Source organism: Perca fluviatilis, chromosome 13 (genome assembly GCF_010015445.1).
Source record: "Perca fluviatilis chromosome 13, GENO_Pfluv_1.0, whole genome shotgun sequence".
NCBI lineage: Eukaryota > Metazoa > Chordata > Actinopteri > Perciformes > Percidae > Perca > Perca fluviatilis.
Window position 1 is genome coordinate 34,010,827 of NC_053124.1, and position 144,179 is coordinate 34,155,005.

Consider the following 144,179-nt stretch of genomic DNA (forward strand, 5'->3'; position numbering starts at 1 on the left):
CGGAGCATAACGTGCTGGATTATGTCCATTCGTTTCGTGAACGTCTCAATCATGTATGTCAGTTAGCCCGTGACAACTTGGCACAAAGCCAAACTAAAATGAAGCGTTGTTATGATAAAAAGTCGGTGCTCCGTGTGTTCCAACCAGGGGAACAAGTTTTGGTTCTGCTTCCGTTACCTGGATCTAGTTTGCAGTCTCGGTTTTCGGGTCCATATACGGTGGAAAGTAAAATTAGTGACACAGACTGTGTCATTCTAACTCCAGATCGGAAAAGACAATCTAGAGTATGTCATATTAACATGTTGAAACGTTACTTTTCCAGGGTGAGTGATTCCCCGCCATCTCCTGTTGCGCCCGTGATGTCCGTGTCCGATACTCTTCCTCGTTACAGTCTTGCTGATGATGGCTTGACAGAGAAAAGTGGTTTAACGCCGGCCGCTCGTTTGAGAAATTCAGAGGTACTGACTAACTTGGAGGGCTTTTTGTCCCATCTGTCTGATTCGGCCCGTGCGGATATTATACAGTTGATTGACGATAACCTGTTGCTTTTCTCTGACCATCCTAGTCAAACATCCGTCCTATACCACGACATCGACGTGGAGGGCCACAAACCTATTAAACAACATGCGTATAGAGTAAATCCGACAAAAAGGGCTATAATGCAGCAGGAGGTAAGTTATCTGGTTGAGCATGGATTAGCTGTTCCAAGTATCAGTGCGTGGAGCTCTCCCTGTGTTTTGGTTCCGAAACCAGATAACACCTCTCGTTTTTGTAACGATTACCGAAAAGTAAATTCAGTTACCAAACCCGATTCATTTCCGCTCCCCAGGATGGAGGATTGCATAGACCGTGTAGGCTCCGCTAAATATGTGACAAAGCTGGACCTGTTAAAAGGTTACTGGCAAGTTCCTTTAACACCACGGGCCTCCGAGATATCAGCTTTCGTCACACCCGACACATTCCTGCAATATACGGTTATGCCATTTGGGTTGCGTAATGCACCCGCTACTTTCCAGCGGTTAATGCGTACCGTGTTATCTGGCATCGACAATTGCGAAGCTTACTTAGATGATGTAGTTGCTTACTCCTCCACCTGGTCTGACCATCTCCATACATTGTCCCTTATTTTTAGCCGTCTCCGCGAGGCCTCCCTTACTCTTAATCTCGCTAAGTGTGACTTTGGTAGGGCCACTGTTACCTATTTGGGTAAACAGGTAGGTCAGGGGCAGGTGCGTCCTTTGGCTGAAAAAGTGCAGGCGATCATTGATTTCCCTGTCCCACAGTCCAAGAAAGCGTTGCGCCGTTTTCTTGGAATGTGTGGATATTATCGTGGTTTTTGTCGAAACTTTTCTGATGTGGTGGCTCCTCTCACAAGTCTTGTAAGTCCCCTAAAACCACTTGTTTGGTCCCCCGCTTGTCAGGCTGCCTTCGAGTCTGCCAAGGCGTTACTGTGTAATGCACCTGTTCTCGCTGCGCCTTGCTTTACGCGACCTTTTAAATTAGAGGTTGACGCCAGCGCGTGCGGCGCAGGTGCTGTGCTTTTGCAGGAGGACGATCAAGCTATTGACCATTCTGTTTGTTACTTCTCGAGGAAGTTTAATAAGCATCAGCTTAATTATAGCACTATCGAGAAGGAAGCTCTCGCCTACTTTGAAGTTTATCTTGGGTCTAGCTTCCAGCCTATACAGGTGTTCACCGACCACAACCCCTTAGTTTTCCTCGCACGTAACTCTAACCAGCGGCTTATGCGCTGGTCTCTTCTTCTGCAGGATTTTAATTTGCAGATTCACCACAAGAAGGGTACAGAGAATGTGATAGCAGACCCTTTGTCCAGATGTTCCTCAGATGTCTAGGAATTAAACCTTTTTAGGGGTGGGTTTAATTCTTAGGTGTGGGGGTGTTATGACTGTGGTCATATTTGTGTATTGTCTGCTGTGTGTGTGCTGTGTGTGCCCTGTGTTTTTCTCTTTTGTTCTATTGTATATGCAAATGAAGGTGTGCCGTAGCCGTCCTTGGATTGGAGGAGGAGCTCAGGCCCGACCCTGTGATTGGCTGCAGCTGGGGAGGCAACCTGGTTATAAGGAGCCAAGATGGGCGTCTGGTGGGCAGCTGGCACTTCCTCATCCTCCTAATCTCCCAACCGGCCACTCCTTTTGTGCTTTTTGGTTTAGATTGGATATTGATTTTTCGTTTGTTTAGTAAGGGTGGACCTCCAGATGTGTTGAGCTTGTTTTCTCATGTTTTTGTTAGTTAGGGAGGTAAGTCTTTTGTCTTTTGTTTTGCCCATTTGTTTTTTAGGTTAGTTGCTTATCTCTCAGTTAGGATTGTTTTGTTTGTAGCTTTATACATTTGTTACATACATATATTTTTCTATGTAAAATAAATACCTTTGTTAATCTAATCACGGAATTGTGTGTGGCTACTTGGGAGACGGGGAAGATGGGACCTTTTTATGTTGCGTCCTAGGCACCCCTAGACTGGGGCGTAACAATCGACATTCTATGGATATGTTAAAATCTATACAGACGGTTCAAAAGATCCACAAAATGGTCATTGTGGGATTGGGTTGTTTATTCCGGAATTTAATAAAAGAGATGGCTATAGGTTAAATAATTTTCTTTCAGTATACTCTATTGAGATGACTGGGATAATAACAGCTCTAAGGTGGATTGAAGAGGTTAAGCCAGTGAGAGCTGTGATCTGTACAGATTCCATGGCAGCTATTCATAGCCTAGATACAGGTCATTCATCAAGAGAAGATTTGATTATAGAAATTAAACATTTACTATTGCATTTCAGGAACCTTGGAATCAATATTCAGTTTTGTTGGGTTCCAGCTCATATAGGTATAACAGGAAACGAAGAGGCTGATAAAATTGCGAAAAAGATGCTGAAAAACAAATGTATAGGAATTAATGTCCCACTGGGGAAGGGTGAAGCTAAATCTCTAATTAAGTCTGAAAATATGCAAAGATGGCAAACTGAATGGGAGGCTGAGGTTAATGCTAGACACTATCATAAATCACAGAAGATTGTGACCGGGAAAAGGGTTACTTCACTGAGTTTATACAGACGGGAAGAAGTGGTCTATACCAGACTTAGATTAGGTCACACAGGATTGAATGCTACCTTACAAATAATAGGTTCTAGCAATGGCTTATGCATAGAATGCCAAGACAAAGAAGATGTAGAACATGTGCTTTTTGTGTGTAAGAAGTATGATGATAGTAGAATACAATGGCAGGAAATGGAAGGAGAGAATGCAATACGTGATATTTTGAAAGAACACGGTATGGCAAGGGAAAGACTTGAAGCTTTATTTATTTTTCTTCATAATACTGGTTTAGTAAAAAGAATATAGTTTTATTTATGATTATTTTTATTTTATTTTTTATTTTGAATTAATTCAAGCCTAGACTCTATGACGTTTCTATGAAGTTCATGGTATACACTCCTGTACAGTTGGTGGCGGTATAATACAAAAGTAGTAATCTGCCAAAAAACTAAAAGAAGAAGAAGAAGAAGAAGAAGAAGAAGAAGAAGAAGCAGTGCATGTGCATGGCATCGAAATGTTTGGTAAAAGCTTACTTGGCTCTCACTCATCCCTGAGAAGAGATACCAATGACCACAGCTCCTGGTCATCCAAAGACGCAACTGGTAGGACAGAATGTGTTGAAATGTGTTGAATTCATGCTTCTATATGCCCTTTTGTTTGGTTGTAACATACAATACAATTATTAATTAAATTAAATAGTGAAGACTTTATGTGAACGTAGAACTTGACAGTAACGTTACTCTAATCATGTGTATTGTTAAATGTTTAATTATGATATTGATATTTAATTATTAACTTGCAATGATCCTAGGTTAATCTAAATGATGAAATGATTGTTTGGTTAGGTTTGAGGATTCAGTAACATTAGTTTATGCTTATTTTTGAGAAAGTGAAATTGAGTCATTCGTAACTAATCCATGGTTTTTGTTTGTGTGTTTTGAAGGTTATCAACCTATTCTGTTCCATCTTGAAACTCAACCTTGACAAGACTGAGCTCCTTTTCCTTCCAGGGAAGGGCTCTCCTACCTAAAACCTGACTATAACAATCGACAACTCTGTGGTAGTCCCCACCCAGACTGCTAGAAACCTGGGTGTGACACTTGACGACCAACTCTCCTTCACTGCCAACATTGCTGCAACCACCCGATCGTGCAGATACATGCTGCATAACATCAGAAGGATACGTCCACTTCTAACGCAGAAGGCGGCTCAGGTTCTGGTTCAGGCTCTAGTCATCTCACGTCTAGACTACTGCAACTCCCTGCTGATTGGCCTGCCTGCATGTGCCATCCGACCCCTGCAGCTCATTCAGAACGCAGCAGCTCGACTTGTATTCAACCTCCCCAAGTTCTCTCACACTACACCTCTCCTCCGCTCTCTTCACTGGTTACCAGTGGCTGCCCGCATCCGCTTCAAGACACTAGTACTTACATACAGGGCCATGAACGGATCAGCCCCAGCTTACATCCAGGACATGGTCAAACCATATACCCCAACCCGCCCACTTCGCTCTGCATAAGCCAAACTGCTTGCTGCCCCCCCACAGCGAGGGAGAACTAATCACTCAACCAAATCCAGACTGTTCACTGTCCTGGCTCCCAAATGGTGGAATGAGCTCCCCATCAACATCAGGATGGCTGAAAGCCTACACATCTTCCGCCAAAGGCTAAAAACACATCTCTTCCGACTACACCTCGGTTAAAAAAAAAAACAAACAAAAAAAAAAAAACTCTTTAAACCTGCACTTTTTTTTCTTTGTAGCTTAGCTTATTTAAAGCTAATGTACTTGCACTTACTACTTGTTGTCTAGAGTTTGGACCTTCTCAGTTGAATGCACTTAATTGTAAGTCGCTTTGGATAAAAGCGTCAGCTAAATGACATGTAATGTAATGTAATCTTTATGACAATAAACAATCATAAAGTGAACAGTTTTGAGTTGTCCTTTGCGTTCATCAAGGATAAAGCAGTTTTCAAGTTGGGCAGAGCTGCGGTCAGCCAGAAATCACACACAACTTGACACTGACTGTTGATCCAATGATAACTCTGACAGTAATAAACTCCTGCATCTGCAGTCTCAACTCCACTGATGATCAGAGTGAAGTCAACTTCGTTCCCTGTTCCACTTCCTATGTATCTGGAGATTTCAGAAACTCTTTCTGATGTTATTTTGATCAGAAGTTTAGGAGCTTCTACAGTTTTCTGGTAAAATAAGATTTATTTCATGTTGTAAAATTAGTAATCATGTCTATAACATATTTTAGTAATTTGTAGTCCTTTCCTTTTGTCTTTTCTTTACTTGTAATGTAAATATTTCCAAAGATTGAACTGCAGTTAACACTCATTTTATTTACATTACGTTGAAAACTTATTTCAACGAGTATGTTTGAGTGTCAATGAAAAGTGATAAGATGTGAAATAAATGAATAATACGTACAGTTTTAGTGTTTGTGTTATCATACACTGTGGATTAAACTCAGAGGTCAGCTTTGATGTGCAGCAGAATGTTTCAAACCCTGTTTAATTTAAATACTTTACAGTATAACTTCTAGTTAGATAAAGTATATTTAGTGTTAAAATTCTTAACGTCAATTATTATTAAATATATATCTTAGTTTAGTCAAGCTTCTGTTTTAGTTTCAGTGCAGCTGTTGAGTCAGATCAGTTCCTCTCCAGCTGAGGGAGGTTTTTGTACGACGTTGTATCGCTGTGTGAACGGTAAGCTGTAACCCTGCTGACAGTAGTAAACTCCTGAATCTTTAGCCTTGACTCCTCTGATGGTCAGAGTGAAGTCAGTCCCAGAACCACTTCCAGTAAAACGATCTGAAACTCCAGACTGACGGGTTGAAGTTGAATAAATCAGGAGTTTAGGAGCTTCTCCAGATTTCTGAAGGTACCAGTGGAGGTTGCTACCAACACTTGTACTGGTTTTACATCTGATAGAGACAGTCTGTCCTGGAACAACAGACTGAGATCCAGGAGACTGAGTCAGAATGATTTGTCCTGAAGAACCTGAAAACATGAAAAAGATCCAGAAGGGTTATTGAGACAAATCCAGCTTAGAGAAAGATGATCAACATCCAAACAGAAGAGTGTCATTTCTTTAACATGGAGAACAGATGGAAGAAGGTAAATGCTGCTTGTTCCAGTGTGTCTCCATCATAGCAGAACATCATTGTGGTGAACCTGGTTGTGTCCTGAAGCAAAGTTTTAAGAAAAGAGTCTCACCCTGAACAAGGAGACCCAGGGTGGCCAGCAGTAGAACCAGTGACATCATCATTGTGCTGCCGACGTGTCACTAGGCTCGTTCGAGATGAGCCAGATCTGTGCAGAATCAATCACCGGCGATCGCCGCCCAATGCATGCCGGTTAGATTTGTGTCCGACTTGATCCCGGCTTGCTCTGACGTCATGCACACGTGGGCAATGATAATCTCACGAGACCAAGGCGGCCGCAGTTCTGAGACGCAGGTACCGCAGTTTCTTTTCACCAACTGCAAGAGCCAGGTGGACGCAGGCGGACCCAGTGCATGCTGGGAAACGCCGGCCTCTCAGCTGATCGAACAGCTGATTGGTTCAGAATCGACTCAACATGATGACGTTTTATATAAACTTTTTATTGATTTTGAATCGGAGGGATTTTAACTGCGATTTGTCTGATTTAAAACCTTATTCTGTACAGAACACATGTTGTGAGGCTGATAGTGATGTTTAGAAGTCAGAGAGACTAAATCTGTTCAGATTACGGATCATCTACAGTCAGTTAAAATCAGCAACAGATCTCATGTAGAGACTTTTGAATGCTACTCTGTCATAATAAAATCCACTGGAGACTGTGTAGGAGCAGATATATGGGTCTGATAACATTTTATTAAATCTTATTAATCTTATTAATAATTTTATTTCTGTCACTTCCTGTTCAGTCTGAAGGATTTTTGTCCCCGCCCCCAGCTGCTGCCGCCTGCTCTCGTCTACTTTACAGGCGAGGCGCAGTTCCTCTCGAACGAGCCTAGTGTCTCTGAAAGGCCTGGACAGCCACTGATCAACACTGGCCTCTTAACGGCTGGGAGCAGAGAGGCAGGACACATATGCAAACACACAGAGTCAGTGAACTGTAGCTGTCCTCAACATGTCACGCTGTTTCCTCACTGCTGCCACTGATCACTTACAAAGAGTCTACTTGCTTCAAGAAATAAATTAACCCTACCAGCTGTTTCACATTATATTGGTTCTCGGTGTTGACGTATCCACATTAGCTGACATGAAGCTGATACCTCAGATTTCTATGTTGTATATTGTAAATAATTTGATGTCAACATGCTGGTGTAATTGATAGTGGAGCTTGTCTTGGGACTCACACCCGTTTTGAATCTAGAGGTGTTTATATCAGGACGACACAATGACATAATGTCCAAACATCATAGCTGTACTCATGTTTGTTACGTCCCCTTCGATGCTACTGGGGACAAAACACGACAATTGAAAATGAGTGACAGAGTCGTTGTAGAAACGAAAATTAAAGTATTTATTTTTAACATACACCGACCACTAAACCTGAGGCCTGTACTACGAAGCAAGATTTAGCGTTAACAAGGTAAGTTCAGGTCCAACCCAGGGTTTTGTGTATCACAACGGTGGATCACTTGTTACCGGGTTAAATCGCCATGCTAACTTATGCTGAACACCTAACCTGCTCGGGAACAGGTTATGTTGGAGATGAGAGATCAACCGGTGTAAAAGCACCGCCTACTGACCAATCAAAACTCGACTGATAACAGCGTCACTGTTCCTAGAAGATCCGGTGGAGCTCGGTGTGCAGACAGAAAGAGGTGTCCTCATAAAAGTTAAAACATTTAGAGACAGACAACCCCGTTAACAGTCACTGATGGGTATCTTTATGAAAGATATAGATTTTAAGCGGAGGGAAAAACGTATATGCTATTTGTGTTTTACGATGATAAAAGTACTGATTGTTTAAATGGAGTCTGGTGGGTTTGGTGATGGTGATTTCACCCTTAAATTGATAAACATAAAAACATTCAAATGTTGGCTGAGTGAGTTTAGCCTACGGGATTTCGTATAGGCTATATGTCGGCTTGTTGAGCCGTGTGTTGCCAATGCGCACATCAGTTTTTATTGTTTTTAAATGTTTTATTCGCTTTCACAATCGCTTACCACTGCCAGGGTTGCAACTGAAATAATAGGCTAAAGCAACGACAGTTTATGGAAAACAAAAATGTAATTATGGTCAGATCTTATGCCTGACTGATGGGGAAGTGATATTGATAAGTGTTGTGATTTACGGATTTACAGCATTGGCTATTTTTCGCAGTCTTTCCTTCTTGTTTTAGGAAACAGCGACTGTATTGCATTTTGCCTGCAAAACCATGTCTGTGTTCTTCATATTTATGCAGAATTATGGTTCTCTCTTCTTATGTAAAATATGTGATTCTGGTAGATGTTTTTGATTGGTCATGCTGTGCAAACACAGCCTCTTTAAAGTGAACACTTGTGCTGCTGGATTGGGAAACCCTGGGTTGACTGAACTAGTTGTTAACGTATGGGATTAGTTTTGTGACTTTAATTCCAAGCAAAACTTCTCAAGTATCAAACAAAAAACACTAACTCAAGCAAAAAAATTGTCACCTTAAAGGTAAAACTTAAAACATGCAAACAAAACATTTGTGTAGTTGTAAACTATTGGTCTTTTATTTGTTTGATATTATGTCCTTTTGTTTACAGTTCCCTCTGTTTCTTTCTCAATGATCAGTCTTTTGCTCTCTCCATCACATTTGCAGTCATGCTCCCAGCTTTCTCCTTTGCGCTCCCTGAGTTTTTGCTTGCGATTCTGACAATAAATCTCGCGTGGGCGGGTCTTACTGGGGTGCGTCCCCATTGGCTAATTTTCTGCTTGGACTCAGATATGTTGTTGTTTGGACAGATTTCCTGCTCTCAGCTTTGAACCTTCTCCTCGCACTCAGGCTGATTCTGCTCACTTGCAAAGTTTCTGCTCTCGGATTTCTCCTGCGTGCTTGGATTTTTTTTGTGTTATAACCCTATCAAAAGTCAACAACCAATAGAATGCCAGCTGTAGTGTTGACCAATGAAATGATCCCAACCCCGTTGAGGGTGCGTTCACTTTACTTTAGAACGTCTGTTGAGGGCGGCTGCTCTGTAACCTGACTGTAACCAAGTTTATATATCCCCGCGTCGTTTATAGCTTTATTATTATTTATTTATATTTATTTATCAAATGAACAACAATCAGGAGTTTCAGCTGTTTGATAAAAGAACATTTTATCTGTCTGAAAGGATCTGGGCATCAGGACTGACTCACTATGAAGGTTACCCTGCAACATGCTGCGATCAACATGGAAAATGGACACAAAGATATGATTCTGATAATAAGAACGGGATCTGTGAGATAAGGATTCTCTGACCTCTTTGATAGAGAGGTATGTCGTGTTGGGATCAGCTTCGTTAAATCAGACCAATTCTTTAACATTTGCTTGGCTGTTTTTGTGTTACTAAATAACCTGGATTATAGAGATATTGTTCCTCTGCCCTTCATAGTTCACAATCTGGTTAGAAGTCATGTGTACTTATTCTGTAGTCCTACAGGATTATTATAATAGAAGCTAATAAAAACTTGGATTAGCAGGTTGTTTTTACCTTGGTTTATGTAGTTAATTATAACGTTTGTAATCAGTTAGAAGTTTTTCCTTAGAACATTTTACACTCCACACAAAATAAAACCCCACCCTACCTCCATCTCCCCTCCCAAACCCATCCTCACAACCAATTAAATCATTACTTTTTAACGCTGCACTGTAACCTTACCCTAACTATTGTATTTGTATCTTTATTTTTATTTTAGCCTGTATTCCTCTCATGACAGTTTTTAATTGGTCTTTAACGTTTGATGTAAAGAGTTTTGAATTGCCTTGCTGCTGAAATAAAGATGCCTTGCCCTACACCCTCCAGCCTGTCAGTCTGTCTCCAGGGCATAGAGAACGCTGCTTACACACCAACCAGAAGGCCGACCTTCGGCAGAAAAGGCAGTTGGACTGATCAGTCTCCTCATGTTGGTCAAAAAAGTGCACACCGAAGAGACGAGACGTAATACATAACAGCAGGCGGCGCTAATCTGTATTGTTGCCCAAAAAATTTAACCGGCAGCTGATTGGACGAACGTGTTTCTGAAAACACGTTAAGCGAGAAATAGGCCGTGCAGTTGTCTTCATTTCAGCTCAACAAAAGTCAGTTTAAAAGATTTGTCAGATTTTGAGAGACTCTAGTCATGCTCATTCGGCTCCCCATTTCCGGGTAAGCATTCTACCAATCAGATGGGTCATTTGAGTCCGACTGCCAGCAGTGCCCGCCCCGCCGATTTTACATGTGAAATTAGCCAAAATGAAGGCCGACGGCCCCTCGGACGGACAACGGCACGAAACACTCCGAACAACTCGAGTCACTGACCTCACCAGACTGTCCAACGGCCAATTATCGGCTCTGTGTCCGGGCCTTTAGAGGAAGTGTAACGTTAACCGCACTATACGGCCGCTTTTCGGCTTGTCATATTATATTGCATTATACGCTGTCTGGAGTTTTGAAAAGTGTAACCACACTTGCGACCGCATTTATGTAACTTACTGTGTCTTGAAGCTGCAGAGGTGACGTTCTTTGCACCGTCTGTACCGTAGCTCTGTGTCTCGGAGCTGAGCCTCGCTCTCTGACAAACAGGCAAAACTTGATTCTTCGGTCTTACCGACGTAATTTAGTTGGTACCATAAAAAGTACTGAGTTCGGTACCCAACCCTGCTCTAAACCAACCACAACTGTTGGCTTTACCGTGATAAGGATATTTCCCAAATCTTAACCAAGGTGTCATATAGGCTCGTCATTTCTTGCATCTCATATCTGGATTAAATCCACATGCAACACTTTTGTAAACACCTTGCCACATACTGCATATGAGTCTTTTAGCCATGTCACTAATGTTATGAACCCTCCCTTTAGCTTCTTATCCACAACGTCAACCCCATAGTGCTCTGCAATCTTCAACAACTGATCTTTTGTGCATTGCTCCAAAAGAGACTCAACTGAACAAAATTATCTATGAAAAGAAGTCACTCACCAGCTACACAAACCTTGATTGGTACACAAAGGGAAAAAACTACTCAAGAGTAACACTAAAACAGGAGCCTCATCCCTGCCTAACTAACCACAACCATTTAAGCTAGCTAACTAACTCACTCGTAGTCTTCGTGCAGTTAATGGTGGGGGGTACTTATGCACTCTAAACCAGTGGTGTGAAAAAAAGCAACCAGAAAAACTGGCGATCCTCTCACAGCCACAGAGATCCTCCCGAGCTAATAGCTCTACCCACCTTCACCGCCACTTAAAGCAACACCACGAGTACCATAGGAGTACTAGCTGCCAAGCCTAACAGGGGAAAAGGTGCTCCTGCACAAAACACCAAACACTGCTGATTAATCCCACCTTGAAGCCCCAATCAAATATACAACTCCAAGATATCCATACACAGCTCCTACAAACGTCCACTAAACAAAGCTAACTGGCATTAAAAACCTGGATTTCCCCTCAACACAACTGACAAAGGTACTCTAGGCCAACTTACAATTTAGGCTAAATTAGACATAAACTAATTCACTCCTAACATTTTAAGACGATCCCCCACTTGTCACAAACCGACTCAATGCATGTGACAAAAGAGGGGAGACCAAACAGGTTCAAATGCCAATAAAGTGTTTATTGCAACATAAAGAAACTACTATTAACAAAAGAATCAAAACAGATGTGGAATCAGTGTTATCAGTAGTGTAAGCGGTGTATGTGTGAGTGAAAGATATGTAAGCAAATGACAACTGCAACAAAAGAAACAAACCAAACCCAAACCAGGAGATGTGGAAACTAGGAGCAGGAGAATGAAAAGACTGAACAATCAAACATGACTTGTATAAATAGTCTAGGTTGAGGCCTACCCAGGTGTCCACCAATCAAGTAACGAGCCCTCCCAAACAGCCAGCTCAGCCAATCAAGCCAAAGAAGCCAACGGCAGGCAGAAAAGGGAGGGTTCGTAACACTAATCTGATTGTAGTCAGTCAGTTTTCAAGAGCTACATGCAAATCAGAGTCAGTACTACTCCAGTCCAGATGGTGGTGGTAATGCACCTGAAGCTATAACTGACTAAATGAGCCTCAAGAGAAATAACTTGTGCATTTTAAGTTCAGTTACAACAACAACAACAACACTTTAGCTAACTAGCCATATAACACATGCATAACCTAATACACATGGAAGACTTGCAAAAATGGACTATGAGTATGTGTAATTGTCCAAATCTCTAATCATTCTTCAAAATATAAAATAATTGGCATTGAATCTTAAAAGATGTTGTTATGTAATGTAATCTGGTGTTTTTAAAGACATGTAGAATATCAACATTATGTCTCTGGGGCAGTCAGTTGAGAAAATAACTTCAAGTAGATTTAAACTCCCATTTGACTGATATAAATCACTTTATAGACTCAGTTTAATTCGTCATTTCTCCTCTTTAATCTTGAAATTGAACTCAAAACAGCTTTACTGAACTTCTCTTACCATACCATACTTCATAATGTTTTAAATGTAGCCTTTATTTCTTAATTTAAAATTTGAAACTGAAATGTTTAAAACAGTGAGAATAAAGCTGAAATCTCTGATCTCATAATTTCTTCGATTGTCTTTTTATTTTCAACTAGCTCTGGCTTTTACTTCACCTGTTTCAGTAGCAATATTTACCAGCTTGTTTTACATTTTTTCTCACTTCTTCTGATCTTTTTGTCACTTTTTGCAAAGTTTTTTTAAATTTTACTGAAGTTTTGGTCTCATTTTTTTGTACTTGAGTATTTCATCACTACACCTATTTCTGTCTTTTATTTGATGTGTTTTGACAGCACTATTTGCCAACTTGTTGCATTGTTTCAATATTATTTCAGTGTTTCCAGATAATAAAGACGTTTTCATCAAATCAGTTGTGTCCATGTTTGTTATTATCAAAGTGTGTTATTACAGTTTTTTCTTAAGGGTGTCTGTGACTTTATGAAATCCTGAGGACAAACTGATCCAACAAATATTTATTTTATTTCCTTCATGGTGACTGTAGAAAGACAGTATAGGATTATATAAAACAATGTCTATAATGATAAACCTTTGGAACAAAACTCATGGTCAGAACATTTCAATGATTTACATTCTGTTTCTGCAGAAGAACCAAAAAATAAAGAGACGAAAAAAGGAAATAATTCAAATGTTACCGATTTACGTACTCCATTAGTCATTTTTGGTTCAATCATGAAATACATTTGCTTGCCAAAACACAAGACAACACAAAATGACCTAAATTAAAACCCCAATTCCAATGAAGTTGGGACATTGAGTAAGATTTATAAAAAAAACAAAAACAGAATACAATGATTTTGTAATCCTTTTCAACCTATATTCAATTGAATACACTAAAAAGCCAAAACATTTCATTTTCAAACTGATAAACTTTATTGATTTTTTGCAAAAATTCATTCATTTTGAATTTGTTGCCTGCAACATGTTCCAAAAAAGCTGGGACAGGGCAACATAAGACTAGGAAAGCTGAGGAATGCTAAATAAAAAAAAACCCTGTTTGGAACATTCCACAGGTGAACAGGATAATTAGAAACAGGTGAGTGTCATGATTGGGTCTAAAAGGAGCATCCCCAAAAGCTTTAGCAAGGATGGGGCAAGGTTCACCACTTTGTGAAAAACAGTTTGAGCACATAGTCCAACAGTTTAAGAAAAACGTTTCTCAATGTACAGTTGTAAGGAATTTAGGGATTTCATCATGTCCTCCGGTCCAAAGAGGAAAAGGACCATCCAGATTGTTATCCGTGCAACATTCAAAAGCCAGCATCTGTGATGGTATGGGGTTGTGTTAGTGCCCATGGCATGGGTAACTTGCACATCTGTGTAGGCACCATTAAAGGTGCGCTATGAGTTCCTGCATGGTTTCAGCGCAATTTAATTTTTGTCTCAAATAGTAGGCATCTCTTCTTGATCCGCTAGCTGCCCCCTGAATACACTATGGAAAAAGCCCGGTCTCGGGAGACAATACAGGGGTCGTAAACGTCAAACAAACACTAGAGGCACAGGCTACAGTTCAGACCTGTCTCCCATTGAAAATGTGTGGTACATTATGAAGCGCAAAATACGACAATGGAGACCCCGGACTGCTGAGCAATTGAAGTTGTACATCAAGCAAGAATTAGAAATAATTCCAATTCTACAAAGCTTCAACAATTAGTGTCCTCTGTTCCCAAATGCTTATTAAGTGTTCTTAAAAGGGAAAGGTGATGTAACACAGTGGTCAACTTGTCCCGTCCCAAATTTTGTAACTTGTTGCAGGCATTACATTTATCAGTTTGATCATTAAATATCTTGTCTTTGTAGTGTATTCAATTGATTATAGGTTGAAATGGATTTGTATTATTATGTATTCTGTTTTTATTTACGTTTTACTCAACGTCCCAACTTCATTGGAATTGGGGTTTGTAATATTTATTTATTATTGTTGTTCTGTCTTTACCTTGTAAAGTGCCTTTGAGTATCTTTTAAAGCGCTATTTAAAATAAATGTATTATTATTATTATGTTCTTCTTCTCTTGTAGAATACTTTTTGTTCCCCTCCCTTAAAAATAGAAAATAATAAAGGCAAATATTAGACAATGAACTGTACTGTGTTACTCTAAAATGAAAAATGTAAAAGTACAACAGGGCCAAAGTGTTCCATAATATAAGAAGAAACATACAAACGTAGAGACCAAGCGACAATTTGGGGTGGTGGTAGGCGTGGATATGACTCATGCCTTTGGTGTGGGATACCTGGGTTAGACCTCTGACATATATAGCAATTGTAAGTCATTTTGGATAAAAGTGTCAGCTAAATGACATGTAATGTAATGTAACTTCAGGGTCTGAAAAGTGAAGCCAATGCTGAAGCTCCTTAAAGCTGCATTCTCTGTAATTTCCAGCAGATGGCGACTCCACTGTCTGTTTCTATAGACGTCTTTGAGAAAATGAGCCCACTTCTCACATGATTTATTACCTCAGTAATCATTTTCATAATGAGTTCATGGTCTCAATCACTAGTTTAAAGTGTTATTTAATACAGCATGATGTTCAATTAGGAAATCATGGTCCCATTTATTTTAAAACAGACGATAACAAGGGATGCTGTGCGACCACATCGGCAGTCAGGACAGAGGCTTAGCTAATTTTTAGGGATTAGGCCCAACAGTAGTGGAAGTCTGTTATTTTTTAATCATGGATTGACAGACTGATAGTCAATAACTTGTTCCAAAGCAGGATACGTCATCAAACATTACAAAGTTTTATTTTGGGAACAGAAAGAACTGTGAAAGCATCATTTCCTGTTTTGGCCAAACTGTTGAACTGCTGTGTGGTGTGTGAAAGTGTTTAACCAAGCTGTGAATAAATGGTATTTATACATTTTTCAGTTTTACACAAATGCATTTATTTTTTGTAAATGGTTTTATAAAACAAATCCAAAGGTTGGACCATGCAGTGTCCTCGCTGAGTTACTATGATTTTACTCCAATATATCAAATTAATGAGTAATAAGGTTGTGTGTGTGTGTGTGTGTGTGTGTGGGGGGTGGTATTTGCTTTTACTTCCTTTTCTGCACTTTCCAAGAAACACTGGCAGCAGCAGCATCAGTAGAGGATGTTACATCACGTAATGTATATCTACCAAAGTTTTACAGCAGCATAGTGACAGATCTACACAGAACAGTAAGCAGTGAAGTTAAGTGCAGCTAAGGTTTGTTAGATGTCCGCAGATATTTATGTCAATGCAGATATGTCAAAGAAGGTGAGATACAACAGAAATGTGCAGAAGTACAAAGAAAAGTGTGAGGAAAGGGAGGTGGTAATATACGAGACCCCAGACGCTATCAGAGATGATCACATTGATAATCAGTCACATGGAGGAGGTAAGTGAGAAATTATGACAAATCAATATCATAAATACTCATGCTGATCTGTTTGAATGTGGCTGTACCTTCAAGTCATGTTGGACTGATGTGTAAACTCTACGTTTGCTCTCAGTTTAGTTTGTTACTCTGAGCTGTCAAATCCCAAGGAAACTGCCGCCCATCTATGTTTGTCTCTATAGATGTGCATGTACAGTGTGGAAACTTTGTGTTTTGCAGCTCTTTCTTGTAGTTAGTTTTATTATGTTCTGCTAAAAGTATCAGAGCTCTCTGGTTTTCAAGTGTTGGGATGCAGTTTTTATTAAGAAATGATGCCCAATGTGCTTGGTTATGCTAACATTTAACTGACAAGTGTCATTGAATCAGAATCACAAAGGGCTTTATTGCCAAGTACGTTTTTTGCACATACAAGGAATTTGTCATGTTGTTGTTGTTGTTGTCACACATTCTCAATATAAGAAGGATAAAAAGACAACATAAATATAAACATATACACACAGTATGTATTAATAACGATAAAATAAATGTAAATAAATAATAAAATAAGTTCAACAGTAGTAAAAAGGAACAGTACAGCAGAGTAGGTACAGTGGCATAAGGAGCCAGAGGTGGAGTGTGGGGAGAGTCAGGGTGGGTTCCGGGCCTTGTTGATAAGGCTAGTGGCGGAGGGGAAAAAACTCTTTATGTGACATGTGGTTGAGGTCCTAATGGACCTCAGCCTTCTGCCAGAGGGGAGTGGCTCAAAGAGTCTGTGCCCGGGGTGGGAGGGATAAGCCACAATCTTCCCAGCACGCTTCAGAGTCCTGGTGACGTAAAGGTCCTGGAGCGGCGACAGATTGCAGCCAATCGCCTTCTCTGCAGACTGAATGACAGTGTACTAGATGGTGATGGAGGATGGACTCAATGATGGCTGTGTAGAAGTGCAATTGCTGAGATCTGAGGAAGTATAAACTCAGGTAAAGCCATGAAACCACATGACAGGAAGGAGGGAAGTACAGTGTGACTAAGTCTGTTGAATATCATTAGCAATGTAGAGCCAAAAAAAAAAAAAAAAAAAAAAGAGATAGGGGAGAGAAAAAAAAAAAAGTCACTATAAGGTAGCTTTTTTATTGCATCACTTCTGCAATTCAATGACCCATTACAAGATGAGTTTATATTTGTTACTTTACTGTAATAATTGGTTTACCTAAGAGGTTTAATCATTTGTTTAAGGATACTTTCACACCTTTAGTTCACTAGTCTGAACAGACACCAGATTTGGGGGTGACGTTGCAGCATTGTTGCATTTATTCATTTGGTTGGGTTTTTATTCACGCTGCACTTTGTCAAAGGCAGCAAACAATGTCAACAAATGTCACATGGTGGAAATGTTCGCTTGTTTATTGGACAGAATATCTGAGTGAAACCTGCCGACACTTCTGGTCTCAGAAATAAAGGAGCAACACCACATTTATAATGTCTTGGGTATCCTGGTTTTGCTTCAGTGTTGATGATGTCACACAGACAACCAGCAACGTGTGCTCAGAACAAATTATGGATCTGAAAGTTATCATCCCTTAAATAATATACAAGTCTTTAAAGCAAGGTTGAAGCTGCAGGCTAGTAAATGCTCTGCTTGTGGTTTACTTCCTGTATTTGGGTCAGATCGCATTCTCACCTTAAGTGAACCTGAAGGGTCTGACACACCTAACCACAGATCAAAGCAATGAAGCTGCTGAGTGAAATATTTTTTACAGGGACATAATAGGAACTTTGATAACAAAGACTCATGTTGTTTCCCTGTAATGAACCTTGCTCTCTGTGTGCTTTGCCACTTTAGGACCAGACACTGAGAGGCATCCTCCAGTCATCCAAAGGAAGACTCTCAGGGCTGCAGCACTCTGTCTGGCAGTGTTCTGCTTTCTGATGATGACTGGAATCATCCTCTTATCTGTATACTGTAAGAGAAAATACACTTCACAACTACTGAGCCACAAATACTGAACCAATACACCATGGTGTTCCTTTATACCACCACTCAGCAAGGAAACACTGTCAGGGTTTCAGAGGATGTAGGACCCAAATGCAGAGACGGACAGGCAGTGTGAGCTTGGAGGATTTAATAAACAAAAATAAAGTCATACCAAACAAAAGATGTCATGAGACTAGAAGGCAATCCAAAACAGGTACAAGCAGAATCCCACAGGCAGGAACAGGCAAAACCAGGACAAACGAGAAACACCGAACAGCAAACAATAATCCGACAAGAGACAAAGACAGAACAGAGACTAAATACACAGGGTAATGAGAAAACAAGCAACAGGTGACACAAGGCTGGGAAACAGGTGAAACACAGACCCAAAACCATGACACACTGTCAGTGGAAACATGAAGAGAGCAAATTGTACTAAAGAAATATTCAGTTTTGGAAAGTCAGACTAATGAGAACTCATGCAAGCTTTGGCTCATTTTTGCACACAACAAAAGACTGAGATTTTATGTCCCAAATATTTGTCTTTTGTTTAAAGCAGAATGATTTGGTGTTGGTCTTTTTAAAACTTTGTTATGGGTTTCATATTCATCTTTCAGTCATTTTGCTGCTGACTAGATACAACCAACTGATCAACAACTACAGTCAGTTACAAGATGAAGTAAAGCAGCTGAAGAACAGAACTGAAGGGGAGTATAGTTTAAAACCAGTAAACTCCTGCATTGTACACATTTATATCATAGACGAACAAAAAGGTCAAACGGGGCTAGGGAACGGAGAGGCCACACGGGACAGGGAACAGAGAGGAGCCACAGGGAACAGAGAGGGGCCACTTGGGACAAGGGACAGAGAGGCCTCCGAGAACAGGGGGCCGCAGTGAAGGCAGAAGCCTTCAGGTGGCCGGCGACGGAGGCAGAAGCCTTGTGGCGGCTGGCAACGAAGGTAGAACCCTTCAGGCAGCCGGTGGCAAAAGCAGAAGCCTCTCAGGTGGCCGAGCAGGACGTCGAAGATTCAGAAGCTCTCTTCCACTCTCCACAAATACATATCAGAGTGTAGCTCAAATCATAAAGTTCGTCCTCAAAACACTCCGCTGGGTCCGTCATGGTCGGATTATTCTGTCAGGGTTTCAGAGGATGTAGGACCCAAAAGCAGAGACGGACAGGGAGTGTGAGCTTGGAGGATTTAATAAACAAAAATAATAAAGTCATACCAAACAAAAGATGTCATGAGAATAGAAGGCAATTCAAAACAGGTACAAGTAGAATCCCACAGGCAGGAACAGGCAAAACCAGGACAAACAAGAAACACCGAACAGCAAACAATAATCTGACAAGAGACAAAGACAGAACAGAGACTAAATACACAGGGTAATGAGAAAACAAGCAACAGGTGACACAAGGCTGGGAAACAGGTGAAACACATTAGGGCAATCAAGGGAGGGAAAACACGGGAAGTAAATCAGACAAGACAAGACAGAAAACCAGACCGTCAAAATAAAACCCGCAAACATACAAACACATGGGAAAACAAGACAGGAACTACTGCTAGACAAGACAAGGGAGGAAACCTGAGGCCTGTTACTTTCACGAAGACACGATCAACTTGTCCTGGATTTTTTCAGTTACCCGGCTTCACCTAACCTAACAACCAGCGGTCCCACGTAACCTGTACCCGACGCTGGTTATCAACTAGTTCAGTCAACTCAGGGTTTCCCAATCCCGCAGTAGCGTTCATAAAAAGGCGGTGTTTGCTACCACGACCAATCGTACAAACATCTACCAGAGCCGCATGATATATATAAGAAGAGCACATATAATTCTCCATAAATGATGAAGAACACGAACCACGGTTTTACAGGAAAACGCCAATACAGTCTCTGCTTCCTAAAACAGGAAGGAAAGCTGGCAAAAAAATAAATAAATAGCCGACGGTGTAGATGTTTTAATCCTAGCACGCTTATTAATATCACTTCCTCATCAGTCAGGACCAAGATCTGACCATAATTACACTTGTGCTTTCCATAAACTGTCGTTGCTTTAGCCTATTATTTCAGTTGCAACCCTGGCAGTGGAAGCGATCGTTAGAGCAAATAAAAATATAAAAAACATAATTCAAACCCGTTGGGCGCATTGGCGACACATGGCTCAGAAGCCGATAAGTAATTCCCCCCATTAAAATATATAGGCTATATTTCATACAAATACATATGTTAACGCGGGTTGTTGGTCTCTGAAAAAATAAATGTAAATGATTTAACTTTTATGGAGCCCCCCTCTCTCCACCCTCTCTCTCCCTCTCTCTCTCTCTACGCCGAGAGCTCTGCCTGATCTTCTTTAAGAACGGTGACGCCGTTATCAATCAACCTATTGATTGGTCAGTAGCGGTACTTTTACACCGGTTGATCTCTGATCTCCAACTTAACCTGCTCCCGACCAGGTTAGGTGTTCAGCATGAGTTACCACCGCGATTGAACCTGATACAAGTGATCCACCTCTAAGTAGTACAGAAAATCCTCCGGGTTGAGCCTTAAGTTAGCTTCATTAACGCTAGCTAAATCCTGCTTCGTAGTTTTACAGGCCTTCGGCTCTGACAACAGAAAACAGAACAAATACACAACAATAACAGGACACAAACCCAAAACCATGGCACACTGTCAGTGGAAACATGAAGAGAGCAAATTTTACTAAAGAAATATTCAGTTTTGGAAAGTCAGACTAATGAGAACTAATGCAAGCTTTGGCTCATTTTGGCACACAACAACGTCTGTGGTTTTATGTCCCAAATATTTGTCTTATTTGTTTGAAAGCAAGAATGATTTGGTGTTGTTGGTCTTTTTAAAACTTTGTTATGGGTTTCATATTCATCTTTCAGTCATTTTGCTGCAGACCAGATACAACCAACTGATCAACAACTACAGTCAGTTACAAGATGAAGTAAAGCAGGTGAAGAACAGAACTAGAAGGTGAGAATAGTTTAAAACCAGTAAACTCCTGCATTATACACATTTATATCATAGATGTTGATTGTGTAGTTACCGTTGATTATAACTGTTTCATGCTGTTGAACTGTTTAGCTGATGATGTGAATATTTCTGTTTGAGACGGTCACTTACAAATGATATATAAAATATGACTTGAAATTCAAAATTTATTTAGAGAGTAAACATCATGAAGGAAATGTAACAGAGGAAAGAAAGATCTTTAACTAAATAGTTAAAACCAAAATCACTTTGACACTGAATGATGTGAAATCTGTATTTCAAATTTGCTTGACATTAAGAGAAGAGCTGTGCTGATGGATGGATGAGATTTGGATACAGTTGTTACTTTAAATCTAAAGAGAACAACACTTGGGCTGGAAGCAGAGCTGACTGTCAGCAGAGAGGAGCAGATCTGGTCATCATAAACAATGAAGAGGAACAGGTGATTGTGTTTGTTTCTGAGTGAGTGATTTTAGAGATTTTAATCGAAATATTTAAATATACATAATATCAATTTGAAATCTTTGGAAAATGGAAGATTTTTCTTTTTAAAATGCATTTGGATTAAACGAAATGTTAACTGTCTTATGAGCTTTAAAAGTGCAGTTCCTCATTAAATCTCTGTTTCTCTGCTGAGTATAAATGTCTTACTTCACATTACTAATGTGTGTTTACTGTCATGATGTTGGGTCCAGTCCTCAGTGTGTGGTGTACCGAGGGATCCCTCTTATGTTTGTTGTGGCTGATGAAGTCACAAGATGACTTTACTACAACAAAAATGCTGAACTATGAACGTTGTTGTCTCTTGTCAACTACTAGAAGTTTGTTACTGAGCAGAGTAAGGATGGAGAGTCCTGGATTGGTCTGGTATGATTGGATACAAGGAGAATGGAATGGGTGGACCGGATCACACGCTGACAGAAACGTGAGACATTTTAAATGTTTTTGTTTTCCATCACAATTCCATCAAAGTCACTGTTTGTCACTGAAATAATGATGTTTGACATTGAAAAATGCTGAGTTGGTTGGTTTCCCCTGAGAGAGAGACAGAGAGAGAGAGGGAGACAGACAGAGAAAGAGACAGAGAGAGAGAGGGAGACAGACAGAGAAAGAGACAGAGAGAGAGTTTAAAGTGCCCATATTATGCTCATTTTCAGGTTCATACTTGTATTTTAAGGTTGTACCAGAATAGGTTTACATCAGTGGTTCTCAACCTTTTTGTGCCACGCGCCCTTATCCATTATCCAGGTCCCTAACGCCCCATCAAATATTATGTAGGCTAAATGCCCCGAATAATATGTGTATTACGCCCTAATATAGGGCCTATTATTGTTGTTACTATTGTTATCAAAAATAATAAAAATCAAATCATTGAATGACAATCAACACATGAATAGAAATTATATATATATTTACAGGTTTTTTTAAATGTCAAATGCAACCATTTGACATTCAAATTAAATAACAGCAGCCAATCAGAACGACTAGATATGTAACATCAAACTATAAATAGGTATTATCAAAAGACCTGCTGCATGGTGTGAACCTCAGCACCTTTAGAGAGGACTATAATTTGAAGTGACCGTGGGTGTCATGAAATTAGCTTTAAATAAAATGTATTATACTTATTATTATTATTGTTATTATTATTACAAACACTAACAGTAGCCAATCAGAAACAGCTAGCAATTTAACAATCAAATCTATTTTTCATTCAAATCTAAAATCGAATTGTGCCAACGGAAAACAAGCTGGCACTTATCAAGGGGTAAAAGAAGAAGAAAGAAGAGCAGCACACACACACACACACACACACACACACACACACCGTATTTTGGTGATGACAAACGACTTGAAGAACGACACCTACTGCCGAATGGACATAAGTTTACAACCTTTGAAAGTTAGTGAGGAGGCGTTTTTAATGCTTAGAAAGAGTCTAGCTATGTTTGCTATCGCCTGTCTTTGGGTAAAGTAAAACAGAAAAAAAACGTTTGGAGAAAACGCACCCCCACATCGCGCTGTGTTTTGTGGAGGTGTGAGAGTCCCCATACAGTAAACAGTGACATCACTTCCTCTATGCTTCCATAAGAAAGTTTTAAAACACCAAATATAAGCCCTGAACTGCCCGCGGGTTTATGGAACAGCTGACTGTTTGCCAAACAACAAAGCACAGTCGATATCTCGCCGCGTCTCTTTTCTTTCTCTCTTTCTCTCCGTGAAATGAAGCTGCATTCAGGTACAGTAGGAAACGTTTTGTAAACCATCTGACGAAAAACTGTTACTGTGGTGTGCTACATTGGGGGTTAAAAGAATACAACAGGACGTCGCGCGATTGCTTTTTTCTTTTATCTGAACGCAGCTTCACGTAGTAGCTACAGAGCTCATTTAAGACGATACTCTGACGGCCCGTTTCCATGAAGGCACGCAGGAGCTGCACCAAACAAAACTGACAGAAGCACAGAGAAGATACCCGTCTGGTCCAGTCGCAGTGCTGTAAACTGGCAGCATTTAATGTTGCAGACTACTTATTCTTTAGTATTTTTAAGTGTAAACATGTATTGTTATTGTGAATCTTTGGTTTAAACTAGCTTTCAAACAACGCCCCCAACGGCACCTCACGCCCCCTTTCCAAAATATTGCTTCCGCGCCCCCTCATCTTCTGACGCCCCGCAGGTGCGGTCCGCCGTTGAGAAACACTGGTTTACATGGTTTAATTTTCAAAAAACACCATATTTTTTTGTTGCACTGCACAGCTCTCTCTCACTGCTGCAGATCCTCTTTTCACCTTGTTTCTGTTTTAGCTACGAGTGCGACCTCTTTTCTTCTGTACTATCTTTGATTGCACTCGCACATATGCTCTGGTTCATTGGCATTTCTATAAAACCAATCGCAATCATCTTGGGTGGTGCTAAACACTGGAGAAAAGCTGCGGTGCCGCTGCATAATAGCCTCAGAAGGAACTTGTTTAGGTGTGTATGTTTAAAAGTTGTTTTAGTCGTGCAACAGAAAACTCTGATTGGACAGATAGTCTAGCTAGCTGTCTGGATTTACCCTGCAGAAATCTGAGAAGTAGTTAACTATAGTCCTCATAAATCCACCAGAGTTTGAAATGCCAACACAAAAGAAAGCCCGAGGCAACGGATATCCGCCAAAATGAGTGAAATCCGACGGATTTTCCGGCGGCAACGGAGCAATCCCGGAAGTGAATAGTCAAGGATATAGACTACACACACAGGGGAGCGCAGCAACACACAAACTGAAAAAATGCAAAAGATTACAAATAAAAATATTAAAATAAATATTACGTTGCAAATCTGCCATCATAATAGCAATGCGCCAAGGTCCAAACGTGCCTGGCTTTTAAAGGGAATGGGAGATGACACTCTGATTGGTTTATAGCATGCTACACCCAAAACACACTTATAATTAATTAATACACTAAGTACAACCCTTTTGAACCATGCGACTGCCAGGCACTTCACGCTATCCGCTTAGATCATTAAAATAGGGCCCACAGAAAGAGAGAGACATAGACAGAGAGAGAGAGAGAGAGAGAGAGAGAGACAGACAGAGACAGAGACAGAGAAAGAGAGAGAGACAGAGATAGAGAGAGAGAGACACAGAGAGAGAGAGAGAGAACATCCACTGGCAGCTAAATATGTATCTGCCTGCCACAACCTAAGAGACTAAGATCCCAACATTTCAGATTAGTTTAGGATTGTACAGTAAATGTATTGTACAAAACTGTTAAGTATTATAGTGTGTTATGTAATTGTTTTGTAATATAGTGTGTTGTATGTAACTATCAGTGCAGTATAGAATCTATGTGAAACCTACTGTATGTATTTATTATGTGATATGTAATATTTAATGCATTTTCTGTAAACTACTTTGGGAACAACATGTTTTCTTTGTTCATGCCAACAAATTGAATTGAATTGAAAGACAGAGAGAGACATAGACAGAGAGAGAGAGAAACAGAGAGACAGACAGAGAGATGGAGAGAGACAGAGAGAGAAAGAGAGAGCATAGACAGAGTGAGTGACACAGAGACAGAGACAGAAACAGAGAGACAGAAGGAGAGACAGACAGAAGACAGAGAGAGAAACAGATAGAGAGAAACAGAAAAACAGAGAGAGAGAGAGAGAGAGAGAGAGAGAGAGAGAGAGAGAGATGGGAGCACTGAACAAGGTTTCATTCTTTCATTAGCAGCTGTTATAGATTACATCACTTTACAAAGCTTAATCTTAAAGTGATGGTTCGGAGTAATTCACCTTAGGGTCCTTTGCACCATGACCTCGAGCCAAACACCCCCCCAGAAGCTTTTTTCACCTGGGTCGAACATTGGGAGAGTTAGCTAGAGTAGCGTTATCAGCTGAATAGCTTAGCGCAAGGGCTAATGGACCCACGTTTGTATCTCGTAAATTAGCCCACTAATAATGCCCGAAATGATACCACACATCTACAAGTAGTACAAATAGGTTATGCTCTCAAAACGATGGATTGGAAAGTTTGTAAGTACACCAGAAGTTTATGAACACTTGCCTGCTCTCTTCAGCTCTCTGTTGCTGCTGCTGCTGCTACCTGCAGTTAGACGAGTGCTTAGGGACGTCTACAAAACACTACACCGAAAAGAGATACAACAAAAATACTTATTAATTTAAAGATTAAATAAGGTAATGTCTCCAAACTTACCTCAATTATTACTTGTCTCCTGCTAGTTATACTACAGCACTTACTTTAAAAAAAAAGTTAAATTAATAAATATTTTTGTTGCATCTCTTTTCGGTGTTGTAATTTGTAGACGGCCCTAAGCACTCATCTTACAGCAGCAACAGAGCAGAAGCCAGCAGGACAGTGTTAGTTACATAAACTTCTGGTGTACTTACAAACTTTCCAATCCATCGTTTTATGAGAGCATAACCTATTTGTACTACTTGTAGACGTTTGGTATCATTTCGGGCATTATTAGTGGGGTAACTTACAAAATACAAACGTGGGTCCATTAGCCCCTGCGCTAAGCTTTTCAGCTGATGACGCTACTCTACGCTAACTCTCCCAATGTTCAACCCAGGTGAAAAACCTTCTGGGGGGTGTTTGGCTCGAGGTCATGGTGCAAAGGACCCTAGGGTGAATTACTCTGAACCATCACTTTAAACAAGATATTGAAATAATTTGATTATTCACAGAAAATATTTAAAATGAAATTTAACAGCTTATTTCTGATGAACAACAATCAGGAGTTTCAGCTGTTTGATAAAAGAACATTTTATTTGTCTGACAGGTTCTGGCCATCAGGACTGACTCAGGAAGGTTACCTGAACGCTGCAACATGCTGCGATCAACAAGGAAAATGGACACAAAGATCTAATTCTGATAATAAAAACGGGATCTGTGAGAAAAATATTTTCTGAACTCTTTGATGATAGAGAGTTGTATAGTGTTGGGATCAGCTTTGTCAAATCAGACCAATTCTTTAACATTTGCTCAGCTCTTTATTCTGTGTTGCTAAATAACCTGGATTACAGAGATATTGTTCCTCTGCCCTTCATAGTGCACAATATGTGTACTTATTCTGTAGTCCTACAGCATTATTATAATACAAGCTAATAAAAACATGGATTAGCACTGGATGCATAACGGCTGCGGACCGGCTCTGCTGCGTGTCTGCTGCGTGCTCCGCCGTCCGTCAATACCCACCAGGTCCGGATTTGTTGCGGCACGGCTGCGGCCATGACTGACAGCTTTAGTCACGAGGACCCACAAGTTCTCGCGAATTCAGGTAGAATAGAACCACAAAACCAACAACAGTTAGTTTCCATCCGAGATTGTTTTTATTTAAAAAAATTTTTTTTTTTTTATAATTTTTTTTTTTTTTTTTTTTTTTTTTTTTTTATTAAATTTATTTTTAGAGAGTAGAGGGAGAACAACACCGTGCTGTGTTTTCAAGGTGTAGTGCAGGGAAATATGATCCGCCGTGAGCACGGTGTATTTTATTTTGAAAATTAACCGGATGTTTATCTTGTTTCTGTACTCAACTTCCTGTCCCGCACTATCTGCCGTGTGCTGAATTGCTGCGGAGCTCTCCGGCGTCCGGCAAAACTAGAAGCTCTGCATATCTGCTCCGGAGGGCTGCGGACCGCTGGAACTGTGTTATGCAGCCAGTGGAAATACACACATTGACTTTAATGGTAATCTAATGACTCCGCCACCGTTTCGGAGCCGTTACGCAGCCATTACGCATCTAGTGGAAATCCGGGGTTATTCTATTTTAGCCTGTTTTTATTTTCTATCTCTTTCATGAAAGTTTTCATTGCTCTTTAATGTTTGACGTAAAGCGTTTTGAATTGTCTTGTTGCTGAAACGTGCTATAGAAATAAAGTTTCCTTGCCCTACAACCTCCAGCCTGTCAGTCTGTCACCAGGGCAAAGAGAAAGCTTTGTTTCCTGTCTGTCTAAGAGGGAGTGTAACGTTAACCATACTATGGTCTCTAAAAGTAGAATGGGAGCCAGAATATTAAGCTATCAGGCTCCTCTCCTGTGGAACCAGCTCAGGCAGACACCGTCTCCACATTTAAGAGTAAACTTAAAACTCTCCTCTTTAATAAAGCTTATAGTTAGGGAGTGAGGAGTGGTTCTCTTCATAGTCGTCTGATTCATCTTTCTACCCTTGTAGGCCTGGCTCAGGCTTACTTTGGACCAGCTCTTAGTTATGCTGCTAAAGGTCTAGATTGCCGGGGGACTTCTTTTGACACCCTGATCTTCTTTCTCATTCCATATGCGTGCATTCATGTCCATGAAATGCTTGTCACTAACTTATCTACGGGGACCTTATTTCCCGGAGTCCTTATGTTTTCTCGCCTCGCAGTTTTACTTGGATTAGGGTGCCACCTAAATCATGGTTGCCGCCATGGTCCTGCTCGACACCCTGCTGTGCCCTACTACTCCCGCAATGCCCCGCTATGCCCTACTACACCCTGCTATGTCCTACTATGCCCTGCAACGCACCGCTACGTGCCCCGCTATGCCCTAAACTGCTATTATTTAAACTATTATTTCTAGTCATAGTTCCACTATCTTTATTGTTACTATAACTGCCACTATAACTGCCACTGTTCATCATAATACAGTAACTGCTGTAATTATGAATCATATTTCTCTCTATCTGTATATCTGTATCAGTGTCTCTGTGTCCAAACCGACAGCTAAAAATGCCGCCCACAACAAGCTTGGGTCAGTCAGAGGTTTATGTCTAAAAGGAAGTTTTTCCTCGCCACTGTTGTTCCAAATGCTTGCTCTTGGGGGGGAAATTGTTGGCTATCTTTAAACTATAGAGTGTGGTCTAGACCTACTCTATCTGAAAAGTGTCCTGAGATAGCTCATCATTATATTATGTTGCAGTGAGCATTGTCTGTGTGTAGTTTTTAAAAAGAGTAACCACACTTGCGGCCGCGTCATTGGCATTTACCTGACTCACTGCGACTTGAACAACCTGCAGAGGCAACATATTTTGTTCCATCTTTGCTGCTGCTCTGTGTGTTTACGTCAGAGTTGAGCCTCACACTCTCTGTCAAACATGCAGAGAGGACTAAGAAGATCACGCTTAGGTAAACGATTTCAGGTTGAAATTTGGCACAGATTGATTTTACCTGAATTGGTCCTAGGTAGTACCGGCCTACTCTGGTTGGTACCTTACAAAGCACAGAGTTCAGTACCCAACCCAACCCTAAACCCACAGATAATGTTGGCTTTTCTGTAATCAACATCAAAAAGACTGTATCGATGTGCTTCTCTATAAGAGGGAAAGCTAAGTGTACTATCAAAATAGACCAAGAGGTCATAGATGAAGTTGAGGAATTTACATTTTTAGGTATTATTCTGGACTCCCAACTTAAATTCAATAAACAGATTAATAAACTCTGTAAGACTGTCCAGACAAACCTGAACTGTTTTAGAATGATGAGGCATTACATACCTGTTAAGGCAGCTTTATTGTTTTTTCATGCCATGATACTCTCTCACTTATCCTATTGTGCTACTGTATGGGGCCAAGCCTCCCAGACAACAGTCAAACCCATCATATCACTATATAAACAGGCACTGAAAATAATGGATCGGAAACCAACAATGTGGCATCACTGCTTGATAGTACAGAAATACAAGCTTTTAAATTTTGATAGCTTTATTAAGTTTTCTTTTCTTAAACTGACTTTCAAATGTGCAAATAATCTAGCTCCAGCCGTACTCTGTCCTTTTGTGACAAAGACAAATACAAGGAGAGTGGCCACTAGGGGAGCAGTCATGTTTTTCAGTGATAGAGACCCATTTCTGTAATAATTTACCAATCGAAATAAAAACACAAACTGAACTGAAAACATTCAATAAAATAGTGAAATACTGGCTGAAAGAAAATCAAATATGTAACCATTGAGTCAGCTGTGTTGTAGTAATGTATTATCTGTGGATGCATGGCTGGTCGTATACGGCTACCAAGGTTATGGTTAGGGTGTAGGTGAGTGAGTGTGAGTGTCCGGGTGCCTGGGGTTTGTATTGTTACGTGATATGCTGTTCTGTGTAATCTGGTCACGACTCTGCGAAATGTTGATGTAATGTATTAGTATACAACTTATTAGCTACATGATTGTGTAACCCACATGTAGTTCTTTTAAAAATTACAATTGGATACATTTTTAGAAAGGCCTGACCAAGGACTGGGGTTGCAAATTAGCCAATTGGCTAGAAACCTTTTTATGCAACACATCTACTCACATTGTTATGGATTGACTATGATAATTGTATGTAATAATGTGCGCTGCATTGTCCTTGACAAATAAACTAATAAAAAAAAAAGAGAATATTTCCCAAATCTTAACGAAGGTCTCATTTACACTCGTAATTTCAAGTGTATTATGTCATAATTAAATCCACATGCAACTCTTTTGTAAACACCTCGCCAAATACTGTATATGATTCTCTGTTAGCCATGTCTCTAATTTGATTGCAGTCAGTTTTCCAGAGCTACATGCAAATCAGAGTCAGTGGTACTCCAGTCCAGATTGTGGTGGTAATGCACCTGAAGCTGTAACTGACAAAAAGAGCCACAAGAGAAATAATATAATAATATATAAAGAAATAATATAATAAATAATAATAATAATAATAATAATGAACACTTAAGCTAACTAGCCATTAACACACATATGCATAAACTATTACACATGGAAGACTTGCAACTTTGGTCACTCATCTCAAACACACCACTCTGTTATGCATCTATGATCTGCTCTCTGTGTGTTACTAGCTGTGCATGTAGCAGAGCTTATTCTTTATTCCATCCAGCTGAACTTCAGGTAATTATCACAGAACCTGGTTGTGTGTCACTAAAGAAGATGGTTTATCATGTGTTTTGTTTGTTTCACTCAAACATTAAAATTCACACCTATACTTCATTTCCTCTAACAGACAGAACAAAAATAAGTTTCCGGTCCAACAACAGTTCCTGTGTCAGAGAGGTGTGAAGGCAGCTATGCACAGATATGTATATTTTCTCAATTTTAAAGTCAAGAAGAAACAGCTTTACTTTACTTTAACATACTTTTATAAAGTTTATCTGAAGGTTTTCATAATTCCAATTCCCAAACGACTGAATGCTATAATTTGAGTCATATTTTAAGTTAGTGGGACCTTTTGTCTAACAGTAACAAATGTATTATGATGTGCATCTGTCTTAGTGGTTTGTGCTGCTGCCATTTACTGTGTTAAAGGAGTGACCAACTCAAAGACAGTGAGACAGAGAATATGCTCCGTTCAGTTTTTCAGTTGTCAAGATGTCTGCAGATACTGTCGCTGCGCCACGTTTGAGCCTGAATGTGAGATATAACAGAAACGTCCAAGAGAACAGCAGAGAGGAAGAGGAGAGTCAGGTGGATATCTTAGAGGAGGAAGAGCATCACGCTGATATCGGGACACAAAGAGCCAGTAAGTCTGAAATAATGATTGTTGTAAAGGGGAAGTTCATGTCAGTTTACGTGTGGCTTTATAAAAATTAGATACTGAATAATATTTCACAAATAATCAATCAATCCACCATTAGTCACCATTAACTGTGGGTCATTATCAGGTGTCCTGACGCTGTAATTTGGTGCCTCGTGAGTCATTCTTATTGTTCAAACTTCAAACATAATAAAACATGTTCTGGATGGATTTTGTCTCTGTAGGACCACACACTCAAAACAACCCTGCAGCCAACAACAGAAGGTGTTTCAACGCTACTGCAGTGACTCTGGGAGGGTTTTATCTTCTGATATTGGCTGGACTCTTCATTCGCTGTGAGTATGTTGTTTTAATACAAACTGTCATATCTTATCATATACTTTTCCAGTTCTTATATACATTTGGGTATCTGGAGTGCCCACCAACCAACCAAATGTGAAATAAGACAACTCAGTCAGTTTTTTCACAGCTGCCTAGATGAGGATACGATTCAACAAGCTATTCACATTTGACTTCCCTTCCTCTGTCACAGTCAAGCTCATTAGAATAAAACACCCCCGTGAGTATCTCCTCCCACGACTTAACAACTACCTCTTGCATAGCTGCGCCATATTTTTTATATAAGCCAATCAGAGCAGCGACTCCCAACAAAGATGGAACAGAAGTGCGATGCACCACTGTAGCTAAAACAGAGAGCTCAACACCAGTGGTGGAGGAAGTACTGAATCTCACTACTTAAGTAAAAGTACAAATAACCAGAGATGTATTTACTTTAGTAAAAGTAGAAGTACAACAATGACAACCCTACATAAGTAAAAGTAAAAGTACCTGATTTTAAATGTACTTAAGTATTAAAAGTAAAAGTACTTGCATAACGATTTATTCTCTTAATGTCTATATTCTAATAATTGAAAAAACAGTATGGGCTGTGACATTGTAAGATAGTTTGAGGTTAATTGTTAATTGTGTATCTGTGGCCCAGTTTAATTCTTGTTATCTATCAGGGTGATCTGCATGATGCTCGACTTTGCATTATTACCCACGGGACAGTGAATGCTGCACACATTTATTTAGCGAGAACACACGGGCTTGGAAAACTCACGGGCTTGGAAAACAAGTATGTGGCTTCACAGCTGAGGAGGACCGGGAGTGTTTTTTTAATTATGAACCTGAAAATGAGCATAATATTAGCACTTTAACAAGTCAATTATAGTTACTACTTACGACACCACAACATATATGGCAGGATAAAGGACAGAGACACCAAATGACTACATTCCAGTTTAAAATAATGAGTGTTATTTCATTAAAAACAGGATGTATAACTTGATTCTGTCTTTAGATTAAAGCAGAATGATATGGGGCCCTATTTTAATGATCTGAAACGCAAGTATCAAACGTGAAACGCAAGTAGTTTTGTGGGCGGATCTCGGGCGCTGTTGCGATTATACCGGCAGGATAAATGACTCTTGCTCCCGACGCAAATCTAAAATGGGTTGGCCTGAAGTAGCTAGGTGTGGTTTGGGCGTAACGTGAAAATAACCAATCAGAGCGTCATCTCACATTCCCTTTAAGAGCAGGTGCGCTTGTTCCATGGCGGATTGCTATTATAACGGCGGATTTGCCTGGCGCACACCAGCGGGAGCTGTCTGAGATGTGGCAAAGTAATAAATGCCCGTCTTGTCCAGGTGGCGATGTTGCTGCGGCCTCTCGGGTGCATCTTGCCAGGTCTGGAGATGATTGCTGCAGCCATGAAGCGTGGGCCTCCAAACGCACCACCTGCACCTGTTGTGCCCCTTCCTCCTCCCCCCACTCCATCTCCGTCCACCCGCTCCACCAGGAGCGCATCGAGTGTCCAATCCCACCGTAGTTCAACATCACATCTCCTTAAGTCCTCTAATATTTCCTCATTTATGTCATCAACACATCCACGATTCATGGAAATGTTGTGTAAAACACAACAAGCCACAAAGAATGCTGCGACTTTTTGAGGACTGTACTGTAAAGTGCCTCCTGATCTATCCAAACACCTAAAGCGCATTTTCAGTAATATTTTTCTTTTTCACGCTACATTATGGCCAAGCATCCGGCCCTAAAATAGCATCTGAATAAATCGCTGAACTGCCCCCGGGAGCGCAAATACATTCCCTAATTTACCGACGTGCGTCTGTGGAGGGAAAAGTCCGCTGTGCATCGGGTGCAAAATAGGAATGATAAATGCGTCGGTGTACAAAGGCAATTGCACTGAGTGCAAGATAGAGCCCATGGTGTTGTTGATCTCTTTCTGATTTTGTTGTGGTTTTCACCGGATATATATTTAACCGATTTGCTCTTTCATAGTTTACATTTTTACACAATTCTTGTTTTATTTAATTTTTACCTTTCTTTATTTAACTGTTCCTATTCATGTACTTGTGCCGCTGCAGCACCAGATTCCCCCCTCTGTGGATCAATAAAGGCTCACCTTATCTTATATTTTCATTCATTTTACTGACTTTTCTTTTTTTATGATGATTTTTTTTCCTTTATTAGAAGTGACAGTGGATAGACATGAAAGGGGGAGAGAGATGGGGCATGACACGCCGCTACAGGACTCAGCCAACGTGGGGCGAATGCTCTTACTGGGTGAGCTAGAGTCCGCCCCTGCTCACTTCATATTATGTTTTAGTCATTTTGCTGCAGACCAGATACGAGATGCTGCAGACCCAATACAACCAACTGAGCAACAACAACAGTCAGCTCCAGGTGAAAGTTTCAGGTAAGAAAGGTTTCGAATCACCATAACACACAGGATCCAATGTCACACTGCATAAGCATAAATAATCTCATAATGTCTTAATTGTATCTATTGCTGTTTATCACAAGACATCTCCATCAACTACAGTCAGTTACAGAGCAGTTATGAAACACTGAGTGTAAATCACAGTCACTTACAAGATGAAATAAAGCAGTTGAAGAACAGAACTAAAGGTAAGAAAAGTTTAAAATCAGTAAACTCCTGTATTATACACATTTACATTATAGACGTTGATTATGTAGTTACCGTTGATTATAATTGTTTCATGCTGTTAAACGGTGATGATGTGAATATTTCTGTTAGAGACGGTCACTTACAAATGAGTTATAAAACCTGAGTGAAAATTCAAATTATTTACAGAATAAACTACCTGAAAGGGAAATGTAACAGAGAAAGGAAGTTCTTTAACTAAATAGTTAAAACTCCAAGTGTTATCACTTTGACACTGAATGCTATAAAATCTGACTTTAAAAGTTGGTGTTTAACATTAAGATAAAAGCTGCCCTGATGGATGGACGACATTTGGATCCCATTGTTACTTTAAATCTAAAGAGAAGAAAACTTGGGATGGAAGCAGAGCTATCTGTCAGCAGAGAGAAGCAGATCTAGTCGTCATAAACAACAAAGAGGAACAGGTGAGTGTGTTTGTTTCTGAGTGAATGATTTTAGAGAAAATACTTTAAATCGAAATATTTAAGTATACATGAAAACTTTGAAAAATGCCCTTGAAACGTTGATTTTCCTTTTTAAAATGCATTCTGATGAAATGAAATGTTAACTGTGTTATGAGTACAAAACGTGCAGTTCCTCATGCATTCTCTGTTTCTCTGCTGATTACAAATGTCTTTCTTCATTTTCCTCCATTACTGTGTGTTTACTGTCATGCCGTTTGGTCCAGTCCTCAGTGTGTGGTGTACTGAGGTATCCCTCTTGTGTTTGTTGTGGCGTATGAAGTAACAAGATGAATTTACTTTAACAGAAATGCTGAACTGTGAACAGAGAAATGATTGTTGTCTTTCGTCAACTACTAGAAGTTTGTTACTGAGCTGAGTAAGGATGGAGAGTCCTGGATTGGTCTACTGTATGAATCGAGCCAATCTGGATACAAATGGGATTGGGTCGATGGATCACCACTGACAGAAACGTAAGACATTTTAAAGTTTTTTATTTTCATCACAATTCCATCATGGACACCATTTACATTGAAAGACGCTGGGTTGGTTGGTTGGGAAAAAAAAAAAAAAAAAAAAAAAAAAAAAGTTTAAGATCTATGCAGTTGTCAGTTTTAACCGTCCGGCACCCATGTCATTAAAATAGCAAATGCAGCTGTGCCCAGGTGTGTTCAGGTGTGTTCAGGTGCATTCTTGGCGTATTGCTATCTTGAGGCAGCAGAAAGTGATCGTGCCATTGACAAACACAAACTTGGTGTAAAGTCAATAACGCAGCATTTCATTGTTATTTTAGCAGAGCATTAGTAAAATGCTCATAGGCTTGTCCACAGCATGCACACTCTATGCTTGTTACACACACACAGTAGTCTCGCTTTGGCAGACCCTCCTCCAAAGTGTGCTGGAGGAGGGTCTGGAAGAAAACGTGCTCTGGTTTATTGTCATTTTTTAAGCCAATCACAATCGTCTTCGGCTGTGCTAAGCCGCGAAGAAAACAGCGTGCGCTCTGCAAAATAGGCTCGGGAAGGAACTTCTTTTGATGGAACATGTGTATGTTTAAAAGTTGTTTTAGTCATGCAACAAAAACTCAGATTGGACAGATCGTCTAGCTAGCTGTCTGGATTTACCCTGCAGATATCTGAGGAGCAGTTAACTATAGTCCTCATAAATCCACCCGAGTTTAAAATGCCAACACAAAGGAAGTCCAAGGCAACGGATATCCGGCGGCAACAGAGAAATCCCGGAAGTGGAAACTCAAGGATATAGAATACGCACACAGGGATGCGCAGCAGCACACAAACTGAAAAAAAGCTAAAGATTACAAACAAAACTAGGACTGCAAGAAATTATGACGGGGTCCAAGCCTCTGATGCCAGTCACCCCCAACGCCCCAGGGAGCTGCAAAGTGGCACCTAAAGCATTACGTGGGGGGGCAAAATTGGTGAATATCAAGAGGTTTGATCCACAAGGTCTGCGGTACTCTGCCATTGTAGTGGTTAACAGTTCATCTCCATACATATACAGACTACCTTTAACAATTCTCTACAATAAACAAACTTCTTACCCACCCTGACCACAGGGGACAGCAGAGAGAAATGAGAGAGTGACTGAGAGGGTGGAGGGGGGTAGGCAGGTGTGGTGGTTGAAAGAGCAGGGGAGGTGGTCAGATTGTTGTATATGGTGTAACGGCAGATTTATTTTAAAACAAATAAACGTTGCTTATAGCGCCCCCTAAAGGTTGATATATGCCTAATTTGGTACAGAGCATCGTAGTGGGAGGTTGAACAAGGATCTCAAGTCCTTTGCTGATAACATTAAATTTGGAAGAGATATGATAAGTTAGTGTTTAGTAGCTAGCTAGGAAAATTAGTTTGGTCGTCAAATGCGCAAGCTTTAACGTAGCAAAATTCCTTCAATAACTTTTTGGTCGGGTCCATCTGGACATGCTATATACCAGGTTTCGTGCAGATTGGTTGCACAGCCGAGGACAAGTTCGAAAAAGTTGGTTTTGCGCATTGCGCAATATTGCGAAAAAACGTTTGCGCGGAAAAGGGTGTGGCCTATATCATGTGATTCAGCTTTATTCATGGAGGACGTGGATGTAAGGTTTTCTAATGTGCGATGTGTTATGTGAGAGTTAAAGGCAAAAAATCACTATTGCGCCACTTAGTGGTACACATGTGTAATTTTTGGTAGGTGTGTTCCTTGACCCATTGTCCATCTACCCTGTAAATTTAAAGTTGTTCACATTATTGTAAGTGATACATTTTGACATTGGTCCCATAGGCCACGCCCACTTTGACCCCTTGGTACCCCACTCTAGGGTTGGCCTCAGGATTGGCCCTAGATGATACCCATCAAAATTTGTATAAATCGGATGAGCTGTTCATGAGATATAAACTTTTCGTACTTGTAGCGCCCTTCCTAGTGACCAATTTTGGTAAAACGCATGGAGGACCTTCAGAGGGGAATGTCAAAGAAGATTCTAAAGTTTGGCGTTAATAGCTTTTATTTGGGCCGAGATAAGGCAAAGTTAGTGTTTTCATAGTTAGCTACACAAATTATTTTGTGCGTTATATGTGCAATTTTTATGGTATAAAAATTCTTTTTATACATTTTTGTCAGGTCAGTCTGGAGATGCTACGTTCCAAGTTTCGTGCAGATCGGTTACACGGTCTAGGAGTGGTTCGAAAAAGTAGGTTTTTGATAAAGCGCGATTTTTCAAGCCTAAAAGTCTAGGCGGAAATGGGCGTGGCCTATATCATGGTTTTTGAATGTCGGGTGTACGGTGTGAGTTATAGTGTCAAACGCATGTTTTTTCTGCTATAGCGCCACCTAGTGGTGGAAGTGGGTCAATTTTTGCATCTGAGGTCCTTGCGGAGTTTTGGACCAGTCCTGAAAATGGCAACCCCCCACCATGTACGGTTTAGGCTGTAGTCGGAGTTTTAGGCGGAGAAGAATAATGGAAACTCAGTAGAAAAACAATAGGGTTCCACATGCCCCCTCGGGCTTGGACCCCTAAATATTAAAGTGCAAATCTGCCATCATAATAGCAATGTGCCAAGGTCCAAACGCGCCTGGATTTTAAAGGGAATGGGAGATGACACTCTGATTGGTTTATTGTATGTTACGCCCAAAACACACCTATGATTAATTAAGACACTAAGTACGACCCTTTTTGAACCCTGCGTCGTGCGGCGCGGCCCACCTTTTTCCACAGTTAAACTAGGAAAGTTGGATTTGGATACGCCCTGAATGCACCTGCATCAGGCGCTTCACGTCGTGAGCTTAGATCATTAAAATAGCGCCCATAGACAGAGAGAGAGACAGAAAGAGAGAGAGAGACAGAGGCAGAGAGACAGACAAAGAGAGAGAGAGAGAGAGAGAGACAGACAGACAGACATACATACATACAGACAGAGACAGAGAGAGACAGAGAGAGACAAAAAGCGAGCAAAAAAAAAAAAAAAAAAGAAACAAAGAATAAAAGAGAAAGAGAGAAAGATTTCATCCGTTTTCATTCTTTATGCAGCTTTAATCTTAAATGAGTTATTGAAATAATTTGATCATTTACAGATAATATAAATATTTTATTTAAAGTGAAAATCAACAGTTTATTTCAAAATTAACAACAATAGGAGTTTTCAGCTGTTTGATAAAAGGACAACATTTTATTTGTCTGACAGGTTCTGGGCAGCAGGACTGCCTCACTATGACGGTTACAGGTATGCTGCAAAATGCTGCGATCAACAAGAAAAATGGACACAAAGGCGATATTATGATAATAAGAACTGGATCTGTGAGAAAGTTTTTCTCTGATCTCTGTGATGACACAGGGGTGTAGTGTTAGGATCAGCTTTGTCATGCCATTCCGGGTTAGCACTCTACCAATCAGATGAGTCATTTGAGTCCCACTGCCGGCAGTGCCCGCCCCGCCGATTATACATGTCAAATCGGCCAAAATGAAGGCCGACGGACCCTCGGATGGACGACGGAATGGAACACAACGAACAGACTCGAGTCACTGACCTCGCCAACGGCTGAAAAATAATGTACATTTCAGTATTTTACAAAAAGGCCTTTTTCAGGGAACAAGAAATGGGTAGACAACGTAAAGCTGTTCTGCAGCAATGTTGATTGATCAAGCTTTGAAAGTTGGTGCTACTGATTCCCACAGTTGTTCCAACTTGTCTGGATTACTTACAACCCCCTCTGTTTGTATAAAAGTATTGTTGGAACACAGTGTGGTACCGTACCCTCGTGAGCATTATATGAACAGTATTGTACTGCAGAAAGTAGTGTGTTGCTATAAAAATGGCGGGAAAAAGGCAATTAAGAATGGAAGAGAGACAGACCATCATAACACTTAAGAATGTTGGTCTTTCCTACAGAGAAATTGCGAAGAAAGTCAAGGTGTCAGTGACTACGTTTACAAGCTGTCAATTTTCGGGTTATGGTCGGGTTAAGGTCACTATTCGGGTTTCTGAAACATTCGGAATAACCCGTTTACATGCGAGAGCAGAGAGAGTTACTCCTACATGTCATTTGTAATCAATTGGCAATATCCCGACGTAAACGGCGACGCACGGTTAGCGTCTGGACGTAGCCTACGGACAACCTTAAGAAGCAATAACTTTTCGGTCACCTTCTTCTCACTATTTCGGTACTTTCTGCCGTCAACAAAAAACATTATATTCATGGTTTTCACCACACTAATAAAGAAATTGGTTTCCTCCTCGCTCCAAAAGTGTGGTGCTGTGCTGCGTCTCGCCATGTTTACCTCTACTTCTTGTTTACTTCCGGTATATTGCGCGCAGGTTTTCTGCATTGACATATATATATATATAACTATATTATTATAGTATATAATTATTATTATAATTATGTTTTCTGGCGAACAAAGAAGTTCCTCTACTCAAAAAACCAAGATTCCCTCGAATAGAACATGCGCCAGAACACAAATCAATGTTCCTTTTGATGGAGATATGCCGATACCGCGTTTACTGTCCAAAATTTCGGGTTAGAAAAGGGTAACCCAGGTAGAATATTCCGGTTTTAAAAACGGAATATGAGCATATTCGGGTTTTGCCGGTGTTTATGGCCGTCTTGCCGACCGGGTTATTGCTAATATTCCGGTTTTGAACGGGTTATTGGCTGCATGTAAACGTAGTCAGTGAGTACAGTATTCTTCACCATCAAAAGGCACTTAGAAACTGGGGGAAACTCTGGCAGGAAGAGGTCTGGCAGACCCAAAGGCACAACAGAATCAGAAGACAAGTTTCTGAGAGACAACAGCTTGCATGATAGGCGGCTCACAGGACAACAGCTTCAAGCACAGCTTAATAGTGGTCATAATAAGCAAATCTCAGTTCCAGGTCAAGTTACAGCAAGAAAGCTATTGCTAAGATGTCAGAATAAGAAAAAGAGGCAACACTGCCAATGGACTACTGAAGACTGGAAGAAGGTGTTATGGACTGATTAATCAAAATTTGAAATCTTCGGAGGAAATCTTGATCACGCAGGATTTTTGGACACCGTCGTGTAGGCGAAAGGATGGTTCCTCATTGTGTGACATCAACTGTCAAACATGGAGGAGGAAGCATGATGGTCTGGGACTGTATTGCTGGATCCAGGGCTACTTTGATGAGTAAAAAATGTAGACTACATTTTGTTTTATAAATTGATTCTATGATTTCTTTTCTAACTTAAATTGTTCATTCTGTTCTATTCTTTCATTTCAAGAGTACAATAAGACACTGAACTGCATGAATTTCAGTAAAACCTGGAAAAATTGGGGTTTTCTAAAACTTTTGACCGGTAGTGTATACATGTTCAAGGCTCTTTATCCATTATAAAAGTTTCTCTAAAAGTACTGAAAGTATACAAATAATGTGATAAATTAAATTGTAGTACATATTCAGTTTATGTGACCTCACTGTTGGAAGAGTGCATTGTAACTCTAGCTAGCTAACATTGATTGAACATTGGCGCCATCTACTGGATCATTTGCACTAATTACCTTACTGTTTATAAGCTTCATATCTGTTTACATATAACTTTAATGCGTATATATATATATATATATATATATATATATATATATATATATATAAAACAGTATTAAACTGTATATATATATATATATATATATATATATATATATGCATTATGCATGTATACACTTTATTATATACAACTTATATCTGTACATTGTAGTCGAACGTTCATGTTTAACCTTACCTTGTTTATCTTTGTTTTTAGCCATAAAGTTAGTCTGTTTCTGTGTTGAAAGCAACACAAAGCCAGACTCAAATTCCCTTGTCTTTACACTTATTTGGCTAAAGAAAGCAGTTTCTGATAAAAAAATCCGAAATATACTGTAAGTTCTTTATTTATCACAAAAAATAATGAATAAAAATAAAAACTCTGATTTGAGTCAAAGGCACCACGATCTCACTGTGTGGGCTCGTGCTCTGTTCTTTAGCTAGTTGGCAATAACCCCAGCAAAGCTATGAAGACCAGCCAAATCACTGACTCATTTATTCTGTAATGGGTAAATGTCACTCAAGCACCTTCATATGTGTTTAAACGTTAGGAGAATGCCCATAATAGTTGATTTGTTTGTATTTTTGAGTGAATTGACATTCAATTTGGGTAACAAGGTGGGATAACTATCACTAAGGCTAGCAAGCTCCCCGGGCTATATAAGCTGTTGTTTTTATGATTTTTATCATATATCTTGTGAATATACCTTCTTTAAGGTCCTAAGGCATAAGACAGTTGATGATTGTTGTTGATTTTGGTTAAATATGCCAAATATCTATTTTATTTATGATTGTTGTTCAGACGGCTTAGCTAAGTTAGCTAATGCTAGTGGTACCTGTCTCTTGTTGCCATGGAGACATTCCGAGTGTTCACTCAGCAGTTTAATACTGTTTTATAAGCATGATATATTATTAGCCACACATTATGAGTAACACACAAGCACCAGAAAGTAAGCAAAAGAACACTAACAAAATGTGAATCTAAACAATGAGAATATACCTATACTCTAGTTATCAATATTAGGGGAAAAGTCCCACTGGCGGACGTAGCTACATAGTTCAGACTTCTTTAGATAGTGAAAGCATGCGTTTTAACATTTGTAAAGGCGCGTAGCCTACTTAGTTTACCGTATTTTCGGCGCTATAAGTCACACTTTTTTCCTACTTTGGCGGAATTGGTGACGCTTATATCAGGTGTGGCTTATACATAAAAAAATATATAATTTAACATGTTTTTAAATGTTAATTCATACTGAAAACATTACCATCTACAGCCCGGAGGGCTCTAGGCTTGTGACGACTAGAATGCTTCTCCTAAAGAAAACTCAGAAAGAAAGAGATAAACTGCAGGTAGTAAAATATGCAGCCGCAACGGTAATCGAGCAGCAGAAAGAATGTTTGAAATGAGAGAAAAACTTGTGAGGGACTGGGCAAAAGGTGACTCTTACTGCAGTGAAGAAATCAAAGAAAGCTAATTGGCCAATCGCGGGCTGAAAGCAAAGGGCCCCCAGAGCTGGAGGAACGAGTCCACAGGTGGGTGCTTGGCACACCGCACTGCCCGGGGGGGGCTTGTCAACGGTAGAGTTACGTCTCCACGCCCTGCTAGTTGTTCTGTGTGCTATTGTGTAGTGTGAATTACATTACTGTTAATGTGTTAAGTTAACATACTGGATACCTACCGTATTCAGCCTGTTGTTCTGTGTGCTATTCTGTAGTTGACAGATGAAAAAGGCTGTTTTTGGTCTTTGAGTTTGTGAAATACTTGTGAAAACTTTGAAAAATGCCCTTGAAACGTTGATTTTCCTTTTTAAAATGCATTCTGATGAAATGAAATGTTAACTGTGTTATGAGTACAAAACGTGCAGTTCCTCATGCATTCTCTGTTTCTCTGCTGATTACAAATGTCTTTCTTTCATTTTCCTCCATTACTGTGTGTTTACTGTCATGCCGTTTGGTCCAGTCCTCAGTGTGTGGTGTACTGAGGTATCCCTCTTGGTGTTGTGGCGTATGAAGTAACAAGATGAATTTACTTTAACAGAAATGCTGAACTGTGAACAGAGAAATGATTGTTGTCTTTCGTCAACTACTAGAAGTTTGTTACTGAGCTGAGTAAGGATGGAGAGTCCTGGATTGGTCTACTGTATGAATCGAGCCAATCTGGATACAAATGGGATTGGGTCGATGGATCACCACTGACAGAAACGTAAGACATTTTAAAGATTTTTAGTTTCCATCACAATTCCATCATGGACACCATTTACATTGAAAGACGCTGGGTTGGTTGGTTTCCATGGAGAGAGAGAGAGAGAGAGAGAGAGAGAGAGAGAGAGAGAGAGAGAGAGAGTTTAAGATCTATGCAGTTGTCAGTTTTAACCGTCCGGCACCCATGTCATTAAAATAGCAAATGCAGCTGTGCCCAGGTGTGTTCAGGTGTGTTCAGGTGCATTCTTGGCGTATTGCTATCTTGAGGCAGCAGAAAGTGATCGTGCCATTGACAAACACAAACTTGGTGTAAAGTCAATAACGCAGCATTTCATTGTTATTTTAGCAGAGCATTAGTAAAATGCTCATAGGCTTGTCCACAGCATGCACACTCTATGCTTGTTACACACACACAGTAGTCTCGCTTTGGCAGACCCTCCTCCAAAGTGTGCTGGAGGAGGGTCTGGAAGAAAACGTGCTCTGGTTTATTGTCATTTTTTTAAGCCAATCACAATCGTCTTCGGCTGTGCTAAGCACCGGAGAAAAGCAGCGGTGCCTCTGCAAAATAGGCTCGGGAAGGAACTTCTTTTGATGGAACATGTGTATGTTTAAAAGTTGTTTTAGTCATGCAACAAAAAACTCAGATTGGACAGATCGTCTAGCTAGCTGTCTGGATTTACCCTGCAGATATCTGAGGAGCAGTTAACTATAGTCCTCATAAATCCACCCGAGTTTAAAATGCCAACACAAAGGAAGTCCAAGGCAACGGATATCCGGCGGCAACAGAGAAATCCCGGAAGTGGAAACTCAAGGATATAGAATACGCACACAGGGATGCGCAGCAGCACACAAACTGAAAAAAAGCTAAAGATTACAAACAAAACTAGGACTGCAAGAAATTATGACGGGGTCCAAGCCTCTGATGCCAGTCACCCCCAACACCCCAGGGAGCTGCAAAGTGGCACCTAAAGCATTACGTGGGGGGGCAAAATTGGTGAATATCAAGAGGTTTGATCCACAAGGTCTGCGGTACTCTGCCATTGTAGTGGTTAACAGTTCATCTCCATACATATACAGACTACCTTTAACAATTCTCTACAATAAACAAACTTCTTACCCACCCTGACCACAGGGGACAGCAGAGAGAAATGAGAGAGTGACTGAGAGGGTGGAGGGGGGTAGGCAGGTGTGGTGGTTGAAAGAGCAGGGGAGGTGGTCAGATTGTTGTATATGGTGTCATAGGCGCAGATTTATTTTAAAACAAATAAACGTTGCTTATAGCGCCCCCTAAAGGTTGATATATGCCTAATTTGGTACAGAGCATCGTAGTGGGAGGTTGAACAAGGATCTCAAGTCCTTTGCTGATAACATTAAATTTGGAAGAGATATGATAAGTTAGTGTTTAGTAGCTAGCTAGGAAAATTTGTTTGGTCGTCAAATGCGCAAGCTTTAACGTAGCAAAATTCCTTCAATAACTTTTTGGTCGGGTCCATCTGGACATGCTATATACCAGGTTTCGTGCAGATTGGTTTGCAAGACCAAAATCACTATTAGCGCAACATAGTGGTACATATTTTTTTTTTTGGGTGGGGGGTTCCATGACCCATTGTCCATCTACCCTGTAAATTTAAAGTTACATTATTCATTATCACATTATTGTAAGTGATACATTTTGACATTGGTCCCATAGGCCACGCCCACTTTGACCCCTTGGTACCCCACTCTAGGGTTGGCCTCAGGATTGGCCCTAGATGATACCCATCAAAATTTGTATAAATCGGATGAGCTGTTCATGAGATATAAACTTTTCGTACTTGTAGCCCCCTTCCTAGTGACCAATTTTGGTAAAACGCATGGAGGACCTTCAGAGGGGAATGTCAAAGAAGATTCTAAAGTTTGGCGTTAATAGCTTTTATTTGGGCCAAGATAAGGCAAAGTTAGTGTTTTCATAGTTAGCTACACAAATTATTTTGTGCGTTATATGTGCAATTTTTATGGTATAAAAATTCTTTTTATACATTTTTGTCAGGTCAGTCTGGAGATGCTACGTTCCAAGTTTCGTGCAGATCGGTTACACGGTCTAGGAGTGGTTCGAAAAAGTAGGTTTTTGATAAAGCGCGATTTTTCAAGCCTAAAAGTCTAGGCGGAAATGGGCGTGGCCTATATCATGGTTTTTGAATGTCGGGTGTACGGTGTGAGTTATAGTGTCAAACGCATGTTTTTTCTGCTATATAGCGCCACCTAGTGGTGGAAGTGGGTCAATTTTTGCATCTGAGGTCCTTGGCGGAGTTTTGGACCAGTCCTGAAAATGGCAACCCCCACCATGTACGTGTAGCTGGCTGTAGTCGGAGTTTTAGGCGGAGAAGAATAATGGAAACTCAGTAGAAAAACAATAGGGTTCCACATGCCCCCTCGGGCTTGGACCCCTAAATATTAAAGTGCAAATCTGCCATCATAATAGCAATGTGCCAAGGTCCAAACGCGCCTGGATTTTAAAGGGAATGGGAGATGACACTCTGATTGGTTTATTGTATGTTACGCCCAAAACACACCTATGATTAATTAAGACACTAAGTACGACCCTTTTGAACCCTGTGCGTGGCGCAGAGACCCTTTTTTCCACAGTTAAACTAGGAAAGTTGGATTTGGATACGCCCTGAATGCACCTGCATCAGGCGCTTCACGTCGTGAGCTTAGATCATTAAAATAGCGCCCATAGACAGAGAGAGAGACAGAGAGAGAGACAGAGAGAGAGACAGAAAGAGAGAGAGAGAGAGAGAGAGAGAGAGAGAGACACAGAGAGAGAGACAGAGGCAGAGAGACATACAAAGAGAGAGAGAGAGACAGACAGACAGATATACAGACAGAGACAGAGAGAGACACAGAGAGACAGAGAGAGAAAAGGAGAGCGAGAGAGAGTCAGACAGACAGACAGACAGACAGACAGACAGACAGACAGACAGACAGACAGAGACAGAGAGTGAGAGACAGAGAGAGAACAAAAAAAGAAAAGAGAGAAAGAGAGAGAGCTCTGAACAAGGTTTCATTCTTTCATTAGCAGCTGTTAACAGATTACATCGCTTTACAAAGCTTAATCTTAAATGAGTTATTGAAATAATTTGATCATTTACAGATAATATAAATATTTAAAGTGAAAATCAACAGTTTATTTCAAATTAACAACAATCAGGAGTTTCAGCTGTTTGATAAAAGGACAACATTTTATTTGTCTGACAGGTTCTGGGCAGCAGGACTGCCTCACTATGACGGTTACAGGTATGCTGCAAAATGCTGCGATCAACAAGAAAAATGGACACAAAGGCGATATTATGATAATAAGAACTGGATCTGTGAGAAAGTTTTTCTCTGATCTCTGTGATGACACAGGAGTGTAGTGTTAGGATCAGCTTTGTCATGCCATTCCGGGTTAGCACTCTACCAATCAGATGAGTCATTTGAGTCCCACTGCCGGCAGTGCCCGCCCCGCCGATTATACATGTCAAATCGGCCAAAATGAAGGCCGACGGACCCTCAGATGGACGACGGCACGGAACACAACGAACAGATTCGAGTCACTGACCTCGCTAACGGCTGAAAAATAATGTACATTTCAGTATTTTACAAAAAGGCCTTTTTCAGGGAACAAGAAATGGGTAGACAATGTAAAGCTGTTCTGCAGCAATGGTGATTGATCAAGCTTTGAAAGTTGGTGCTACCGATCCCCACAGGTGTTCCAACTTGTCTGGATTACTTACAACCCCCTCTGTTTGTATAAAAGTATTGTTGGAACACAGTGTGGTACCGTACCCTCGTGAGCATTATATGAACAGTATTGTACTGCAGAAAGTAGTGTGTTGCTATAAAAATGGCGGGAAAAAGGCAATTAAGAATGGAAGAGAGACAGACCATCATAACACTTAAGAATGTTGGTCTTTCCTACAGAGAAATTGCGAGAAAGTCAAGGTGTCAGTGACTACGCGTTACAAGCTGTCAATTTTCGGGTTATGGTCGGGTTAAGGTCACTATTCGGGTTTCTGAAACATCTGAATAACCCGTTTACATGCGTGAGCAGAGAGTTACCTTGTATACCGGTGCATTTGTAATCAATTGGCAATATCCCCGGACGAACGGGACGTACGGTTAGCGTCTGGAGCGTAGCCTACGGACAACCTTAAGAAGCAATAACTTTTCGGTCACCTTCTTCTCACTATTTTTGTACTTTCTGCCGTCAACAAAAGACATTATATTCATGGTTTTCACCACACTAATAAAGAAATTGGTTTCCTCCTCGCTCCAAAAGTGTGGTGCTGTGCTGCGTCTCGCCATGTTTACCTCTACTTCTTGTTTACTTCCGGTATATTGCTGCGCAGGTTTTCTGCATTGACAATATATATATATATATATATATATATATATATATATATATATATATAATATATATATATATAACTATATTATTATAGTATATAATTATTATTATAATTATGTTTTCTGCGCATACAAGAAGTTCCTCTACTCAAAAGACCAAGATTCCTTGCGAATAGAACATGCGCAGAACACAAATCAATGTTCCTTTTGATGGAGATATGCCGATACGCGTTTACATGACCAAAATTTCGGGTTAGAAAAGGGGTAACCCGGGTAGAATATTCGGGTTTTTAAAAACCCGAATATGAGCATATTCGGGTTTTTGCCGGTGTTTACATGGCCGTGCGCGACCGGGTTATTGCTAATATTCCGGTTTTGAACGGGTTATTGGCTGCATGTAAACGTAGTCAGTGAGTACAGTATTCTTCACCATCAAAAGGCACTTAGAAACTGGGGGAAACTCTGGCAGGAAGAGGTCTGGCAGACCCAAAGGCACAACAGAATCAGAAGACAAGTTTCTGAGAGACAACAGCTTGCATGATAGGCGGCTCACAGGACAACAGCTTCAAGCACAGCTTAATAGTGGTCATAATAAGCAAATCTCAGTTCCAGGTCAAGTTACAGCAAGAAAGCTATTGCTAAGATGTCAGAATAAGAAAAAGAGGCAACACTGCCAATGGACTACTGAAGACTGGAAGAAGGTGTTATGGACTGATTAATCAAAATTTGAAATCTTCGGAGGAAATCTTGATCACGCAGGATTTTTGGACACCGTCGTGTAGGCGAAAGGATGGTTCCTCATTGTGTGACATCAACTGTCAAACATGGAGGAGGAAGCATGATGGTCTGGGACTGTATTGCTGGATCCAGGGCTACTTTGATGAGTAAAAAATGTAGACTACATTTTGTTTTATAAATTGATTCTATGATTTCTTTTCTAACTTAAATTGTTCATTTGTTCTATTCTTTCATTTCAGAGTACAATAAGACACTGAACTGCATGAATTTCAGTAAAAACCTGGAAAAATTGGGGTTTTCTAAAACTTTTGACCGGTAGTGTATACATGTTCAAGGCTCTTTATCCATTATAAAAGTTTCTCTAAAAGTACTGAAAGTATACAAATAATGTGATAAATTAAATTGTAGTACATATTCAGTTTATGTGACCTCACTGTTGGAAGAATGCATTGTAACTCTAGCTAGCTAACATTGATTGAACATTGGCGCCATCTACTGGATCATTTGCACTAATTACCTTACTGTTTATAAGCTTCATATCTGTTTACATATAACTTTAAGTACGTATATATATATATATATATATATATATATATATATATATGCATTATGCATGTATACACTTTATTATATACAACTTATATCTGTACATTGTAGTCGAACGTTCATGTTTAACCTTACCTTGTTTATCTTTGTTTTTAGCCATAAAGTTAGTCTGTTTCTGTGTTGAAAGCAACACAAAGCCAGACTCAAATTCCCTTGTCTTTACACTTACTTGGCTAATAAAGCAGTTTCTGATAAAAAAAATCGGAAATATACTGTAAGTTCTTTATTTATCACAAAAAAATAATGAATAAAAAATAAAAACTCTGATTTGAGTCAAAGGCACCACGATCTCACTGTGTGGGCTCGTGCTCTGTTCTTTAGCTAGTTGGCAATAACCCCAGCAAAGCTATGAAGACCAGCCAAATCACTGACTCATTTATTCTGTAATGGGTAAATGTCACTCAAGCACCTTCATATGTGTTTAAACGTTAGGAGAATGCCCTTAATAGTTGATTTGTTTGTATTTTTTGAGTGAATTGACATTCAATTTGGGTAACAAGTGGACGCAACTATCACTAAGGCTAGCAAGCTCCCCGGGCTATATAAGCTGTTGTTTTTATGATTTTTATCATATATCTTGTGAATATACCTTCTTTAAGGTCCTAAGGCATAAGACAGTTGATGATTGTTGTTGATTTTGGTTAAATATGCCAAATATCTATTTTATTTATGATTGTTGTTCAGACGGCTTAGCTAAGTTAGCTAATGCTAGTGGTACCTGTCTCTTGTTGCCATGGAGACATTCCGAGTGTTCACTCAGCAGTTTAATACTGTTTTATAAGCATGATATATTATTAGCCACACATTATGAGTAACACATAAGCACCAGAAAGTAAGCAAAAGAACACTAACAAAATGTGAATCTAAACAATGAGAATATACCGTACTCTAGTTATCAATATTAGGGGAAAAGTCCCACTGACGACGTAGCTACATAGTTCAGACTTCTTTAGATAGTGAAAGCATGCGTTTTACACATTTGTAAGGCGACGTAGCCTACTTAGTTTACCGTATTTTCCGGACTATAAGTCACACTTTTTTTCCTACTTTGGCTGGTCGACTTATAGTCAGGTGCGACTTATACATAAAAATATATATAATTTAACATGTTTTTAAATGTTAATTCATACTGAAAACATTACCATCTACAGCCGCGAGAGGGCGCTCTAGGCTTGTGACGACTAGAATGCTTCTCCTAAAGACAACTGAGAAAGAAAAGAGATAAACTGCAGGTAGTAAAATATGCAGCCGAAAACGGTAATCGAGCAGCAGAAAGAATGTTTGAAATGAGAGAAAAACTTGTGAGGGACTGGCGAAAAGGTGACTCTTACTGCAGTGAAGAAATCAAAGAAAGCTAATTGGCTAATCGCGGGCTGAAAGCAAGACGGCCAGAGCTGGAGGAACGAGTCCACAGGTGGGTGCTTGAACAACGTGCTGCCGGGAGGGGCTTGTCAACGGTAGAGTTACGTCTCCACGCCCTGCTAGTTGTTCTGTGTGCTATTGTGTAGTTGAATTACTGTTAATGTGTTAAGTTAACATACTGGATACCTACCGTATTCAGCCTGTTGTTCTGTGTGCTATTCTGTAGTTGACAGATGAAAAAGGCTGTTTTTGGTCTTTGAGTTTGTGAAATAAATTTCTAAATAAATGCAACTTATAGTCCGGTGCAACTTATATATGTTTTTTTCCTCTTCATGACGCATTTTTGACTGATGCGACTTATACTCCGTCTACCTACTAAATACGGTAGACGGTTTTAGTAGGTGTAAATTTGATGGGAATTCTAACATACGCCGTCGCCACGTCGCTGCCGGAAAATGTTTCTAACACACTAGCCCGCCGCCAGAGATGGAGACCCTGCGGATGTACGTTAACGAGTGGCTGGCGGTGGCGGTGGACGACATCCTGGGGCTGTTCGGGGAAACCGGGGCCCGGTACCGGGAGCAGATAGGGGGCAGCTTGACAAGCTGAGGTCCAAGGAGGACAAGTGGAGCCAGACAGGTCAGTGTCGGTCTCGGTTACTTTACTATACTGAAAAGATTTATCAATAAGTTATCAACAACTATTATATCAGTGGTGTAGTCTACATGATACACAGTATACCCACTAATAAAGCTCCAGGATTTCCATATACCCACTTAAAAATGCCCAATGACAAGTAACAACATACTTTCTATCATATTTTCTTTTAATTTAATGTTTATTTGACAGGGACAAATGCATAGAACATTGCTTTATAAAGAATACAAAGTAGATGGCATGCATACAGGTTTATAGCCATGACTAATTTGTAACCCCTGTCCCCTATTTTTGATATATTTTGAATTGTCATGTGTTTTTCTTCTTCACATAGGCTAAATAAAGGGATTTCCACAGTAAATTGGGGCATAAAAGTGTATCAGAATACAGGAAATGAAGTTGTTGATGCTGAAAACTTCCCTGGGGGAGGACACCCAGACCCCCCACTATGATATGCACCCCTAATCCTTACCTCCTTTACATACTTCCTTTTTTATGTCTTCTTTCCTTCCTTCCCTCTTCTTTCCATCCTTCCTTCTCTGCATGTCTTTCCTTCCCTATCTCCTTTACATACTTACATCTTCTTTCCTTCTCTCCCTTTTTTCATTCTTCCTATTTCTTCCTTCCATCCTTCCCTCTACTTTCTATTATTCTCTCCTTACCTTCAAACCTCTTTCCCCAATACATCCTTTATTTCTTCTTTTCTTCCCTCCTTTCATACTAACTTAACCCTCCTGTTGTCCTCGGGTCAAATTTAACCCGTTTTCAAAAAGTCACAAATTTGGGGTTTTCTTTCAACCAAATTGTCAAAAAAATAAATAACGTAAATGGTTCAACATCTGAACTTTTGAAAAAAAGCGAAAAAAAACAAAAAAACAATAAAAAGCACAGTAAATTGGAAAAAAAGTGTCAGATACGTTGAAAAAAAGTGTCAAAACAATTTGCAAAAAGTGACAAAAACATCGAAAAAAGGTGACAAAAAAAGTTACAAAAATGTTGAAAAATACGACCAAATAGTTTTAGTTTTAAACCTAGAAAAACAAAATGTTGTATGGTCGACAGGAAGACAACACCATGATTGATCGATTAGTCATTGAAGTCAGATCCCAGCCCTGAAAAAAACTCAGGCGCAGGGCATCCACCTGGATCAAACTCAGCCCTGATGATCCGATCCAAAGCTTCCCGCTGGACCGTACGGGTGTAACAGGCGCCGGTTTCGCCGCCGCTCGGATCAAAACAGAAGTCGGCGGCGAGGACTGCGATCCAGCCAGCCGCTCAGAAGCAGTGAGTAACGGCCGACAACCCGCCAAGTCATCCAACACGGAAGACAGTGGCGACTGGGGAGAGGCGAGACTGTAAGAGGTGACTGTTACACTCAATTTAGGAAGACTAAATTTGGTCAATCAGCTTTTTCATTTACTGTAGTAAAAAAGTGGAACTTAATTCCACTTCACATTAGAGATTGTGCAAGTCTCAGCAGTTTTAAAATGTCCTTAAAGACTTGACTGAGGCAAATCAGCTATGTGATCATTGATCTTTTTATAATGGAATGTATATTTTGTATTCTGGTTTATATGTGATATAATGCTTGTCACATGTTGTTTGTTGTTAAGTTTTTATCTGTTTTGATATAGTATTGTCTATATTGTCTATATTTGTCTATATTGTCCTTTTATCTCCCTTGCCAAGGGGCCACAGATGTACATTAGCTGCATTGCTAACTCTGTTACAGGGCCTGAACTGTGCATGGTCCCTGACAAATGAACTAATAAAATACAAAAATAAAATACAAAAATACTTTGGAGACCGGAGGAGACGGAAGAAGCACGGGGACAAAGTTCACCTCTGGGAGGGAAGGCGCGGAGCTCCGCCGATCTGCCGCACATGTCAGGCTCATCTGGCGTTTAGCTGCAGAGTCCTTCAAGAGGATCAGTCACCTAACCACGCACGCTTCGGCGCACCCGAGAGACTGTGGCCTGTGCGGGAAGCGCCTGGAGCAGCCAGAGAGCCTGAAGCTCCACCTGCGCGTCCACCGGGACATGGCGTTCCGCTGCAGCGTCTGCAGCCAGGGCTTCACGCTGCACAGTTGTTACATTAAAGCTAAAGAGGAGAAGACTGTGATCTATTGGCACAGACTGATTTTCCTGAATTGGTCCTAGGTAGTACCTTACAAAGTACAGAGTTCGGTACCCAACCCTACCCTAAACCCACTGATAACGTTGGCTTTTCTGTGATAATAATATTTCCCAAATCTTAACTAAGGTCTCATTTACACTCGTCATTTCAAGTGTCTTATATCTGGATTAAATCCACATGCAACTTTTTTGTAGACACCTTGCCACATACTGTATATGAGTCTCTGTTAGCCACGTCACTAATCTGATTTCAGTCAGTCTGTTTTCCAGAGCTACATGCAAATCAGAGTCAGTACTACTCCAGTCCAGATGGTGGTGGTAATGCACCTGAAGCTGTAACTGACAAAAAGAGCCACAAGAGAAAATAATATTAGGTTCAGTTACAACCACAACACTTCAGCTAACTATCCATTTACACATACACATGCATAAACTATTACACATGGAAGACTTGCAACATTGATCACTCATCTCTTGATCTTTTTTCTGTGCTCCTCCTAATTATCAGACCCTGGTTGTGTGTCAGTAAAGAAGATGGTCTATCATGTGTTTTGTTTGTTTCACTCAAACAATAAAATTCACACCTATACTTCACTTCCTCTAAAATGAGTGTCTGGTCCAACAACAGTTCCTGTGTCAGAGATGTGTGAATGCACAGATATGTTTATTTGCTCAATAATGTGCTAAGCTTTACTTTACTTTAACATACTTTTATCTGAAGGTTTCATAATTCCAACTCCCAAACGACTGAATTCTGCAATTTGAGTCATATATTTGGAATTTTTTGTCAAAGAGTAACACATGTATTAGGATGTGCATCTGCCTTAGTGGTTTGTGCTGCAGCCACTTCCTGTGTTAAAGGTGTGATGAACTCAAAGGCAGACAGTGACAAAGAAAATACGTTCAGTTCAGTTTTTCAGTTGGTCAAGATGGCTGCAAATACTGTCGCTGCGCCATGTTTGAGCCTGAATGTGAGATATAACAGAAACTTCCAAGAGAAGAGCGGAGAGGAAGAGGAGAGTCAGGTGGAGATCTTAGAGGATGAAGAGCATTACGCTGAACTCGGGCCACAAAGAGCCGGTAAGTCTGGAATGATAATTGGTGTAAAGGGGAAGTTCATGTCAGTTTACGTGTGGCTTTATTACAATTAGATACTGAATAATAATTCACAATTAATCAATCAATCCACCATTAACTCTGGGTCATTATCAGGTGTGTTGGTGTTGTAATTTGGTGCCACGTGAGTCATTCTTATTGTTCAAACTTCAAACATAATAAAAAATGTTCTGGATGGATTTTGTCTCTGTAGGACCACAAACTCAAAACAGCCCTGCAGCCAACAACAGAAGGTGTTTCAAAGCTACTGCAGTGACTCTGGGAGGGTTTTATCTTCTGATGTTGGCAGGACTCTTCATTCGCTGTGAGTATTTTGTTTTAATACAAACTGTCCTATCTTAAAATAGACATGTCAAAAAAAAATACTTTTCCAGTTCTTATATACATTTGGGTATCTGGAGTGCCTACGAACCCACCAACTGTGAAATAAGACAACTCAGTCAGTTTTTTGATGAGTCTGAGTCTGAGTATCTCCGCCCACGGCTTAACAACTACTTTTTGCATAGCTGCGCCATATTTTTTAAATAAGCCAATCAGAGCAGACTGGGCTTTTACAGGAGGGGTCTTAAAGAGACAGGCGCTAAAACAGAGGTTGTGGTTCTTGTTCACACTTGATGCTTCAGTTAAAGGTCCAATATGTAATATATTTACTGTAATAAATCCAAAAATGACACCAATGCCTCATCAGGTATTAAGGAAACATTATCAACTGCCCAGTTTGACAGCCAGGCCATAAAGTGATCCCGACTGGTCCTGGCTAGTCCTGGATAACGCCGCCCTGCTAACTGCTATCGTTAACGGAAGACCAGGCAAGCAGCCCATGGCTGTTTACAAAGTGTAGTTCGCGGCCAGAAGGAAAAATATTTTAAGCCACAAGAGGGGGGCTGTAAATCGGGGAGAGAGGACTGTGAATTTGCAGTGTTTTAGCGATTGTTGCCGTAATCCTCAGCCAATGAAATGTGTTCAGTCGGCAAGTTAGTGGTATTTTTAGCGGTTCCTATTGTAATTCTAAGCCAAGGAAGTGTGCCTGTCTGGCGTGTGGAGAGGACGGCGAGGTTGTAGGGTTTTTGGCGGTTCCTATTGTAATTCTAAGATGAAAAGCTGTGTCTGTCATTTGGGTACAGAGCTCTGCGTGAGCACAGGCTTTTATGACTGTCAATATAGCCAGCATCTAACGTTAGCTACTCCGCTGTGCTGTGAAGTAATGTCTGGCTATGTGAGACAATCATCTAGCGATATTGCTGTGAATGCTGTGGTCTCAGTCTGGCAACCTCTGTGAACTTCGAGTCAGGGGAGGAGGGGGCGAGGGAGACGACTCTCTCCAGTATTTTGAATTTGTACTGCAGTAACTTTTTTAAACACTAGCTGTCAGTATTACATATTGTATCTTTAAGAAGTCAGTGATCCTCTATTGACTAACATCTCAACATATAGCAGGTTAAAGGACAGGCACACCAAATAACTGCATTCCAGTTTGAAATAATGACTGATATTTCTTTGAGCACCTGCAGTCTTTAGTTTAAAGCAGAATTATTTGGTTGATTGGTTTCTTATTTTGTTGTGGTTTTCACCAAATTTTTATTTTGAACAATGTTTTATTAATTTTACTTTTCCTTATGTAACTGTTCCTATTCATGTCCTTGTGCCGCTGCAGCACCAGATTTCACCCTCTGTGGATTAATAAAGGCTCACCTTATCTTATATTTCAGTCATTTTGCTGCAGACCAGATACGACCAACTGAGCAACAACCACAGTCAGCTACAGGATGAAGTAAAGCAGCTGAAGAACAGAACTGAAGGTGAGAAAAGTTTAAAACCAGTAAACTCCTGTATTATACACATTTACATCATAGACCGTGATTGTGTAGTTACCGTTGATTATAACTGTTTCATGCTGTTGAACTGTTTCGCTGATGATGTCAATATTTCTGTTAGAAACAGTCACTTACAAATGAGATATAAAACCTGAGTTTAAATTCAAATTATTTACAGAGTAAACATCCTGAAAGGGAAACGTAACAGAAGAAAGAAAGATCTTTAACTAAATAGTTAAAACTCCAAGTCTTATTACTTTGACACTGAATAATGTAAAATCTGTCTTTTAAACTTTATTAAGAAAAGTTGTGTCCTGATGGATGGATGAGATTTGGATGCAGTTGCTACTTTAAATCTAAAGAGAAGAAGACTTGGGATGGAAGCAGAGCTGACTGTCAGCAGGGAGGAGCAGATCTAGACGTCATAAGCAACGAAGAGGAACAGGTGAGTGTGTTTGTTTCTGAGTGAGTGATTTTAGAGAAAAATAAATGTAATCGAAATATTTAAATCTACATAATGTCAATTTGAAATCTTTGGAAAAAACCCTTGACATGTTTATTTTCCTTTTTAAAATGCATTCTGATGAAATGTTAACTGTCTTATGAGTACAAAACATGCACTTCCTCATGCGCTCTCTGTTTCTCTGCTGAGTATAAATGTCTTTCTTCACTTTCCTCCATTACTAATGTGTGTTTACTGTCATGCTGTTGGGTCCAGTCCTCACCTCAGTTTGTGGTGTACCGAGGGATCCCTCTTGTGTTTGTTGTGGCTGATGAAGTCACAAGATGACTTTACTACAACAGAAATGCTGAACTGTGAACAGAGAAATGATTGTTGTCTCTCGTCAACTTCTAGAAGTTTGTCTCTGAGCTTAGTAAGGATGAAGAGTCCTGGATTGGTCTACGGAATATAGGGACATACGCATACTCAAAATGGGAATGGGTGGATGGATCACCGCTGACAGAAATGTAAGACATGTTAAAGGTTTTTGGTTTCCATCACAATTCCATCATGGTCACTGTTTGTGTCACTAACATAATTATGTTTTACACTGAGTTGGTTGGTAAAGCAACATGAAATTGAAAGAGACACAGGAAAGAGAGAGAGAGAGAAAGAGAAAGAGAGAGAAACAGATAGAGAGTGAGAGAGAGAGACAGAGTGAGAGAGAGAAAGACAGAGACAGAGAGTGAGAGAGGGACAGAGAGAGAGAGACAGAGAGGGAGAGATAGAAATGGGATGATTGAGAGAGAGAGACAGACAGAGAGAGGGACAGAGAGAGAGAGAGAAAGAGGAGACAGACAGAGTCATAACAGCAGCATTGAAGGGGGCGTGGCTCATGTCGTGCAGGAGTGCAGGTGTGCTTGTGTCTGAGTGTTTTCTGTGTTAAGAGTTGCTTTTTCGTCATTGTTTTTGCCGCATATTTTCCAGAATTTCTATGTCTGTTTATGTAAGCAGTCATGGATATATTTGGTACTATGGATGCGATGGATCTATTATGCACAGAGTCTCCAACCTCAACCACGCCACCCACTAAGGCAATATTCTCAAGATATTGATGAACTCACTGACACTGTATGCAGTTATATTACCTTTTGTGAGGATACTGTCAATCCTAAAAAGTATGTTTAGTTGTACCCTAATAACAAGCCATGGGTCACTAAATCATTGAAAAATGCGTTAAACAGAAAAGATAAGGCCTTTCGTAAAGGTGATGAGACAGAAAAAAGGAAGCAAGGATCGAGGTCAGACTGCAAATTAAGAGGGCCAAGTTACAATATAAAAATAACCTAGAGGAAAATTTAAGCAGCAACAATTTGAAGGCAGCATGGCACGGAATGAGGAAAATAACCAGCATAATAATACTGAAAACAAGCCAGTTAGTATTGCAGTCTATGATAGCAACAAAGATTTAGCTGAAGCTCTTAACTCATTCTATTTAAGATGTGATAATCATGACTTCACAGAGCAACTTCCACAAAACCGAGCCAGATGTTTGATGCCCATGATGTTAAGGCAGAGTTTCAGAGTGTTAAAACAAATAAGAGCATGGGGCCTGATTCTATTACAGGAAGATTGCTTAAGCACTGTCCAGAATAGCTTTGTGAAGGTTTCTGTAATATATTTACAATGTCTCTGGAGGAGGGAAGGGTCCCAAATTTATGGAAGGAGTCCATTGTTATTCCAGTGGCTAAAAGCAGAACCCCTAAAGCCCGGGACACACGGGGACGATTATCGGACGTTGGACAGTCTGGCGAGGTCAGTGACTCAAATCTGTTCGGTGTGTCCCATGCCGTCGTCAGTCTGGGGGGCTGTCGGCCTTCATTTGGGCCGACCTGACATGTTCAGTCGGTGGCAGGGCAGTCGGTACTCACCCGGAAATGGCGAGTGGAATGAGCATGACTAGAGTCTGTCAAAATCGGACGAAAATCTTTTAAACTGACCTTTGTTGAGCTGAAATGAAGACAGATTCAGCAACTGCATGGCCTATTTCTCGCTTAAAATGTTTTCAGAAACATGTTTCAGTGATATTGTAAAGGTGGCTGGCAAGGTGATAGGTTTCCCACAGTCCCCCTTGATGGTTATCTTTGACCAGCAAGTACTTCGCAAGGCCTGGTCTATATTAGACTGTACAAACCACCCCCTTCACTCTGAGTTCGTAATACTCCCCTCAGGTCGCAGATTTAGAGTACCCCGGTTGAAGAGCAATAGGAGTAAAAACTCCTTTGTCCCATGTGCAATAACTCAGCTTAATTTGTACATGTAATGTAGTACTTTTTTGTTTTTGTTTTTAGAGATTGTTCCAGTGGTGATGAATTGTGTTGTGTGTATTACATACAGGAAACCTTTTTGTACTCATGTCTTTGTATTGTTGCCTTTATTTGTATGTTGTTTGAATGTGTTTCTTTTTTATCTTTCACTCCTGACTGCACATCAAGTTTCCCATTTGGGATAATAAATTCACTAAACTGAACTGAGAGAGAGAGAGAGAGAGGGGGCAGAGTGAGAGAGAGACAGAGACAGAGAAACGTCATACTCACAGCAAGATAAAAAGAAAAGAGAAAATCCAGACAGGGGTCAGGGTCTCTGCAGATACAGACACCACCACATACCTCTATTGGGTCATAAGTGATGATTGAGAGGGATTACTTTTATACTAGTCTATAAATATTTGTTAGGGAAATACTGTAGAGTAGACCTTTAATAAAACAAGAACAAAGCTAAATATGAGCATCAGTCCCATGGATTAGGTAGTAGTATTAGTAGTAGTATTATTAGTAGTAGTATTAGTAGTATTAGTAGTAGTATAAGTAGTAGTGTAGTAGTAGTAGTAGTGAAAGTAGTAGTATTAGTAGTAGTAGTAGTATTAGTAGTATATTATTACTCAAGTAAAAGTAAAAAGTCATCCAAATAATTACTTGCGTAAGAGTAAAAAAGTGCTTGGTGAAAAACCTACTCAAGTACTGAGTAACTGTTGAGTAACGTCTGATTTACTTTTTAACAAAAGCATTCAATCAGACAGACAAAAATACAAAATAATCATCTTTAGGCAAATTATAGTTCATCCAATCAATAAAATAAATTAAAATAATCCAGGTAAATCCAAATACTTAAAAAATAAAATCAATAAAATAATAATAAATAAAGAAATAAATAAGCACAAGTAACACAAATTTCCAAACCTTTATACTTTTTAACCAGGCTCTACAGGCAGAACTAGAACAAGGTAATGTAGCTGCTGTTTCGCACTTTTACTAAGGTAAACATGCTTTCAATATGAGGCCAGGGGTGGTCCTCCTCGTCTGTGTCTGCGTTGCCGACGGTTGATTCTGACATTTTTGTTTTGCTACGACTGTAAAGCTAACCCGTCCCGCCACTGAGATGGAGTATGGTCACGTGATGAGACTGCACAGCTACGTTTGATTGGTGAAACACAGTCACGTGGTAGAGCCTTTAGCGGAAGTCTCTCCCTCTCTGTCAAAATAAAACGGCGTATGCGCGGGGGGGGGGGATAAAAACAATGACGCGTAGAATACCAAAGAGGTAAAAAGAAAAGCAACAAGCTCATTGTAGCCTAATGTAGCGGAGTAAGAGTACAGTTTCTTCTTCACAAATCTTCTCAAGTAAAAGTAAAAAGTATAGAGATTTAAATTAATTTTTTCAAAAACGTACTCAAGTAAATGTAACGGAGTAAATGTAACTCGTTATTACCCACCTCTGAGTATTAGTAGTATTAGTATTATATCAGTAGTATTAGTAGTAGTATTAGTAGTATTAGTAGTAGTATCAGTAGTATTAGTAGTAGTATAAGTAGTATTAGTAGTAGTATTAGTACCCAAACCATGAAGATTTAAAACTTGTCAGAGATGAAAAGCTTCTGTAGTGACTCAATCACAATGTAAAGTCTATGGGACAGGCTGCTGATCTTATGAAAAGAGATAGTAGGGGCAGAAAACAATGAAAGGACGCCATCTTGGTGTTAAATATTAAAAAACACATACCTTATTTTTTGATGATTTCTGTAAATAAAAACCCTTAAATGAAAACAGAAGATATGGGAGCACTGAACAAGGTTTCATTCTTTTATTATCAGTCACAGATTACATTGATTTACAAAACTGAATCTTAAACGAGCTATTAAAATGATTATATTAATCACAGATAATATACATATTTAAAGTGAAATGCAACAGTTTACTTCAAATTAATAACAATCAGGAGTTTCAGCTGTTTGATAAAAGAACATTTTATTTGTCTGACAGGTTCTGGGCAGCCGGACTGCCTCACTCTGAAAGTTACTGGTCCGTTGCAACATGCTGTGATCAACAAGGAAAATGGACACAAAATAGTTCTTCTTTTTATAAGAAGTGGATCTGTGAGAAAAAGATTCTCTGAACTCTTTGATGATGGAGGGGTGTATAGTGTTGGGATCAGCTTTGTCAAATCAGACCAATTCTTTAACATTTACTCAGCTGTTTATTCTGTGTTGCTAAATAATCTGGATTACAGAGATATTGTTCCTCTGCCCTTCATAGTGCACAATCTGGTTAGAAGTCATGTGCACTTACTCTGTAGTCCTACAGGTTTATTATAATCAGAGGAAATAAAAACATGTATTAGCACGTTGCCTTTAATTTGGTTTACTTCTGGTTGATTACAATGTTTGTAATCAGTTAGTTAGAAGTTGTTCCTGTGTTTCCTTTGATAAACCTGCAGTCAGCTGCTAATTTCCAGCTGCCAGAGAGAAGCTTCACCAGGAGAGTGGAACATGCATTAAGGTTCATGTTATATCACGTGACCAGAGTTCATGTCCTGTAACTAGGGTTGGCTACCGTTCACATTTTAAACGGTACCTGAATTTCAGTGTCTGAGGCAAAGTTTCCTTTTCCTGTACTTTGCGTTTGTAATAACAAAAACTTTATTTCACTTGTAAAATAATTCCAATCCTATTTATCCTTTATACTTAGAAAATGTTACACTCCACACAAAATAAAACCCCATCCCTCCCTCCCTCCCAAACCCATCCCTACAACCCATTTAATCAAATTATTGTTTACATCTTAAAGTGCACTGTAACTTTTATTCTTGTTGTACCTTATTCTCTTTTAGCCTGTTTTTATTTTCTATCTCTTTCATGACAGTTTTTAATTGCTCTTGAATGTTTGATGTAAAGTATTTTGAATTGTCTTGTTGCTGAAATGTGCTATAGAAATAAAGTCGCCTTGCCCTACAACCTCCAGCCTGTCAGTCTGTCACCAGGGCAAAGAGAAAGCTGTGTTTCCTGTCTGTCTAAGAGGGAGTGTAACGTTAACTGCACTATGGTCTCTAAAAGTAGAATGGGAGCCAGAGCCTTAAGCTATCAGGCTCCTCTCCTGTGGAACCAGCTCCTGGGTTCGGGAGGCAGACACCATCTCCACATTTAAGAGTAAACTTAAAACTCTCCTCTTTAATAAAGTTTATAGTTAGGGAGTGAGGAGTGCTTCTCTTCATAGTCGTCTGATTCATCTTTCTACCCTTGTAGGCCTGGCTCAGGTTTACTTTGGACCAGCTCTTAGTTATGCTGCTATAGGTCTAGGTTGCTGGGGGACTTCTTTTGACACACTGATCTCCTCTCTCTTTCCATCTGCGTGCATTCATGTCAAAGAAATGCTTGTCACTAACTTATCTCCGGGGAGCTTATTTCCCGGATTCCTTATGTTTTCTCGCCTCACAGTTTTTCTTGGATTGGGGTGGCACCTAAATCATGGTTGCAGCTGCTGACGTGGTCCTGCTTGACACCCTGCTGTGCCCTACTATGCCCAGCAACGCCATGCTACACCCCGCATTGGCCCATTATGCCCTACTAAGCCCTGCTATACCCTGATATGCCTTACAATGCACAGTTACGCCCCGCATTGGCCCGCTGTGCCCTACTAGTGCCCTGCTATGTCCCGCAACACCCTGCTACAGTCCACTACACCCTGCAACGCCCTGCTACACCATACTATGCCCAGAAACACCCTGCTACATCCCACATCGCCCACTATGCCCTACTACACCCTGCTATGTCCTACTATGCCCTACTATGTCCTGCAACGCACCACCACACCCCGCATCCCCACGCTACGCCCTGAACTGCTGCAACTATTATTTCTAGTCATAGTTCCACTATCTTTATTGTTACTATAACTTCCACTGTTCATCTTTGCAACTGCTGTAATTATGAATCATATTTCTCTATATCTGTATACCTGTATCAGTGTCTCTGTGTCCTAACCGGCAGCTAAAGATGCCGCCCACAAAAAGCCAGGGTCTGTCCGAGGTTTCTGCCTAAAAGGAAGTTTTTCCTCGCCACTGTTGTACCAAATACTCGCTCTTGGAGGGAGGGAATTGTTGGATCTTTGTAAACTAGAGTGTGGTCTAGACCTGCTCTATCTGTAAAGTGGCCGGGCGATCTACCTACCTGCACAGCTGCTGGAGATTCCGCCAATCTCAACCTGCTCAGCTGATGTTGATTCCGCTAACCACTGCTGCTGTATTTAGACCCGGACGGAGTTCACCTTTGGCACCAGATCGTTGCACCTACCTATGTGGTAACTTGGCTCCCAATGTATAACCTTGTCTGTTCTAATTAGTCCTCATCTTGTATTTCCTCGAGCTTCGTTTAACTGTCTACCTCTCTGTTCAGACCTATGCCATCAAACCTGCTGCCGTTGCCTGCTGTACCGCCAACTTTACACCACTCAGACCTCTACCTCCCTGCTCGGATTCCTGAGAGAGAGCTTTGACGCACCTGCCGACCTCAGTCTGAGTCCTCCAGTCTGAGTCCTCCAGCTCAGCTAGTCAGTTTTCCAGAGCTACATGTAAATCAGAGTCAGTACTACTCCAGTCCAGATGGTGGTGGTAATGCACCTGAAGCTGTAACTGACAAAAAAGCCAAAAGAGAAATAATTTTAGGTTCAGTTACAACAACAACACTTCAGCTAACTAGCCATTAACACACACATATGCATAAACTATTACACATGGAAGACTTGCAACATTGGTCACTCATCTCTCATCTTTTTTCTGTGCTCCTCTACTCTGTTTTGCATCTATGATCTGCTCTATGTGTGTTACTAGCTGTGCATGTAGCATGGGCAGCAGAGCTTATTCTTTATTCTATCCAGCTGAACTTCAGGTAATTATCACAGACCCTGGTTGTGTGTTAGTAAAGAAGCTGGTCTATCATGTGTTTTGTTTGTTTCACTCAAACATTAAAATTCACACCTATACTTCATTTCCTTTAACATGCAGAAAAAAATAAGTGTCCGGTCCATCAACAGTTCCTGTGTCAGAGAGGTGGGAAGGAAGCTATTCACAGATATGTTTATTTTCTCAATTTTGCAGTCAAGAAGAAACAGCTTTACTTTACTTTAACATACTTTTATAAAGTTTATCTGAAGGGTTTCATAATTCCAATTCCCAAACGACTGAATGCTACAATTTGAGTAATATTTTAAGTTAAGTGGGACTTTTTGTCTAACAGTAAGAAATGTATTATGATGTGCATCTGTCTTAGTGGTTTGTGCTGCAGCCACTTCCTGTGTTAAAGGAGTGACCAACTCAAAGTCAGACAGTGAGACGGAGAATACGTTCAGTTCAGTTTTTAGTTTGTCAAGATGTCTGCAGATACTGTCGCTGCTCCACGTTTGAGCCTGAATGTGAGATATAACAGAAACGTCCAAGAGACCAGCGGAGAGGAAGAGGAGAGTCAGGTGGAGATCTTAGAGGATGAAGAGCATTACGCTGATCTCACGCCACAAAGAGCCAGTAAGTCTCAAATGATGATTACTGTAAAGGGCAAGTTCATATCAAATTACCAATTAGATACTGAATGATAATTTACAATTAATTAATCAATCCACCATTGGTCACCATTAACTGTGGGTCATTATCTGGTGTCTTGGTGCTGTAATCTGGTGCCTTGTGAGTCATTCTTATTATTTCAAACTTCAAACATAATAAAACATGTTCTGGATGTATTGTGTCTCTGTAGGACCACACACTCAAAACAACCCTGCAGCCAACAACAGAAGGTGTTTCAAAGCTACTGCAGTGACTCTGGGAGGGTTTTATCTTCTGATGTTGGCTGGACTCTTCATTCGCTGTGAGTATTTTGTTTCAATAGAAACTGTCATATCTTAAAGGAGACATGTCATGAAAACATAATTTTCCAGTTCTTATATACATTTGGGTATCTGGAGTGCCTACCAATCCACCAACTGTGAAATAAGACAACTCAGTCAGTTTTTTGACGGCCGCCTAGATGAGGAAACATGCGATTCAACAAGCTACTCACATTTGACTCCCCTTCCTCTGTCACAGTCAGGTTCATTAGAATATACTTCCCCCATCTGAGTATCTCCACCCACAGCTTAACAACTACCTTTTGCATAGCTGTGCCTCTTTTAAAAAGCAGACTGGGCTTTTACAGGAGGGGTCTTAAAGAGACAGGCGCTAAAACAGAGGTGGTGGTTCTTGTTCACCCTTGATACTTCAGTTAAAGAGTTCATATTATGCTTCTTGGCTTTTTCCCTTTCCTTTATTGTATATCTTTTTTGAGCATGTTATAAGTTTACAAAGTGAAAAAGCCCAAAGTCATCTCCAACAGAAAACACTATTCACAAACTGCTCCAAACAGCTCTATTGTAGCCTTTACTTCTGCGACAAACGTGCGTCACCTTGTAGCACACGCTATTTCAATCAGGAGAGACTTCTTTTGCAGATATGCAAAAAGACTTAAAGTCATGTTTCATCATCCAAAGTCCGAGTCCCGCCAGACTCCCTTTAGGAAACCTCTGATTTAAACTTCAGTAGGCTGTGACAGTCCGCTCCGCTTAGTCCTGGTTCTAGTTCTCCCAGGCTTCCCTTCCCTCCAGCGGGCCCAGCAGTACGGCCTGGGCCTCCAGCAGCAGGGTGTCAGTTTTGGCTCATTCATCCTTCAACTACCCGAAGGTCTGTCACAGTAACCTGAACATGAATTGTGAGAACTGAATGTGAAGATATCTAGAGAGTTGAATTTTCAGTGAGGATCAAAGTTGATTGGACTTCGGTTTCGAAAGAATAAATTCAATTTCAAATTATATTATTCAGATTCAGTTTTCCAATGCAATTATTCAAGTTTAGCAATTCAAATTCAAATGTAAATGATTCAAAATCAGTTTCTTGTGGCACATATTTCAGCCAATAGAGACAGAGAGAGAGAAACAGAGAGAGAGAAGCAAGAGAGAGAAAGAGAGAGATAGAGACAGACAGAGAGAGGGACGGAGAGAGGGAGAGAGAGAGAGCGCTAGAGAGAGACAGAGTGAGAGAAAGAGGTACAGAGAGAGACAGATGGGATGATGAAGAGAGACAGAGAGACAGAGAGAGAGTGAGAGAAACAGGAGAGAGAGAGAGACAGAGAGAGAGAGAGAGAGTGACAATATTAGTTCATCAGGAAGTTTTCAAATTGGTGTGAATGAGCTGAGAGACAAATCAAGAAGAGCATTTTATGCAATTAAAAGAAAAATCAAAACAGACATTCCAATTAAAATTTGGTTGAAAATATTTAAATCAGTAATAGAACCCATTGCTCTATATTGCAGCGAAATATGGGGCCCGCTCAGTAGACATTTAAAATTTACTGACAATCACCCAATTGAGAAATTCCATGTAGAATTTTGTAGAAACCTTCTACACCTACCAAGACACATCCCAAATAACGCCTGCCGAGCAGAACTAGGCCAGTATCCCCTCCAAATTACAATTGAAAAAAGATCCATTAAATTCTACAACCACCTGAAAACAAGCGACCCCCATTGTTTCCACTACAAAGCACTACAATACCAAGAGAGAAACATAGACAAAAGTCCCCTCAGTCAGCTAGCCCTGTCCCTTAGCTCCCTCACCTCACAGCAAACAGAGCCTAGGACACCCCACTCAGCTCCCTCACCTCACAGCCCCCAGAGCCTCAGGACACCCCCCTCAGCTCCCTCACTTCACAGCCCCCAGAACCTCAGGACACCCCCGAAACCATCCGGACAAACCAAATCATCTGCAGACAAAAACAGAAATACATGACCTATTGGAAAGACACTACTAAACGTCAAAGCTAAATGGATTGTTACCTAGCCCTAAACAGAGATTACACAGTAGCTGAATACTTGAGCACCATACGTGACCACAGACTCAGAAAGACTCTGATCAGGTACAGGCTGAGTGGACACAGTCTGGCTGTGAAAACCGGCCGCCACAGACAGACCTGGCTGCCTCCAGAAGACAGGCTGGGTCAGCTCTGTCCACAGAGACAGGTGGAGACAGAGCAACATTTCCTGCTTCAATGTAGCACATATACTGACATCAGAACGAAGTTCCGTACCAAAATTAAATGTAAACTCCCAGATTTTGATACACTTACCACCCAGACAAAAATGCAACATCTACTTGGAGAAAATAGTGTGAGCGCCAATTCATGCCAATAAAGCAATTTGAATTGAATTGAATTGAATTGAGAGAGAGAGTGAAGAGAGAGAGCGAGAGAGCGAGAGAGAGAAGAAGAGAGAGAGAGAGAGAGAGAGAGGGATAGAGAGAGACAGACAGAAAGAGAGAGAGACAGAAAGACAGAGAGAGAGAGAGAGAGAGAGAGAGAGTGGGGGAGACAGAGAGAGATGCATTTTAAAGCACTATTATTACAGATAATATAAATATTTAAATGAAATGCAACTGTTTACTTCAAATTGACAAAAATTAGCTGTTTGATAAAAGAACATTTTATCTGTCTGACAGGTTCTAGGGAGCAGGACAGCCTCACTATGACGATTACTATGAAACATGCTGCGATCAACAAGGAAAATGGACACAAATTAGATATGATGTAACTAAGAAGTGTATCTGTGAGAAAAAGATGATCTGAACTCTTTGATGACAGAGAGGTGTGTAGTGTTGTGTAGATCAGCTTTGTTAATCAGACCAATTCTTTAACATTTACTCAGCTGTTTATTCTGTGTTGCTAAATAACCTGGATTACAGAAATATTGTTCCTCTGCCCTTCATAGTGCACAATCTGGTTAGAAGTCATGTGTACTTACTCTGTAGTCCTACAGGATTATTATAATAAAATAAAATAAAAACATGGATTAGCAGGTTGCCTTTAACTTGGTTTATGTAGTTGATTATAACGTTTGTAATCAGTTAGTTAGAAGTTTTTCCCTTTTACACTCCACACAAAATAAAACCCCGCAATACCTCCATCCCCCCTTCCAAACCATTCTGTACTGTAACCTTAACCTTACTATTGTATTTGTATTTTTTATTTTTATTTGAGCCTGTATTTCTTTCATGAAAGTTATTAATTGCTGTTTAATGTTTGATGTAAAGTGTTTTAAATTGTCTTTTTGCTGAAATGTGATATAGAAATAAAGTTGCCTTGCCCTACAACCTCCAGCCTGTCAGTCTGTCTCCAGGGCATAGAGAACACTGTGGTGCCTGTCTGGGTCAGATGTACGCACTGTACATTTGTGAATGTAGCGTTATCAGCTCCATGGCCAACCTGCAGAAAGCGCACGCTGTGATACTTCAGTTTACGTCGTATTCACCAAAACCTGCAGTTCATCGGGTAATCAGCGCCATTCTCCGCCCACTATACCGTAAATTGTGCCCATCTTCCTATGATGGATCAGCCACCAAGTCAGTCAAAACAGCGAAAACAAAGATTTAGCCATAACGAAGTTGATTGGCTCGTTTTTGAGGTAACAGCTTGATGTGTGTTATTTCGGCATTAGTGATGGGGAAATGTATATATTGACTAGTGCGCTGCAGCAAAGCGTTAAGTACAGTTGCTATGATACGGCTGAGTGCAGACTGCGATATTCCCACTGTTGATGCTATGAATGTTTGAAATGATCCTGATGCCAATATTTGTAATGTAGCGAGGAATTTAACAATTGCTGGAATAGGATGTGAACACTGAGTGGGAGATTCAATTTCATCTTTGATTTCTTCCAGTAACTATAATATGGCATGGCTTCTTAATCTGTAACGCTAAATGATTTTGTGTTCACTCCACAGAAAAAGTGTGATCCTTGTGACAAAAATCCTTTCAGCTCGTCTACTTGACCTAAGTCTTCGTCTTGCTCGGATTACTGCTGCCATTTCACTAGGAGGAATATGCGAGGAAACCCGCTTGTGTCCTTAAAGGAACACGCCAACTTATTGGGACTTTGTCTTATTCACCGTAACCCCCAGAGTTAGACAAGTCCATACATACCCTTCTCATCTCCGTGCGTGCTGTAACGCTGTCTGACGGCTCCAGCATTAGCTTAGTCCAGCACAGATCCTGCAGGTAACTGGTTCCAACTAGCCTACTGCTCCAAATTGTGACAAAAGTGACAAAATAACGCCAACATGTTCCTATTTACATGTTGTGATTTGTAAAAAACAACGTAACATGAGACACAGCCATCTTCTATCAGTAAACAAACTGGGAACTATATTCTCAGACAGGCTTGCTGCAAGCATATCACTCCGCCCAAGTACTATAGTCTTCCGCCTGAGAATATAGTTCCCGGTTTGTCCCAGCTGTGTCTCATGTCACATTGTTTTTTGTACACGCTGTGACTCTACAAATCACAACATGTAAATAGGAACATGTTGGCCTTATTTTGTCACTTATTCGGAGCAGTAGGATTACTGGAACCAGTTACCTGCATGTTCTGTGCTGGCCTGATGCTGCTGGAGCCGTCAGACAGCTTTACAGGAAATAAAGGGTATGTACGATCTAGTCTAACTCTGGGGGTTACGATGAATAAGCAAATGGCGATATTCCTTCTAAAGAGGCAAATTTTCACCGCAAAGTAGAGGCGTGCTTCCACCGGCAGATTTTGTACATACCGTGGAATACATAATTAGGCGCACTTTACGCTTCCCCTCCCATCTGTTTATGGGAAACTCCCACTTTCCCCTTCACCCTCCCATGAATGCATTTGCATGACACGGAAAAGCACAACTTGCCATTTTCAGTCCCAGCGACAGGCAGTCTGCTCTTTTACCTCAGTGCGGCCTGTTTGTACATACCTCGCCAATGCCTTATGCGCACATTGCAAACCAAATATGGCTGAAGTGGGCGCAAAACTGTTAGTAGATCTGGCCCTCTGTCTCAGAGGTAGTGTAACGTTTACAGCACTACGGCCGCTTTTCTGCTGCTAATTATATTATATTGCAGTCAACGCTGTCTGTGTGGAGTTTTGAAATGTGTAACCACACTTCCGTGACTCGCTTTGACTTGAAGCTGCAGAGACGACGTAGTTTGCTCTGTCTGCACCGCAGCTCTGTGTCAAGTCAATTTATTTATAAAGCACATTTAAAACCAACCTAGGCTGAAAAAAGTGCTGTACAAAGTTATATTATGTTATAAAAACAAAGGAAGACAATAAAAATAGTATAGGAGGACCTAATATGAATGGGAAGTTTGTTCCAGAGTCTCTGGGCCACAACGGAGAAGGTACGATCACCCTTTGTTTTCATCCGAGACTGTGGAATAGCTGTGTGTGTCGGAGCTGAGCCTCGCTCTCTGTCAAACATGCAAAGAAAGCAGAGAAGCTCGCGCTTGCGGACGCGCATTAAGGTACCGCAATTTGGCACCATTGATTTATTTCAGTGGTTCATCAACTCGTAACCGAGTGAACGGCACTTCTGCATTCCCTTTGCGGCTCTCTCTTTATAGGAGCAGTGTAACTTACTCCCTGCAGCTTGTGTGTTAGCGCCATCCGGTGGTGTTCAGAGGACGAGGCACTGAAGCAAAAATAACAGATCCACATTTCCTTTTTGTTTAATTTAGCGCATTAATTTAGAACAGTAAACAGTCAATTTCACCAGAACTCCTTTAGTAGGTCTCCTACATCACTTTTTTATGGACGCCCTGCAGCCAATCAGAATCGAGTATTCACCTGTTAAATAGGTTTGTGGTGTCTTGTAATCCCATATTATGGGATGGGCCAAGTGTTTGTTATGAAACATAAATAAATTAAAGCTAACTCTAGTCGCCAACTATTTGGAATTTGTCTTGAGTCACTTTTTTAATGAAAAATAAGTTCAATTGTTGTTAAATGTTGAAACTTTTCAGTTTCATTAAACTGAATCCTTTTTCCTTTCCTTTCATCCTTCCTTTCTTCCTTCTCTCCATTTCTTTCCATCCTTACCTACTTTACATACTTCATTTCTTATGTCTTCTTTCCTTCCTTCCCTCTTCTTTCCATCCTTCATTCTCTGCATGTCTTTCATTCCCTACCTTCTTTACATACTTTCTTTCTTGTCTTCTTTCCTTCCTTCCTTCTTCTTTCTACTTTCTTTCTTACGTCTTCTTTCTGTCCTTCCCTCCTTACCTTCAAACCTCTTTCCCTATACGTCATTCATTTCTTCTTTCCTTCCCTCCTTACATACTTACTTAACCCTGGTGTTGTCCTCTTGGGTCAAAACTGAAATTTAACACTTTTGGCGCTTTTTTTCAACCTTTTCATTGTTTTGTTTTTTTACATTACCATCTGTATACTGTAAAGACCAGTCACACCAATGTATTAACACTAGTTTTACACTAATTTTAGTTTTTCAAATTCATGGTCAAGAAACCTCATTTATATGAAATGACGTCAATGTTTTGTCAAAGTTTAGTTTCAGGATACTGTTTTGAAACCATTTAAACTGTTTTTTGTGGGAAAAAACACTCAAAATTCAATAAAGTAATGAACTGATCATTTATCTTGCAAGGAGCGTCGTATGGAACCATCCATGTAATTTTTGGAGAAGAATCCCAAATTTCTGATGCAGAAACTTTTAATGACGTGTCAAATTTGACCCGAGGACAACAGGAGGGTTAAAAAGTTAAAGTAGAGCTGCAACGATTAATCGATTAGTCAACGAATTCAGTACCCGGCCCTTAGAAAAACTCAAATCTGTTTTGATCACTCGGATCAAAACAGAAGTTGGCGGTGAGGACTGCAGAGTTTCTGAACCAATGAGTGACTTCGATCCAGCCGGCGGCTCAGAAGCAGCAAGCGACGGCCGACAACTCGCCAAGTCATCCAACACGGAAGACAGCGGAGACTGGGGAGAGGCGGCGGGACGTTGGAGACCGGAGGAGACGGAAGAAGCACGGGGACAAAGTTCATCTCCGGGCAGGAAGGCGCAGGGGCTCCGCCGATCCGTCGCATCCGTCACGCCAGGCTCAGCCGGCGTTTAGCTGCAGAGTTTGCGGCTATTCTTTCAAGAGGATCAGTCACCTAACCATGCACGCTTCGGCGCATCCGAGAGACAGTGGCCTGTGCGGGAAATGGTGGAGCAGACGGAGAGCCTGAAGCTCCACCTGCACGTCCACCAGGACACGACGTTCAGCTGAAGCGCCCAGAATTTCACACTGTGCAGTTGTTACATTAAATCTAAAGAGAAGAAGACTTGGTATCGGCACAGACTGATTTTACCTGAATTGGTCCTACGTAGTACTGGCCTACTCCGGTTGGTACCTTACAAACTATCTAGATTAAATCCAGATGCAACACTTTTGCAAACACCTTGCCACATACTGTTTATGAGTCTCTGTTAGCCACGTCACTAATCTGATTACAGTCAGTCAGTTTTCCAGAGCTACATGTAAATCAGAGTCAGTACTACTCCAGTCCAGATGGTGGTGGTAATGCACCTGAAGCTGGAACTGACAAAAAGAAATAACTGTAGGTTCAGTTACAACAACACTTCAGCTAACTACCCATTAACACACACATGCATAAACTATTACACATGGAAGACTTGCAACATTGGTCACTCATCTCTTCATCTTTTTTCTGTGCTCCTCTGTTCTGCATCTATGATCTGCTCTCTGTGTGTTACTAGCTGTGCATGTAGCAGAGCTTATTCTTTATTCCATCCAGCTGAACTTCAGGTAATTATCACAGACCCTGGTTGTGTGTCAGTAAAGAATATGATCTATCATGTGTTTTGTTTGTTTCACTCAAACATTAAAATGAACACCTAAACTTCACTTCCTCTAAAATAAGTGTCCAGGCCATCAGCAGTTGCTGTGTCAGAGAGGTGTGAATACAGCTATAAACAGATATGTTTACTTCCTCAATTTTACAGTCAGGAAGAAACAGCTTTACTTTACTTTAAGGTACTTGTATAAAGTTTATCTGAAGGGTTTCATAATTCCTGTTCCCAAACGACTGAATGCCTAAATGTAAGCATATTTTAAGTTAAGTGGGACTTTTTGTCTAACAGTAACAAATGTACTAGGATGTGCATCTGTCTCATTGATCTGTGCTGCAGCCACTTCCTGTGTTAAAGGAGTGACCAACTTAAAGATGTGTGAGACCGAGAATATTTTCAGTTCAGTTTTAAGTTTGTCAAGATGTCTGCAGATACTGTCGCTGCTCCACGTTTGAGCCTGAATGTGAGATATAACAGAAACGTCCAAGAGAACAGCAGAGAGGAAGAGGAGAGTCAGGTGGAGATCTTAGAGGATGAAGAGCATTACGCTGATCTCGGGCTACTAAGAGCCAGCAAGTCTGAAATGATGATTGTTGTAAAGGGGAAGTTCATCTCAGTTCACGTGTGGCTTTATAACAATTAGATACTGAATAATAATTCACAATTAATCAATCCACCATTGGTCACCATTAACTCTGGGTCATTATCAGGTGTCTTGGTGCTGTAATCTGGTGCCACGTGAGTCATTCTTATTGTTCAAACTTCAAACATAATAAAACATGTTCTGATGTATTTTGTCTCTGTAGGACCACACACTCAAAACAACCCTGCAGCCAACAACAGAAGGTGTTTCAAAGCTACTGCAGTGACTCTGGGAGGGTTTTATCTTCTGATGTTGGCTGGACTCTTCATTCGCAGTGAGTACTTTGTTTTAAATACAAATCTTAAAGGAGTAACGTTAACAAATATCTTAAAGGAGACATGTCATAAAAACGTAATTTTCCAGTTCTTATATACAGTCCAGTTCTTTCACAGCTGCTAAGGAAACAAGCGACTCACATTTGACTCCCCTTCCTCTGTCACAGTCAGACTCATTAGAATATACTTCCCACGTCTGGGTATCTCCGCCCATGGCTTAACAACTATCTTTTACATAGCTGCGCCATAATTTGTTAAATAAGCCAATCAGAGCAGACAACTGGGCTTTTACAGGAGGGGTCTTAAAGAGACAGGCGCTAAAACAGAGGTGGTGGTTCTTGTTCACACTTGATGCTTCATTTAAAGTGCTCATATTATGCTTTTTGGCTTTTTCCCTTTCCTTTATTGTGTTATATATCTTTTTTGTGCATGTTTTAGGTTTACAAAGTAAAAAAGCCGAAAGTCCACCCCAAAGGCACTTACCATCTCCAACAGAAAACACTGTTCACAAACTGCTCCTAACAGCTCTATTGTAGTCCAGCCTTTACTTCAGAGACAAACATGCGTCACTTTGTTACACGTTGTAATGCTCACCTAACTGCTAGTGTGGCACGCCCTCATACTGAGCTTCTGCCTGGCTAGTAGTCCTTACCTAGCTACTGTCAGGGCACGCCCTCATACTGTGCTTCTGACTGGCTAGTAGTCCTTACCTCGCTACTGCACATGTGCGACTCCCAAAAACAATTGAACAGAAGTGCGATGCCTCACTTGGTAGCTAAAACAGAGAGCTCAACACACAGGGTGAAAAGAGGAGCTGCAGCAATGTGCAGTACAAAAAAAAATATAATGTTTTTTGAAAATTAAACCATGTAAACCTATTCTGGTACAACCTCAAAATACAATTATGAACCTGAAAATGAGCATGATATGGGCACTTTAATGTGATTTGAAAGTGGAATACTACCCTGAATGTATGAAAGTTTGAATAGTTTCTCGAAAATTCTGAATAACCAAACACAAACTCCTTCTATCATGAAGACTCTTCACTATAGGCCGTGTCAAACAGCAGATTTACTGCTGGCCAGTGTTATTCAGATGTGCACCAAGTAGTAAGCACACTGTCAAAATTTCTTGTGGAATTTTCTAGTTATTATATTATTATTATTCTCTTATCCAATAGTTCTTGTTGCCCTCCCTTAAAAAAACTATTGTAAAGGCAAATATTAGACAATGAACTGTTACTCTAAAATGAAAAATGAGAAAGTACACCAAGGCCAAAGTTTTCCATAATATAAAAATCATGCATACATACAGCCCAAGCGGCAACTTCGGGGTCTGAAAAGTGAAGCCATTAATGCTGAAGCTCCTTAAAGCTGCATTCTCTGTAATTTCCAGCAGGAGGCGACTCCACTGGCTCCAGAAAGAAGTCTGTTTCTATAGAAGTCTATAAGAAATTGAGCCTACCTCTCACTTGATGTATTACCCCAGTAAACATGTCATAATGAGTTCATGGTCTAAATCACTAGATAAAGTGTTATTTAATACAGCATGATATTCATTTAGTAAATCATGTTCCCATTTTAGTGTTTGAGCCCAACAGTAGTGGAACTGAAGTCTGTTATTTTTTAATCATGGATTGCCAGACTGATGGTCAATAACTTGTTCCAAAGCAGGATATCCATTTTAGTTCATAAAATGTCATGGTAACGTCATCAACCATTACAAAGTTTTAATTTAGGCAACAGAAAGAACTGTAAAAGCAGCATTTCCTGTTTTGGCCAAACTGCTGTGTGGGGTGTGAAAGCGTTCAACCAAGCTGTGAATAAATGCTATTAATAAATGTTATTTATACATTTTTCAGTTTTACACAAATGCATTTCTTTTTTGTAAATGGTTTAATAAAATAAATCCAAAGAGTGGATTTATTTTAGTGTCCTCAGTGTCCTCGCTGAAGTTAAGAAAACCACCGGACTGGAGTTACTATGTTTAATTCAAATATATCAAATTAATGAGTAATACGATTGTGTGTGTGTGTGTGTGTGTGTGTGTGTGTGTGTGTGTGTGTGTGTGTGTGTGTGTGTGTGTGTGTGTGTGTGTGCGTGTGTACGTGTGTGTGCTACTTCCTTAATCTTTTTTTACTTTCCAAGAAACACTGCCAGCAGCAGCATCAGTAGAGGATGTTACATCACTGAATATATATCTACCAAAGTTTTACAGCAGCATATTGACAGATCTACACAGCGCGGTAAGCAGTAGGTGAAGTTAAGTGCAGCTACAGTTTCTCAAGATGTCTGAAGATATTTATGCCAATCAAGATAAGGTGAGATACAACAGAAATGTGCAGAAGGACAAAAAAGACTGCGAGGAAAGGGAGGTGACAATATACGAGATCTTCAGGAATGATCACATTGATAGTCAGTCACACGGAGGAGGTAAGTGAGAAATTATGACAAATTAATATCATAAATACTCATGCTGATCTGTTTGAATGTGGCTGTACCTTCAAGTCATGTTGGACTGAAGTGTAAACTCTACGTTTGCTCTCAGTTTAAAGTTTGAAACTCTCAGCTGTCAAAACCCAAGGAAACTGCTGCCCATCTATGTTTGTCTCTATAGATGTACATGTACAGTATGGAAACCTTGTGTTATGCAGCTCTTTCCTATAGTTAGTTTTATTATGTTCCACTAAAAATATCAGAGCTCTCTGGTTAGAAGACAAATTTTCAACTGTTGGGATGCGTTTTCTATTAAGAAATGATGCCCAATGTGTTTGGTTATGGTACCATTTAACTGACAAGTGTCGTTTATGAGATCTGAGGAAGCATCAACTCCGGTAAAGACATGAAACCACATGACAGGAAGTAAAGAAGTACCTAAGCCAAGTACAGTGTGACGAAGTCTGTTGAATATCATGAGTAATGTAGAGCCAAATAAAGAGAGAGAGAGAGAGAGAGAGAGAGACAGAGAGAGAGACAGAGAGAGACAGAGAGAGAGAGGAAAATCACTATAAGCCATCAGTTCTGCATCCAATGGCCCATTACAACTCAACATTTCAGATGAGTTTATATTTGTTTTACTTTAGTATAATAATCTGTTCACATAAGTGAAAGTTCACACATTTAATAATTTGTTTAAGGATGCTTTCACACCTATAGTTCACCAGACAGGACAGACACCAGATTCGGGGGTGACGTTGCAGCATTGTTGCATTTATTTATTTTTGGTTGGGTTTGTGTTCACAGTGCACTTTGTCAAAGGCACCAAACACTGTTAACAAATGTCAAATGTGGTGGAAACGGTCGCTTGTTTATTGGACCGAATATCTGAGTGAAACCTGCCAACACTTCTGGTCTCAGAAATAATGGAGCAACACCACATTTATAACGTCTTGGGTTTCCTGGTTTTGCTTCAGTGTTGATGATGTCACACAGACTGATGATGTCACACAGACAACCAGCGATGTGTGCTCTGAACAAATTATGGAACTGAAAGTTATCGTCCCTTAAGTCATATATTAGTCTATAAATTGTGTGCAAGGTTGAAGCTGCAGGCTAGTAAATGCTTGTGGTTTACTTCCTGTATTTGGGTCGGATCGCGTTCTTACCTTAAGTGAACCTGAAGGGTCTGACACACCAACCACAGATCAAAGCAATGAAGCTGCTGCGTAAAAGGTTATTCTTACAGGGACATAATAGGAACTTTAATATCAAAGACTCATGTTGTTTCCCTGTAATGAACCTTGCTCTCTGTGTGCTTTGCCACTTTAGGACCAGACACTGAAGGCATCCTCCAGCCGTCCAAAGGAAGACTTTCAGGGCAGCAGCACTCTGTCTGGCAGTGCTGATGATGACTGGAATCATCCTCAGAATCATAATACTGTAACCAATAAAAAACCCCCCCAAACAACTCCCCCCCAAAAACCCAACCACATACACCATTGTGTACTTAAATCAGCTTCAGGCTCTAAATGAAAGGTTCATTTTTTTACTGACATGCCATATATATGCTGAAATAGTTATTAGTCGCTGTAATTATTCCTACTGTCTATATCACCTGTTAAACGATCCTTTCCTAACACAAAAACTAGTCTTCATTCTGTTAACATATTCAGCTGAAGCTTTATAAACACAACACTTGACTACCAAGGTGTAGGATTCTCGTAGGGTACAGATTTGATCATTGGCAAATTATCAAAGATGTTTTATCAATATTAATAAAGTTATGAATATGGTTATTAATAACTTTATCAAATCAAAACAATCAAAACGGGGCACCACCCTGCTAGTCAGGGACTAATAATCAAACTGTGGAACAGTATCATTTCTATGGTAATCCTTTAAAAAGGAAATAAAGGAAGGGGTGAATCCAAACACGGACCTGATCGACCAGCGATTATTACAAGTACACAAATAATCACAAGCAACTGCTAATTAAGTATAATAAGATTTATTAACGTCACAATTATCAGTAGCTAATCAATAATCCTTCAATAATAAACTTATATATCTTTTACCATATCACAACCAAAACAAAGCAAAAACAAAGCAGCATGTGTCATGGACACGTGTGTGTGTGTGTGTGTGTGTGTGTGTGTGTGTGTGTGTGTGTGTGTGTGTGTGTGTGTGTGTGTGTGTGTGTGTGTGTGTGAGAGAGCGAAGGAGGAGGGGCGGTGTCAAATTGTATTCCTAACACAAAAACCAAACTGGCTACTCCTGTGAGCTGCACAAAACTATTTAGCCTCAAGAGGGCGGTAGTGGTGCTGCGTGCACGGGGAGGAGCTGAAGAAGCCGAGGGGGTTGCTAGGCAACGCGCACGCTTAGCCTAGTATGCTAGGTCATGTGTTAGATCTGTACAAGGTGATGCCGACTCCACGTGTGAAGCTAGTCTACCGCGTTAGCTCGGGAGATACGCGGCTAGCCTGTGTCGTGTGTGTATGTTAGTAAGAGGAGAAAGAGAAGAAGAGTAAAGAAAAGAGGCACTTTGATCTCAATTATCGATAATGACCTGGTTCCCCTCAGCCACTCTGTCCTACAGACTGAGACTTTTGGTTTTGCTGAGGGAAACGTCACTATAACCACTCCAGTAGCTAACAGCTGATTTTCGCGACTCTATCGCAGACAGTAACTAAATTCCATGAAAGGAATGACTTAGCAGGTAGCGATTACAGTTATACCCAGCTACTTAACACAACCTAAATCAACGGTATAATTGATCGTTTATACATTCACAGCACAGATTAATAATCACATATGGACCAGTACATGATTAAATCAGATCACATTAATGGCAGCAATGGTAGCGAACACTTTGCTCATTAGTAAACACACTACTTATCTCTGCCCAGACGTCAGCCCAGGCTCGTCAGGGCCACGGAGAAACTCCCCTCCAAAAAGGCAGTAAGGGGAAGAGTTTGGTCGACTTTGAGAAGAAAAATGTTGTTTCCTTCTCACTGCAGTTATGAAAAACACTGGTGCGTTTTTCATAGGATCCTCCGAAATTAAATCCACTTTCTCCAGAAAATAGAAGTTGAGCACAAGCGCTTGCGCGTCTCCTGTCAGCAACGGGAGTTGCAGGTGAAGACGAGGAGGTTTCCTAGGGTCAGGTTATTTATAGGTTCAGACCCCCTGCTGTGTTTATGGTCCCGCTGAACCAATAAGAAGACTCGAAACTCTTAAAAGGGTGAAAACTACAGCCTTGTAGTCCTTTGACTTCCTGCCAGTTGTAAGGAGTTTCCCTTCTGGCTGGCACTTTCACATAGAGGTGGGAATTAAGCAGGCTTTGAGCTTTACATACAGGCCAAGATTCCTTTGTCTTGGCCACATGTCCCCTTGTCTCTGAGCACATGTGTGTCTTGTATCCAGAGGTCAGTTTAATCTGAGGCCTTTTGGTTAAAATCAGGTTTAACCAGACTCTTGGTCCCCAACAAAGGCGTTTCCTTTATACCACCACTCAGCAAGGAAACATGTCACTGTCAAACATGAAGAGAGCAAATTGTACGTTGTATGTACAATTTGTAATTGTACAAATTGTATGTAAAAGACATATTCAATTTGGGAAAGTCAGACTAATGAGACCTCATACAAGCTTTGGCTCATTTTTGAACACAACAAAGACTGTGGTTTTATGTCCCAAATATTTGTCTTTAGTTTGAAGCAGAATGATTTGGTGTTGTTGGTCTTTTTTAACTTTGTTATGGTTTTCATATTCCTCTTTCAGTCACTCTATGGCAGACCAAATACGACCATCTGAGCAACAACAGCAGTCAGTTACAGGATGAAGTAAAGCAGCTGCGGAACAGAACTGAAGGTAACAAAAGTTTAAATCCAGTAAACTCCTGTAATATACACATTTACATCATAGACCTTGATTGTGTAGTTACCGTTGATTATAACAGTTTCATGCTGTTGAACTGTTTTGCTGATGATGAGAATATTTCTGTTAGAGACGGTCACTTACAAATGAGATATAAAACCTGAGGGAAAATTTAAATTATTTACGGACTAAACAACCTTGGAAATGCAACACAAGAAAGAAAGATCTTTAATTAAATAGTTAAAACTCCAAGTCTTACTCTGTAGTCCTACAGGATTATTACAAGTCTGTTTCCAAAACTTCTTTGACATTAAGAGAAGTGGTGTCCTGATCGATGGACGAGATTTGGACGCAGTTGTTACATTAAATATAAAGAGAACAACACTTGGGATGGAAGCAGAGCTGACTGTCAGCAGAGAGGAGCATATCTGGTCATCATAAACAACGAAGAGCAACAGGTGAATGTTTCTGAGTGAGTGATTTTAGAGAAAAAGACATTTAATGGAAATATTTAAGTATGCATAATGTCAATTTGAAATATTTGTAAAATGACCTTGAAATGTTTATTTTCCTTTTTAAAATGCATTCAGATTAAATGAAATGTAAATGTCTTATGAGCTTCAAACGTGCACTTCCTCATGAATTCTCTGTTTCTCTGCTGATTATAAATGTCTTTCTTCAATTTCCTCCATTACTAACGTTTATTCTACTTTGTTTAACAATGCTTGATTCTGATTTGCTGGGAGGAGGGCATTAACCCGGCAGGTTGCCCACTGCTTGAGCACAGCGTCATCAAATATTAGATCAATACGCCACTTGGATTTTTTTTCTATCACAGAAATTTCAAACATGAGGTCCATTGTAAAAATAAATCTTGTTTAAAAATTTAAAAAAAAGTTTCTAAAATGTGTCGGAAATCTATACATAGTTTTGCAAGCGAGTACCAACTACGTTATTAAACTAACGTTAAATGCAGCCTTGTGTGGTTGCTATAGAAACTAATTAACGTTAGCTACCGTTGAGCTAACGTTATTAGTTCTAAACCTTACAGTGTTTTAACTTTATTGTCAATTTTAATATATTTGGAGTAGGGAAGACATTTGAGGACTGGTTAAGATGAGTCAGATGAGGAGCTGCGTACAATTGAAGACGGGGCCCTTGAATCAAACACGAAAAAGGCAACTGCCTTTACGATCAAGGTTTTCACCTAGTGGAAGAGCCCTCAGAAGGATAGACTGACAGTGACAACTGACCCGGACACCTGCAGCGCCGAAGAACTAAACGATTTGTTAAGACGTTTTTATGCTACAGTTCAGCCTTGTGTGGTTGCTATAGAAACTAATAAGCTACAGCTGAGCAAACGTTATTCACCCTAGTTCTAAAGGGAACTACTTTTTGAGGGAGATGAACTCAAACGAATGCAATACGAATAAGAAAAAGCATAATTATTAAAGTATTTGAATTGTTTTATTATGTTGGAAAGCTAGAAGTAGAATAAACAGGATAATCACCTCAAGGCAGGGCAATAAACAGTTTGATATGCCCGGCTTGTGGAAGGTTACCTACGTAAGCCGTCCACAAGCCGGGCATATCAAACTGTTTATTGCCCTGCCTTGAGGTGATTATCCCTTACGTGTTTACTGTCATGCTGTTGGGTCCAGTCCTCAGTGTGTGGTGTACCGAGGGATCCCTCTTGTGTTTCTTGTGGCTGATGAAGTCACAAGATGACTTTAAACAGAGAAATGATTGTTGTCTCTCGTCAACTTCTAGAAGTTTGTCTCTGAGCTGAGTAAGGATGGAGAGTACTGGATTGGTCTACGGTATGATTTCATACAAGGAGATTGGAAATGGGAATGGGTGGATGGATCACCGCTGACAGAAACGTGAGACATTTTAAAGATTTTTTGTTTCCATCACAATTCCATCATGATCACTGTTTGTCACTAAAATAATGAAGTTTGACATTGAAAGATGCTGAGCTGTTTGGTTTCTCCTGAGAGAGAGAGACAGAGAGAGAGACAGTTTAAGATCGACGCAGTTTTTTTTTCAATTTTACCATCCAGCGCCCTCGTCGATTAAATAGCAAATGCACCTGCGCCCATCTGTAGCCCATGGGCATGCTGGTCTTACAGGGAGGTGTGTTCAGTTGCTTTCTGGGCTTATTGCTATCTTGAAGCAAAGCAAACTGATTGTGCAATTGACCAACACACACCTTGTCTAAAGTCAATAATGCAGCATTTCATTGTTATTTCAACAGCGCATTAGTAAAATGCACCGAGGCTCATGCACAGCGCATGCACACTGTGCTTGTTACACACACAGTAGTCCTACTTTACCCTCCTCCAAAGTGCGCCGGAGGAGAGTCTGGCTAGTCAACATAGCATTCAGGGATGGGAGGAACACATGCTCTGGTTCAGGCCCCTCTCTCCCCCCCCCCCCCCGCCGGGGGGGGGCGCGCCCGCGCCAGAACTTGGCATTTTTTAAAAAAAATAAAAATGGGGGGGGGGGGGGCCAAAACCAAAAAAAAAACTGTAAAATAGGCTCGGAAGGAACTTGTTTTGGTGGAACGTGTATGTTTAAAAGTAGTTTGAGAGAAAGACAGAGAGAGAAAGACAGAGACACAGAGAGAGAGAGAGAGAGAGAGAGAGAGAGAGAGAGAAAGACAGAGAGAAAGAGACATCCATTGGCAGCTAAATATGTATCTGCCTGCCACAACCTGAAGGACTCACCACTATAAGATCCCAACATTACACATTGGTTTAGGATTGTACAGTCATTATATTGTACAAAACTGTTAAGTATTATATTGTGTTATGTAATTGTTTAGTAATGTAGTGTGTTGTATAACTATCAGTGCAGTATAGAATCTATGTGACACCTACTGTATGTATTTAATATGTAATGTGTAATATATGCATTTTCTGGCAACTGCTTTGGCAACATGTTTTCTTTGTTCATGCCAAAAAAGCAAAATGAATTTAATTGAGAGAGACAGAGAGAGAGAGAGAGAGATTGACAGAGATACAGAGACAGAGAGAAACAGAGACAGATAAACAGAGAGAGGTAGACAGAGATACAGAGACAGAGAGAGAGAAAAAGAGACAGAGAGAGACACACACAGAGAGAGAGAGACAGAGACAGAGGTGGACAGAGAGAGAAACAGAGAGAGAGAGAGAGAGAGAGAGAGGGACAAAGAGAGAGGGAGAGAGAGAGACAGAGAGGGAGAGAAACAGAGAGAGAGAGATAGACTGAACAAGGTTTCATTCTTTCATTAGCAGCTGTTACAGATTACATCGCTTTACAAAGCTTAATCTTAAATGAATTATTGAAATAATTTGATTATTCACAGAAAATATAAATATTTAAAGTGAAATTAAACAGTTTATTTCAAATAAACAACAATCAGGAGTTTCAGCTCTGTGATAAAATAACATTTTATTTGTCTGACAGGTTCTGGGGAGCAGGACAGCCTCAGCATGGTTACTCGAACACTGTAACATGCTGCGATCAACAAGGAAAATGGACAAAAATATATAATGAAACTAAGAACTGGATCTGTGAGAAAAAGATGATCTGAACTCTGTGATGACAGAGAGGTGTGTAGTGTTGGGATCAGCTTTGTCAAATCAGACCAATTCTTTAACATTTCCTCAGCTGTTTATTCTGTGTTGCTAAATAACCTGGATTACAGAGATATTGTTCCTCTGCCCTTCATAGTGCACAATCTGGTTAGAAGTCATGTGTACTTACTCTGTAGTCCTACAGGATTATTATAATAAAAGATAATAAAAACATGGATTAGCAGGTTGCCTTTATTTTGGTTTATGTAGTTGATTATAACATTTGTAATCAGTTAGTTAGAAGTTTTTCCTAAGAACATTTTACACTCCACACAAAATAACCCCCCCCCTACCTCCATCACCCCTCCCAAACCCATCCCCACAACCAATTTATTCATTATTATTATTTAACGCTGCACTATAACCTTAACCTAACTATTGTATTTGTAACAATAGTTTTTTTTTATTTGAGCCTGTTTTCCTTTCATGACAGTTTTTAATTGCTCTTTAATGTTTGATGTAAAGCGTTTTGAATTTCTTTGCTGCTGAAATGTGCTATAGAAATAAACTGAATGACTAAAACCAGATTTCAGACACTCACTATATAATGTACAACCTTTTTTTGCTTAGTAATAAGCATTTATTATGACACTGCATTTATGTCATATATAATAAAACTATAATTTAAACTCTTGATTGTGTTTGTTTTATTATATACCTGCTAGGCATGCAATAACTATTTGACATTTATGTAGAGTATACATTTTACTGATTTATGCCTGTGTCTCTGTGTTAACCTACTTGAGTTTGGCTACGAATTAACCAAGCATTGTGTCTTTAATCGAATCATTCCATCCAAACTGATGTAAAGTTCTGAAATCAAAATCCGACACTTCAAAGTAGCAATTGATATTCTTTAATGAGCTTATTCATCTTTAGTGATATGAGTTTCTCCTTGGGTTTAACCAAGTGCGCCCCTTGTGGACAAAACAAATCACCAGCATATTACACCATGAGAAACAACACATTCTAGCCATAAACATTACAAGTCACTTCCAAAAACGCATTCATAACGAATGAGTACAATTGCAAGAAAGGCGAAAAAGAAAGTTGATCTGTATATGCAGTGATGCTAACATCAAAGCAACATTTTGTTTTAACACTGTATTACAAGCCTTTGTTTTGCAAATTCAGAGGGATATATTACTATATCCCATACCATGTAGGCTACACAAAAGTAGAATCAATGACTGTAAATCATTAAGACCATGCATTCAAACTGCGTCGTGTATTACCACTTTTCTGTGACTTGATGGTAGCAATTGTGCATTTCGACAATATTTGACTACGAGTTATCGTTACTAAATAAATAATTTTAGTAATATTAAATATGTATCAGTCCCAATGTGTAGCCTAGTAGGTGGCTGTGATGAAGTAGTAGTAGTCAATATGACCGTAGAAGCGAGGAAAGAAACGTGAAAACTATCATCGGGTATTTCCTCAACTAAGCCAAGGTAACCAGTTGTTTTGTATCGGCTCAAAACTAAATGTATCCTGGTTGCTGACATAGATGATAAATATTTGACTGGAAGCAACTTCATGTAGACTTTCGATAGCTTACTGTGTAGAGCTGCGGACTTAGGTGTTAACTATTATATTTTTGCCACAAGATCGACACCAGTTCGACCCAAACTTGAATGATATTGTTTTTAGATCTTTTATTTTTTGTAGGTGGCTGTGATGTGGTGCTTACTTAGACAAACATTTTCGCGGCAGTATATCTGGGAAACGATTTGAAAATCGCAAGGAATATGTTTGTGATTGAATCTGGTGACAGAGGCAGGCCACAATGGCAGCTGTTAGGTAAACACAACATACGGAAACCAGTTAGTGTGGAAACCAGTAGGGACATGACACCGGGAGCAGATAGACCGCCAACGGGGACAGCTGGACAAGCTGAGGTCCGAGGAGGACAAGTGGAGCCAGAGTATAACTATTTGATGACGGTTCCACAGTGAATACATTCTGATTTCTCCTCCTCTGCATATTTATTGCATCAGCTGGAAAAGGAAGTAATTTACTCTATAGATTTTTGACTATTTTAAGACGAGGGGAGAACATTTTTCTTTGTTTGATTTCATTTAAAGCAAAGATGGGCTTTGCTGTTGTCTTCACCACTCATTTTAAAATAGACCGAGAGAAAAAAGAGAGATTTGTGCTACGCAGCAGCCGCACTGAACTGCAGTCTGCAGACGTTTACCACTGTGGTGCCGCGGTGTGTCGAACGGATGTCGCTCGCTTGGCACCATTGATCCACTGTTGGAACACCTACAGCTTTCATACAACGTAGCTAATACTCTACTTTTTAATGACATTTATATTAATTAGAACAATTATCACTTTTCCACATTTCTTACAACGTCACCTTCTTCTTACACATTTTAACAAGCAATCCAGTTTAGTTTAGCATTTAAAGTTCCCATATCATGCTCATTTTCAGGTTCATAATTGTATTTAGAGGTTATGTCAGAATAGGTTTACATGGCTTAATTTTCAAAAAACACCATATTTCTGTTGTACTGCACATTGCTGCAGCTGTGTTCAGTTCTCTCTTTTAGCTACAGAGTGAGACTCTCACTTCTCTACCAGCTTTGTTGAGAGTTGCACATGCTCAGTAGCTAGGTAAGGATCTCATTAGCTAGCTAGATGTTTCTCTAACTCCAGTCAGTATGAGGCAGGATTAGCTGGGAGACTTCTTTTAAACGAGGGCACACTTCCAACTTTGCGTGGAATACCTGCAGAACAAGGACATGGAAGTAGTTCTATACAATTTATTTTGTAGATTAGGGTGAGTTTGTGTGTTGTAGCAGTGTTTTGCTAGCACTAGCATGCTGCGGTTAGCACTTTGTTTCGACTATAGCCCTGCAGATTTGAAACAGCTCACCCAGAGATTGAAGGCAGGACACATTCAGAAACCGTATCTCACTCCAAACAGCATGGATGTTTTTTTTTTCAAAGTTTGTATGCGTGTGGAAGCACCAGAGACACAAAATAAAACCCCAAATCCCAGAAAAAGTGATTTATTCATAATATGAACACTTTAAGAAAAAACTTTAATTATTCCTTTTATACATTAGTGGTGTTATTGAACTAATTCATACTAATTAACACCATTCATACTTGTTCTAATATTCTCACTACTTGAAGTTCTTATGGATTTAAGCTATTAATCCAGTTTAGCTTTAGCAATTTAGCTATTCAGAATTCCCACGCATTTTCTGCAGGAAATGCATTTTCTAGTTTGAATTGTCATCTGTGTTTTTCTTCTTCACATAGGCTAAATAAAGGTATTTCCACTGTAAAATGGTGCATAAAAGTGTATCAGAATACAGGAAATTAATTCATGATGCTCTAAACTTCCCTGGGGGAGAACACCCAGAACCCACACTATGATATGCCCCCCCCACCCCGAATGTCAGATTCTGGCCAATATACAGCTAGTATACTCAATAAATTAGACCACACCATTGGTTGACATATAATGTGAAAAATCAGTGGTGTAGTCTAATGTATTGTAGTGGGTGGTATACTGTGCTGTATATAGTATGGGCCAGAATCTGCCTTTGGGGGGCATATCATAGTGGGGGTTCTGGGTGTCCTCCCCCAAGGAAGTTTTGAGTGTCAGCAACTTCATTTTTGTTGCATTTGGATACGCAACCTTTAGTTAGCCTATGTGAAGAAAAAGAACAGAGATGACAATTCAAAATATATCAAAAATATAATGGAAAGTATCTACCTCCATACTTGCTTCCTTACATCTTCCTTCCTTCCTTCCTTCCTTCCTTCCTTCCTTCCCTCTTCTTTCCATTCTTCCTTCTCTGCATGTCTTTCCTTCCCTACTTTCTTTACGTACTTTGTTTCTTACGTCTTCTTTCCTTCTTTCCCTTTTTCATTCTTCCTATTTCATTCTTCTATGCTTCCCTCTACTTTTTATCCTTCCCTCTTTACTTTCAAACCTCTTTCCCAAATACGTACTTAATTTCATCTTTCCTTCCTTCCTTACATACTTACTTAAAAAGTTTAAAGCAGAGCTAAAAAAAAGATTAATGGATAAGATGTCGACTATTAAAATAATCTAGTCATTGGTTTGTTTGTTTTTTAATTAAAAACAGTCAAATGTCTCTGAGGTCAGCTTGTTAAATGTTCCTTCCTGTTTCCTTCCTTCCTTTCACTCCCTTTCTTTCCTTCCCTACCTCCTTTACATACTTTCTTTCTTACATCTTCTTTCTGTCATCCCTTATACGTCCTTTATTTCTTCTTTCCTTCCCTCCTTACATCCTTATATACTTACTTAACCCTTGTGTTGTCCTCCCGGGTCAAAACTGAAATTGAACACTTTTTGGGCGCTTTTTTTCAACATTTTCTTCGTTTTTTTTTTTACATTACCATCAGTGTACTGTAAAGACCAGTCACACCAATGTATTACCACTAGTTTTACTAATTTTAGTTTTAAGAAACCTCATTTATATGAAATGATATATGTTAATGCTTTGTCAAAATTTAGTTTCAGGATACTGTTTTGAAACCATTTAAACCGTTTTTTTGTGGGGAAAAAACACTCAAAATTCAATAAAGTAATGAACTGATCCTTCATTTAACTTGCAAGGAGCGTTGTATGGACCATCCATGTAATTTTTGGACAATTTGGATGAAAGAATCCCAAATTTCTGATGCAGAAACTTTAAATAACGGGTCACATTTGACTCGAGGACAACAGGAGGGTTATACAGTTAAAGTAGAGCTGCTGATTAATCGATTAGTCAATAAATTCAGTACCCGGCCCTGAGAAAAACTCTATTCTTTATGTCTTCTGTCCCTTCAGACCCCGTGCAGGCATCCTCCTGGATAAAACTCTGCCCTGATGATCCAATCCGGAGCGTCCCGCTGGACCGGACCAGACGGGTGAAACAGAAGTCGACTTCTCTGGTATCACTGATTGATTTTACTTGAATCGGTCCTCGGTAGTAGTGGCCTACTCCGGTTGGTACCTTACAAAGTACTGAGTTTAACCCTACCCTAAACCCATAAAACTTCTCTCTGTTTCTTTCCATCCCTATCGCCTTTACATACTTCCTTTCTTATGTATTCTTTCCTTCCTTCCCTCTTCTTTCCATCCTTCCTTCTCTGCATGTCTTTCTTTCCCCTACCTCCTTTACATACTTTTTTAGAACGTCGTCTTTCCTCCTTTTTCTTTTTCCATTCTTCCTAATTCATCCTTCCCTCCTTACATACTTACTTAAAAAGTTTAAAGTAGAGCTGCAAAGATTATGGATAAACTATTAAAATAATCAATTAATTTGTTTGTGTTTTTTAATGAAAAACAGTAACATTTCTCTGTCTGCTTGTTAAATATGAATATTTTCTAGTTTCTACACTCCCCTTTGACAGTAAACTGAATCCTTCCTTCCTTCACTCCCTTTCTTTCCTTCCCTACCTCCTTTACATACTTTCTTTCTTACGTCTTCTTTCTGTCCCTCCCTCCTTAACTTCAAACCTCTTTCCCTATACTTCCTTTTTTTCTTCCCTCCTTACATACTTAAAAAGTTAAAGTAGAGCTGCAACGATTAACCCTCCTATTGTCCTCGGGTCAAATTTAACCCGTTTTTGTGTTTCTTTCAACCAAATTGTCAAAATAAATAACATAGATGGTTCCATACAACACGCTTCACAAGTAAAATAAATGATCAGTTCACTGCTTTCATTGAATTTTTGTGTTTTATTGAATTTTATAGCATTTGAAAAAAATAAATGAAACAACGTTGAAAAAAGTGACAAAATTGTTGGGGGAAAAAAAACGTTGCATGGTCGACAGGAAGACAACACAAGGGTTAATCGTTTAGTCAACGAATTCAGTACCCAGCCTTGAGAAAAACTCTATTCTTTATGTCTTCTGCATCCCTTCAGACCCTGTGCAGGCGTCCTCCTGGATCAAACTCTGCCCTGATGATCCAATCCGGAGTGTCCCGCTGGACCAGACAGGCCAGACGGGTGAAACAGATGCCGGCTTCTCCGCCATTCGGATCAAAACAGAAGTCGGCAGCGAGGACTGCAGAGTTTCTGAACCAACAAGCGACTTTGATCCAGCCGGCGGCTCAGAAGCAGCGAGCGATGGCCGACAACGCGCCCAGTCATCTAACACGGAAGACAGCGGAGATTGGGGAGAGGCGACGGGACTTTGGAGACCGGAGGAGACGAAAGAACCACGGGGACAAAGTTCATCTCCGGACGGGACGGCGCGGATCTCTGCCGATCCGTCAGATCCGTCACGCCACGCTCAGCCGGCGTTTAGCTGCAAAGTTTGCGGAGAGTAATTCAAGAGGAGAGCACCCGAGAGACTGCGGCCTGTGCGGGAAGCTTCTGGAGCTCCACCTGCACATTGATTATACCTCAATTGGTCCTCGGTAGTACTGGCCTACTCCGGTACCCAACCCTACCCTAAACCCAACGATGATGTTGGCTTTTCTGTGATAAGAATATTTCCCAAATCTTACCCAAGGTCTCGTTTACATTCATCATTTCAAGAGTCTTATGTCTGGATTAATTCCACATGGAACACTTTTGTAAACACCTTGCCACATACTGTACATGTTAGACACGTCACTAATCTGATTGCAGTCAGTCAGTTTTCCAGAGCTGCATCCAAATCAGAGTCAGTACTACTCCAGTCCAGATGGTGGTGGTAATGCATCTGAAGCTGTAACTGACAAAAAGAGCCACAAGAGAAACATTTTTAGGTTCAGTTAGAAGAACAACACTTCAGCTAAAGGCCATTAACACACAAATGCATAAACTATTACACATGGATGACTTGCAACATTGGTCAGTCATATCTTTATCTTTTTTCTGTGCTCATCTACTCTGTTTTGCATCTATGATCTGCTCTCTGTGTGTTAGTAGCTGTGCATGTAGCAGAGCTTATTCTTTATTCTATCCAGCTGAACTTCAGGTAATTATCACAGACCCTGGTTGTATGTCCATAAAGAAGAAGATCTATCATGTGTTTTGTTCGTTTCACTCAAACAATATAATTCACACCTATATTTCATTTCCTCTAAAATAATTGTCAAGGCCAACAACAGTTGCTGTGTTAGATGTGTGAATGCAGCTATGCACAGATAAGTTTATTTCCTCAATTTTACAGTCAGGAAGAAACAACTTTACTTTAAGACACTTTTATAAAGTTTACCTGAAGAGTTTCTTAATTCCAATTCCCAAATGACTGAATGCCTAAATGTAAGCGTATTTTAAGTGAAGTGGGACTTTTCGTCTTACAGTAACAAATGTATTAGGGTGGGCATCCGATTGAATTGAACTCTTAAATGCACAGTCTATTACAAACAAATCCTGCCTCATTCATGACCATATCCTGGATAAATGTCTGGATTATATGTGCATTACAGAGACCTGGCACCAACCAAATACCTTTTCTTCTTTAAATGAGAGCTGTCCCCAAGGATATAGCTACCTACAGAAAGCTCGTAGCACAGGGCGTGGTGGCGGCCTGTCAGTCATCCATCGCAGCGATCTGGAGCTATCTCTGCAACCATTACCTGAACTGTCTTCATTTGAATGCCTTGCATTTAAATGTAAGTCCCCTTCCCCTGTGCTGTTCCTCCTCATCTACCGACCACCAAAACCAAACCCATCATTTATCACTGAGATGTCAAATCTTCTTACAACTTTCTACACATCCTCCGCCGATGTTATAATTTTAGGTGATATGAATATCCATGTTGACACCCCTCCTGTGCGCTTTTTGCAGCTGAATTTCTTCAACTACTGGACTGTTTTAACTTAAAACAACTTGTTGATGTCCCCACACACACCAAGGGGCATACATTGGACCTGGTCATTACAAACTCTGCACCTCTCACCAACTTGCAGGTGTATGACCTAGGTGTGTCTGATCACAAGGCCATTTCTATGGATTTGCCATCCCCATCCAGCCTCTCCAAGCCTAAGCAAAATATCTGTTTCAGAAACCTAAAAACCATAAACCCAGAACTCTTGGCAGCAGATTTTCAGCATCTTTCCACACACTTTTCATCAGCCGACGAAGCAGTGGACTACTACAACAGTCATCTGAGCAGCCTCCTGGACCTCCATGCCCCTGTTAAAACAAGACCAGTCACCTTCACCCGCTCAGCACCCTGGTTCACAGATGGGCTTCGTAAGATGAAGGCAGCAGGACGGGTCCTTGAGCGGCGCTTCAGAGCCTCTGGCCTCACTGTCCACAAACAAATTTACCGGGAGCAACAACAAACATATGCACAGTCCCTCAAAGAGGCAAGGTCACAGTTTTACTCTGATGCAATCAGAAACAGCCCAGGAAATTCCAAGCAGCTTTTTCCACTATAAACCACATCGGACGGGAGGTGCAAAACATCATCAGGAAGATGAAATCCTCCACCTGTCCCCTGGACCCTCTCCCAACCTCCCTGGTAAAAACCCATATCACTGTCCTAAGTCCCCTGATCACCGCTGCTATTAACCATTCCCTCCAAACTGGCCACGTTCCCCCTGTCTTAAAAAAAGCCATTATCAGACCACTGCTCAAAAAATCCACTCTTGATCCAGAAGTCCTATCCAACTATAGGCCCATCTCCAATCTCCCTTTCATATCAAAAGTACTTGAGAAAGCAGTTGCCATCCACCTTCAGGATCACCTCAAACATAATAACCTCTTTGAAAAATTCCAGTCAGGCTTCCGCACTGCCCACAGCACAGAGCTGCCCTCGTCAGAGTCACAAATGACCTCATATCATCTGATGCTGGCGCTCCCTCTCTCCTCATACTCCTGGACCTTTCTGCTGCATTTGATACTGTTGACCATGACATTCTTTTAAACCGGCTACACCTCACCACTGGACTAAATGACACTGCTCTCAGCTGGTTCAAATCATACCTCACAAACCGGACAGAATACGTCTCCCTGGGCCACTCCAAATCAAATCCACACACAGTTACTTGCGGTGTCCCCCAGGGGTCAGTCCTTAGCCCCATCCTCTTCATTCTCTACCTCACCCCCCTTGGCCAAATCATCAACCGTCACAAAATTTCTTTCCACTGCTATGCCGATGACACACAGCTCTATGTAAATGCCACAACTGAAACCCCACAGTCACAGTCATCCCCATCAAATCTCACCACCTGTCTGGAGGAGATAAAGGTATGGATGGAGCACAACTTCCTTCAACTCAACAGCTCCAAAACCGAAGCCATCCTGGTTGGCACTCCTCACCAGACCAAATCATCATCCATAACCAGCATCACCTTTTCTGGCTCCAACATCCCCCTCTCATCAATAGTCACAAATCTTGGTGTAAAAATTGACTCCCAACTCACTTTTGAAGCCCATATAAATCACCTATGCAAGACTTCCTTCTACCACCTCCGTAACATCTCCAAACTTCGCCCCATTCTCTCCATCTCAGATGCCGAAAAGCTGGTTCATGCCTTTGTCTCCTCCAGACTGGACTACTGTAACGCACTGCTCATTGGGATTCCTGGAAAGAGCCTGCAGAGGCTTCAGTACATACAAAACTCTGCAGCTAGGATCCTGATGAGAGTGCGGAAACATGAGCACATTACCCCCGTTCTCCACTCACTCCACTGGCTTCCCGTCTCCACCAGGATTGAATACAAGGTTTCCCTCCTCACACATCAATGCATCCATGGACATGCCCCTCCCTACCTCAAAGAACTCATCAACCCTCAAAACACTACACGCTCCCTCCGCTCCACTCACTCAAACCTGCTCCACATACCCAGAACCAGACTCAGGACTATGGGAGATAGGGCCTTCGGTGCTGCTGCCCCACGTCTGTGGAATGCCCTCCCTGACACCTTGAGGGCACCTCAACACATTGACTGTTTTAAAAAAGGCCTTAAGACATTTCTCTTTTGCAAAGCTTTTGGTCCCTTTTAGATGTTTTATTTTTATTTTTATTCTTGTATTTTAAACTACTTATTTTTATTTTTTTTTTTTTTTCTATCGTTTTTATCTCTAACCTGTAGCACTTTGAGATCTCTGATGAAAAGTGCATTATAAATTAAATGTATTATTATTATTATTATTAAAAAAACGAAAGCAGCATTTCCTGTTTTGAACTGCTGTGTGGGGTGTGACAGCCTTTAGCTAAGCTATGAATTAATGCTATTTATAAATGTTTCAGTTTTACACAAATGCATTTATAAATGGTTTCATAAAATAAATCCAAAGATTGGACAATGCAGTGTCCTTGCTGGAGTTAAGAAAACCACCGGACTGGAGTTATATATATATATATATAACATAAAACTATGTTTTTATTCAAATATATCAAAAAATGAGTAATACGGTTGTGTGTGTGTGTGTGTGTGTGTGTGTGTGTGTGTGTGTGTGTGTGTGTGTGTGTGTGTGTGTGTTTGTGTGTGTGTGGGTGGGTGGTATGTGCTGTTACTTCCTTAATATTCTTTACTTTCCAAGACACATTGACAGCAGCAGCATCAGTAGAGGATGTCACATTACTGAATATATATCTACCAAAGTTTTACAGCAGCATAGTGTCCGATCTACACAGCGCGGTAAGCAGTAAGTGAAGTTAAGTGCAGCTACAGTATTTCAAGATGTCGGGAGATATTTATGCCAATGCAGATATGTCAAAGAAGGTGAGATACAAAAGAAATGTGCTGGAAGACAAAGAAGAGTGGGATGAAAGGGAGGTGGAAATATACGCTATCAGAAATGATCACACTGATAATCAGTCAGCAGGAGCAGGTAAGTGAGAAATTATGAAAAATACATATCATAAATACTCATGCTGATCTGTTTGAATGTGGCTGTACCTTCAAGTCTTGTTGGACTGATGTGTAAACACTACGTTTGCTCTCAGTTTAGTTTGTTACTCTCAGCTGTCAAATCCCAAGTAAACTGCCGCACATCTATCTTTGTCTCTATAGATGTACATGTACAGTATGGAAACCTTGTGTTATGCAGCTCTTTCCTGTAGTTAGTTTAATTATGTTCTGCTAACAGTATCAGAGCTCTCTTGTTAAAGACTCATTTTCAAGTGTTGGGATGCATTTTTTATTAAGAAATTATACCCGATGTGTTTGGTTATTTTAACACTTAACTGACAAGTGTCATTGCTGAGATCTGAGGAAGCATTGACTCCGGTAAAGACATGAAACCACATGACAGGAAAGAGGGAAGTACAATGTGACGAAGTCTGTTGAATATCATTAGCAATGTAGAGCCAAATAAAGAGAGAAAGAGAGACTAGAGAGAGAGAGAGACTATAGAGAGAGAGGAAAGTCACTATAAGGCAGCTTTTTTATTGCGTCAGTTCTGCAATTCAATGGCCCATAACAACTCAACATTTCAGATGTGTTGATATTTGTTTTATTTTAGTGTAATAATTGGTATACCTAAGAGGTTTAATAATTTGTTCAAGTACGCTTTCACACCTATAGTTCATCAGACTCAACAGACACCAGGGGTGAGGTTGCAGCATTCTTGCATTTATTTATTTGGTTGGGTTTGCGTTCACACTGCACTTTGTCAAAAACACCAAACACTGTTAACAAATGTCACATGGTGGAAATAGTCGCTTCTCTTATTGGACCGAATATCTGAGTGAAACCTGCCGACACTTCTGGTCTCAGAAATAATGGAGCATCACCAAATTTAAAACATCTTGGGTTTCCTGGTTTTGCTTCAGTGTTGATGATGTCACACAGACTGATGATGTCACACAGACGACCAGTGATGTGTGCTCAGAACAGTTTATGGATCTGAATGTTATCATCCCTTAAATCATATATACGTCTATACATTGTGTGCAAGGTTGAAGCTGCAGGCTAGTAAATGCCCTGTTTGTGGTTTACTTCCTGTATTTGGGTCGGACCGCATTCTCACCTGAAGTGAACCTGAAGGGTCTGACCCATCCAACCACAGATCAAAGCAATGAAGCTGCTGAGTAAAAGTTTATTCTTACAGGGACATAATACAGTCCCTCCAGGATTTCGCGATGTTGCGATTGCAACAATTCACGCAAATTCAACCGATCACAGTGAATTTGGTGCGAGTCACAATTTTGACCAATCACCGCAACTTCACCGCAAATTTGACCCATAACCAGAGTTTCCTACGACTTCAAACAATCACAGCAATCCCACATACCAGACTTTGCGTCACTTTGCGACTCTGAGAGCCACTGACCAAGCAGGAGTGAGAACGGGTTAACGTAACACACACACGTCGCCAAATATATTTCCTTTTTCTGACATGAAGACGAGACGTGTGTGACTCGAACATCTCACATTTACCAACAAAATGTAAAGCGAAAGACATTTCAGACTGTCCTGCCAACCTGTATACATTTTAACATCAATGCACACTGTAATGTTTTTTACTCTAAAGTCGCTGAAAGCTGCTGCTGTTTCAATCCTGCTCTCTGCAGCGGGCGGGGCTGCTCAATTCCCCAGCGGCACGCGCACACACACAAACACACACGGTGGATGCAGGAAAAAACGGAGATGAGACATACAGAATGACCTTAATTGAGGACAGCTATGCTCGTTATTGTAAGTGCAATCATCAGTTAACTTCCAATAAGAACTTTATCAAAATATATGAATGTGTATCCCAGGCCAGGAGAGGAAATAAACTAACAATCTAAAGATCAACAAGCCACTGACACATATGTTCAAATTTGATTCATTATATAACTTTTTTGTTTTTTTTCACTCTCTCGCAACTTCATTGCAACAATAGTACAAAAAGGCATCGCAACTTTTATTGCAATTTTTTACAAAAGCTCCCGCAAAATCAGGCATTTCGGCCGCAACAATCTCAATAAAAGGCCACAAAATCCTGGAGGACTGATAATAGGAACTTTGATAACAAAGACTCATGTTGTTTCCCTGTAATGAACCTTGCTCTCTGTTTGCTTTGCCACTTTAGGACCAGACACTGAGAGGCATCCTCCAGCTGTCCAAAGGAAGACTTTCAGGGCTGCAGCACTCTTTCTGGCAGTGCTCTGCTTTCTGATGATGACTGGAATCATCCTCTTATTCGTATACTGTAAGTTAAAATACCCCTTACAACTACTGAGCCACAAATACTGAACCAATACTCCATGCTGTACTTAAATCACCTTCAGGCTCTGAATGAAAGGTTCCGGTTTTTACTGACATGCCATAAGTTGAAATAGTTATTATTTGCTGTATTCATTCCTAATGTTCATACCACCTGTTAAAGCGATCCCTTCCTAACACGATTCCAATGTAAGAAATAGGAGGGCAAAAACCAGTCTTCATTCTGTGTTAACATTAAGCTGAAATGTTATCAACACAACACTTGACTACCAGGACGTTTTCTTCATACCACCACTCAGCAAGGAAACACCGCCAGTGGAAACAGGAAGAGAGCAAATTGTACTAAAGACATATTCAGTTTGGGAAAGTCAGACTAATGAGACCTCATGCAAGCTTTGACTAATTTTTCCACACAGAAAAAGACTGTGGTTTTATGTCACAAATATTTGTATTTAGTTTGAAGCAGAATATTTGGTGTTGTTGGTCTTTTTTTAACTTTGTTGTTTTCATATTTATCTTTCAGTCATTTTGCTGCAGACCAGACACGAGGTGCTGCAGACCAGATACGACCAACTGAGCAACAACTACAGTCAGCTCCAGGGGGAAGTTTCAGGTAAGAAAGGTTTCAAATCACCATAACACACATGATCCAACTTCACACTGCATATTAAGCATAAATAATCTCATGATGTCTTACTTGTATATATTGCTGTTTATCACAAGACATCTCTGACAACTACAGTCAGTTACAGAGAAGTAACAAAACCATGAGTGTAAATCAGAGTCAGTTACATGATGAAGTAAAGCAGCTGAAGAACAGAATTAAAGATGAGAAAAGTTTAATCCAGTAAACTCCTGTATTATACACATTTACATCATAGAACTTGATTGTGTTGTTACCGTTGATTATTACTGTTTCATGCTGTTGAACTGTTTTGCTTATGATGTGAATATTTCTGTAAGAGACTTACAAACGAGATATAAAACCTGAATAAAAATTCAATTATTTACAGAGTAAACATCCTGAAAGGTAAACGTAACAGAGGAAAGAAAGATCTTTAACTAAATAGTTAAAACTCCAAGTCTTTTCACTTTGACACTGAATGATGAGAAATCTGTCTGTAAAATTTGTTGACATTAAGAGAAGTGCTGTCCTGATGGATGGACGACATTTGGACGCAGTTGTTACTTCAAATCTAAAGAGAAGAATACTTGGGATGGAAGCAGAGCTGACTGTCAGCAGATAGGAGCAGATCTGGTCGTCATAAACAACGAAGAGGAACAGGTGAGTGTGTTTGTTTCTGAGTGAGTGATTTTAGAGAAAAAGACATTTAATCGAAATATTTAAATATACATAATGTCAATTCGAAATCTTTCGAAAATGCCCTTAACGTGTTTATTTTCCTTTTTAAAATGCATTCTGATGAAATTAAATGTTAACTGTCTTATGAGCTTTAAACGTGTAGTTTCTCATGCTTTATCTGTTTCTCTGCTGAGTATACATGTCTTTCTTCACTTTCCTCCATTACTAATGTGGGTTTACTGTCATGCTGTTGGGTCCAGTCCTCAGTGTGTAGTGTACTGAGGGATCCCTCTTGTGTTTGTAGTGGCTGATGAAGTCACCAGATGACTTTACTACAACAGAAATGCTGAACTGTGAAGAGAGAAATTATTGTTTTCTCTCGTCAACTACTAGAAGTTTGTCTCTGAGCTGAATAAGGATGGAGAGTCCTGGATTGGTCTACGGAATATAGGGACATACTCATACTCAGAATGGAAATGGGTGGACGGATCACCACTGACCAAAACGTGAGACATTTTAAAGGTTTTTGGTTTCTGGTCACTGTTTGTCACTAAAATAATTATGTTTTACAATGAGTTGATTGGTTTCCCCAGAGAGAGGGGGAGAGAGAGAGACAGAGAGACTCAGAGAGAGAGGGACAGAGAGAGAGAGAGAGAGGGATAGTGAGAGACAGAGAGAGAGAGAGGGAGAGTAAGAGAGAGGGAGAGAGAGACACACAGAGAGAGAGGGACAGAGAGATTGAGATAGAGAAGGACAGAGAGAGAGACAGACAGAGAGACAGAGAATGAGAGAGAGAGAGGGACAGAGAGACAGAGAGAGAGAGAGAGAGACAGAAGTGGGATGATGGAGAGAGAGCGAGACAGACAGAGAAAGAGAGACAGAGAGAGAGACAGAGATAGAGGGACAGAGAGGGACAGAGAGAGAGAGAGCCATAGAGAGGGAGAGAGAGAGACAGAAATGGGATGATGGAGAGAGAAAGAGACAGAGAGAGACAAGAAAGAGGGGAATAGTGAGAGAGAGACAGAGAGAGAGGGACAGAGAGAGAGAGAAAGAGGGAGAGAAATAGAGACAGAGAGAGAGAGACGCAGAGAGGGTGACAGAGAGAGAGAGAGAGAAAGAGGAGAGAGAGAGAGGGAGGAAGAGATATAGAGACAATAGTAGTAGTAGTATTAGGAGTAGTATATGGAGTATTAGTAGTAGTATTAGCAGTAGTATTAGGAGTAGTAGTGGTATTAGTAGGAGTAGTAGTAGTAGTAGTAGTATTAGGAGTATTGGTAGTAGTATTAGTAGTAGCATTAGTAGTACGTATTAAGAAGAAACTGGAGAGATGGGGTGCAGAGTCAGCTTTGAAACCGTTTTGTGTCAACTGAGGTGCTGCAACAAAACGTCCCCCAGCACCTAAACCATGAAGATTTAATACTTGTAAAACATGTCAGAGATTAAAAGCTTCTGTAGTTTAATGTGTGTGACTCAATCACAATGTAAAGTCTATGGGACAGGCTGCTGATCTCATGAAAAGAGACAGTAGGGGCAGAAAACAACGAAAGGATGCCATCTTGGTGTTAGATATTAATAAACACATTTTTTGGGGATGATTTCTGTAAATAAAACCCTTAAATGACTGAAAACAGAGATATGGGAGAACTGACAGGTTTCAAGTTTCTTTTATTATCAGTCAAAGAAAACATTGATTTACAAAACTGAATCTTAAACAAGTTATTAAAATAATGATATTAATTGCAGATGATATAAATATTTAAAGTGAAATGCAAACGTTTACTTCAAATTAATAACAATCAGGTGTTTCAGCTGTTTGATAAAAGAACATTTTATTTGTCTGACAGGTTCTGGGCAGCAGGACTGACTCGCAATGATGATCACCTGTTCGCTGCTTCATGCTGCGATCAACAAAAAAGGAACAATGTACATAAGGTAGAATAGCAGAAAAGATTTTCTTCGAACTCTTTGATGACAGCGGAGTGTGTAGTGTTGAGATCAGCTTTGTCAAATCAGACCAATTCTTTAACATTTGCTCAGCTGTTTATTCTGTGTTGCTAAATAACCTGGATTACAGAGATATTGTTCCTCTGCCCTTCATAGTGCACAATCTGGTTAGAAGTCATGTGTACTTACTCTGTAGTCCTACAGGATTATTATATTAAAAGCTAATAAAAACATGGATTAGCAGGTTGCCTTTACCTTGATTTATGTAATTGATTACATCATTTGTAATCAGTTAGAAGTTGTTCCTGTGTTTCCTTTGATAAACCTGCAGTCAGCTGCTAATTTCCAGCTGCCAGAGAGAAGCTTCACCATGAGATGGGAACATGCATTAAGGTTCATGTTATATCACGTGACCAGAGTTCATGTCCTGTAACTAGGGCTGGCTACCGTTCATATTTTAAACAGTACCTGGAATTCAGTGTCTGGGGCAAAGGTTGCTTTTTCCTGTACTTCGCCTTTGTAATAACAAAAAATAATTTCAGTTGTAAAATAATTCCACACATTTTCATCCTTTTTACTCAGAACATTTTACACTTCACACAAAATAAAACCCTCTCAACCCAATCCCGTCCCTACAACCTATTTAATCAAATTATTATTTATATCTTATACTGCACTGTAACTTTTTATTTTCTATCTCCTTCATGAAAGTTTTTAATTACTCTTTACTGTTTTATGTTAATCGTTTTGAATTGTCTTGTTGCTGAAATGTGCTATAGAAATAAAGTTGCCTTGTCCTACAACCTCCAGCCTGTCAGTCTGTCACCAGGGCATAGAAAACACTGTGGTGCCCGCCTGTCTATGAGGGAGTGTAATGTTAACCGCACTATGGTCTCTAAAAATAGAATGGGAACCAGAGCCTTAAAGGTCCTATGACATGTTGCTTTTTGGATGCTTTTATATAGGCTTTAGTGGTCCCCAAATACTGTATCTGAAGACTCTTTTATATAGACCTTAGTGGTCCCCTAATACTGTATCTGAAGTCTCTTTTATATAGACCTTAGTGGTGCCCTAATACTGTATCTGAAGTCTCTTTTATATAGTCTGTAGTGGTCCCCTAATACTGTATCTGAAGTCTCTTTTCCCGAAATTCACCCTTGGTGCAGAATTACAGCCACTAGAGCCAGTCCCGAATGACCTTTCCTTAGGATGTGCCTTACTGTGTCTGTGGCTATTGAGGAGGAGAGAGGGGGCAAGGTGGAGGGGGTGTGTGGGGTGTGTGGAAACTCTCTCCAAATTTCAGAGTAAACTTAAAACTCTCCTCTTTGATAAAGCTTATAGTTTAGGAGTGAGGAGTGGCATCGTTGCCCTATACCGGCAGGGGAGGGTGTATAGACACGCACGGTACTCCAGTCGAGATGGTGGTGGTAATGCACCTGAAGCTGTAACTGACAAAAACATCCACAAGAGAAATAGCTTTAGTTTCAGTTACAACAACAACACTTCAGCTAATAGCCATTAACACATACATGCATAAACTATTACACATGGAAGACTTGCAACATTGGTCACTCATCTCTTCATCTTTTTTTCTGTGCTCCTCTACTCTGTTTTGCATCTATGATCTGCTCTCTGTGTGTTACTAGCTGTGCATGTAGCAGAGCTTATTCTTTATTCCATCCAGCTGAACTTCAGGTAATTATCACAGACCCTGGTTGTGTGTCAGTAAAGAATATGATCTATCATGTGTTTTGTTTGTTTCACTCAAACATTAAAATTCACACCTATACTTCACTTCCTCTAACAGACAGAACAAAAAAAGTGTCCGGTCCAACAACAGTTCCTGTTTCTGAGAGTTGTTAATGCAGATTTGCACAGATATGTTTATTTTCTGCAATGTGAGTCATATTTGAAGTTAAGCGGGACTTTTTGTCTAACATTAATAGCTGTATCAGGATGTGCATCTGTCTTAGTGGTTTGTGCTGCAGCCACTTCCTGTGTTAAAGGAGTGACCAACTTAAAGACAGACAGTGAGATGGAGAATACGTTCAGTTCAGTTTTTAGTTTGTCAAGATGTCTGCATATACTGTTACTGCTCAATGTTTGAGCCTGAATGTGAGATATAACAGAAACGTCCAAGAGAACAATGGAGAGGAAGAGGAGAGGCAGGTGGTGATATTAGAGGATGAAGAGCATCACGCTGATCTCGGGCCACAAAGAGCCAGTAAGTCTGAAATGATAATTGTTGTAAAGGGGAAGTTCATGTCAGTTTACGTGTGGCTTTATAACAATTAGATAATGAATAAGATTTCACAATTAATCAATCAATCCACCATTGGTCACCATTAACTGTGGGTTATTATCAGGTTTCCTAGTGCTGTAATCAGGTGCCTCGTGAGTCATTCTTATTGTTCAAACTTCAAACATAATAAAACATGTTCTGATGTATTGTGTCTCTGTAGGACCACACACTCAAAACAACCCTGCAGCCAACAACAGAAGGTGTTTCAAAGCTACTGCAGTGACTCTGGGAGGGTTTTATCTTCTGATGTTGGCTGGACTCTTCATTCGCCGTAAGGAATTATGTTTTTATTATTAACTGTCATATCTTAAAGGAGACTGTCAGTTGCTGCCCATCAAGTGGAGTATGTTTGCTAAAAGATATCTCAGCGTCTATATTTTTTTAAGACGACTTAGTTCATGGAGTGGACAAAGATATGCTACTATTTTACAAGGCAGCCACTGAATCTATTGTTCGTTATGGCATTATGTTTGGTTCGGTAACCTGTCCGTTAAATTAAAATCACAGCTCCAAAACTTGATAAAAAGGACTGGAAAAATAATTAGCTAAATGCCACCAACTCCTCTTCAGGAGGTCTTCGAGTAGGCGGTGAGGAAACAGGGTCTCAAAATTACCAATGACACAAATCACGTCCTATAGTGACATTGAGCTGATGCCTTCAGGCAGAAGGTACAGGTTGCCGAACTGCGATATAAATTCTCATTCACAATCAAATTAATGAATAATAACAGATAATATGTGTGTATGTGTGTGTATTGGCTGCAGTGATGTATGTGAGACAAATACTAAATAAGACTTGTGGTACTTAACATTATTTTTATCTGATGTGCAATGATAGGGTAATAGTGCAATATTTTTCATATATATATTAATATATGCTATGTTGAATTTGATATTGTATTATTCAATTGGGCATTGTGCAATACAAAAGTTATTGCCACAGCATGATTTAACAGGAAATGTGAAATGAATACAACTTTTGTATTCATGAAACAGCAAAATTTCAAAATGGCTCATTTGGTGCATTTTTATGCATATACAGTACAGCCAAAAGTTTGGACACACCTTCTCATTCAATGTGTTTCTTTATTTTCATGACTATTTACATTGTAGATTCTCACTGAAGGCATCAAACCTATGAATAAACACATGTGGAATTATGTACTTAAAGGGGTGATAGAATGCAAAACCGATTTTACCCTGTCATAGTTGAATAACGACAGTTCGGTGGGTAAATGGGACATACATAGAAGCTCAAAATCCCATTGACACCCCTTTACTATGAAAATCTCATATTTTGAAACTGCCGCTGAAAACGGGGCGAATCTCAACAAAGCTAGTGTTGCTGCGTAAGCATCTCAAAATCCGGAACCTTTGTCACAGCCATGGGTGTATTAAGAGAACGGTCACCCCCAACATTTACATAGGCTACACAACTGACCTGAGATCAGGTAGTTTTCTGAATCTAGCTAGGTCACGCAGATCTCTGCTATTCCATTACAAAATTCACTTCTGAAACTTTGTTGCGAGAAATCAAACATATAAAGCTCAAATATGGGGGCCGTTTACGAAAATGGATGGCTAATTGCAAAATTTCTCCCGACTGTGTGTCGGAGTTTAAGCGCCGGTGCTGCCTTGGGTTGCTACATCGCCGTCCCGACCGGCAGTGTCAGCGAAGCTTGTTACCGGCAATCTTTTACCGCAGCCCGCAGATTCCAGTTAATCTTATAATGGGTATGTGTGTTGAGTTATTTAAACAAACAATCGGGAAATAAACGCCTCTTGTCCGGGAGTCTCATTGATAGAGCCACGGTGAGATGGAGTCCATCAATGAGAGCTAGCTAGCCTCCTCCTAACTCTGACATTCACAAAAATACATTCAATTGAAATCTGAAATCGGACAAGTGTTAGCTAAGCTTTGTAAGACCTTGAGGAATCTGTAATAGTCATGCCGTGATGAAATTCAAAATATACTTTAGTTATGCGAAAGTGAGCAAGCTGCGATATTTCCCCATTGTAATGAATGGGACATATAGCAAGCAGCTGCTCGTCCTACAAAGACGCATTGCGTTCATAAAAATGCCTTAAAATCAAATCGGACACAACGGTTAGCTTTATAAGACATTGGGGAATCATGTTATATAAGTGGCGTGAAGAAATTAAAACTGTAAATATAATTTAGTTATGGCGACAGTGTAGCTAGCTAGCTGCAGTATTTCCCCATTGTAATGAACGGGACATATAGCAAGCAGCTGCTCGTCCTACAAAGACGCCTCGCGTTCATACAATTGCCTTAAAATCAAATCGGACACAACGGTTAGCTTTATAAGACATTGGGGAATGATGTTATATAAGTGGTGTGACGAAATTCAAACCGTAAATATATTATAGTTATGCCGGCAGCTGGCCGCGGAGCCCCGATAGTGCAGTATCCACAAAGGGTGACTTTGCGCTGGGTATGGAGCCCAGCAGGCTGCCGCTTTCGTCAGACTGTGTGGAGCTCCTAAAGTCCGACCGTCTTACCAAATTTGCAATTAGCCATCAATTTTTGTAAACGGCCCATATTTCAGCTTTATATAGTTGATTTCCGCTAAAAAGTCTCAGAAGTAAATTTAGTAATGAAACATTGCAGTGTCTGGAATATGAGATTCTGTCGCTTCTCTAATGTATGTGTTGTATGGGATTCGCTCAACCAATCAGCGCGTCTCTAATGTGTCGTATGGCAAGTCGCTCAACCAATCAGCGCGCAGCTCATCTAAATATTCATGACCATACCATATTTGGAAGAAAAGCTCTTGTTACAAATAGGGCCAAAACACAGGGATGCATAAGGGCCAATAAAATATCAACCAGGCCATTTTCAGCCCAACCAATGTTACATACCCCATTAGGAGACCATAAGGAACAGTGTGACATACCCTATATAATCATTCTATCACCCCTTTAACAAAAAAGTGTGAAATAACTGAAAACATGTCTTATATTTTTAGATTCCTCAAAGTAACCACCCTTTGCTTTTTTGATAACTCTGCAAAACCCCTTGGTGTTCTCTCAATGAGCTTCATGAGGTAGTCACCTGAAATGGTTTTCACTTCACAGGTGTGCCTTGTCAGGGTTAATTAGTGGAATTTTTTCCCTTATTAATAAAAAAGCAAAGGGTGGCTACTTTGAAGAATCTAAAATATAAGACATGATTTCAGTTATTTCACACTTTTTTGTTAAGTACATAATTCCATATGTGTTCATTCATAGTTTTGATGCCTTCAGTGAGAATCTACAATGTAAATAGTCATGAAAATAAAAGGAACACATTTGAATGAGAAGGTGTGTCCAAAATTTTTTGGCCTGTACTGTAGCTCTCAGTTCCGGCCCCGCTACCAGATGGGTGTGACCCATGAATTTGCTGGGAGGCAGTGGGAGCACTGCTCCCCTGGTGGCTGAAACAGGTAATTGCATTGTTTAAAAACATTAGTGGAATAATTATGTCTGGCATGACCAGATATTTTATAAATATTTTAAATAACACAAAACAACTAAATGGTGGTAGGTAATACATCTGATTTTATATGCTGCCTTAGTAAAAAAAAAGATTAGCCTACCTGGCTGGCACGATCTGTTATCACCAAGTAATTAACGGTCCATGATCAATGACAAAGTTGGTTGCCCTGGATTAACATTATAACCAACCAATCAGTGGCACATTTTGATTGTGATGTGGGCAAATGAATACACACAAGAAGACTGTCTAATCAAGTTCAAGTACTTTATTGTCATGCACTCAAAAGGGTGGTTTTCCTGGAAGACAGCAATTGAGATCAAGGTAAAACGCAGCAGCAGGTTAAAATAAGAGTCCAGGTTTCGATAAGAATACTGTGAACATCTTTCTGCTGGCGTGGCATCACAAAAACTTCAAGTTTGGCTTTCTTGGATCCACATTTTCTTTTTTCTTCATTGATGACCGCTTTTTAAATAATGTCCTCCATTTCTGAAAGAAAAGAGCACATGGTTTTACCTCCACAGACTTTACTCACAATACTTTCCATTATAGAGTTAATAAATAACTCAGCAGCTAAAGTTAACCTAACTGGGTATTTGAAACAAAACCAAAACGTAAGCCAATTGCCCTGATAGATTAGCATACCTGTCAAGTATCCCGTTTTGGCCGGGAAAGTCCCGTATTTTACCCTTCTTTCCCGCCGTCCTCCCGTATTAGTATTTTCCCGTAAATCTCCCGTATTTTAACCTGCGTTATTAAAAAATAATACAATACATAAAACATTCCCAATCTGAGCTCTGTCACTAGCCTCGCGATAACTGCCACATGCAGTAGCCTACTACAGGTACTGTAGGTGGCAGTTGTCGCGAGTTTAGTGTGTGAGGTCAGATGATGAGAGACGGATGATGGACGCTACGACAGAGACGGTGCGCTGCCAAAACTTATGAAGGCTTTACTATGCATTCCCCATAGCAATGCAAGTTGAGAAAGGGTGTTTAGCATGGTACGAAAGATTGTTACAGAGGAGGACGTTAGACAACAGAACTGTTTGCGCTCTACTCTCATGTAAACCACTCTGTAAACCACTCTGGCCCAGCCCACAAATACACTCCTTCCAAAACAATCTTAAAGAATGCAAAGTCTGCAACAAATTTATACAATAACTCACTAAAAGAGTAAAGAAAAGTTATGTGAAATGAAAAGAAAAACTGTAAAAGAAAAGCAATATGAAATGAAAAGAATGTGTGGAATGAAAATAAAATGTAAAGACAAGCAATGTTATAAATTGTAAATGTTTTCAGAATTCTGCATCAAGTGGTGATTTTAGCTTTCTTGTACACCTGTCTTAAAATGTAAGGGATACTGGAGCTTGGTTGGGGTGGTGGGACTGCCTCCGGTGGGCGCCGGAAAAATTTCCCTTATTTTCAAATCCAAAACTTGACAGGTATGGATTAGCCTTAGGTGACTTGAACAACAGTCTATAGATTGCATAATGCCAGAGTTATGATTTAATAACAGATAATTACTGTAATGGCTGTAATGCTGTGATTGTCCAGGACAAACAATAAACAACAGTCCAGGATGTATGTGATGCTGTAGTGGTCCAGGATCAACACTTAATCACTTGCAGCTAATTGTAGCATTGCACATATAAGTTTCAAATGCTATCAACTTTGATTAAAACACAATGCTAAGGTGTTTTGTCTGTAATGTTAGTTATGCAAAAAATGTCTATGGACTCACACAGGCTTAGCATGAACATTTTAGTAGTAAGCTACCTTTAGGCTAGTTCATACCACCACAAGTCTGCTAGCACACTAGCTGGTCATGCTAGCTAGCCTGTTTTCCATATGATTACAGTGGTTAGCCTAATGACCGACATTCCATCTTGTTAAGAGATATAACTGGACAGTGATATTTTATTTCTTATCAATATCACACGTGGTAGCTCAACCCTTTCCATTTGAATTACTGCTAGCACACTAGCTGGTCATGCTAGTTATCTTACTAACTTGTTTAGCCTAGCTACACATCAACTCTATAATGTTTTTGAAGACGTTCAATTTCTTGGAAGTAGGCTAAATCTTACCTGTTAAGCACGATAGTGAAGCATCGGCGGCAGCTCTGGAACGGGCGGCCGTTACGATAGCGAAACTGGCAGACGTTTTTTTTTATTTACCATCACGTCGCACTATTAATGACATCACAATCAAAAACGTACCGCGATTGGTTGGGTTATAATGTTAATCCAGGGCAACCAACTTTGTCATTGATCCTGGACTGTTAATAACTTGGTGATATCAGATCGTGCTACCTGGCTGATGGGAGCAGCAGGCCGGTAAAAACGAAAATTACTGTTGCACTATGTCTGCAAATCTTGCCTTACCAACGTTAACAGCTAACAAAAATGTTTTCTAAATGCCATGTATATACATTTGATGTCAGCTTACTAATTGATTGTGCGCTTTGTGTAGATTTGGACTTGTATACGTTTTATTCCACATTGTTTTCAACAGTGAAGTGGAGAGGCCTTGTTCACCTGTTTGGATCTGTCTGGTGAATGTGACGCTCGTAGTATAGGACTTGCTGGATACACCGTGACTCTATTTGTGGATCTACTGATCGCTGTGGATTACTTTTTTTTTGTGTCATTAGATTACGGAAAAATACAGATCTTTTTTCTTAACGTTTTATGTGATTTGCTTCGTTTCTGCGTTTGGAGAGGCATCTCAACAGACGTCGTGGCTGTAAAAAATAAGTGGCAACTGCACGTCTTTACCATGTGCTAACCAGTACAGAAGGCATCCATAAATTGATGGGGAGGGTCATGCCTCTTTTCGCAATCATTTTGGAGGGTCATAGAAATTTTTTCACTGGCGAAGGGAGGGTCAAGTCTATTTTTACTAAAGGTCCCAAAACTCCTCAGGTGGCCCTTTTATATAAATAACAAACAGTCCCTTATCTTATCTCTTATCTTACATGTCATAAAAACATATTTTTCCAGTTCTTATATACATTTGGGTATCTGGAGTGTCTACCATCCAAACAACTGTGAAATAAGACAACTCTGTTAGTTTTTTTCACGGCTGCCAAATGAGGAAACGTGATTCAACAAGCTATTCACATTTGACTTCCCTTCCTCTGTCACAGTCAGGCTCATTAGAATATACCGCCCCCGACTGAGTATCTCTACCCACGGCTTAAAAACTACCTTCTGCATAGCTGCGCCATAATTTTTTTAAAAAGCCAATCGGAGCAGACTGGGCTTTTACAGAAGGAGGGGTCTTAAAGGTCCCATGACATGGTGCTCTTTGGATGCTTTTATATAGGCCTTAGTGGTCCCCTAATACTGTATCTGAAGTGTCCTTCCCGAAATTCAGCCTTGGTGCAGAATAACAGACACTAGAGCCAGTCCCACAATGAGCTTTCCTTAGGATGTGCCATTTTTGTGTCTGTAGCTATTGAGGAGGAGAGAGGGGGGAAAGCCATGATGTCTCTCTCTCTCTCATGGGTGGGCCAAATTCTCTGGGTGGGCAAAGCAGAGAAAGGGGAGGTAACCTTACTCCTTATGACCTCATAAGGAGAAGATTCTAGATCGGTCCATCTGAGCTTTCATTTTCTCAAAGGCACAGCAGGATACCAAGAGCTCGGTTTACACCTATCACCATTTCTAGCCACTGGGGGACCATAGGCAGGCTGGGGGAACGCATATTATTGTTAAAAACCTCATAACGTCAAATCTTCATGCCATGAGACAAGAGCTAAAGCAGAGGTTGTGGTTCTTGTTCACACCTGATGCTTCAGTTAAGAAGTCAGTGATCCTCTATTTACTACATCTCAACATATACGGCAGGTTAAAGGACAGACACACCAAATAACTACATTCTAGTTTGAAATAATGTAATAGTGTAACATTTCATTATACACAGGATTTATAACTTAATTCTCTTGTTGTTCTGTTTCTTATTTTGTTGTGGTTTTCACCAGGTATTTATTTAGTTGATTTGCTCTTTCAAAGTTTCAAATTCTTATTTTACATTATTTTTAATAAAGGCTCACCTTATCTTATATTTCAGTCACTTTGCTGCAGACCAGATACGACCAACTGAGCAAAAACTACAGTCAGTTCCAGAATGAAGTAAAGCAGCTGAAGGACAGAACTGAAGGTGAAAAAACTTGAAAACCAGTAAATTCCTGTCTGGCACGGATTTAGAATGCAGAGGCCCCTGGGTACAAAATCTTGGAGCCCCCCCCCCCTCCCAGAACTCATGGCCCAAACTCACACAGCATCTACATTTTTAGAAACAGTAAAAGTAAGCTGTGGGTTTTTCTTTAGTTTCAAACAAACCCACTTTCTCCAACTCCATTTCTTGTGATTTTAATTGTGACTCTATAAATATCTATAAAACAAAGGACAAAATGGAAACTATCACAGAACAAAATCAACAGAATATATTGCAATAAAGCAGATTAAAATCTATGAAAATACATCCTAATAACATAACTAAGAATAACTATAGTCATGTCTGTACAGTCTGTCAGAATCGAACTAGCTTCCCACAATAGCACAACATCAATGCTAATCTCAACAGAAAACATCCAGTCGACTCATCCCTTCCACAGAGGCAACCCAACACTAGTAAATCACACCAAAAACAAAGGCAAGAAAAAAACATAGTGGTGACCACAATTTTATCTAAAGAGCTGACTTTGGAAAAACAGCTGATTGTTGAGAACCTGTTTTAGTCTCTCTCACTCTCTCTCCCCTTTACAGAGAAACAGATGATCAACGATCTACTAGCCTAAAGTGTAACAGAGCTGTTTGTAACATTGTAATCAAATTTATTAATGAAAATAGGTTGTGTATAACTTATATATATGTATAGGCCTATACAGCTCACTCTCAGCATGAAATCTAGTTCTCAAAGTTGAGTTGCACAACTTAATGTATGGCAACTATTTTATTCTATGTCGTAATTTCCTGATATGTAATGAAACCTAACAATGTAACGCCATTGCCAATGTTGTTCAGCTCTACATCTCCACCAAATCCATCACCACTGCAACTCACTCCACTTTGACCATTTGCCCCAGTGAAATTAAATCATGGATGCAAACCAACTTTCTCAAACCCAAATTCCTCTTCAAAACATTGGACAACTTTTTCTTCACCATCTATAGCTCCACCCTGTCTCCCTCCTCACACATCCACAACATCAGGAGTTATTTTTGACAGCAACCTCTTCTTCGAAAAGCATGTCATCAAAATCACCACAACTGCCTTCTTCCACCTTAAAATCTGTATCAGTATCAGTATTATCTTATGGTTTATATGTTTGTATATTTGCACACTTTACATTTTTAGAGAAATAAGTATAGCCTACTTTATTTATTTATCATTTCTGTATTACATTATCTGCAGAAATTATTATACTTAGTGGTAACAAAACCCATATTAAATATGTAGATCTACAGTTAGGTGATTTTGGCGTTGCAGAGATGCCTGCTTGCTGTCCGATTGTCTGATATGAATGACCACACAATGATACATGTGCTTAGTGTCTGACACAGCAAACTAATTCTTCACTGGTAAGACCAATATACTGTAATAACGTTCAAATAAAAAAAACATAATAACATATTGTGAATAGGGCTAAGTGATTTAATCAGCGGAAGGTTCTAAAAATATTAAAAACAACAAAGCTATACTTTACCGATTTTCTGCAGTGAACTGACGTAAAAAGAGAAAAGAAATAGGCTACTTTTAAAATATTAGGTGAAATTTGATGTGAAAGTACCCTCAACTAGAATGACTCCCACATATGATACATTAATAAGCCTAGACCACATATCTGGTCATAAAAATGTCTATTAATACAACAACGTTACATGATTTAAAAAGCAACATAGCCCTGTCATATGGGGACAGAGCAGAGGTGCTGGACTCTAGCTGAAAAAATATTTATTTAGGTGGTGGGTCAGATTTGGAAGGCTTTGGTGCAGATCGGGGTATCTATGATAATCAGGTTTTTAATAAGTGGAAAAAGTAGTAGATAGACCTACATTTTGAGGCTGTCAAACTGCGGAGTTGGAGACCGTGGTGGGGGGGAACCATTTGAACAGGTGTCAGTCACTCCAGCTGTGGTTCTCTGTCATGTCCTGCTGCTGGTGCTCAGGGTGTTAATGTTGTTCTAATTGTTCATCTGAAATAGCAAGGCTGGATGTTGTGCTGAACTCCTCATCGCTAGCATCACCGCAGGCGCTGCCAGGCTCTTTATTAGCGTCAAGCCGACTTCTGAAAAAAGTGGAGATGGTTGGAATATTACTCCTAATTAAATCCTCTCTGCTATATTTCTCCCTTTTAGCTTTCCATTTTGTGGCTCCACTGCTCCACCGTTTGTTTTCCATGTTTTTTTGTCGATGTCCTCATATTCTTTCACTCTATCCTCCACCGCCTGTCTTGCCGCTATCAACAGTTTCCGCGGTAACCTGACTCGTAGTCATCAGACACAGCCGACAAAGCCAAAAAACTGATCATGATACTTTTTTGTGTGCAACTAAATTATTGTTAACACACATAGCCTACACACAAACACACACTAATTAATTAATTTTATTTTAATTTAAAATAAAAATAAATAAAAAGTTAGCTAGTGGGGTCTTGGAGGCCCCCTAGAAGTCGCAGGCTCCCGGGCACCGGCCCAATCGGCCCGGTGGTAAATCCAGCCTTGACTCTTGCATTATACACATTTACATCATAGATCTTGATTGTGTAATTAAAGTTGATTATAACTGTTTCATGCTGTTAAACTGTTTTGCTGATGATGTGAATAGTTCTGTTAGAGACGGTTAATTACAAATGAGATATAAAACCTGAGTGAAAATTCTAATTATTTACAGAGTAAACATCCTGAAAAGGGAAACGTAACAGAGGAAAGAAAGATCTTTAAGTAAAGAGTAAAAATGCAAGTCTGATCACTTTGACACTGAATGATGTGAAATATGTCTTTAAAACTTGTTTGACTTTAAGAGATGCGGTGTCCTGATGGATGGACAAGATTTGGACGCAGTTGTTACTTTAAATCTAAAGAGGAGAATACTTGGGATGGAAGCAGAGCTGACTGTAAGAAGAGAGGAGCAGATCTGGTCGTCATAAACAACGAAGAAAAACAGGTGAGTGTGTTTGTTTCTGATTTTAGAGAAAAATAAATTTAATGGAAATATTTAAATATACATAATGTCAACTTGAAATCTTTGGAAAATGACCTTGAAACGTGTAATTTCCTTTTTAAAATGACTTCTGATGAAATAAAATGTAAGTTAACTGTCTTATGAGCTTTAAAAGTGCACTTCCTCATGTATTCTCTGTTTCTCTGCTGATTATAAATGTCTTTCTTCACTTTCCTCCATTACTAATGTGTGTTACTGTCATGCTGTTGGGTCCAGTCCTCAGTGTGTGGTGGACCGAGGGATCCCTCTTGTGTTTGTTGTGGCTGATGAAGTCACAAGATGACTTTACTACAACAGAAATGCTGAACTGTGAACAGAGAAATGATTGTTGTCTCTCGTCAACTTCTAGAAGGTTGTCTCTGAGCTGAGTGATGATGGAAAGTTCTGGATTGGTCTACGCCATGAATGGAGACAAGGAGAATGGAGATGGGAATGGGTGGACAGATCACCGCTGACAAAAATGTGAGACATTTTAAAGATTTTTGGTTTCCATCACAATTCCATCATGGTCACTGTTTACATTGAAAGATTCTGTGTAGGTTGGTCTCCCCGGATAGATAGAGAGAGAGAGAAAGAGAGAAAGAGAGAGAGAGAGAGAGAGAGAGAGAGAGAGAGACAGAGACAGAGAGGGGGGGGGGGGACAGAGGGAGAGAGGGACAGAGAGAGGGACAGGTAGAGAGAGTGGAGGGGGAGAGGGACAGAGAAAGGGAGAGAGAGAGAGGAGAGAAAGAGAGAGAGAGGGAGAGAGAGAGGGGGACAGAGAGAGAGGGACAGAGAGAGAGAGAGAAGGGAACAGAGGGAGAGAGAGAGATGGGGACAGAGAAAGGGACGAGAGAGGGACAGGTAGAGAGAGAGTGGAGGGGGAGAGGGACAGAGAAAGAGAGGAGAGAAAGAGAGGAGAAAGAGAGAGAGAGGGAGAGAGAGAGGGGGACAGAGAGAGAGAGGGACAGAGAGAGGGACAGAGAGAGAGAGAGAAGGGAACAGAGGGAGAAAGGGAGAGAGAGAGACAGAGGGACAGAGGGAGAGATGAAAAGCTTCTGTAGTTTGTGACTCAATCACAATGTAAAGTCTATGGGACAGGCTGCTGATCTTATGAAAAGAGACAGTAGGGGCAGAACACAATGAAAGGACGCCATCTTGGTGTTAGATATTCAAAAACACATCATTACTTCTTTTTTGGGGATGATTTCTGTAAATAAAACCCTTAAACGAAAACAGAGATTCGGGAGCACTGAACAAGGTTCCATTCTTTTATTAGTAGTCACAGATTACATTGATTTACAAAACTGAATCTTAAACGAGTTATTAAAATAATATTAATCACAGATAATATGAATATTTAAAGTGAAATGCAACCGTTTACTTTGAACTAACAATCAGGAGTTTCAGCTGTTTGATAAAAGGACGATTTTATTTATTATTTACATTTTATTTGTCTGACAGGTTCTGGGCATCAAGACAGCCTTGCTATGACTGTTACCTGTATGCTGCAACATCCTGCTGTCGACAAGGAAAATGGACACAAGGATATTATAATGATTATAAGAACTGGATCTGTGAGAAAAAGATCTGAACTCTTTGATGACAGAGAGGTGTGTAGTGTTGGGATCAGCTTTGTTAAATCAGACCAATTCTTTAACATTTACTCAGCTGTTTATTCTGTGTTGCTAAGTAACCTGGATTATAGAGATATTGTTCCTCTGCCCTTCATAGTTCACAATCTGGTTAGAAGTCATGTGTACTTACTCTGTAGTCCTACAGGATTATTATAATAAAAGCTAATAAAAACATGAATTAGCAGGTTGTCTTTACCTTGGTTTATGTAGTTGATAATAACGTTTGTAATCAGTTAGTTAGAAGTTTGTCCTTAGAACATTTTACACTCCACACAAAATAAAACACAGCCCTACCTCCATCTCCCCTCCCAACCCGTCCTCACAACCAATTAAATCATTGTTATTATTATTATTATTATTATTATTATATTTTCACGCTGCACTATGTCCTTAACCTAACTATTGTATTTGTATCTTTTTTATTTTTTAGTCTGTATTCCTGTGTGTAAAGCATTTTGAATTGTCTTGTTGCTGAAATGTGCTATAGAAATAAAGATGCCTTGTCCTACAACCTCCAGCCTGTCAGTCTGTGTTTTTTTGTGTAAAAATACTTCTAATACGTTCCTGAAACAAACCGAGCACCCAGGAGGAGAATAAAAGGATATACTGTATTTATATATATATGGGCGAAGACCGGAGGAGCAGGGGAGGAGGAGGGTGGTGCTCGTATCCTGAAATGACAACTGAGCAGCAGAGAGAGAGACAGGTTTAAAACAGGGAAGTCGTGCAGTGATTGGCTCGTGAATTTCATGGCTGCTTCTGATTGGTTAAGACTAAAGTGAACCCCTCTACAGCTGATCCATTCAGTGGAGTGAGGAGTGATTATGTTTAGGAAGTCATCCTGAAAGAATTTGCGCTCAGCTCCATTTCAATCAGGAGACTTCATTTCGAATATGTGATGATTTATTGTACATGTGCGTGAAATGTACAGTAGTCTTTGGAGATTAGACTCCATCATTTAAAAATTCGGAGAAACTTTTAAAAAGGGGTAGGGCCGAAGTATGAACCCCCAAAAGAATGTGGCGAGAACTTGGTGAACGAAACGTTCCTATCTGATATCATGATGAAATTGAGAATGATACAGACTGGTATGAAATTAGCCGCATTTGGGCCCGTTAGAATAGCCGGCCAAGAAATATACAACAGTAAGTGAATATATTGAGGATGATGAAAATAACAATAACAATGATAGTGGCAATGATGTTATAAAAAGCAGAATATAGACGAACAATAATAATAAAATGAAGATGAAGTTGATGAGGAGGATGATTTGCATAGAGATGTTTCATGACTTAAACCTCGGGCCGAAGTATGAACCCCCAAAAAGAATGTGGCGAGAACTGGGTGAACCAACGTTCCTATATGATGTCATGGTGAAACAGAATGATACCGCGTGTAATGGAATTAGGCCGCAATTGAGGCCGTCAAGAGTAGCAGACCAGGAAAAGGATACGACAGGAAATGAATATTGACAACGACGATGATGATGATGATGATGATGATGATAAATCATAAGGAAGACAGAACGAGGCAAGTGAAGACAAAGATAGGGAGGATGCAGATGACGATGATTACGTGGAGGCGTTTCGCAATTTAAACCTCGGCCGCTGCGACCGGGTTAGGCTACCCTTGAAGTCGGCGTGGAACTTGAACCTTGGTTGTTGCGACCAGGTTTGACTGCGCTTAATGTCGGCATGGCGACTTAAACCTCGGCTGCTGCGTCCGGGTTTGGCTACCCTTGAAGTCGGCGTGCGACTTGAACCTCGGTTGCTGCGTCCGGGTTTATATTTATTCATTTTGATTTATATACGTATGATCGTCGCCCGGTGGTCGGGTGTGTAAATAAGAATAAAGCATGAGAAGATGAGATGCTGACATACGATTATGCAAAATCCCTCAATGAATGTGAGAATGAATCAGAGATCATAAACACACCACCACCAGTTATATGCATGCTTACTAGGATTATGCCTGTGAGATCTCTGGGTTGCGAGGATGTTGCCGACGTCAGGACGAATGTAAGAGACTAAGTAGAGGAAGACCATCTGCCAAGTTGTTGCAGGTACGTACATGAATGCCTTGATAAGCCCCATGGAGGCCACCCCTATTCTGAATACTTAGAAGATTCTACCCGAAGTTAGCCGGGAAAACCTCTAGAATGAGCCTGGCAATGAGTAGTTGTTCATAGATTAAAGCGCAGAGTAGAGTCTGCGTGTAAATGAAAAGAAGCAGCGTCTCCGCGTTTTGAAATTTAGTGTTATAAGGAGTACACTTGATGAGGTCAAATGTCATGAGTTAGCTGCGTACAAGGTCAGCGAAAATGTCACTTAATGCACTGCATAGATAAGTTACATGTGGTATTTACCCATGCTGCAAGAAAACCAGGTGAACATGCAGAATATGAAGTCTAGCTGCCGTGCTGCAAAGACAATGTGTAAAACATGCGCATAATGAGACATTGATACGATGAGATCCATAGGGTGTAGCAAATAGGAGAATTCCATTGCAAGATGAATGCTGTTTAACATAATGCAGAGATGAACTGTACGACTTGCTGCCAAATTCGATCAATGGCATAAGACAATAACGACCACCGTTTGACCTGTAAGCTGGACTACCACCACCTAACGTAGGATAGGGATTCCCCAAAATGTAACTAGCCAAAGAAAAACCAGTGCCACGCAGGTATAGTTAACATAGTGCCTTAGTAGTACCCAGATACCAACTGACACTAGAGTGGCTAAGACATAGAAGCCATCTGCACTTTGACGATTATGAGAAGCAAGTGAATGCAGACCACGACAATTTAAATGTGTCGACATGCCTAAACTAATCTTTAATAAGATAGAAAGTGTCTGGGTAGATACAGAAAATACTCACCTTCAGCGGGCATCGCAGAATCTAGGTAAAAGTAAACGAAACAGACATAGGATACTGCAAGAAGGATCAATGACATAGGAGGCTGCAATGACCACAAAGCAGACATGAGGTCACGCGACCCATATGCACCATGCTGAGGTTGGCGCGCCCATGAGTAAGAAACACACTTTAATGATGCAAGACCAACCGCCGAGATCAGCCATGACCGAAATATTGCGTAGTGATTAGACACCTGGGCTGCCACTGGTTCCGACACATGTACCGGGAATCAGTCAGACTCTGATTTGCAGGACTTGCACAAATACGTTGCCAACATAGTAAAGTCAGTGGAAATAAACAATTCTTATCTTAGTAAATAAAAGTAATAAAACGTAAAACTCGATGAGGTCCCCGCAGATATAAGATAAAATAAAAGTAAATAGCTGATGCGAGCAATGCAGCTTGTTAGATAGATGGTCAACAGTAATTAAACTTGTCAAACAACGATGTGACGCCACCGTACAATATGAATATTGCGCTGAGAATACTTGCCTGGAAGACCATACAAGAATATTATGAACGTGCGCTACCCAACCGTGAGTGAGCATAAGCACGAACGATAGCAACCAGGCAGACGACAATGAGTGTAATTTGTACAAATGCAGAATATAAGTGCCATGTACTTTTGCTGACGTCAGCATGACTACTGACAATACGCGACAGCTCCGAAGACAACCCTGAACACGTGTCATTCCCTAGCGGGAAAAGAATCTTGCCCCTGCCCGAGTAGCAGAACGTACTATAAGCCCAGAAAAATATGGGACAAAAACACAAACCTATGCCCATTCAAAGCTAACAAGCACTCACCCGAGGTAGCATTCCAGTGACTGCTATAGCTGACGTCACGTGCCCAGTAACTTACAGCTGAAGCGTTGAATACTTAATTAGTAGGCTACATCTTATATGCAGAACTCGACAATGTAGAGATGCTCCATGCCACATGGTGTGCTCCATACAGACGTTTTTATGGAAAAAGGCTGCCGGTAGCTGGTAAGATAAATAACTAATGGTTAAATAGCATTCTAGGTAGCAACAATACCCCTTACCGACATTAAGTCCTAGCAAGTAACTTTAATCTCCGTCTCAGCGAAAATGAAATTATTGAGATTACCCATGCACACCACCAAATGACTAGCAACGTCGGACGCCAGCTCGTACCACGACCACGTAGGCAAGCTCAGGTTGCCGCACGCAGTAGCGCACAGCCCTAACCACATAATAAACAGTCCATGGCCCTAACATACTTCACTGTCACCTACCAGGCCTAATACATCCATGGGCCAGAGCAACCTCAGGTGTAACGCCGAAACCACCGTAAGGGCGCAAGTAAATGCGCACAAGAATGTAAAACGTCACTGAATGATAGAGCACGCTAACAAAGGATGTCGGAGAAGATAAAAAGCATCTTACCTAGTGAGCCCATAGAGAAAAGACGTGCCTGCCTAAGTGCGCAATTAACCATGAAGCATGTAGAAAAGTAAAATCAACGGCCCGGCCGATGCTATCATAGAATGTACGGTAAATAGTCCCCAGAGGCGCAGAGGAATCTATGGTAGAAGCCAGAGTTTAGACGGCGCCCGGACTCCAGGCCACAACACCCAGATCCGCATTACAGGTGGGCGGAAAATATGAATGAACAAAACATGCACGATGAGATACTTAACGTTGAAAGGTTGGATGATCAGCTGAGTCGACACACGGGTCCGAAGTACGTTCAACATTGCGGCCGAGAGTGGGCGGCCGGAGGCCAGCTGAGCAGGTCAGAGCGGGCCGTGTGGCGAGACAGGTGCAGCGAACGAGCAAAATCCACAGGACCGCAGCTGAGCAATAGGTTCCAACTGCAGCTTGAAGCAGTCGCTCACGCCACGCCCCCTGCTCACGCCAAGCCCGCTCACGCCACGCCCCCTTTGCTCACGCCACGCCCCCTTTGCTCACGCCACCGCCAGGCCCGCAAGGCCCGCCCATTGTCCCTTGTTTTCTTTGCCTTCAAAATAAAAGCCCCCTTGTTTTCTTTGCCTTCAAAATAAAAGTCCCTTTCTTTTTTTTCACTTTACAAAAAAAGCCCCCTTCTTTTGGCGCTGTCCCGGTCCGGTTTCTGCCACTGTTCTGGAAAAACATGGCTTTTGGTCTCGACCGAGTCAATGTGTCTTTGTTAAGTGTATAATAATATTGGAGGGAAATTGGAACACAGCTCTGGACGGGGATGCTGTTCGGCTTTTCACAAGTTTAGCTAGTTAGCTAACGCTTACCGACGTTTGCTAACGGCGCAGCAGCGTTAGTTAAATAACCGGTATTACAACTGCCTTCGAGCTGCGTCCACGTTGTCAACATAAGACGGGCGTTAGGGCTCCCTTTTGTATCATACTTTTATTGAAAGAAATATTAAGCTTTGCTCCTATGAAATAGGTGTTTTGTAACATTGTAACATAAAAAAGCTAACTGGCTATAGTTAGCCTGTATCGCGTGCGTAAGCGGGATTAGCTAACGTGCGTAGCCAGCCAGCAACTTTGGCAATCGGCAGTAGTTTCGGCGAGCTAACCAACGCGACAGTATGTCCCGCACAATCAACCTCTGCTGCTAAAAGCAGTCAATCTGCAGTGATGTTTGAAATGGAGACATATGGATGTGTTAGCTGTCGTCTTAGCTTGACGAAACTACTGCCGGTGCGCTGGCTGGCTATGCAACATTAGCGCAATGTCCGCTAGCATCACAGGCTAACTATAGCCAGTTAGCTTTGTGTGTAACTAACAAAACTCACCCATCTCGTTTAACGTTTCATTCAATAACATTATGGTTCAAAAGGAGCACTAAAGCCACAGGTCTTATGTTGACAACGTGACGTAGATATAGAAACCCGGCGCGCGTTACGTATTGTCCTAGCCGTTCAGGTTAACGCCTTACGCTAACGTTAGCGAAACGTCGGCGTAGCATTAGCTAGCTGTCTAAACTTGTGAAAAGCTGAACAACATCCCCGTCCAAGTAATAAATAAACACTAGGCAAATATGTTGTTACTGGAGCTAGTAGGCTACCATCAAAACGTGAGATATCTAATCAATATGTTTACAACTGTCGGGGGGTGTTCACAGGTGGGACTGGTAAGTGTAGCCCATTGCTCAGCATATAGCTAGCATGATGCTTTGTATTTTCTAGATCTAGATAAGTTTACCGGTACTTATCTGAACTAAAGACATGATCACTGTCACTAGATATAAAGAAAACATTGACTTTCACTTGGTGCTATTCACTGACAGTAAAAACACATCTTCCTCATCCCAGTCAGTCACCATAGTTACAGTACTAGGCTGATACACAGTCACCATAGTTCTAGTACCAGGCTGATACACGTCTCCCCAACATGACGTCATCACCATATTGTTAAAAAATATATACTATATATATATATATATATATATATATATATATATACACATACATATTGAGTGCTATATGTACCTATTAATCAACAGTGGTGGTTAACCTGCAACATGGGCTTTATACAGCCATGGTGCAACTGCATCTTGTAAACTAACCCTGAAATTGGAAGTTGCGTGCCAGCGGGGGCGTGGCGTGAGCGGGCGTGGCGTGAGCAGGGGGCGTGGCGTGAGCGACTGCTGCAAGCTGCAGTTGGACCCTTCTCCAGCTGAGTGAAAATAACTTGTGGAGTGAAATTGCGCTGCCAGGTTGCCACCATTGCACCCGTGGTGCATGCCCCAGAGAGGCGGAAAAACAGCGTGCAGGATGAGAGCGAGAGAAAAAATATCTTCTAGGATAGGCATCGCCGCTATCAACGCGAGATACGGCCGTGAAATAGTGAAAAGTTTTTTATTTTTTTATTTTTATTGAGCACATAACAAGTATACAGTCACAAATGTATACCATACGAACAGGTCAAGTACCCCAGGGGAGATACAACCAATAATAGAACAAAAAAAGAAAGAAAACAACTCAATTTACATAAAGCATTTGAAAAGTATAAATAGTGTGTGAGTTCTAACAGCTTTCTTATTACTGCAACAGGATATAGTAGATATATAATGTTTAATGTGAATGGACAGCTCAACGAAGTTAGGTGTTTTATTTTGGAATTTTGACTTATGTAAAATTTGGCCAAAATTAAAATCAGGTTGATTACATAAAATTGAGAGGTGAGATTTGTGTCAAAGTTAATGAAACCAAAAAGTACATTTTCCCAGCACAAGGAGAATTCAGGGTAAATAAGATCAAGTACCGAGATAGTTTACTCCAAAGTAGTTTAGTATGAGGGCATAGCCAAAATAAATGCACAAGAGTCTCTCTTTGATTTCCACAGAATGCGAAATAGTGAAAAGGTGAGTTGGTGCTCGTATCTTGAAATGACAACTGAGCAGCAGAGAGACAGGTTTAAAACAGGGAAGTCGTGCAGTGATTGGCTCGTGAATTTCATGGCCGCTTCTGATTGGTTAAGACTAAAGTGAACGCCTCTACAGCTGATCCATTCAGTGGAGTGAGGAGTGATTATGTTTAGGAAGTCATCCTGAAAGAATTTGCGCTCAGCTCCATTTGATGTCTTTTTTTATCATGTGTAATGAGTAAGATTCTGGCCACAACCTTTTAAAGACCACCCAAAAACATACAGTCCTTCCCAGTCACCAAAACAACTTGAGTAAGTTTAAATGCAATTTTGTACTTTTAACACTTTGTTTTCTTTTTTGTGAGAAGTATGTTTTTACTTAAGGTAAAAGATATGAGTATCATTATTTATTTTTTATAATGAACTCTATTCTCCCGGGAACCAGTGATGACCAGACCTTGTTTCTGTATGACGTCTTTTTTCCCCTGGACATGAGCGGCAGTGGCGATTTTTGGCACGGGCGAACCGGGCAGCTGCCCGGGGCGGCATTTTTTCATGTCACATGGGGGGCGGCACAAGAACTTCCACAAAAAAATAAAATCCGCGCCCCCGTTGCAGCTGCAGGCGCCCTGCTTGCACCCCCTACTTTCACAATGAAATGGACTAGTCCGTAACGGTGCGGGCGCGAAAGATAAACACACGGTGACAGGAGAACTGGGAAGTACACTAGGCCTGGCAAACTCGATTCCTTTTTAGGATTCAGGTTATTCTTGTTAAGGTTGAGGGCTTCAGATGTAAAGTTATTCGCAGTCAAGTGACGTAAAAAAAAAATGGCGGTCAGTGGAATGCTAACAGGAGGTGATACCTTTGTAGCAACAAAATGGCGCCATCAGAGGTTCGACTTCTGAAGCGAAGCTTACCCCCTTGCAGAAAACCAGAGACGTCAAAATAAAACAGGAAACTGAGCAAAATACAACACAGAAAACAGACTACCAAACTAAGACAACCCCAAAACCATAACAATTCTGAGTCACTCACTAAACTGATCTGGGTTGTGCGAGTCACTTGAATCACTTGAGTCAGTATTGTATGCTACATCCAAGGCGAGCTTTTGATTTGGATAAAATGCGATGTTTTCATTTAGAATCTTTTAATTTTATTTGAAAAAAATATCCATAAATATAAATGGTCTGAAAGAAAACCGAATATTCATTTAAAAATGAATTATATTTTTTAACTTTAATAGGACTGACAAATAAGAAAGCCATCTGGACTCTGAACATTTACAATGACTTAAAATCTCTTTAATGTAAATTCCATGCGCCCCTTTTTCATGTATGCACTGTATGCATTTAATGTTTTCAATGTGTATGTGCATCTGTATTTGAATAATAAAGTTTTGTGAAGTGAAAAAAAAAAAACATGAGTTGTCGGCAAGGTGAGCTTACAATGTTTCAGACTGTCTGCTCGACCTAATTGCATTTTAACATACTACATTTATACACCAAACCTACAGTAGGCCTAGCTAGGCTACGTGCAGAACATTGTATGTTGTATTATTCAGGGGCGGACTTTACCATTAGGCAAAGGTCGGCAATTGCCTTGGGCCCCGAGCTACCTAGGGCCCCCCAAAATGCCCTATTAACTTATGGTTAAGGGTTGTTTTTTTTTTTTTACTTTTCGCAAATTATATATTTCTAAAACTCCATTTGCAAAAAATGGCATCAAATCATTAGTTTCGCAGACCGGAGGGCCCCCCCCCACCTCACTACATTGGACTATTCCATTAAATCACCTAGGCTAACTGCTCATCTGCGAAAGTGACAAGGCTGTAATGTACTGCGCCAAAAAACGGAGAAAAAAAAGTGACAGACAGACCATGGATGTATTGAGACAGACAGAGTGCGTGTGCAGAGTGACAGACAGTGTACAGACTAGAGTAATGAAGCGAAACTACCCAAGCGGTGCTGAAAAAAGGAGGAAGAAAAAAGAAAAACGTTTTTAAAAAAAAAATTGCCGAAGTTAACAAAGTTCTTCGTGATGCCCGCCGCTGACAATAACAACAACGCTACAAGCACCATCACGAGCGTTAGCACTGCTGCTAGCGAGGAGGAGCTACCAGTTGCTGCCGACAGAGCCAGCCCAGGCTGCTCCAGCGATATTGCTGCTAACGTTACATCCAATTCACCTTTACAGGATGATGAGGATCCTTCAACTTCAGGTAACAAAACTTCCGCATAGGTACCGTGGGTGCTCCGTAGCTCGAGCACCCACGGAAAATACTGAGCACCCACGTGTGCCAGACTGCCAGTAGGCAAAATTAATTTAAAATGAATAACTAATAACTAACTCATGTCATAGTGCGATCGGTTATGTCGGTGGCATTGATTCTTAATTTCCCACGAAGCTGATCGCGGTTACATGTCAGTTCAACTTTTCATCTCCAATCCTATCTGTAGTTGTGAGAAGTGGCGCTGTCCTGAGTTGAAAGATAGACTAGACTACTTTACGGCGTTATTATCGAGTTAATAGGTGTGTGTGTGTGTGTGTGTGTGTGTGTGTGTGTGTGTGTGTGTGTGTGTGTGTGTGTGTGTGTGTGTGTGTGTGTGTGTGTGTTCGTGTCGGCCGCTGTCCATTTCCTAAGGTTCTGAACGCAAACATTTTTTGACTTGTTTTTTTTTTTAAAGAGCGTGAGCACCCACGGAGGAAAACGTAAATCGGCGCCTTTGTCCACGTTCACTTTCAGTGACAGTGATAATAATGTTGACGACGTCTATGACGAAAAAGACGACAATTCCAATGAACAACTAATGAGTAGGCCTACTAGCAGTCATGACCAGTGTGTAACTCTTGAACTTGAAGATGACCCAGCAGCACTCTGGTCAAAACATCTCACTGACAAAGAGCGGGTTGCTCAATAGTGCAGAGAGGCCCAGTTCAGAGCAAGGACGACAGAATTTATCCTAAAAATCAAGAGGGGCAGATTTACAAGCAGGAATTATTACCTGCAAATGAAGAATGGAGAAAAATGATTGGGCTGATCTCCGTGTGTGTGTGTGTTTGTGTGTGTGTGTGTGTGTGTGTGTGTGTGTGTGTGTGTGTGAGTGTGTCTGTGTGTGAGTGTGTGTGAGTGAGAGTGTCTGTGTGTGAGTGTGTGTGTGTGAGTGAGAGTGTCTGTGTGCGAGTGTCTGTGTGTGAGTGAGGCTATGTTTACACGGAAACGATCTGGTATGGTGACGCGCAAAGTGTGTGAAATTCGATGTAGTATGCACTCCAGGTGACTAGGTGGCACTGCCACACAACACCACCAAGACACCCACCTGGGGCAGAACATTCATTCTACTTCTCTCCTGCTTGAGAGCGAGCGGCAGTGGGCAGAGGAGGCTGAAGCAGACCCTCCTCTGACCTCTGACCGCTGACCGCTACCTCTCTATCTCTCTCTCTCTCTCTCTCTCTTCATCCGTAACGTTGTCGCCTGCTCTGGCTCAAATGAATAGCCTACATATCGTCATCCGAACTATAACAACCTTATCCACATTGTTGAAATCATTTAAATATTGAGCCATTACATTGAAATTCTAACAGGAGCCTATAATTTCTGTATCCTACTCCGTAACAACAGACGCCTTTTTCGTCTCTCTCCACACCTCTGTCTTCAGACTTTTGCGCGTTTTACCCTTTAGATGGTAAACGACGGTTGGAGCGTTTTTAAGATTTCCACTCTGGAAGGTGGTTTCACTTTTGCGCGTTTTAAGCCCCAAAAACGCCGTCGCCGTATAAACGAAAGGCACATCCAATAAAATATTTTTTCGTTTTCACCCGAGAGCGTCATCGTGTAAACAGGGCCTGAGTGTGTGAGTGAGTGTCTGTGTGCGAGTGTCTGTGTGAGTGTCTGTGTGTCTGTGTAGAGGGCCCCATGTCTGTGTTTGCCTTGGGCCCCAAAATGACTAAATCCGCCACTGGTATTGTTGATTTGCTTTACCCTGAGCTCGAGGAGAAGCTGCACTCGCTTGCTGCTCGCTCATCTGAATCAGATCCACTCATGATAACGTTGCCGGCTGATTCAGTTTATTCGCGGGATTTACTGACTCCCGCGAGAACTCACGAGTGAGTCATCAACAACTCATGAATCACCAACAACTCACGAGTCATCGAGGGCTCGTGAGTTCTCGAGTGAATCCCAGGACCTCTATCAGCTCCCGTGGCTGACGATAGTGGTGCTGGTGGTGTCAGCGGCAGTGGCAGTGAGGAGGAGACTTGGAGGAGAGGGACAGATGAGGGAGTGAGAGTAGAACCTGCGGTAAGCACTCCCCTTAAAACACTTTGGACCTTGATAAAACTGAGCCAAAAATGAGTGGTGGACAAACTGTTGATGATAACACTACCACAGTAAAAGACGTAGGCATGCTTTACTATATGATTGCATTCGTAGCCTATAAACGTCGCACATCATGCAAACGTTCCTAACTAGAATTGTGGCTTTTCTATCTGCATTGAGACAAAAACTCATGATAGACCTCTTCAAATTATAGCACAGGGCCTCTTGAAATGATAAATGAATATATATATATATATATATATATATATATATATATATATATATATATATATATATATATATATATATATAGCTGGTTTTATGATTCATGAGGAGTATACAGTTTTATTGTATTAATAAATGGCACTTTTTTGAAGTATTTAATATCTCAACTCTCACTGATCCTTGCTTACTCATTACATGGCGTTAGTAGTTTTAAGGAGTGGGAGTTGCTATACATATTCAGGAGAGAACAAGGATGGGTGGTATTTGTGATCTTATGTGGTGGGCCAGTCTGGGCCAAAATGCCGATTTTTGGTCCCAGTCTGTCCCTGTCACTGTGGCTCAAGCAGAGAGGAGATTTTCCAAACTAAAGTTGATCAAGTCATACCTGAGTTCAACCATGTCCGAGGAATGGATCACTGGCCTTGGCGTCATCAATATCAGTCACTCAATAGGGGAGCAGTTTTCATTCGATGACATCATTGATGATTTTGCCTCAAGGAAGGCCAGAAAGGTCAGGTTTTAGTTTTAGTTTGGGTTTTCTGTTCTTAGTGCTATAGTATAATAATTAGATTATCTTTAGTGTGTCTTCACATTTGTGTGGTGAAGGATTTGTGCTATTTAGAATATTTCTATATTTTATTTGTATATTATCCTTAATATTTTATATTATTGTTGCTTTCTGCTCTTGTTAATTTTTTTATGATTGTATATATTGTTGGCACATTTATGTATATAGTGTATATTTATTTTAAGTTCTGATAACCTATACTGTCATATTTTGTGCAGAATTGTGTTCATTGTCTTTTGGCAATGTTGGAGGTGGAGATTGTGCACCTTAAAAAGTGTGTTTCCTATTGTAATTGCAATAGTTAAATAATAATTGTTGTAATAATAGTTAAATTAAGTGTTTTTTTCAAATGCTAGAAATATTATTTATATATAATATATAATATAATTGGGGGGTCGCTCAAAGAGGGTCTCGCCCTGGGTGTAATTCAATGTAGAACCGCCCCTGCTGAGCTGATTGTTTACTTTTCTTCTGACTCCGTTAAACACAGAAACGTTGTTTTAGGAGCATTTAAACGGTTCAGTTTCGGTGTTTTGACCGTTACAACGTTTATGTCTTTATCACGTTTACCGATATTAACCGGACGTTTTTGTGTGGTTTTTGGTATGGCTGGACCCGAATATTCAAATATTCGAGTATTCGTTCGGTGGGTTGGTATTCGATTTGAAAATCTGACATTCGAATATTTGTTTTTTTATTTATTTATTTTTATTTTATTTTGGTTTATTTATTTTCTGCATTTATCTCTCGTTCACACTGCAGTCCAGTTGATGGCGGTAATGTACATTTAAGTTGGTTTGTCAACCGCCAATAAACTACAAAGAAGAAGAAGAAGAAGATGAAGAAGAAGAAGATACTGTCGGTACACGATGACGCCCACTTCGAGCATTTAGCAAGCTGGGCGGAGAAGCTAGCGGCGATAACAAGTGCGGAAATGGAAAACTGTTTCGCGTTTTTCCGTTGCGATTCGGCAAGAAACTTCAACATTGTGAGGCGAAGAGATCGTTTTGGAATATAAAGCTTGGATATTACATTTCCTCGGACTCTTGGGGATTTATGAAAATCAAGTTTTGGTCAAAATACCACTTTGTTGCCGAAAGGACAACGAAAACAGGTATGGATGCACTCTCGGCTGCGCAGATTACGGCTGAATTGTTTTATTTTCTGTTACTTTGTAACAGTTGTGTACATGGCTGTATATTTTAAAGATGTAATGCTTTAAAGTTATAAAAACGCTCATGAGTGGAAGTTTTATTGAGGTTACAGCGACGCCCCAGTCACAAAGTGTCCCGTTGACGGGACGGTGATCCTTGAGAGGTTCAAAGTTTATTAATTCTGAACGCGTCTGGCCTGTCTATCTATATTGCACCAAATACGACACTGCTGCACTCCCTTGTGAAGTCGTTTGGATGAAAGGTTCTCAAAATAATCAAAATGCAAACAAACAGACAGACACATAGAGATTCCTTCCTTTATTAGAGATGATAATATGTTCAGCCCCCTCTCTCCAAAGCTTAAAATATTCGATGCTCATTACTACCGAAGCTTCGAAGCTCAAAAAATGGTATTCGGACCAGCCCTAGTTTTTGGAGGATAAAACGCCTCATGTCCTTACCGAGAGAGAGAGAGAGAGGGGCAGAAAGTCCAGCGAACATGTCCGCGGAGCTGCAGATGTTCCCCGCCGGAGCAGAGATGGAGACCCTGCGGATGTTCGTTAACGAGTGGCTGACGGCGGCGGTGGACGACATCCTGGGGCTGTTCGGGGAGACCGTGGCCCGGTACCGGGAGCAGATAGACCGCCAGCGGGGACAGCTGGACAAGCTGAGGTCCGAGGAGGACAAGTGGAGCCAGACAGGTCGGTCTCTGTTACTTTACTACACTGAAAAGACTATTATATTGTTGACATATAATGTCAAACATCAGATGTATGTATGTATGTATGTATGTATGTATGTGTATATATATATATATATATATATATAGCCTTGGCGATGGTTTTTTTTTTGTCACTTTTTAGGTTACTTTTTTTAGCGTTTTTAAAAAAACATGTATTTGTCACTTTTTTCAGCGTTCTTTTGTCATAGTTTTGAGAAGAACGCCTGAAGCTCCACCTGCACGTCCACCGGGACATGGCGTTCGGCTCCAGCGTCTGCGGCCAGAGCTTCACGCTGCACAGTTGTTACATTAAATCTAAAGAGAAGAAGACTTGGTACTGGCACAGATTGATTTTCCTGAATTGGTCCAAGGTAGTACCGGCCTTGTCAGTACTACTCCAGTCCAGATGGTGGTGGTAATGCACCTGAAGCTGTAACTGACAAAAATAGCCACAAGGGAAATAGCTTTAGGTTCAGTTACAACACTTCAACTAAAAGCCACTAACACACATATGCATAAACTATTACACATGGAAGACTTGCAACATTGGTCAGTCATCTCTTCATCTTTTTTCTGTTCTCCTCTACTCTGTTTTGCATCTATGATCTGCTCTCTGTGTGTTACTAGCTGTAGATATAGCAGAGCTTATTCTTTATTCCATCCAGCTGAACTTCAGGTAATTATCACAGACCCTGGTTGTGTGTTAGTAAAGAAGATGGTTTATCATGTGTTTTGTTTGTTTCACTCAAACATTAAAATTCACACCTATACTTCACTTCCTCTAAAATAAGTATCCGGTCCAACAACAGTTGCTGTGTCAGAGAGGTGTGAATGCAGCTATGCACAGATACTGTATGTTTACTTCCTCAATTTTACAGTCCGGAAGAAACGGCTTTACTTTACTTTAACATACTTTTATAAAGTTTATCTGAAGGGTTTCATAATTCCAATTCCCAAATGACCGAATGCCTAAATGTAAGCCTACTTTAAGTTAAGTGGAACTTTTTGTCTAACAGTAACAAATGTATTAGGATGTGCATCTGTCTTATTGGTTTGTGCTGCAGCTACTTCCTGTGTTAAAGGAGCGACCAACTTAAAGACAGACAGTGAGACGAAGAATACGTTCAGTTCAGTTTTTCAGTTTGTCAAGATGTCTGCAAATACTGTCGCTACGCCCAGTTTGAGCCTGAATGTGAGATATAACAGAAACGTCCAAGAGAAGAGCGGAGAGGAAGAGGAGAGTCAGGTGGAGATCTTAGTGGATGAAGAGCATCACGCTGATCTCAGGCCACAAAGAGCCAGTAAGTCTGAAATGATGATTGTTGTAAAGGGGAAGTTCATGTCAGTTTACGTGTTGCTTTATAACAATTAGATACTGAATAATATTTCACAATTAATCAATCAATCCACCATTGGTCACCATTAAAGGGGTGATAGAATGATTATATAGGGTATTTTACACTGTTCCTTAAGGTCTCCTAATAGGGTATGTAACATTGGTTGGGCTGAAAATTGCCCGAATGCTATTTTATTAGTCCCTTAACTACCCTGTGAATATGGCTCTATTTGGAACAAGAGCTTTTCTTCCAAATATGGTATGCTCATGAATATTCAGAATGAGCTACGTGCTGATTGGTTTGAGCAAACTTCATAGAAACACATGGGAGACTTGACAGCAGGTCTCATATTTCAGGCACTGTAAAGTTATACATTGTTTATCGGGCTATTTCGTTATTAAAATCACTTCTGAGACTTTTTTTAGCGAGAAATCAACTATATAAAGCACAAATATGGGCCGTTTTACGAAAATTGATGGCCAATTGCAAATTTGGTGAGACTGTGTGTCGGAGTTCAGCGGCCGGTGCTGCCTTTGTTGCTGCCTCGCCGCCCGGCCTGCCTTCCTTCACAGACCCCGGCCTGCTATGAGGTACTTGGAGCTCCGTCACGGCAGCCCGCAGCACTCCATATCCGCGCAAAGTCACTGTTTTTTCGCCTGCAACTCCCCTCTTCCTGCTAGCTAAATGCACGGTGTATGTGAGTGAGAGCGCGGTCAGCGAGCTTGTTATGCCAGCAATCTCTTACCACAGTTCCAGTTAATCTTTTAATGTGTGTAATTATAATGTGTTGAGTTATTTAAACAAACGATTGGGGAAATAAACGCCGCTTGTCCGCGAGTCCCTTTGATAGAGCCTGCAGCTGGATGTAACCCGTTTGTAGCTACAAATCACGGATAGTTAGCTTCATTTTCGGCGTAATTCTGAGTATATTTACAGTTTGAATTTCGTCACACCACGTATACAACATCTAGCTACATGTCTTATAAAGCTAACGACGGTGTCCGATTTCAAATTAATGAATATTCGTGAAGATTAGGGCTTTCGTTATCTGCAACTGTCCCTTCAATCCTAGCTACCTGTGTAGCTACAAATCACGGATAGTTAGCTTCATTTTTGGTGTAATTCGAGTATATTTACAGTTTGAATTTCGTCACGCCACATATAAACATCTAGCTAAATGTCTTATAAAGCTAACAACGGTGTCTGATTTCAAGTTAATGAATATTTCTGAATTTCAGAGGAATTCTAAGAGGAGGCTAGCTAGCTCTCATTGATAGAGCTACATCCAGCCGCAGGCTCTATCAATGAGACTCGCGGACAAGCGGCGTTTATTTCCCCAATCGTTTGTTTAAATAACTCAACACATTATAATTACACACATTAAAAGATTAACTGGAACTGTGGTAAGAGATTGCTGGTGTTACAAGCTCGCTGATCGCACTCTCACTCACATACACCGGGCATTTAGCTAGCAGGAAGAGGGGAGTTGCAGGCCCTGGAGCTCTGTCAGAGCAGGGGCATTTGGTTGTCTATTACCCCAAGATACGGTGACTTTGCGCGGGTATGGAGTGCTGTGGGCTGCCAGTTGTGACGGAGCTCCAAGTCCTCATAGCAGGCGGGTCTGTGAAGGAAGGCAGGCCGGAGGCGGGCAGCAACACAGGCACCGGCTGAACTCCTACACAGGGACAAAATTTGCAATTAGCCATCCTTTCGTAAAGTGGCCCATATTTGACTTACATAGTTGATTTCTCGCATAAAATTTCAGAAGTGAATTTTGTAATGGAATAGCAGAGATCTGTGTGACCTAGCTAGATTCAGAAGACTACCTGATCTCAGGTCAGTTGTGTAGCCTATGTAAATGTACTACCTGATCTCAGGTCAGTTGTGTAGCCTATGTAAATGTTGGGGCGTGACCGTTCTCTTAATACACCCATGGGATGACAAAGGTTCCGGTTTTTGGGAGGTTGACGTCAACTTCCAGCTTTGTTGAGATTCACCCGTTTACAGCGGCAGTTTCAAAATATGAGATTTTCATAGTAAAGGGGTGTCAGTGGGACTTTGAGCTTCTATGTATGTCCTATTTACCCACCGAACTGTCGTTATTCAACTATGACAGGGTGAAATCAGTTTTGCATTCTATCACCCCTTTAACTCTGGGTCATTATCAGGTGTCTGGGTGCTGTAATCTGGTGCCTCGTGGGTCATTCTTATGGTTCAAACTTCAAACATAATAAATATGTTATGGATGTATTTTGTCTCTGTAGGACCACACACTCAAAACAACCCTGCAGCCAACATCAGAAGGTGTTTCAAAGCTACTGCAGTGACTCTGGGAGGGTTTTATCTTCTGATATTGGCTGGACTCTTCATTCGCTGTGAGTATTTTGTTTTGATACAAACTGTCATATCTTAAAGGAGACAATTTCTTTCAGAATTTTCTAGTTATTATATTATTATTCTTCTCTCATCCAATATTTCTGGTTGCACTCCCTTAAAAAAACTAAAAGGCAAATATTAGACAATGGACTGTACTGTGTTACTCTAAAATTAAAAATACAACAAAAAGTACAACAAGGCCAAAGTCTTCTATAATATAAGAAGAAACATACAAAATACAGACCAAGCGGCAACTTCCGGGTCTAAAAAGTGAAGCCAATGCTGAAGCTCTTTAAACCTGTATTCTCTGTAATGTCCAGCAGGGGGCGACTCCACTTGCTCCAGAAAGAAGTCTGTTTCCATAGAAGTCTATGAGAAAATGAGCCTACTTCTCACTTGATTTATTACCCCATTAAACATTTTCATAATGAGTTAATGGTCTCAATCACTAGTTTTAAGTGTTATTTAATATAGCATGATGTTCATTTAGTAAATTATGGTCCCATTTATTTTAAAACAGACAATAAAGCAGGGAATGCTTTAGGACCTGTCAGTCAGGACAGAGGATTAGCAATCATTTTTAAGGATTGTGACGTCATCAAACATTACAAAGTTTTAGGCCACATACACATGTACAAAAACAATCTTTTTTTTACCCGTCTTCCCTGGATTCGTTTCAAGAATAGTTGCATCCAAACGAATCCATTTGTAAATGACTCAACACGCTACTTCATATTCCAGGCCTATAGGTGGCGCTGTTTCTGCTACAGAAATTCACCAAAAAAGGGAGAAGAAGAGCATAGATAACTTCAACTTCCCATCATAACATGACTAGCTAGACTAACGTTCTCTTAATACATCCGTGGACTATAATAACTTTCACCACTGCTCATTTTATAAAGGCTGCCACAAGAAAACGTGTCTTTGTTTACATTGTATAATGTGCTGTTGGATTGCTTTTTATTTTGCAATTCTGTCTGCCATCGGACAACATTGCGTGCCGCTAAGAGGCCCTATCGCTGCTAACTCTTGCTACTAAAATCGCAGTCAAACAAACATCAATGATCCAATGTTTTTGATAATCTATACTTTTCTTGCAGTAGCCTTTCTACAATAAGCCGTGGTAAAGTTACTATAATCTGTAACGAGATGATAAGCAGACAGATTAGCTAGCTAATTGATAAATTGTCTACTTCCACTTTATAAACAGATAGCCATAGCAGCTAACGTTAACGTTACGTCGCTGCTGGAGCGGTCAGCTACTTTAGCGATGTTTAATGTTAGCTACATAACATTAGCAATATATCTTGTGTAGAATCCAGAGGGAAGTGTCAGGGAGCAGAGACACAGTATTTAGATGAAGTGAGCTGGTTTAACCATGAAGATGGGATATGCTCGCTTAGCTTCGCCGCAGTCGTGTGTGTTGTGGTTAGTGGCCGTGGGTAAGAGAGGGTGGAAAAGGGGTCGGGGGGTGTGGCGATGACATCATTGAAACGAACTTATGCGGTTTCACCATCCAAAAGAAGCCAAAAGAAAGCCGTTTTTTCACCCTGGGACCAGGTTTCAAAAAAGTGTGTTTTCAGGCAGTGAGTTTACAAGATTCGTTTGGACGGTCGGCCCAAATGATGCAAAACGTGTGTTTGCACAAAAAAAAAGGTTCCGTGTGGATTGCTTAGTTTAGGCAACAGAAAGAACTGTGAAAGCAGCATTTCCTGTTTTGGCCAAACTGTTGAACTGCTGTGTGGCTGGGTGTGGGGTGTGAAAGTGTTTAACTAAGCTGTGAATAAATGCTATTTATACATTTTTCAGTTTAACACAAATGCAGTTATAGTGTGTATATATGGTTTCATAAAATAAATCCAAAGATTGGACAATGCAGTGTCCTCGCTGAAGTTAAGGAAACCACCGGACTGGAGTTACTATGTTTTAATTCAAATATATCAAATTAATAAGTAATAAGGTTGTGTGTGTGTGTGTGTGTGTGTGTGTGTGTGTGTGTGTGTGTGTGTGTGTGTGGTATGTGCTGTTATTTCCTTAATTTTCTTTACTCTCCAAGAAACACTGACAGCAGAAGCATCAGTAGAGGATGTTACATTACTGAATATATATCTACCAAAAGTTTCCCAGCAGCATAGTGACCAATCTACACAGCATAGTAAGCAGTAAGTGAAGTTAAGTGCAGCTACGGTTTCTCAAGATGTCCAAAGGCAATCCAGATGTTTCAAAGAAGATGAGATACAACATAAATGTGCAGGAAGACAAAGAAGAATGGGCTGTTGAACTGCTGGGTGTGGCTGGTTGTGAGGTGTGAAAGCGCATAACTAAGGTGTGAATGAATGGTAATTATACTTTTTTTCATCCATCTTCGTCCGCTTATCCGGTGTCGGGTCGCGGGGGGAGCAGCTCCAGCAGGGGACCCCAAACTTCCCTTTCCCGAGCAACATTAACCAGCTCCGACTGGGGGATCCCGGAGGTGTTCCCAGGCCAGGTTGGAGATATTAATCCCTCCACCTAGTCCTGGGTCTTCCCCGAGGCCTCCTCCCAGCTGGACGTGCCTGGAACACCTCCCTAGGGAGCGCGCCCAGGGGCATCCTTACCAGATGCCCGAACCACCTCAACTGGCTCCTTTCGACGCCAAGCGGCGCGCGGCTCTACTCGAAGCTCACGGATGACTGAGCTTCTCACCCTATCTCTAAGGGAGACGCCAGCCACCCTCCTGAGGAAACCCATTTCGGCCGATTGTACCCTGGATCTCGTTCTTTCGGTCATGACCCAGCCTTCATGACCATAGGTGAGGGTAGGACGAAACTGACCGCGGTAGATCGAGAGCTTTGCCTTCTGGCTCAGCTCTCTTTTCGCAACGGTGCGATAGATGGAATGTAATATCGCACCCGCTCCGATTCTCCGACCAAACTCCCGGCTCCATTGTCCCCTCACTTTCGCAACAAAACCCCAAGGTACTTGAACTCCTTCACTTGGGGTAAGGACCATCCCTACCTGGAGAAGGCATTCCATCGGTTTCCTGCTGAGAACCATGGCCCTCCGATTTAGAGGTGCTGATCCTCATCCCAACCGCTTCACACTCCGCGGCGCCGAACCGATCCAGTGAGTGCTGAAGGTGCGCAGGCCGGATGCCATCAGGACCACATCATCTGCAAAAGCGGCGATGAGATCCCCAGCCCACCGAACTGCAACCCCTCCCCACCCCGACTACGCCGCGATATCCTGTCCATAAATATTACAAACAGGATTGGTGACAAAGCGCCCCTGGCGGAGGCCAACCCTCACCTGAATCGAAGTTCCGATTTGAAACGCGAGAACCCGAACACCTCTCACTTTGGTCGTACGAGATTGGATGGCCCTGAGTAGAGACCCCCTCACCCCACAATACCCGCAGCACCTCCCACAGTGTCTCCGGGGACCCGGTCTATACGCCTTCTCCAAATCCACAAAACACATGTAGACCGGTTGGGCATACTCCCAGGCCCCTCCAGGATCCTTGCGGAGTGAAGAGCTGATCCGTTGTTCCAGACGACCAGGACGGAATCCGCATTGTTCCTCCTCAACCTGAGGTTCGACTATCGGCCGAACCCTCCTTTCTAGCACCTTGGAGTAGACTTTACCAGGGAGGCTGAGAAGTGTGATACCCCTGTAATTGGCACACACCCTCTGGTCCCCTTTTTTAAAAGGGGAACCAGACTTCTACGCAATGTTGAAGAGACGTGGTAACCAGGACAGCCCCTCCACACCCAGAGCCTTGAGCATTTCTGGACCGGATCTCATCAATCCCCGGGGCTTTGCACTGTGGAGTTGTTTGACTACATCAGTGACTTCCGCCCGGAAATCGACGACAATCCCCGTCATCCTCCAGCTCTGCCTCTAACATAGAGGGCATTAGTCGGATTCAGGAGTTCCTCAAAATGCTCCTTCCACCGCCCTATTACCTCCTCAGTTGAGGTCAACAGTGTTCTATCCTTACTGTACACAGCTTGGATGGTTCCCCCCCTTCCCCCTCCTGAGGTGGCGAAAGTTTTCCAGAAGCACTTTGGTGCCGACCGAAGTCCTTCTCCATGTCTTCTCCAAACTTCTCCCACACCCGCTGCTTTGCCTCTTTTCACGGCAGAGGCTGCGCAGCCCTTCGGCCGCCGCCCTTCCGTAACTGCCTCCCGAGTCCTCTGGGATAACATACCCCGGAAAGACTCCTTCTTCAGTCGGACGGCTTCCCTGACCACCGGTGTCCACCACGGTGTTACGTGGGTTACCGCCCCTTGAGGCACCTAAGACCCTAAGACCACAGCTCCTCGCCACAGCTTCAGCAATGGAAACTTTGAACATTGTCCACTTGCGGTTCAATGCCCCCAGCCTCCACAGGGATGCACGAAAAGCTCACCGGAGGGTGCGAGTTGAAAGTCCGTTGGACAGGGGCCTCCTCCAGACGTTCCCAATTTACCCGCACTACACGTTTGGGATTACCAGGTCTGTCCAGAGTCTTCCCCACCCCTTACCCAACTCACCACCAGATGGTGATCGGTTGACAGCTCTGCCCCTCTCTTCACCCGAGTGTCCAAAACATACGGCCTCAGATCAGATGAAACGATTATAAAATCGATTGCTGACCTTGGGCCTAGGGTGCTCTGGTACCAGGTAACTTATGAGCATCCCTATGTTCGAAGATGGTGTTCATTATAGACAATCCATGACTAGCACAGAAGTCCAACAACAAACAACCACTCTGTTTTAGATCAGGGAGGCCGTTCCTCCCAATCACTCCTCTCCAGGTGTCTCCATCATTGCCCACCTGCGCGTTGAAGTCCCCAGCAGAACAATGGAGTCCCCCACTGGCCCCCATGCAGGACTCCACTCAAGGTCTCCAAGAAGGCGAATATACGCAACTCCTGTTTGGTGCATATGCACAAACAACAGTCAGAGTTTTCCCCACAACCCGCAGCGGCGGGGGAGGTGACCCTCTCGTCCACCGGGGTAAACTCCAACGTGAGCGGCGCTCAGCTGGGGGCTTGTTAGTATCCCCCACACCCGCCGCGCCGCACACCCTGAGCAACTCCGGAAGAAGAAAAGAGTCCAACCCCTATCCAGGAGTAACCGGTTCCAGAACCGAGACTGTCGTAGAGGTAAGCCCCACCAGATCTAACGCGGTACGCGCTCCACCTCCCGCACCAGTTCCGGCTCCTTCCCCCACAGAGAGGTGACGTTCCACGTCCCCAGAGCCAGCGTCTGCTGCCCGGGTCTGGTCCGTCGAGGCCCCTGACCTTCACTGCCACCCATGTGGCAGCGCACCCGACCCCAGCGGTTCCTCCCACAGGTGGTGGGCCCATGGGGGGCTGGTTGTGAGGTGTGAAAGCGCATAACTAAGGTGTGAATGAATGCTAATTATACTTTTTTTCAGTTTTAGACAAATGCATTTAAAGTTTATAAATGGTTTCATAAAATAAATCCAAAGATTGGACAATGCATTGTTCTCGCTGAAGTTAAGAATACCACCGGACTGGAGTTACTATGTTTTTACTCAAATATATCAAATGAATGAACTAATAAGGTTGTGTGTGTGTGTGTGTGGGGGTGTGGGGGTGTGTGTGTGTGGTATGTCCTGTTACTTCCTTAATGTTCTTTACTTTCCAAGACACACTGGCAACAGCAGCATCAGTAGAGGATGTTACATTACTGAATATATATCTACCAAAGTTTTACAGCAGCATAGTGACCGATCTACACAGCGCGGTAAGCAGTAAGTGAAGTTACGTGCAGCTACGGTTTCTCAAGATGTCCGAAGATATTTATGCCAATGCAGATATGTCAAAGAAGGTGAGATACAACAGAAATGTGCAGGAAGACAAAGAAGAGTGGGAGGACAGGGAGGTGGTAATATACGAGAGCACAGACGCTATCAGAGATGATCACATTGATAATCAGTCACACGGAGGAGGTAAGTGAGAAATTATGAAAAATCAATATCGTAAATACTCATGCTGATCTGTTTGTGTGTGGCTGTACCTTCAAGTCATGTTGGACTGATGTGTAAACTCTACGTTTGCTCTCGGTTTAGTTTGTCAGTCTCAGCTGTCAAATCCCAACGATACTGCTGCCCATCTATGTTTGTCTCATAACAATTGTTTTGGACATAGATGTACATGTACAGTATGGAAACCTTGTGTTTTGCAGCTCTTTCCTGTAGTTAGTTTTATTATGTTCTGCTGAGAGGATCAGAGCTCTCTGGTTAGAAGACTCATTTTCAGTTGGGATGCATTTTTTATTAAGAAATGATGCCCAATGTGTTTGGTTATGGTAACATTTAACTGATTTCTGAGATCTAAGGACGCATCAACTCTGGTAAAGACAGGAAACCACATGACAAGAAGGAGGGAAGTACAGCATGACGAAGTCTATTAAATATCATGAGAGAGAGAGAGAGAGAGAGAGAGAGAGAGATAACTATGAGGCATCTTTTTTTATTGCGTCAGTTCTGCAATTCAGTGGCCCATTACAACTCAACATTTCAGATGACTTTATATTTATTTTACATTAGTATAATAATCTGTTTACCTAAGAGGTTTAATCATTTCTTTAAGGGCGCTTTCACACCTATAGTTCACCAGTCTGCACAGACACCAGATTCGGGGGTGAGGTTGCAGCATTGTTGCATTTATTTATTTGGTTGGGTTTGTGTTCACACTGCACTTTGTCAAAGGCACCAAACACTGTTAACAAATGTCACATGGTGGAAAGGTCGCTTGTTTATTGGACCGAATATCTGAGCACCTGCCGATGCTTCTGGTCTCAGAAATAAAGGAGCAACACCACATTTATAATGTCTTGGGTATCCTGGTTTTGCTTCAGTGTTGATGATGTCACACAGAGTGATGATGTCACACATACGGATGATGTCACACAGACGACCAGCGCAGCCTGGTCTCACAGAATTCCGTGAAATGATCACGACCTGTTAACACCGCATTACGTGGTGGTGTGAAAATTCTGTGTGGTCAGCAGGGAAGCAATGCCAATGTAAAGTCAATAAGAAGATGACGTAGCATTAAGAGTGACTACGGTAGTGAGTAGTATGAAAGGCCAAAAATCCACTCCGGGAGGTTGGTTGAGGTGGTGGATGGGTCAAACACAGGACTCGAGTTCCGTGTGTCACATTTCCTGAACCCGTTCTTTTCCTAAACCCAACCGTCCCGTTCTTGTTGCGCATCCCGTTATTGTTTGCTCTATGGTGTTTTTTGCCCCCAACTGCTCCTTCCAGGCAGCCGTCCAGTTCTTCTTTTCCTAATCCCAACTGTCCTGTTGTTGTCCCGCGTGTCATGAAAACGTAAGCCAACCCACAAACTTTTCCTTAACTTAAGGGGCTGTGTTCATTTCAAGGAATTCTTCCGTGGGCCCATCATGGAATATTTTGCGATTCCGTGAAACTGCCACAGATTTTGAGTTGAGGAGCCTTGTTCATTTCATGGAATTCTGTGAGATCAGGTTGACCAGCAATGTGTGCTCAGAACAGCTTCTGGATCTGAAAGTTATCATCCCTTAAATCAAGATAACTGATTTAAGGGATGATAACTTTCAGATCCATGTGCAAGGTTGAAGCTGCAGCCTAGTAAATGCTGTTTGTGGTTTACTTCTGGGTCTGACACACCCAACCACAGACCAAAGCAATGAAGCTGCTGAGTAAAAGGTTATTCTTACAGGGACATAATAGGAACTTTGATAACAAAGACTCATGTTGTTTCCCTGTAATGAACCTTGCTCTCTGTGTGCTTTGCCACTTTAGGACAAGACACTGAGAGGAATCCTCCAGCTGTCCAAAGGAAGAATTTCAGGGCTGCAGCACGCTTTCTGGCAGTGTTCTGCTTTCTGATGATGACTGGAATCATCCTCTTATCTGTAAACTGTAAGATAAAATACACTTCTCAAGTAGTGAGCCACAAATACTGAACCAATACACCATGGTGTACTTAAATCAGCATCAGGCTCTAAAGGAAAGGTTCAGGTTTTTACTGACATGCCATATATATGCTGAAATAGTTATTAGTCGCTGTAATTATTCCTACTGTCTATACCACCTGTTAAGGGATCCCTTCCTAAAACAATTCCAATGTAAGAAATAGCGGGGCTAAAACCAGTCTTCATTCTGTGTTAACATTCAGCTGAAACTTTATCAACACAACACTAGACTACCAAGACGTTTCCTTTATACCACCACCAAGGAAACACTGTCAGTGGAAACATGAAGAGAGCAAATTATACTAAAGACATATTGAGATACGAAAGTCAGACTAATGAGACCTCATACAAGCTTTGGCTCATTTTGCACACAACAAAGACTGTGGTTTTATGTCCCAAATATATGTCTTTAGTTTGAAGCAGAATGATTTAGTGTTGTTGGTCTTTTTAAACTTTGCAGTGTTGTAATGTAACGGAGTACAAATACTTCGTTACTGTACTTAAGTAGAAATTTCACGTATCTGTACTTTACTTCGCTATTTAAATTTATGTCAACTTTCACTTTTACTCCACTACATTTCCTAGATAAAATGTATACTTTTACTCCGTTATATTTCCACTAAGCATCTTCGTTACTCGTTACTAAAAAATAAAATTAGAAGGAATGTGTGCGACTGCAATAAGGGAGGTTTGGCGAATCACTGCTCCTAGATTGCATTACGCACGCTCCGCACGCCGCACGCTCCGCACGCCGCACGCTCTATTTCAGCACTTGTTTGTTGCTAAAGGAGGAGGAGGACGCACAACTGAAACCGCCATGGAAGCACGAGCACCTACTGGAGGACCTCCCATTATCGTAGACGACCAGGCTCGACATAAGCAATGGCCCGATGGCCCGGGGCCAGTAAAAACGTATGTCGGGCTGGTTGCAGCCACAGTCACCGGTGTGTGCGTTACTTCACGCAGCACATGTACTGACTGGAAACGTTACCGAGGATTATTTACCGCCGATGGCACAGATGAACTAACGCTACACTCATTACTGTAAGTAGGTAGCCTACAATAAAACCTCCATGATTAAAGAGTCAATACTTATCAATAACCCACCTACCTGTTCTACAGGCAGAAACACGTAGAAAACGATATTTCAGTCTGCGCTGTCCACTCTCGTCCACCCCGCTTTCAAACACAGCTCTACTCTGCAAATAACGACTTTACAAACGATCTAAAATGAAAGATGTCAGTTTGTAGTCTAACGCTTTATCTTAATTTGCAACCAATCTTGAACTTTGGACAAACTCTTGTAAACGTAGCTGCTGTCTAAACGAGCCATCCTCTCCGCTGGAGCGGTAAACTATGGATGTACTTTAAGACCAAAACAAATACAGGTGGCTACTTAATATGCACGTGAATGACGCCTTCTTCATTCTTGACGATGGTGCCGGTGGTATTATTTAGCAACAGAATTGTCTTATTTCAAATTAGGCATACAGGACTAATCTGAGATCATTTTCTAGTTAAGTAGCCTATCTAGTTATCATTATGGATTTTCCATGTTTTTAGGGGTTTGCTTACTAATGTAAAAAATATAGCATTAATTTAGTAAGAAAGTGAAAATATCAAACAAGATGATGCGTATTAGGTATAATTTTATTTTCTTTATTTGAAAGTTCGGCCCCTGGAGTGTCTGCTTAAAACAATTCTGGCCCTTGGAAAAATGTAGTTGATGACCCCTGGTCTAGCTTTGCTGCTAATGGCAAAACATCCAGTGGCAGTGGCTAGCTGGGTTTGAACCATTTTCTAAAGCATAGGTGCGGAGTATATTTTCCTGCTTTTTTGTCCTTTTCCAATCACACCTATGATATTTCTTTCAGGGCCAGTAAAAATGTAGAAGGGGCCAGCAAAACTCTGATCTACTGGCCCTGGGGGCCAGTGGGGATTTTTTTTATGTTGAGCCATGCGACCACCCCGATAGTGGTGAACTCGGTGAACAGGGTAGTGGTGAAGATAACGTCATACACCCGTGTTGCAAGAAATGTTTCTGTACATCGATGTCAGCTCTAAAAATATGCTGTTTGTGCTTTGAACTTAAGAGAATTGTGCCTGAAAAGTCCTAGAAAAGAATGTGATTTTGATTTGATGAGTGAACAAATACGCTATGAAAAGAAGCTATGGGAACCCTGAATATGCTTTATGCTTTACTATAAGAAAGCCACAATAAAAGTTCTAACCGCTTGCTTTTAAAAAAAAAAACTTTTACTTTTACTTCAAATACTTAAGTACATTAAATATCAGAAAATTACTTTTGATACTTAAGTACAGTATATATCAGATACTTTAAGACTTTTACTTAAGTAATATTCTAAAAGGTAACTTTCACTTCTACCAAAGTCTTTTTCTAGTACGATACTTGTACTTTTACTCAAGTATTGCTTTCTAGTACTTTATACAACACTGAAACTTTGTTATGGTTTTCATATTCATCTTTTAGTAACTTTGCTGCAGACCAGATACGACCAACTGAGCAACAACAACAGTCAGCTCCAGGTGAAAGTTTCAGGTAAGAAAGATTTTTAAATCACCATAACACACAGGATCCAGCTTCACAATGCATATTAAGCATAAATAATCTCATATTGTCTTACTTTTATCTATTGCTGTTTATCTCAAGACATCGCCGTCAACTACAGTCAGTTACAGAGCAGTTATGAAACACTGAGTGTAAATCACAGTCAGTTACAGGATGAAATAAAGCAGCTGAAGGACAGAACTGAAGGTGAGAAAAGTTTAAAACCAGTAAACTGTATTATACACATTTGCATCATAGGCCTTGATTGTGTAGTTACTGTTGATTATAACTGTTTCATGCTGTTGAACTGTTTAGCTGATGATGTGAATATTTCTGTTAGAGACGGTCACTTACAAATTAGATATAAAACCTGAGTTGAAATTATAATTATTTAGACAGTAAACATCCTGAAAAGGAAACGTAACAGAGGAAAGAAAGATCTTTAACTAAATAGTTAAAACTCAAAGTCTTATCACTTTGACACTGAATGATGTGAAATCTGTCTTTAAAAGTTGTTTGACTTTAAGAGAAGTGCTGTCCTGATGGATGGACGAGTTTTGGATGCAGTTGTTACTTTAAATCTAAAGAGAAGAAGACTTGGTATGATAGCAGAGCTGACTGTCAGAAGAGAGGAGCAGATCTGGTCGTCATAGACAACAAAGAGGAACAGGTGTGTTTGTTTCTGAGTGAGTGATTTTAGAGAAAAAGACATTTAATCAAAATATTTAAATGTACATAATGTCAATTTGAAATCTTTTGGGAAAAAACCCTTAAGATGTGTATATTCATTTTTAAAATGCATTTTGATGACATGAAAGGTTAACTGTCTTATGAGCTTTAAACGCGCAGTTCTTCATGCATTCTCAGTTTTTCTGCTGATTATAAATGTCTTTCTTCACTTTCCTCCATTACTAATGTGTGTTTACTGTCATGCTGTTGGGTCCAGTCCTCAGTGTGTGGTGGACCGAGGGATCCCTCTTGTGTTTGTTATGGCTGATGAAGTCACAAGATGACTTTACTACAACAGAAATGCTGAACTGTAATGCTGAACTGTGAACAGAGAAATGATTGTTGTCTCTCGTCAACTACTAGGAGTTTGTCACTGAGCTGAGTAAGGATGGGAGTCCTGGATTGGTCTACGGTATATAGGGACATACCCATACTCAGAATGGGAATGGGTGGATGGATCACCGCTGACAAAAACGTGAGACATTTTAAAGGTTTTTGGTTTCCATCACAAATCCATGTTTGTCACTAAAATAATTATTTTACACTGAGTTGGTTGGTTTCCCCGGAGAGAGAGAGAGAGAGAGACATAGAGTGAGAGAGACGGAGAGTGAGTTACAGAGACAGGGAGAGAGAGACAGAGAGAAGAGAGAGAGTGAGAGAGTGAGAGAGAGTGAGAGAGTGAGAGTGAGAGAGAGTGAGAGAGAGAGAGAGAGAGAGAGAGAGAGACAGAGAGTGAGTTACAGAGACAGGGAGAGAGAGACAGAGCGTGAGAGAGAGTGAGAGTGAGAGAGAGGGAGAGAGAAACAGAGTGAGAGAGACACAAAGAGAGATGGACCGAGAGAGAGAGAGAGAGAGACAGAGAGGGAGAGAGAGAGAGAGACAGCAATGGGATGACGGAGAGAGAGAGACAGAGGGAAAGAGAGACAGAGAGAGACAGAGAAAGGGGGGGAGAGAGACAGAGAGAGAGGGACAGAGACAGAGAGAAAGAATAGAGAGAGAGATAGAGGGAGAGAAATAGAGACAGAGAGAGAGAGACACAGAGAGAGAGAGAGAGAGAGAGAGAGAGAGAGAGAGAGAGAGAGAGAGAGAAACGTCCTAGTCACAGCAAAAGAAGAGAAAATCCAGACAGGGGTCAGG

At 40.7% G+C, this 144,179-nt stretch overlaps 4 protein-coding genes, 1 pseudogene and 1 gene segment (V, D, J or C); 5 read left to right on the forward strand and 1 right to left on the reverse strand.

The window, feature by feature from the left end:
• Window positions 1-5,708: 5,708 nt before the first annotated feature.
• LOC120570949 lies at window positions 5,709-6,332 on the reverse strand. The segment is given in 2 exon segments: window positions 5,709-6,064; window positions 6,281-6,332. Coding segments are annotated over 2 exon segments (408 nt in total).
• Window positions 6,333-15,841: 9,509 nt separating this feature from the next.
• LOC120570950 (CD209 antigen-like protein E) lies at window positions 15,842-99,192 on the forward strand. The gene is made up of 6 exons (XM_039819637.1): window positions 15,842-16,096; window positions 95,815-95,934; window positions 96,472-96,561; window positions 97,091-97,233; window positions 97,645-97,757; window positions 99,096-99,192. The coding sequence occupies exons 1-6, from the start codon at window positions 15,934-15,936 to the stop codon at window positions 99,190-99,192; spliced, it is 726 nt and encodes a 241-aa protein (XP_039675571.1). The 5' UTR covers window positions 15,842-15,933.
• LOC120572052 (CD209 antigen-like protein A) lies at window positions 31,001-38,324 on the forward strand. The gene is made up of 7 exons (XM_039821257.1): window positions 31,001-31,025; window positions 31,265-31,375; window positions 33,709-33,798; window positions 33,906-34,010; window positions 34,330-34,472; window positions 34,869-34,981; window positions 38,192-38,324. The coding sequence occupies exons 3-7, from the start codon at window positions 33,735-33,737 to the stop codon at window positions 38,322-38,324; spliced, it is 558 nt and encodes a 185-aa protein (XP_039677191.1). The 5' UTR covers window positions 31,001-31,025; window positions 31,265-31,375; window positions 33,709-33,734.
• On the forward strand, window positions 75,217-83,419 carry LOC120572050 (CD209 antigen-like protein E). Its single transcript, XM_039821255.1, has 5 exons — window positions 75,217-75,368; window positions 79,153-79,242; window positions 79,564-79,706; window positions 81,019-81,131; window positions 82,699-83,419. Exons 1-5 carry the CDS (start codon window positions 75,224-75,226, stop codon window positions 82,823-82,825), a joined length of 618 nt encoding a protein of 205 aa, XP_039677189.1. The 5' UTR covers window positions 75,217-75,223; the 3' UTR covers window positions 82,826-83,419.
• Window positions 99,193-101,268: 2,076 nt separating the features above from the next.
• Window positions 101,269-114,166, forward strand: LOC120570951 (CD209 antigen-like protein E). The gene is made up of 6 exons (XM_039819638.1): window positions 101,269-101,419; window positions 101,658-101,768; window positions 109,070-109,159; window positions 112,024-112,166; window positions 112,573-112,685; window positions 113,667-114,166. Exons 1-6 carry the CDS (start codon window positions 101,269-101,271, stop codon window positions 113,794-113,796), a joined length of 738 nt encoding a protein of 245 aa, XP_039675572.1. The 3' UTR covers window positions 113,797-114,166.
• Window positions 114,167-128,962: 14,796 nt separating this feature from the next.
• LOC120572093 overlaps window positions 128,963-144,179 on the forward strand; it is a 16,854-nt pseudogene continuing 1,637 nt past the window's right edge.

What these genes read in the sequence shown, in the direction of transcription:
- LOC120570950 (XM_039819637.1), top strand. Translation starts at nt 15,934, where the DNA reads ATGTCCGCAGATATTTATGTCAATGCAGATATGTCAAAGAAGGTGAGA. An exon ending in TAAACAACGAAGAGGAACAG is followed by an intron (nt 97,234 to 97,644) that starts GTGAGTGTGTTT and finishes GTCAACTACTAG; the next exon opens with AAGTTTGTCTCTGAGCTGAA. An exon ending in GGATCACCACTGACCAAAAC is followed by an intron (nt 97,758 to 99,095) that starts GTGAGACATTTT and finishes TTTGTCTGACAG; the next exon opens with GTTCTGGGCAGCAGGACTGA.
- LOC120572052 (XM_039821257.1), top strand. Translation starts at nt 33,735, where the DNA reads ATGCTGCAGACCCAATACAACCAACTGAGCAACAACAACAGTCAGCTC. An exon ending in TAAACAACAAAGAGGAACAG is followed by an intron (nt 34,473 to 34,868) that starts GTGAGTGTGTTT and finishes GTCAACTACTAG; the next exon opens with AAGTTTGTTACTGAGCTGAG. An exon ending in GGATCACCACTGACAGAAAC is followed by an intron (nt 34,982 to 38,191) that starts GTAAGACATTTT and finishes TTTGTCTGACAG; the next exon opens with GTTCTGGGCAGCAGGACTGC.
- LOC120572050 (XM_039821255.1), top strand. Translation starts at nt 75,224, where the DNA reads ATGTCTGAAGATATTTATGCCAATCAAGATAAGGTGAGATACAACAGA. An exon ending in TAAACAACGAAGAGCAACAG is followed by an intron (nt 79,707 to 81,018) that starts GTGAATGTTTCT and finishes GTCAACTTCTAG; the next exon opens with AAGTTTGTCTCTGAGCTGAG. An exon ending in GGATCACCGCTGACAGAAAC is followed by an intron (nt 81,132 to 82,698) that starts GTGAGACATTTT and finishes TTTGTCTGACAG; the next exon opens with GTTCTGGGGAGCAGGACAGC.
- LOC120570951 (XM_039819638.1), top strand. Translation starts at nt 101,269, where the DNA reads ATGTCTGCATATACTGTTACTGCTCAATGTTTGAGCCTGAATGTGAGA. An exon ending in TCTCGGGCCACAAAGAGCCA is followed by an intron (nt 101,420 to 101,657) that starts GTAAGTCTGAAA and finishes GTGTCTCTGTAG; the next exon opens with GACCACACACTCAAAACAAC. An exon ending in GCTGAAGGACAGAACTGAAG is followed by an intron (nt 109,160 to 112,023) that starts GTGAAAAAACTT and finishes TTTGACTTTAAG; the next exon opens with AGATGCGGTGTCCTGATGGA.